This window comes from Neurospora tetraspora (genome assembly GCF_033439725.1).
Source record: "Neurospora tetraspora strain CBS 560.94 chromosome Unknown B0H65scaffold_1, whole genome shotgun sequence".
Classification (NCBI taxonomy): domain Eukaryota; kingdom Fungi; phylum Ascomycota; class Sordariomycetes; order Sordariales; family Sordariaceae; genus Neurospora; species Neurospora tetraspora.
The window spans coordinates 83,535-202,035 of record NW_026944383.1 but is presented as its reverse complement, the minus strand read 5'-3'; the positions used below and the strand labels follow the sequence as shown (position 1 = coordinate 202,035).

The following is a 118,501-nucleotide window of genomic DNA, read 5'->3' as shown; positions in this document are numbered from 1 at the left end:
TTTTTTCTCCTCCAATTTTTTTTCGCGGCCATAGCACTTTCATCATCTTTTTCTCGAGGTGGGACCGGGCCTAGAGATAAGAGATAAGAGATAAGAAGAGAAGGCTCCCTCCGTCCCGTCCCTTTACCCTTTCCCTCGACATTCACACACCCGGCTTTTAGATAATGGGCAAGTCGGGATCCGGTATGTATCGCAAGCCAACGACACCCTTGAATCCTCCTCAGAGGGTCCAAACCTACATGGTACGATAAGAAGATGCCTTTCTACTTTCTGACGGTCATACTGACGGACGGATATGTCGTGACACAACCGGTCTGGACTCGGTCTGCAGCGAACTGAATTGAAAGACAACGTACTTCTGCGTGTCTTCTCTTTTGTGTGTGTTCGAAAGACATGCCAGGTGAGTGTCAGACGCACGCACGCACGCCGCTTTGTCAGACATGATCATGCCGAAGGGAACCATGCCGTATACCTAAACTCGGGCCGTTCGTCTTCGGGATCTAGGCATGCCGAAATTGATCAAGAAAGGATACCATGTTCTTGACCGAGGGCAAATATGGGATTCGCTTATTCACGGATGTTGCGTTGTAGATTCACCAGCAGTCGTAGTGCATCATGAGGCAGACGCTCATTCCCTCTTCCTACCTATACTTTGGTTGAGGTTAACAGTAGAACATCAACTGTAAGACGACAAATGACCGCGACATTGACCGAAACACGGAGGACAGCCACTGCTGCAAATGGAATGAGATCACTTCCCTGAATATTTTCCCTAGCAACAAAGCTCTCAGAACGCCGAATCCACGATATAGCAATGATCTAAATGACATGAGTTGTGAAAAGCCTAACGGAGCGTAGGGCCGCAGACTTCCTTTGAAGTATGTAGTTAACCCACGCCAATGAATTGAGGCTAGGTGACCAGGCTTGGTCACCGGCATGTGCGCTTTCATGCACCGATTCCTCCACCTTCACCAAATAGGAGCATCACTTCGTCGCTCCAGTATCTTGTCTCTTGCTTGGGGGTAATGCAGGCTTCTTGAATTCACCAGCGCCACCCGAGTTGCCAACTTGAGAGAATGTACCACCCTTGAACCAACGGTCCTCATCTGCTTTGCGCTTCCTGCTCAGCTCGGATTGCACCTTTGGATCAACGAGCTCCAGGCCTTGCATAGGTGTAAACGCCAACGACGATACCGTACCGGCGGTGGTACTGCCCACCGTGGTACCAACGCCCGATGTCCGCAAGCCCTTGCTGGCAGCCAGACTGATGTTGCCAATGCCGCTGCCACCGCCGGTAAGCCCTCTGAGAGATGATGCCGCGCCGCCATTGAGCGAGCTGGCACCACCCCAACCCTTGCTCTTCGCGCTCAGCTTGGCACGCGTGCGCTGGTCGATTTGCGTGACCCGTAGACGTCCATCGTCGCGCTGGCCGATCATGCCCATGCCGGCAGTAGAATCGCCCTGGCCGTAACCGACTTCCTTCTCCTCCTTGCCAAAGGCCATACGGTTCTGAGCCTTGCGCAACTCCGTCATGGCTGTGGCCTCCTTGGCTTTACGAGCGCGTCGGCCACCACGCTTTCTGCTCGGTTTGTCATCGGGTGCTGGGAGAGCGCGTGCGCCCTTGCTGTTCGGCTTTTGCTGCAGCTTATCCAGGCGGTCCAGGCACTCGTCCTTCAGTCGCTCGCCTTCCGACCCATCCCTGAACTGGTGGAAGCAGTCGGTGCGCGCGCACATGACAATCTTGTTGGCAAACATCTTCATCGCCTGCTTCTTGAGGTCTGTTGGAATCCCACGAATGATGTCTGACTGGAAGATGAAGCCCTGTTGTCTGATGCCGACGTTGGTAGCGAGAGCAGAGCTTGTTTGCTTCTTAGAGCCCCAAGCCGGGAGGTTGCAGGCCGGGGTTTTGGAAAGGCCAGTCAGGCCGCCGGCCTGGTTGAGAAGCTGTGCTGCTGTGAGGGAACCGATGAGAGCCGTCAAGTTCGGCGCGAAAATGTTCATGCGAGACTGTACGTACTCAGTGAGCGTCTTCTTGGCCTTGTCAAGCTCGACCACCATCAAGCACGCTTCTGTGACGCGCTGAATCTCTTCCTCGCCCAGAAATTGACCCTTGGAAACGGTAGCTTCCACCGTGACAATCATCAAGGTTGGCCCATCAAGAACCGACTTGAGGGTTACACCCAGGGGGTTGTCGGTGGAAAGCTGCAACGCCTTCATGCTCTCCGAGTCCATCGGAGAATTGCCCAAGATTGCAACGACCTTGCAGTATTCGATAGGGTTCGGTAATAGCGACTCGAGCGCAGCGAATCTGGCGGAGAAGTGGTCCCTCACAAACTTGTGGACAAGAGCCACCTCGCTGTCTATCAAAGTAGACAGCCTATTGGCGTTCGTCAACAGGCTGTATTCCGGGTGGTCTTCGACATGGCCGACATCGTTGGCCTGAGCGGGTGTAGCTTGGTAGTGTGCGATTTTCTGCAACGTTCGATCCAGACTGTCAGGGCTATTGCTCAAAAAAGATGTAAACGCTTTGCCATGTGTAAAGGGAGCACCGCGAAGGGGTATTGGGGGACTAACCTCGAGCACAGGCTTCAGAGACTTCATAAGAGTCGCTACAGTTCGGACATCCCGCACTCCTCCTAAATGCATCTTCTCAACCTTGGCCTTTGCCTCTTCGGGATCTTCAACAGCATTCGAGTCGTCGGCTCCCACGCCACCCATAGCTTCGTCTTCATCTTCGCCATCGCCCATGCCTTCATCTTCGTCCTCATCGTTTATCGGTACGTGTGCGTCGTCCACACCTGAGCCTCCAGTCGGAACAACACCATCACCAAGAAGACCATCGCCATACTCCTCGCCACCGGCCTCGGAGCCAGAGTCCTCGAAGTCCTGGAGGAGCTCGTCGAGAGTAGACGACATGTTCGCAAAACCCTGCTGTCTGGGCAGGATATTCGGCGTTTGCTCGGATCTTTCTATCGCTTGGGTTCAGGAGAAAACGGAAGGTATTCTGATACAGGCGTAACGACTGTCGTGCGCTGAGGAAGTGGATGGGAAAAGTTTCGCTGTGTTGTCGACTTGGGTTGTTTTTGGCAACCTCAAGACTGGAGGCAAGAGACCGCGGCGTTGCATCACGGGCCTACGCTAGACCTGCGCCAGTGCTTTGCCTGCCCGTTGTGGACAGTGCGGCTTGGCTTCTCATTGCTAAAGTGTACTTGTAGTTCACTTGGCATCGCCAATTGGCAACCATGATACAGCGGCCTTCTAGCGGCCTAGCGCTGTCTTATGGGCTCCCCTGCCCGCTGAGGTCAGACATGGTATGACATGATGTCGGGAAGGTACACTGTGCAGGCATCCAGCCACGGTCCATCAATCGCAGCGCGTCCTCGTCCTGGCTGGCTGTTGTTGCGTCCAGACCCAAAATCTCATCAAGAAACAGAACCTACAACACCACGCCAACATCGCTCGATCGCCACTTTTTACGTCCATCTTCACAATGGAGTCGTCACGCGGTCCACCACGGGTGAAGAATAAGGCCCCTGCGCCTGTGCAGATCTCGGCCGAGCAGTTGTTGCGCGAGGCCGTCGACCGCCAGGAAGTCAACCTCCAGACTCCCACACAGCGCTTTGCCGACCTCGAGGAGCTCAAGGAATACCAGGGTCGCAAGCGCAAGGAGTTTGAGGACTATGTGCGGCGTAACCGAGTTCGTCTTTCGAATTGGCTCCAATATGCCCAATGGGAGCTGGAACAGAAGGAGTTTGCGAGAGCCCGGTCTGTGTTCGAGCGCGCTCTGGATGTACATCCCAATAACACTCGTAAGTTGTCCATGTGCTTCTTTGACGCATCAGTCGCTAACGATATGCTCCAACAGAACTCTGGATCAGATACGTCCAAGCAGAGATCAAGAACCGCAACATCAACCATGCACGCAATCTTCTGGACCGCGCCGTCACGCGGCTGCCCAGAGTCACATCTCTCTGGTACCAGTACCTCTACGTCATGGAGATGCTAGGCGACATTCCGGGCACCAGACAAGTCTTTGACCGGTGGATGAAGTGGCAGCCAGATGAGCAGGCGTGGAGTGCTTATATCCGTCTAGAGAAACGTTACGGCGAGTTCGACAGGGCAAGGGAGATCTTCAGGGCCTTTACCGCCGTCCATCCAGAACCGAGGACGTGGCTCAAATGGGCCAAGTTTGAAGAGGAATACGGGACCAGCGACACGGTCCGCGAGGTCTTCCAGACTGCCATTCAGACGATTGCCGAAACACTGGGCGACGATGCCGTTGACGAAAGGATATTTATCGCCTTTGCCCGGTACGAGGCCCGTCTCCGGGAGTACGAGCGGGCCCGTGCCATCTACAAGTTTGGCCTCGACAACCTGCCTCGGTCCAAGTCGATGACGCTACATGCCCACTACACCACATTCGAAAAGCAGTTTGGTGACAAGGAGGGCGTGGAGGATGTTATTCTAACAAAGAGGAGGAGATTGTACGAGGAGCAAGTGAAGGAGAACCCAAAGAACTACGACGTCTGGTTTGACTTTGCGAGACTGGAGGAGAGTGGAGGAGATGTCGACCGGACCAGGGAAGTCTACGAGCGAGCCATTGCTCAGGTACCACCAACCCAAGAGAAGCGACACTGGAGGCGGTACATCTTCCTCTTCCTCTTCTACGCGATATGGGAGGAGAGGGAAACAAAGGACGTTGAGCGAGCCCGTCAGATCTACGACACATGTCTGAACCTTATCCCCCACAAGAAGTTCACCTTTGCCAAAGTGTGGGTTGCCAAGGCGCATTTCGAGATTCGACAGGGCCAGCTAACGACAGCCCGCAAAACTCTCGGTCGCGCCATCGGCATGTGCCCCAAGGACAAGATCTTCAAGGAGTACATCCTCCTCGAACAGAAGCTCTACGAGTTCGAGCGCTGCCGCACCCTCTACGAGAAGCACGTCATGTACAACCCGGCTAACTGCCAAACATGGATCAAGTGGGCCGAGCTGGAGCGCGGTCTCAACGACCTCGAGCGCACCCGCGCCATCTTCGAGCTCGCCGTCTCGCAGCCGATCCTGGACATGCCCGAGGTGGTGTGGAAGGCGTACATCGATTTCGAGGAAGAAGAGGGCGAGTACGAGCGGACGCGTGCCCTGTACGAGCGCCTGCTCGAGAAGGCCGACCACCCCAAGGTCTGGATCAGCTACGCCCAGTTCGAGATCAATATCCCCGACGAGGCCGAGGAGGAGGAAGAGACCGAAGAGGAGGCGGAAGAGAAGCCGGTCAGCGAGGAGGCCAAGGCGCGCGCTCGCAAGATCTTCGAGAGAGCGCACAAGAGCATGAAGGAGCGCGAGCTCAAGGCCGAGCGGGTGTCGCTGCTCAACGCGTGGTTGGCGTTTGAGAAGACGCACGGGTCGGCGGAGGATATCGAGAAGATACAGAAACAGATGCCGAGGAAGACTAAGAAGAAGCGCAAGCTGGAGGACGATACTTGGGAGGAATATGTTGACTATATCTTCCCGGCTGATGATCAGCAGACCAAGAACTTGTCGAGTCTGTTGGCTATGGCCAATGCCTGGAAACAGCAAGCTGCAGGTGCTGCTGGTGGTGAAGGAGCTCAGTGAGCGAGTTGTTAGTGTAGGAGATACAATATTATGTCCGGCGGCGGACCAAGAAGTCCGTGTTTTCTTTTTCTGAATACAGGAACCGATATGTTGCGGATCCTTATCTCCACACATACCCCTTGAGTCATTCTCGTTATTGAATACCACGTAAGAGACCCAGACCACACTAGAGACCTCATACCATGACGAAACGTTTGAATGATTTTAACCAACTGCTTGGCAGGTAATATTATGTTCCGCACGATTGATTGCGGCTTTGAACACGTTGGGATACTCTGAAGCCATTGATTGGTTCCTCCTCAGCCGTCGAGTCTCACGGTGTTTCTTAGCGTCGATTTCCAGCAAGTCGTGTTCGTGGGTTTATAAAGAGGCCATCAATAAATGTTGTCGTTCATTTCCAAAATAACCACTACCAGCTTCCTCTCTATACATATATAGTCATATCTCGTAAGAGGTATACATTCATTTATTCCGTTGTTTGTCATCATCAGTCTCGTAACTTTCTCGGATTTGGTCCGTTTCCGTTTCTTCGTCATCCTCATAAAACCCCAAACCGTTGATCATCATCATAAAAAAGGAAAGAACAGGTAGAAAAAAGTAGAAAGAAAAGGAAAAAAAAACATGATGCTGTAGCTGCCGCCCACCATGTAGTGTAAGAAAGTTTGAATAAGAGATACAGAGAGTGGACAAGGGGAATAAGCTGCGGAGAATAAAATGCCGAAACATGGGAGTGTAAGGATGTAGGGGGCCGACGTAACCGCATGTTGTGTCCTTTGGCAGCCAGCCAACCACACGCCAAGCATCGTGAGATCCAAAAATCCGCGTGTGTGACTTGCAAGCCAACGAGCCAACCAGCCAGCCAGACAACCACAGCCAGACAGCAACCCCGTGCGGCGCATTTCCGTTCCGGTACCGGCCGTTTCGGCACCGACCAACAACCGTTTTCCGATCGATCGTTTCGTTGTTGCAGTGGTTGAGTGCGCGTCATTCCTCACAGTTTCTGTTCGTCGGTATCCAACATCCGTGCCCGTTCAGTCGCACAACGCAAAAACCTGCTTACAACCCCTGCCAAGGATCGCCACATTTCCCTGAATTCGGGCCCTTCCGTCTTTTTCGGTTCAGATAGTGGGGACGACAGCAGGAACCAGGCAACATCTCGATGTGTGTTTTCTTAGCGGCGGTGATCTGTTTTCGCAGAAGCGGGACAACAATTAGTGAACTGGTTAAACAACTGCATTTGATAACTTTCGTGTATGTGATAAAAAGGGAAATGTCATGTTCATCGTAACCAAAGCATATCGGAGTAGCACAGCAGCACCGTAAGTAAGGCATCAGCTCGGAAGATTCCCCACGCCTTGTCCAACAGCTGCAAGCAAACGCAGGAGCTGGGCTCTAACGGTTGTGGATGTCCGTTAGACCAGCATGAGTTCAAGGCAGACGCTCCCTCCGCTCAGATTTTGCAACGCCCATTGGTGGTGACCAGATCTCATTTTGATTCTCGAGGTACCGTGTAGTGAGTGAAGATAGACGAAAGCGGAGTTAAATGTCGGATCAAAGTTTAGGGAGTGCAAGTAGCAGGCGAAAAAGCGGGCAATGACAAGTCTTCCCATCTCATCTCCTGCCAGGACTGTTTCCCGATGGAGGAGAGGGAGCGCGAGGCATGGCGCCGTATGGATTCCCATCAGTGTAATGGGGACCATCCTCCAGGCGAGTCGCCTTGGGCGGCGCTGAAGAAGACCAGTTGTCAGCCCTGCGTCTGCCGAAGTCGACAATGTCGCCACGGCCGTCCCCGTCAAAGTCATTTGCCTGGTTTGCCGTTGCCCGCAGTCTTTCGACCCGTCTCTGATGCCTCTCCTCTTTCTTCTTCTTCCACTCGTGTGTCTCGTGCATCACCTCGCGAGCCTCCTTCATTTCCGAGATGGCGCCCTTGATGCCCAGGGCCGCGATGCCGACCGATGCGGCATCTTGCAGCAATGTTCTTTGCCTGAGCTTCTTGGCTTCTTCCGGACTCAGCTTCCCTTCTCTCACTGCCTTCTTACGTACGCCGTGCTTCTCCACGCTTTGGTAGATGTTGTGGGCAGCATGGATGGTCGCCACAGCTGCCAACCCTGTAGTAATCATTTGCTTACCTCTCATTTTCTTGGTTCTCTTCCTGTCCTCATCCGAATCTCCCAGGTCGGATGAGGAGACTGATCCCCGCGAAGCATCGCGTCTCCTTGCCACGGTTCCTCCTCCCCTTGAGCGACTGCGGCTGCGGCCGCTCCTGGAGCGCTCATCGTCTGAGTAGTCTCGGTGTCGGCGCCCGCTTCGAGAAGAGTCGGCATAGTCGTCGTAATTTCTGCGGTCGTGGCGGTCGCGCTCATCGTCGTCTGGTCCGTTTCCGATGCCTAGCTTGGCAAGGCCCTTGCGCGCCGAGTCGACGACGCTGCGGCTGCGGCTGCGATAACGTCTATCGCGCGAGCCATCGCGGCTGTCATATGAGTCGGTGCTCCGGCGTCGGGACCTGGATCGGCTGCTGAGCTTGTTTGCAGCGTAGGTCCCGAGACCGGCAGTCGCGATAGCGGCGAGCCCGCCACCGGGGCCCTTGGAGCGGGAGCGGGCACGAGATCGCGATCGAGAGCGACCGGTCTTCTCATCCTCCTCAATGTTCTTCTTGGAGCCGTTCAGCACACGGTTGCCAAGCAGGCCACCGATGACGGATTCGGCCAAACCAAGCTTGCTGCCCGCCTTATCGCCCTTCATGGCAGCATCAACAGTAGCAGCACCCGCTGCGGCAGTAAGGATGCGCTTGGCCTTTTCTCCCTTCCAACCACCTGGCTCTTTAGACACACGGAAGGCTTCGGTGGCACCAGCAATGAGGGAAGCCATGGCAGCCTTTTGGATCTTTTTGGCGGGATCGCCCCCGCGGGAACGAGATCTAGAGCGGCTGCTGCGACGACTCCTGACACTTCTAGTATCGGATCTGTCATCTCTGCTGCTGCTGCCTCCCGCCAAGGCCTTCAAGGTGCTGCCGATACCAGCAGCGGCAAGGGCACTCTCGAGGAAGTTCTTGTGACCCTTGTTGTCCTTGGCACTGACTTCGTCATCGTTGCGATACTCTAGTCTGCCATCGCGTCCTCTAAGGACCAGCGGAGCCTTCTTTTCCTTATGCTTGGTGTAGAAATCTGCGCCCTGATAACCCGCAAAAGCTCCAGCAGCACCGATAGCGGCCGAGGCAAGGACATTGCGATGGACATCGGAACCATGGTCCTTGGCTTCCTTGCGGTCGTAGAGCTCTTTTCCACCAATGGCGATGGCGGCGCCGGCCAGCGCAGCGATAAGCTGCTCCTTGTTGCCCAGCCGGGACTTCTTCTTCTCCTCTCGTCGGTCATAGTCATAGTCATAGTCCCGGCCAGAGCGGGCCCGGGGATCATCGTGGTCGTCATAGTAGCCAGGCTCGGCAGAGCGGGCGCGGCGCATATCCCGAGTAGAGTATCCGGGCGGCGGGAAGTCACGACGGATCTCCTCGACAGAAACATCGCTATCCTCACGTGGGCGTGAAATCAAATCGTGGTTGACGTTGAGGTACTGGTCGGCAGCGCCGCCGGTGTATCGAGGGTCTCTGTCATCGCGGCGCTCCTCGCGGTAGTAGCGTCTTGTGGAGCGGGAGCGCTCCCGGGCCGGGTGATCATACGGGTCGTATGATGCCATGTCGAATTATTCGGTGTTTGTGATCAGGGAGATAGTCGTTTGCTTGTTCCTGATGTGTATTCACAGATATGTTGGCGTTTGCTAGTAGTGATGAAGAGCGTGGAAAGTGTTGGGAAGAGGAAGTAAGAGGAAAAAGTGGCGGGAATCCTGCGAGCTGGGCGAGAGTAGTAGGGCCAAGCAATATATGGGAATGATGTAGATCCTCCTACTCGTCAGGTATGCCGGGCTGGTCAGGTCATATTCTTGGTAGGGCCCTGGACAAAGTGGTATGGTACAAGTGGGTGTACCGAGTACCTTTACGTCGGCAGTCAACGATGGGCTGGCCCCGCTCCAACTTCCTTGGAAATCTGACCTGCTGATGGTGTGGATTTGACCTCGAGGCTCTGTACCTAACTTTTCCTCGTATCACACGATTTCGAGCGTTGCTTGACTTTGGCGTACATACGGTAACAAGACTGATGTATATAAGAAGTGAGAAGGTCGAACAGACTCTTCAACTGGAATCAGACGAGGTGAGCAAAGCAACTCGGGAAACCGTTCAGACATGAGATGAACATGTCGGCCTCCCCTCCTCAACCGAGACAGTCGAGCCCCCTTCGGGCGCAGTCCGCAGACTCTGTGGTTGACTCGCTGGATGTGGGCGCCATGCTGTGCGACTGGGCAACGAGGTGGGCGGACTGAATTCCTAGGGCGGCTTTCACGGCCTTGACGGCAGTCTCTCGCATCGGGCCCTGTCCTGCCCAGTGTTCTTGACCTTGTCGGTGGGACCGGGGCCATATCGTCATCAGGGTCCAGAGTGGACGGCCCTCGCCTTGTGGTTGGTGAGAAGAGCACGAGAGAAGACTGCGGATGGGCGGCTGAGCAGATGGCAGGCCCCACAGAAGACCAGGGGGAGAACAACCGTCAAAGCCGACATAACATGCGTGCTGAGACATCTCAGGGCCGATGAGAAGACCGAATAAGAATCTTCATTCTTCGGACCTGATTGTTGAAGTCAGGGTCATTCGCTCGGGTAGTCCGTTCATATCCCCAACATGACGACGATCGCGTTCGGATTTCTTTCCATGCCGAAGCTCGATATCTTCTTTGGGTGGGCCTACGCCATCCCAAACCCTCAAAGCTACCCCGCCGTCGCAAAAGTCTCTGAGCTGACCGAAGTCTTGCGTCCAAAAACGACTCCGAACCACTGTCTCGGTGGGATAATCTTGCGCGCCATTTAAGGAAGACCTTTGACAGCTGGAATTTAACTGCCGTACGATGGTTAGACTGATTTTCTCTCGAAATGTCTCCGACTCTGCCTCGAACTGCCAAGACCAGGCAAAGGCAGCTAGGTAGCTACAGTACCTCTCAGAATGAGCGGGGCGAGGCAACGAGGAGGGACAACTTTGAAGGCAATGACGCAGTGCCCTGGTGCTAGTAGCCCGTAGTATCAAGTACCTCGATGGCCCGAGTGGTTGGTGGGGTGGCGCAGTGTCTCCCCTGTGATCAAGCAGATGTATGTTGAAAATATCGGGCAGCAATTGGTGGTTTTTCATTAAAATAGTTGCATATTTGGCAACTGAAGAGACCGAATTTGATGCATCTCGGAAAAGCTTTTGGCTCAAAAGAGACACATGTTCCTGGCTGGTTACAATCTGGGGTTCGTTTTGTTGGTGTTGCGGTTCGCGCTTTGTTCGTCAGGGCCAACCCAGTGAGATGATGTAATGCCCCACTTGCATCTGTTAGTGATTGTTAGTGGATGTTACGGCATGTCTGGCTGGCAGGTATCGCCCACTAACAGCACCCTTCCATACACGGTGCTGGCCGTCTCAAGATGATCATGATGCCTCTTAAAAGGAAAAAGCGCTCTCGAGGCGCGGCAAGAACGTCCTGGAGGGTGCTCTGTAAGAATTGATAGGCTCCCTGTCAGAGGAAAGCGCGAACCTGAAGCTGGTGATGGTCGCGTTTGGAGGCGTGATCTGGACCTCTCCGTGCATGGAGGTTGGCTCGTAAGAAAGCCATCTTGATGGCCGGGCACCACATTTCTCCAAGATTCAACATCAGCCCGAGACCGGCGTCGAGAAGTCAGACATCATCTCAGGAGTATACTCTTTGGGACGATCGCTGAAATTGTCAAATTATGTCCAGAAAAAAAAAAGGGTATATACTGAATGCTTTGAACCCCAAATCCACCCTGTTGTTAGCCGCACCAACAACGCAAACCACTTCCTCCTGATCCCATCGCCTTTTCGAACTGTCCAAGTTTATTCCTTAGACCCTTAATGGTTCCCTTTCCCAAGTCAATATCCCGCATGTGAATCATCCTCCTCCCCTTGTTCCCCCGGCTGCTCTCCCGGTTCCTTCGTCGGTGACCTCGAAGCAGACATTGCCCCTTCGTCTGGTTTACTTCGGTTCTTGTGATAGTCGTCCAAGTTTCTCAGGCACCTAGTTGTATCACAAAAAAACCAGAAGTATGTTAGTTTAAAGCTCTCCTTCCCCGAGACGGCCATCGGGGCGCCTCGAAAGGAATCTGCCAAAGAAAGGAGAAGCAACTCACACTTTCATCTGAGGATCAACTTCCTCCCCCAAGCTCTCCAGCTCCTCAATCATCTTCTGTCTCTCCTCCATGTGGACCGCCATGAACTCGACCAGCTTGTGCAGCAGCACGCCCTCGGACCGTTGCAGGTTTTCGCAGCCGGGGACTATCTTGCTGACGGCTTCGAGGCCATTGCGGATTTGCGTTCGTCGTTTGTGCTCTGTTTTGTTTTTGGTCGTGTCAGCCAGCCTGTTGTGGCCGTTTCTGGTTATGAAAACAGGGCCAGGTCAAACTCGAGGGTAGGGTAGGATATGATATGATGTGTATGCGGTGGTATGGACTATGGGGTTTGTACGGAGTCTTGAAAGTCCAAAAATCCAAAGCGGTGGGATGCTCTTCTTCGAATAAAATGTTGAACATACCAGATTGGATATGATTCTGCTTCTTTTCCTCCTCCGTCAGACGGGGTCTATCATCGACTGTAACCATGATAGGTTTTCGATATCGCTGATCCGGGCTTTCTGGCGGACACCAAACTTCGCTGCTTTTCGTGAATGCTGCTAGCAGCGCCTTCGCGTCTTTCCGATTGATAGTTCCAACGCTGTGTCAACAATACGATGGACGTCTTGATGATCGAAAGCACACTAGGTAGAGGGAGGCACGTAGTGTTGTTCGGTCGAGGAGAGACGATGCATGGCTAGCGTAGGTGATTTCGTGACATGTGATCACGTCTAAGGTACCTGGCCCCTGGAAAACTGGCCGTCAGGGGGGATGCCTTGCCCTATGATGTGGATTGCCCGTGGGCTGGAGTGGAAGATGCCGAGTGAGGAACGACAACCAAAGGTCTGAAATCCACCATCAAAGTTGACAATGACAGACACGAGCGGGAGATGGGCATTGTGGGATTTTGGAATTTGGAGAAGGGCACTGCACTGAACCGCGGCACGTCAACCCCACATTTTCCATGCAGTATTCTAACCCTAGCCGCAGGTGATCGTATTGTCCAAACCAGTCGTTGCAGTACTGTACGGACTTTTCCGCGTGATCGATCAGTAATAACAGACCCTCGGTAATTACAGTAATGACATATCAAGGTAAGAAAAAAATGGTATTGCTTCATACTAGCTGTCGTTGGATATGAGTTGAACATGAACATCGCATCGAGCAAAGTATAAATTTACAAATACATACTATATTGCTTCAGGGAAATACCTAACGTAGCCTTTTAAACTCTAATCATACAAGGTCCAGCAAACCGCCCCAACAAAGAAAAACTGATATACGCAAAGAGTTCAAATCGAAGATAACCCATTGCCGTTTGTTCCCTCAAAATGCAAAATGAAGCATGTCAATATCCCTATTTTCTTTTCTCGTCGTACCGCCTATGAATCCATGCCATCTTTTCCCGCACCATTGTTCTAGAACGAAAAGAAAACGCTTGTCTGCTTCGCTCAAGCATGTCAGCAATGATTTTGCAGAGTAACGTCGGTCGATCACAGTACAGAAATATCTGGTGCAAAACAAAACTTTTTCATGTTGATAAAAGAATAGAAATTTAGAAAATGAAGAACCCGCCAGTTTTCCCTTTTTTTGTGAGTACCCACCCGCGTGCAAGTATCGCCAACGTCTTTTAAGACCCGAGGACGGAGTAAGGATACTCCCAGACTGGTGATGCAGAGCCATGAAGTGAACCCGCCCGAGGAAACACCAGTTGGGCCCCAACCACACAAAGGTGAAGGGTTCTTCGTGACCGAAAAGGGGGGGACAGCCGACTACCCAACCTCCTTCAGAGGCCATATTGGCATCGCGTAGACAGCGAGACTGAAAGAACCAGTGGCAGCATTTTCCTTTGTCGACGCTTCATCGCCAATCAGGCGACTTCCGAGATGGCACCCCAAAATGGTCGACAGAAACTCGCTTCTCATGTTGTTCGTCTTTTTCTTCTACCGTATAAAATGTTTCACCCCTCCCTTCCGCTGTCGTTGTGGGAAAAAAAAACAGAAACCAAACAAAAACGCCATTTCCCAATGTCGAAACACGTGTGTAGCGACGAGTGTATCATTCGATTGTAAGATGAACCAATGGAAGATGGACGAAACGGGAAAGGCATGGTATCTTCTTCGTGAGAGGCAGATGGTAGGCAATTTCTGGGTAATTCTGTCGGCGGTCAAAGGCAGACCAAGACTGGAGAGCCGTGCTCTCTCAGCACAGGGAGAAGCCACGATCTAGAATACCCCCCAGCCCCGTACGCGACACGGAATCAGATAACGCATCGGCCTTGTACCTAACAGGGGCAAATTTAGGCAGACCCAGCGCGATCAGCCCTCAGTGCGTCCTGGAAATGATGCTGGAGAAGCTCGGGGGCGGCGCGGTCTTGGGGCCACAGCTTCGGGATATCGTTGTTGAGCAGAATGTTGTTGTAGTACTCGAGAAGACACTTAAGACCCTGCTTGTTCGGGGCCTCCTTTGACGCATCCTCGAGCGCCAAAGTACGGAACTCGGAGTACACCTTGTCATTGAAGTTCTTGAGGAGCAGCTTCGACCAGAACTCGTAAAGGGTCTGCATCTCTTTGGGAGTCTCGCCAGTGGTGGCCTTTTGACGCTGGTTGAGAGCCGCTTGACGAACGACGGTGTAAGGCTGGCGATCCATACGAACATTGGCAGACTCGGGGCTGTATTGATCAAGCCAGACCGCAGCGTTCACGCCATTCTCGACGGCGGCACCATTGGCACCATTCCTTTGCTCGTGACCCGAACCACTGGACTCATAACCGGCCACAGCAGTGGCTTCGGAAGAGCTCTGGCCTTCCTTGTCGTCATATGCAAGAACGACGACCATCTTTTCAACAGCGTTATCAGAAAGGTTTGTCAAGCTCTCGAGTGTGAGCGCAGCCACAGGGGGCGCGTAGTCAGGAACACCTGCCGACAACTGCTGATGTCCATTGACGGCAGAGCCGTTGGTGGCAGGGTCGTAGTGAGCGGGATTCACGTATCCGGCCTGGAACATCTGGTCCTCGGGGTAGCCGGCGTACGTGGCTGCCACAGGGTAGTTCTGGGGAATTACGGGAGCACCGTAAGGGGCCATCTGATGATATGGGCTTTGGTAAGGAGCATAGTTGGTCGGTCCGTTGTGGCGGAGGTGCTCGAGGCGGTCTTCTTCCCGCAGAACAAACTTGGACCATGAGTCCTTGCTGCGAAGTCTTTCATGGCCGTCCTCGCCAATGACAAACTCAACCTTTTCGGAGAGGGAGCACGCGAAGCGAATAGTCTCCCGATCCTTGCTGAGCTCGCGCATGCGCCTGAAGCTGGCGATCACGTCCAAGAACACCCAGCCAGAGCCATCCATGTGTCTACGAAGGAAGGTGTCCTTGCAAAGGTTCTCGAGCGAGAGATAGTACTCGACCTGAGCCCTGATAACTGGCACCATGGGATCGTAGGCCGGATAGTACACATATGGCACGGGGTACTGAGGCACAGAGTATTCGTGGGGCTGAGCCATCCTCGGCGCAAAAGCAGGGGCGGATCCGTTGCGGTCAGCATTCTGGTTCGAGCCAGTCCACTTGCCTCTGCCCCTAGACGACTGACCGTAAGAGCCGGAGAACTGACCAGCATGCTGGGGCGGGGAGTTGTGCTGACGTGATTGGTAAGACGAGTGGCCATACTGACCGTTGCCGATATAGCCAGACTGGTGAGAGCCAGAGGTGCCATTGTGGCCGCCGCGACCGCGATATCCACCACGACCACGCTCAGGGCGACCCTCGCGGCCAGAGTACTGCTGGCCGTTCACACCGTGATGTGCTCCGTCTTTGGTGGAGTCAGATCCCTTGTGATGACGCTCATGGGGGCGGGAAGACGACGAAGGCCCTGCCTCGGAGGTTGCCCCAGCCTCATTCTGTCCTTCCTTGACGGACGATCCCTTCTTGGTGGCGTTCTGGAGGGATGTTAGGTTCTGACTACCATAACGGGGCCGCGATGTGCGATACACAGCAGAATGGGGACGATTTCGACTTACAGTGGATGTCTCAGCTCCTGACTCGCGAGCTTGCTCGTTGTTCGCGGAAACCGACAGTTTGCGTGCATCCTTCGAGGAGGCTGCGTCGACAGAGGTACGCTTGGAAGCATGAGCTTGGTTGTTCGCGCGCGTAGGCATGTTACCCTCACGGGAGCGGGATCCGGCACGCTTGTGCCCGTTAGGACCGCCGGTTGTCGGTGCCCTTTCGTTCTGGGAAGTGGCGTTTGAGGCATTGGTGGCATTGGTGTTATGCGGCCTTGTAGACCCTTGCTCACGACCACCCCGAGCTCCGCCTCGAGTCTTGGAACCACGCGGTGGCAGCGGCGTGTTGAAAACGACGGTAGGCTGAATGTCAACAGTAACCCACGTCTTCTTCTTGGAAGATCCCGAATCCTCCTGAGATTCCTTTTCGGCAGTCTTTTCCTGAACCTTTTCCTTGGGGGCCTCGGTGCTGGTGCTGGCCGCGGACTTCGGGTCCGGCCACGAGGCGGCATCGGCCACTGGAGGCAAAGCAACCGCATTCTTGTCCTCTTTGTCCACACGCGCGCCCCGGGGGCCGTTCCTACGCTGATGTTGATCGGCAGCTCTTGGGAGGTCGGTGGCCTTCTTATGAGGTTTGTCTCCATTCACGCCATTTACAGGTGTGCTTTGACTCTCGCCGTCTTGCTTCTTGGCCTCAGCGGAAACAGCATCGGAAGTAGGAGCCGGAGAAGTCTTCAACTTGGCGGCCTGTGCTTCCTGTCTTTGCGCCCAAATGTTGACCGCGGGCAGTGGGGCTTCAGAGAGAATAACCTTGGGCGCCTCCTTGACCTTCTCCTTCTCCTCCTCGGCTTGTTGCTCATTCTGAGACTCTTTCTCACTGCCCCGGGCCTTCTTGCCCTTCCGGCCTTTCCTGCCGTCTGTGCTCTCATTCGACCGGGAAGTGCGGCTCACGGACCTGGAAATCTTGTCCTCCGACTGCTGTTGAGCCTGTGCTGGTGCCGCTTCATTCTCACGAGTCGTCTTGTTGGTCTCTTCGGTTGCTGGCGCGGTAACGGACAAGGACTCGGCATCCTGCTTCGATTGTTCGACAGGGGCTTGGGTGGTCTTGCCAGCTTCGGAGGCCTCGGTGACCTCGGCCTCATTGGGGGTTACTGACGGTACTGCAGTGGCTGATGACACATCGTCCTTGGTGCTCGGCTGAGTAGCAGCCTGACCCTTCGCGGCTTGCGCGTAGGAAAATGTTGTGCCCGACATTTTGTTTTTGGCGGGTACGAGCGTTAAGCAAGGTGCAAGACGATGGATTGATCGAGGGGAAGCTCGGTCGATCGCGGGAAGTTGGTCTCGGTCGCCTCGGCTGGACTGCTCACTAAGGCTGTCTGCGTTAATCGGATGTCCGGAGAAGGGCGAGAATTACCTCTCCTCTCTGACAATCTGCTGACGGCGCTGAGGCCTTTGACGATCTTGAGCGACTACTCGATGTCGGGTTCTGCGGGGCAGATTGTTGCTGCAGCTGGACTCGGTTGGACGGTTTTGTCTCGGTCGAAGTCTGAGAGAACGTAGAGGTTGCCGAAAACAAGGAGCACGACCTTTGGAGAAGGTGTTTGGTGACTCGACCGCAAAATTCTTGCCGATGCGCACGGGTACACAGTCGGAAAAGATCTCGCTTGCGGGGCGTCCAACAGGTGTCAGAGCTGTCTGAGCCTCGAGAAGATTAATCGAAGGTGCAGGCTGTTGTCGATGACGACCAAGGGTGCAGACGAAGGCGAATCAACCAGGAGGGGGAGGAGAGCGGAAGAGAGCGGAGGAGAGCAGATGATGGCACCCACGCCTGGCGTCGGATGCGAAAGTGAATGCCTGGAGTCCTGCGGGCGTCCAATAACAGGTTGCTGGGTCCACCGAGAGGTTGAGATATAACCCTAAAGATGGCAGCCTCGGGATGCAGTCTGTAGGAGTAAAGTGGTAAGAAATGGGGTTGGGTTACGCGGGAGGGGAGAGGGTTGGTTAAGGGAAAAAAAAACAAAAGGGAAAAAGTATTTCGTTGGAGGGGGACTGCGGTGCCTTGCCAAATCGGACCACTGAGATTTGTGTGTGGAATAAATTTTTCTTCGGCTCCTGGGTGAAGTTCTGCAGCAGTAGTGGGGATGAACAAGGAAGGTCCGCCGCGTACCCGTACCGTTTATAACCCACAAGCAATGCTGCAATTGAGGTGCCAACCTATCCACTCACGTTGTCGTACAAATCCTAATCGATTAGGCGGGCGGTTTTCGATCACTGTGTTGCCTGAACAAGAGCGAGGTGAATTGCCCGCAGGTGCTTGCCCTGGTGCAAAATAACAGATGGGAGGGTTTGTGCGGGGAGGGGAAGGGACGGGACGGAGGGGAATTGGAGGGGAGGCCCGCGTGCCACGGTTAATGCAGGCCCGTGTACCAGCCACCGGCAACAAGCGATGTGAGCCACCTAAGCACGGGGCAGCCGGGGCCCGGGCCAGAGAGGTCCGGCACTGTAGAGGGGCATTTTAGTGAACTTTTGTTTCAAACTTTCAGCTTCCTCTTTCGAGTCATGGACACTGGTCGAGATTCCGATGAGCCATATCAATGTATTTACAGCCGCAGTCGAGGCCCCCCCTTCCCCCGCCTAGGGAGGGACTGGTATATACCGTAAGGTTTACGTGACAGAAATTTCCGTCTATTTACTGAAAAGCATCACCATCATTTTCCATGCCTTACAGCACGAACCATACCTTCTCATTGTGTCCTCGATCTTTGGGACTTCAAGGTCATTTTCATCTACAATTGCCTGGTAAAAGAGCCTCTTACACCAGCATGATAAGATCTAAGGCCATTCTCAACACTCGACAACTCGCTGCGTGAGAAACTGTGCCAAAATGTCTTCTTGGGCGAGCTCAACCTGCCTTAGAGGGGGCAGTGTGCACGGACTCTGGAAATTACGGAAATTTCGGTATTTGTTTATTTACTGAAAACCATGAAGGTTTACCGTAATAGTCCTTCCCTACCCCCGCCCCGTACCAAGCCGGTTGAGCCACTCCGTCAGCCTGAAATGCCAAATCGTAGGTAACAAACTTCCATCAATCACGATCCTGTTAGGTGACGCTAGTCCCGCGCAAATCACCAAGATACTTAATCCCAAGCTAGTCGCATGATGAAGATAAACCAGTACCTCTAAGGCTGACAAGTTAAGCATTCAACCTTCTAGTATGACCCGAGTCCAACGGCCCGTTTGAGATTGACCCTTGAGGTTTCCTTGCGTTATGCGAAATAGCGAGTCTGCTTTGAGCAGGTAACGGTTTCGGTCAACGCAATTCCTGGTACTTGGTGCAGAAGCGTGCAGGGCACCAAGGGCGCTCGTTTTAGCTCCATTCTCGACGGATGGCCTCGACCCTTGTGAGAAGGGAAACCTGGCTGGGCCGGGCGGGTGGCACCCACTGTCCTTTACTCGACGCTTTTACAAACGCAACGTGCCGACAGCGGGCAGTAAAGAAGGGAGTGTTCGTCTGACAACTTAGGTGCGGTATTGTCAACTGATAGAGTAAGGTAGTATTGGTGATCACTTCACATGTCCTGCTAGCCCAAAAGTCCTAGAAAGGGTGGTACTTGGAAATCAACAGTAGAATCTGATAAACCACATACACTACTACATGGTCACGAAGTTCCAACTCCAGGGGCCAGGGCTACTTCGCCGAGTGGGTGAGTGAAGCCCGCCATTCTATCAACATCCGTCTATCTTACATGTAAGCAGTGGATAGCAGTTTAGGACCCGGTGCGATATGGCTCCTTCTGGTCGGGCATCCGTATATCATCAGAAAACAAATACAAACGGAGAAAACCAAGTAAAGTGGCTAGCCAAGAACATATCAAGATCATCAGCATGTGATCCGCAGACAAAAAAAATTACCCACACCAGCTAGATGAGGCGCAGGACCTCTTGAAAAGTAAAGCAGACAATTTATATAAAATACACCAGGATTATAACGTCTAATTCAACTTGGACACCCCATATGAAACTCCGATATGGTTTGCTTCCATGCAGTGGTAAGCGGTCCGTGGGAACCCGGAAGCACGGCGGGATGTCGGATCTTCCAAGATTGCGAGGTGGGTTAGGGTTATGCTGTCCCCAACTACCCACTCTCCGACAAAGATCTTCAACATTACGGGCATCAACACACGAACCGGTAAGTTTTTCCTCCTTACGAGACGGATCTACCCCAAAGTGAAGCATGAACTGATTAGGATCTTGATACGAGTCCAGAATGGCCCCCTATAATGATGTTGCCCCATATCATAAAGGAGGCAATAGAATGAGGGATTTGCTATCTCGTTCTTTGATATTTTCAAACAGACCCTCTCGGCGCCAGAGACGGAGCTCTCTATTTGGTGCGGCACGTGCGGGTGTTCCGGACGAAGCGGAGCGGGTGAGGCCGGCGAGGACAAGAGCGAGAAAGGAAACCCCGACAGAAGCAACAAAAATCCCGACGACCCCCGACCGCCCCTTCTCCCCTTCGCTTTTGAAGGGATCGCCCTGCTGTGTATGCCGCTTGCAAACTTGCCGATGACGTCTGTGCGTGCCCCATGGCAAAGGTGACTCACTCAAACATTTGATTCTTTACCCAAGACAAAATGCCAGGTTTGCAAGCCGCATAACTCTGCCATTGGAGCTGAGTCGCTGACTGAATTCCCTTCTTACCCCGGACTCCACGTGGATTCCGTGGATGCCCTGCCGGCTCGGCCTTGGCGTTGGCGGGACTGGATCCAATGACGGCGGGTGTGCGACCGCGACCCCCGCCCCGCCCCGCCCCGCCCAGCTCGCATCTTCATCTCCCCACCAGCCAGGAGTCAGGACAGCAGCCCCGCCATAACGCCTTGCTAGTACTGTGTAGTGTAGATTCCAGGTTGCTCGCCGCCGCGCCGCGGTGCTGCGTCTCGTTTGCCGGTCCAAGCCTGTTTCAAAGTCTCTGGACCACTGAGAGCGAGAAATTACTGTCGGGACAGCATGGGCAGTATGTATGTGCACATATGCATGTACCAAATGCCGTGTACGCCACACTACGCGAAGCGATCGACCGAAGGGGGGGGCAGAAGGGACGAGGAGGAGCTGGAGAGATGCGATCGGATCGGATCGGATCGGATTGGATAGTGTACCCAAGGAACATCCATTGGCGGCAACGGCGGGGACCCCGCGATCTGGAGACTGGATGGGGGGATCATCGTTCGGTGATTCGCTGGGAGGGGATGTTGGCGGAACGATGTCCGTCTACCTACGTCCTAGGTAAAGGTAATTTGATACGTGGTTAGCGGACCAGGGAATTACTTGGGCGCAAGGGTTCGCACTAACCATGACGAGAACGTCGATAGCATGAAGCTTGCAACGCAGCATTTCGAACAAATGTGTGAGCTCGCCATAGCGCTGAGACTGTGGCTCGGATTCGATCAAGTTTCCGAATGCACTTGGTTCGCGGAGTCCTGCGACATTCTAATGGCCACGTTCATCCTTGGGAATCTTCAACAACTCGCCGGGGAATATGAGCCAGTACGATGTGTTTTCCCGAGGTTGAAGGTGCTAAGATGAAGTGTTGCTGTGGGACGTCCTTGTGAATAGCCGGACCGTTTGATCAGTGTTTTCGGTATCAGTTCATTGGCTTTGGTGCCAAATGTTTCCAGTCATGGGGCAGCTTGAGCAGAGGCAAGAGAATGAGCAGATACAACAAAACCGATACGTTATGGCAAAGCTTTGTCCGACGCGCGTTTGTGGAGTCGTTCATCGGTTTTACCGCCGGGGTCGATTTCTGTCTTGATTTTTGTTTGCTCGTCCGCGCTGTGTCGCAATAGTTGGGATAGGGCTGAGAAAGCGAATGAACCAACAATGGGCGAAAATAATATAAAGTAGGATAGAAACTGTGCTAGTAGCGTCAATAGTTGTCGAGGAACGTTGTTTGGCGCGAGGCTGGGCATTTCTTTGTTCGTCAGACAGAGTTCTTCGGCCATTTGGTTGATGTCTATACAGGTCGAGGTTCGATCGGACTCGTGGTACCATTGGGTCATGATCTAACAGTGTGTTCTTGCGTCGCTCTTTCGAAGGTGGACGAGAGTCTGCTGCAAATAGCTGGTTGACGAAGAACTGTCTCGTATCGTCCACAAGGCCTACTTGGCCTTATTTGAGGTGTTGATGACGAGGAGCTGTTGTATCGGCGGAAGAGCTAATTGGTGGAAGCCCAATGTTGTCGAATGTTGTTACCGAGGTACATGTACCTATTAAGCGACGCTTTCGGTGCTTCGAGGAGAAGTCGACATTTGAAAGGCTTGGCCGTGCCGAGAACTGAAGACAGGGTTGTCGTCGTGCGATGGACCTGCCGTCGTCAATCGGAGCGGGATGTGAGTATGCAATGGCTAATTGTTCGGAATCTACCTGTAAGTCAATCGACTGATCAAGAAGAGAACATACCTTGAAATGTCTGCATCTGCACAACCGTCATGCAGGCATCACCGCAAGATTCATGGTCTTCGGCCGCAATTCGGGCAACACCCTTAGCTGCCTTGCAGAAGGAGATCGTCTCTGTGCCTGTAAACAATGCCAATGTTGACCTACAGGTACAGTAGAAACCCCTGCAACTGCATCCTCCAGGAACTGCATATACGCCAGTTAGTGCATAGGATTTGGCTGGCTGAATTGATTCCCAGCTACAACTGCATAACTGCATACTGCATACGGATCTCGGACAATTTTTGGTGCGTATGCACTTATGAATCCGGTCCTGAGCAGTGAGATTCTTAGTAGAGGGTCGGAATTTAGTGTCTCGGCCTCTGGCTGGCTTCCTTTTCGGGCCTAGCTCCGGTCTAGGAACTGCATATATGCCATTTAGTGCATAGAATTCCCCGGTCTGAATTACATGCAGTTTCAGGGGATTCTACTGTAGTATAATCCCAGAACATACTTCTGCCATCAAAGACATGTCGGGTATCATGCATGCGCCTGCTTATGTGGTTCCTTATGGGGGGCACATGACAAGGGTTGGACGCCACTTCAGCAAGCAGGAACCAGGAACCAGGAACCGAGACACCGGTGCGCGGGTCCACAAATAGGGCTGACCAATGACATATTATACAATCGCCAAGCTTAACTTCACGGCATATAAATGCTAGGTAATTGTCAGATAAAACTCCAAAGCGATGAAAGTGGTGGTCTTTCCCAAACTCCTTTCATTAATGACCGCGATGGCTTCATACGCCTCTTCAGACGATACCCTCACCCCATCCTCACTGCAAGGCCCAGACCACCTTCTGGAAAAGTCGTTAGAGCTTCTAGCGTTGGGCCCTGGGAATGCAAATTACAGTGGCCAGAACTACCGTAACCAGACTCCATCGGGCGACTGACATCCCCCCTTTCAGGCTTCCTAGTTAGTGATAATCGTCTCAGACTCTTGGACTTCCCCACTGGAGCTTTCCGATCGGGTAGCTGTTCCACTTGCCCTAGGGATCACTTGCCTTCTGTATTTCCTTCTCTCTCCAGGTACCTACTTGCCTGTAGACCCCCCCGCAGAGCCCCGGACGGATTCGGAATCCCCCCAACCCTCGGGCCCGAGAGTGTCCACAGGCAGGGCGCGCCTTCCCAAAGCAGCTGCTGCTGCTCTTTGCATGTGATCCTGCCTGAGTCACAACAGTTCCTCTCCCATCCGCCCCTCTCCCGTTCTTCTCCTCTTTCCTCTCTTCAACAATCACAACCAAACCATCAACAACAACATTCTGTCTTCATTTTGAACACTACGTTTTCATCACACCACTCAGCAACTACAATCAACTACAATCAACAAAATGCACAACACAAGCAAGAATGAGTTGTCACCCATTTGCACCTTCCTCATGAGGGTTCTGTGGCTTCTTTACACATCGGCTGCCAACTTCCTCGAGCTGGTCGACGCCACCTTGTGGCCGGCTTGGAAGGCGGTAGTCCTGTGTTTGGATCAGCAAATCAAGTTCGGTTACATCATCAGCATTGTCGACGCCGTCACAGGCACACTTTCTCTCCCGACAATCACGCCGTTCGGTTCGCTGGCCAGACTCGCTACATCACTGTTCATCAAGTTCATCGACTGGTTCCCCGAGGTTCCATCGATCCCAGAGCAGCGATGTGGTTCCAACTACAAAAGTTTTTCCACTCAGACAACAGACGATACTACCACCTCGGCCATGTTGGAGTTCTTCGGTTCTGGTCTTGACCACCTCGCCGAGTTCTTCGCCACTGGTCTGAAGTCCGTTGTGTCACCCTTCGACGGCAACACTCTCAAGTCCTCGACTCCCTCTCTCGTCGCTGTCCCGCGCACCCCTATGCGACAGCAGTGCTCGCTCGTCTCCAAGACCAAGAGCACGAGTCCCACGATTTATGGTTCCGACGATGACGCGGCTTAGAGCCCTGCTGATTCTGAAGGTCCCAATTTCGACAATCTTTCGGTCTGCTCCTCGTTCCATCCAACGGACGAAGAAGACTGGGAATCAGATCACTCTTTTTTGATAGCCCAATTCCAGCTGTCAGGAAAGAGCAGAAAGCGCGCGTCGCAAGGCGCGGATCTGGTTCGGACTCAGACATCTCCACGCTTTCGGAGAGAGAGAGGCGTCAGCAATGGCGCAGGGCAAATGATGAGCGCGTGCGAGAGTACGCTGCAAATCGTTTTGCTCAGGAGGAGAGGCAACGTCGGGCTCGGGTCGCTTTGGAGGCCCACTGGCGTCGCCAGGAAGAGGCTCGAAAGGCTCCTCGGGGCCCTAGAGTTATCCGGGACCCTATCTCGGGCCGGGTCTTCACGAACTAGCCAACTAGTGAAGTCTTCTGCGGAGAGTGTAACACGGTCGCGCACACTGGGTGCAGATCGCGTGCGCTATGAAGGGGTAAGAGTGTGGAGGAGAGTACCTAGCGACTATCTGAGGCGTAAGGCGTGAGTTCTCTCAAAACCCCAATCTGGTCTGTGACAAATCACTAACAGTCTTTCAGCGCAGTGGAGGACAACAAATTCACACGATCGGACCGCATCGGAGGATTTGGGGGGGGGGGGGGGGGGGGGGGGGCGGGGTGGAGGACTTACACCGTGAGGCGGAGAAGCCGGGAAGCATGATCGAATGATCGACACCAGGCAAGTACATTCATTTCTTTGTTCTGAACAGAAAAGCAACAAAACCACAAAAAACTTGAAAAGAACTAAAACACAAAAAAAAAGAGTATATAGAGTTAATAGACTGGGGACGGAGTTGGGGCGTTGGGAGTTGTGGCGTTGGGAGTTTGGAGTTTTGGCGTACTAACCTAGCTGGGTTGTGAGTTGCGAAGTCGCGCTCAATTTTCCCTCCCGATCACGAGTGTGGGGTAAAAAGGGTAGTGAAGTCGGACGTCTATGCCTCCACGTGGCACTACCTGGAAACCTAGGTGGCTTTGCTGCCTAGGGCCAAATAGACGACGCATCGTGGGACTTGGTGGGCGAGGAGGGGAGGGGAGGAGAGGGGAGGGGGGAAGGTTGTCGTTTTGGGAGGATGGGTTGGAGGATGGGTGTCTGGGAGTCGGGCGGTGGGACTTGGACGGTGGGATTCGACTTGATAGAACGATAGATAGTACAGACTAATGGAATGGCTTTTCTCCCATATCGACTCCTCCCTGAACGCAAACGTGACTTGATTGATGGCTGACGGCAGAGTGCTTGCGGACATGGAAGGGGTGATGGGACAGAGATAGAGACAGATATCGGTGATGGATATCTTCATGGTGGCTGCAACATATCGGCAGCAGCAAACTTGGTACGACGTTTTCCCCAGTGTCGATGGCTCTCCATCCTAGATGGAGTCTCCACGTCTGGGCGAGGGGAATCTGAGGTTGGTTCGGTGATAGACATGGCATGGCATGGACAGCCATCCGCTCGTAGAGGCGTAGGTCGTGGTAGTTCACTCCAGTCTCCTCAAAAGCTTTCGCGATTGCGGTGCCAATGACTGTGACTGTGTGGATGTGGATGTGGACGTGGCTTCGCGTTGGGATCCCTATGGTTCAAGTTCCGATCGAGGTTCCCCCTCCCACTCGGTTCGGTCCGGTGCCAGCAAGCACAGTTTCTATGACGAGAGATCGCCAGCGTAAGTAAGGTATGTTCCACTCGGAATCAGGTTGCCTTGAGCCCTCCGTCCTCATGCTGAGCAACTTGGACTCACACTTGAGAGCATAGGTAGTCAACTGACTAGAGTAGTGAGGTGTGATAAATGCATGAACTGGACCGAAAAGAGGTAGAGGCGAGGGCAAGGTAGAGGCGAGGGCAAGGTAAAGGCGGAGGGCAAGGTAGAGGCGGAGGGCAGAGGGGAACGCCGGAGAGGGAGAGGCGGAAGAGGAAGAGGCAGGAGGGGAGCCTTGGGGATCTGCTCCAGACAGCAAGTTTCTATGCCGTTGTCTGGTATCTCCAGTGTTCGAGTGGACAGTTAGATGGAAGCTTGTGTAACGCCGGTGTCCGTCGGGGGTGAGCACATCAAGGCCATCTGCTGAACCGTGAGCTGTGCATTGTTGAGGTAGGCTTGCTTGTTGGAAGTATGCGTGGTGGCAGTATGCGTGCTGGTGTTGGATATTAATGGTAAATAAAAACCACGAGTCTTTCTGACGAGAACGACTTGTATTATTCACGGTGCTATCCACAACCCATACTTGACAAAGCCTGCTTTTAAGTATACACGCAATCCAAAGGCGCGTTGTCGGAGCACGAACAAGTCGTAAATGCGCTACAGCATCAGACAAGTCCGCAGCCAAGCGGGCTACCACAAGCGTACACCCATCATAACCCATCCACTAATTTACCCAGACATCCAGGCGGCGGCTCTGCCGGCAGCGAAGGACGTCGCAACGCGAAGACCATCCGAGCCCATAGGGAAGTAGCTGACAAGGTACCAGATCAGAGCCGCCATCTGGACAATGGCGGAAAGGAGGGTGAGGATCGTGCTGTGCAGCTATTTCCCACCATGTTAGTCAACCATTATACGCCGGACAAGGGGGCCAGAGCAAACTCACGCTAAGAGCAAAGTACATGGTCAGAATCAAAGAGCCAAAGTAGGCCGATGTAAAAGGCAACCTTGTACCAGAGGTCAGGTGCCTAAAGTACGCCCATGGTCCCATCATAGCCGCAAAGGACGTAATGAAGAGTATCGAGCCGAGTGTCCATCTAGGGATTGGGTACCGCACGCGTTAGCAAGACATCCATAGTTGACTATCCGATCTGCCCCTTAAAATGTCGATGATGCCAACAAGTCATCCAAGTGCCGGATGATCAGCCTCGTAGAGTCATCGGGCCGCCAACATGGCTAGAGTATCATGCGAATGTTGTGCATATGCACCATCAAACGGATATAACGACGGGTTCCAGGGCATACTGATGAGTCAAGTCAAGAAATGGGGGGAGGGGGGGACCAGATTTCCAAGAGGGGAAGTAAGGGCTGGGCTTGGGAAAACAACTTGGTGGAGGGGAGGGGGAAGGCTGTGAATAGCAAGGAGGCACTCACAAGATCACGAGTTTGCGCGGCTTTAGCGACAACACTGGGAACAAGGCGAAGGCCAAGACGAAGCAGGCCAGCGCGCCCAGATTGCAAGCAGCGAAAATCAACATGCGGTCCCACCGGCTCACTATAGAGTACGAGTTAGCCTTGCTGTAGTGACCATGATTCCAAAGTGGACGTGGATATGACAAGGGGGTTGAAACCGCTATGCCCTCCCCCTCCCTCCCCCTCCCTCCCAAATGCTCTGCAACCTGGTAACTAAGACACGGAGACGCAAAAGCGGCACATGTCCTGCAGTGCGGATCTCCCCTACAGGGGTACGGAGGGCAAATGCTGCAAAGCACAGCAGGCAACATGGAAAGACGAGCGACTGAACCAGGCAGAATGGGGGTTGACTCACAAACAAACCAGCCTTCTTCCTCTTCCCGACGGGTAGGTGCTGGGAGAACAGCACCGGGGCCTTCAGTTGTTGGTAGTTGAACATAGCCACCGTTGCCGAAGGGGTTGAGAGACTTGATGGATGATAGTAGACCGCGCTGTTGGGACGTGTTGACAGGAATTTCCGCTTCTCGGCGGGACCATCCTAGAGAACCCAGCGAGTCTCGGAAAGATGCCGAAGCCATGATGCCCAGGAGAGGGGATGTCTAGGGTGTCGGTAGTATCAGGCCGTGGGGGTGGAGCCTTTGTGAGATGCAAGAGTTCCGGTCTCGTTTCGTCCAGGACCGCAAGTTGGCCAGTACTATAAACCGATGTAAAGATAGTGTCCAGTGACCGTCTTTACGAGAACAGTTACTGACAAACAAGGCCGGAGCTGACTTGTGATAGATCGGATGGAAAAGGGGTGTGTAGATGGTCGAGCAAGCGGTGCTATTGGATAACGGTGCCGGAGTGGGTGGTGCGGTAAGGTGAGATACGCTCGCAGCGGGTAGGGCGACTGACAGAAGCGACCACAGGCTGTATCCGAAGAGGGAGAATTAGTCTTGATGTTTGATATCAGGGAAGAGGCAATCATGCGACCACCAGGCGGCCGGAGGTTGACAGGAATAAGACCCACGTTTGGTGTTCAGATGATACCGCAGTCAAGTTAAGCTATCGGCTGCAAAAATAGCAGGTTTTGGCGATCTGTTTCAAGCCCTTGTCCTCCAAATGTTGGAAAGGCTTGGGGGTCGTCTGGGGAGAGTTCCGTGTTTGTCGCCGCCTTCCGACGCGGTGTGCGTGTTCAACAGTGTCGCTACACACGCTGTCGGCAACTCGGGTATTTTGGATGGCTAGGTGGCTGGCCGACTATTGCGATAGAGGTAGGGTGCGCAGTTGTGGGAAGGTGCAAATAATCGATTTTGGATAGTAGGTTGGTGATGGATGGGCAGTTCAAAATGCGCGTGTTGGGGCGTGTCGCAATGGTGACAGGTTGATGCCCTACACAATAATGCTGAGGTTGCCCAGAGTTGAAGCTTGCTGGCTCCAGCCAAGTTGGCCAGCTCGGCCAGCTAGCGGCGGCAGTGAGGTGGGACTGAATGCGCATCAACGGCCTGATCGGACGCAGCCACAGGCTGGGCATCTGTCATCTGATTGGCCAGTCCACACCATCCTTGGTCCACAAGATGATCACGGACCCAGCTCGTAGGGTGGCATCCAAAGCGACATGGGAAGGCATCCACTCACCTCACGCCGGACACCTCTAGCATCTCTCCAAAACTGAACCCCTTCGTTTGGAGGGGCAGCCAGTCCTCCGCCATGAGGGGAAGCAGTCCTACAGGGGCAACCAATGTCGAATGCTGTACCACTTGCTCCAGAGAGACAACCCTCATTAGACGACGCGGCGAGGAATGACTTCCGATGTGCTTTGCGGCAATCAATCGTACTCGAAAAACGGCAAAGGGAAGCATGGAATTTCATATGAATTGCATGGGCGTCTCCTTGACGGTCTTGACCTTCGACGTCAGCAATGGTGGGGTCCATGGGCCAACGTCAGATCTGAGGACTACAGTACGACTTCACCACCACGCCTCGCTTGCCTAGCGTGCGGTCTTACTAGGGGACTTGGAAAGCAGGCAAGGCAGGCTCTGATCCTGATAGCGACGAGGGCTCAACGACTCGGATGACACTTGGCACGATAAGACGGCGATGGGGATGGAGAGGGCCATGGCTAGGATCTGCCAATATGCTTCCCCTTGGCCCTTGCTGTCCAAGACTCGTACATCGGCCGGCTCCTCAACAGCTGGATGCCAGTCGAGCCCCCGGTTTCTCGGTGAGTTTCCCTTTCTGCCTCGGAATTATCGTGCCGGCTGTTATCCGCCTCAAGGAGGGCATCTTCTTGGATGAGTGAACGGTTACGGCCGAAAATCTACTCGATAGGAGGCGACGTGCATGGCATATTGAAGGTTTATTGGTGTGTGTATTGCTGAAGAGCTTACAAGCACGTTCGTATATGGTAGCTCTAAGCGCAGCATTATGCACTAGGAGTCTTTGTGTTTCTAATCTTTAGAGTTTAGATACCACCCAGACTCTAGATAACTCAGATCGGATAAAACAGTCCGCACCTACAAGGTCTGGAGTAATAGTAGATGTAGACCGTGGGAGCATGGGTCGTGAACTAGGTGTGAGGTTACCATGATCAACGTTTTCGGATTGGTGTGCCTTAGTGTCTCACCCCCCGAGTCACGCTGATAGACAGATGCCCTCCATCATCGCAGGATGCTCTTCGCCCATCTTACCTTTACAAAATCTCACATCTCCTCCGATGTTCCCGATCAGCTAAGTCAACACCCCGAAAGATGTCGAAGGAAATCCACAGAAAAACCGGGCAACGTTGAAACGCTTGCATCTTGATTCATGCCGTGATTCCAGCCCACCCTTTTTGACCGATAAGGTCAGAAGACGTTGTTGACAAGCCATCGGTATTGGAATGTGTGGGTGGCCTCGTATACACATCGTTGCCCCCTCCTCGGTCAGTATCAGTATATAAGATGTTGATGAGCCGCTTGAGAATCATGGGCTTTCATAAAACTTCACCGTAACCTGAACTATTCTTCTTCTGTAAATCTCGACTTTTTGTTGCGAGGTTGCATAAACTCTGAACATCAATCTCTAACCACCAGGCAGCGCTCACCTTGTCACTGTCCAGTTACTTCAAACGCCACCTTCATTCTCCCATATCTCAGGTAGCACGAGCCTCAACCAGATTCAGCCAGGCGAACTTCAGTGCTCCACTGTACGCCTTCCACAACCACAGGGAAACAAGAGACATCAGGCATCGGGCAATTAACTGACCAGGGCCGGTATCTATTTGGACATCTTACATGCGGTACAAGAAGGCCGTGGTGTCTCAAAGAGCCTTTCGGATCTGGAACATCTCAACCGGCGAGCACAGGCATATTGAGAGGACACACTGGACTCACAAGGCAGGATCAACAGCCTGGAGACTATCTCGCTTATACAAGGTTCCGTGGATTGACCCAATCAGTGATCGAACCTGGGCCGGGCAGTCAGCTTATAGGGACTCACACCCGTCATCATTTTGGGGGTCAGCCTCGTGAAACTCAACGACAAATGGTCAGTTGTGAGCGTTGAAGGTCGACTAATTAACAAGAAAACTGTCAGCGACCGTCACCTGGCGGAGAGGCAGCGGTCGACAGCGGGCGACAAGCGGACGGGATCCAGACCGTGAAAGGAGTTTAGGGACCCGCGGACGGCGATCACCTTGACCAGGCCCCACTTTGGATCGGGTCGTGTAAGTCCGAGTCTGGGGATGGCAGCATCCGAATCCAAGCAAGGCATTGCATAGAGGTTGACGGTTGATGGATCAGTTACGGCGCACGCTTTGAGAAGATCTCATTACAACCCACCCGCACTATTCAAACCATACACAAGAACAAGACGGGACGGTCGGAAAGACCAAGCGAGATAGCCAAGCACGAACTCGTATTGTCCGGCGCATCGGTTGCGTGTTAGTTATTCATCGGCGACACGCCGGCATCTCTTATACATTCGGAAGAGTTACCACAACTCTCTCACCTCATAATACTAGCACAGCACAGTTTGGCACCCTTTGGCAAAACACAGGCAACAAGCATCTTTTGTGGTGCGCATTACGGATTGCGGATTGCGAATTGCGAATTGCGGAATACGGAATCGAGCATCCACACACGTTTCTGAGGATATCCTCTTCTCCAGCTCTTGGCTCTGGTATTTTCCCCCGTTCTCATCACATCTCAGATCTTTCCTCTCCGTTCCCCATTGCCTACTCCTCCCCACTCCGTACCCCGCCTCTCCTTCTGCTCACGACCACCTCTTTATAAATCACCACGATCTCCAACTGCATATCTCTCTTGACTCGCCTTCTCCAACAGCGGGCAAAAAACATCATTCTTAGGCAATCCTGTAATCGTCGGAAGTTGACTCGCCTCCACTACGCAGAAGTACGTGCAACTCAGCCTGCCTCAGCCGCCGCTTCCGCGCTGCATTCCGCTCATACAGCCCGCAGCCAGCCAGCCAAGTTACCGCTCGGAGCGCATACAAATTGTGCTCGAAAAGGACAGGCTCCTCTTTTGAGGTCGGCCTTCTAATGCCTTCCACCTAGCACTGTGTGCACAGACAACAGCCATTTTTACAACGCCTCTCAAACCGACGGAATTCTCAACGCGCAAACCTTCTCGTCTGGTTGCGAATTCCAACCACTTCAGCCCCTCTACCCCCCTCCCTCCCCCTCCTCTTGGTTCTTACACCTCGCGTCAGCATTTATTGCCTCCCAAGGGCTCTTGGAGTGCTAGGGTTGCGCAAACCATTACCGCAGAGGACGGATTACGATTACCGATACGAGTACATTCCTTGCTTGTGGCTGTACGTACAATACCGTATATAGGATCTTACCGCCTTTCTGTTAGTCCCCACCTTCCACCCCAAAAGTTTCCCCTCTCGCAGACAGCGGCGCCTTCTTCGCACATCGCACACAACTTTCTTCCTCTCCTTCCTCCCTGCACCTCGCCTCTCCCTGCCCGCTGTCTGCTGCCTGCTGTGATGCCTCGCACCTGCTTCAAAACATACACAACGAGGTAGCAATCTGCCGCTGTCCTGGTGCGGTGCAGTGCATTTACACGGAACGTTCTGCTGACTCATCCCAGTCATTGATTGCCCAACAGAAAAGGCCGATTGCTTTGAATCTCAACCGCGAACCACTGCAACCACTGCAACCTGCAACCACTTCGCACCCCTTGTCGCTTTCGCTCTCCGTTCCTATTCGGCGACCGAAGCGTAGGCAAGATCCGACAAAAAGAAGGCTGCGTTTTTGGCATTCGCTTGCCCCTTTCTTTCTCTTTCATTGCATTGCATTGCCTTTGTTGTCCTCTTCGGCGACTCGGCTCCCTTGCCTTCACGGGCATTCGTTACAAACTTCCCCGAACATTGCCAAAGCCAGTTAGGCGGCTACACACCCAACCCGACATTCACCCACAATCGCCCACAACAAAACCAACCGCCGACTTCGACATACCTCGACAATACGGTTTTTGATTCATACGCAAACCTTGCAAGCGCTTGCGAAAGAACTGGGGATCAAACCGAATATCTTGTCCTCAGACCACCGCGACTTAGCGACACGTCAGCCTTGACATCTTCCGGCATCGCTCCAAGGCAACCCACCACCCCTACCGCCGCACCGAGTCATACTCAAAACACACAGGCACCCAAGCCTCCACCAATACCATTCCGAACAATATGGCACAACACGGATTCCCAATGGGCGGGCATAGCGGAGGAGGCATCGACCCGAACGACCTGGCCATGGGGGGCAACTTTCATGGCTCCTTCCAAAACAACTACCTCAACCACACCAACAACCCCTCGAATGGGTTTTCTAGCGGCTCAGCTCTGTTCGGAGACGACGAGCTTCTCGACGGCTTGAACAGTCCCAGTGACCCTCATGTCGGAATGCAGGGTCATGGACAGGACTTCGGCGGAATGAACGATGTTGGCATGAATTTCCCGGACTCTTATCACCAAAGCTTGCCCATCAACCAAGCCCATACAAATGGCTATTCGAGCACACCCGACGGCGATCCGATAGCCTCGCCATTTGTCCATAACTTCTCGCATTTCCGCCAAATGCAGCACCCTCAATCCTTCGGAACATCGCTTCAGTCGCCCATGTCATACGCCGGGTCACCATTAGCGAATAACGACATGAACAGCGATGGGACTGACCCGAACTTCTTGAGCGCGAAAGCACGTACCAGGATACCGCAAACCATGCAGCGCAAGCCGTCCACCACACGAAGCCCACTTACACCCAAGGCGATAGACATGGCCGGACTTTCGGTGAACTCGGGATCATTTGGCCCTCAGCCCATCAGGACAACAGGCCCCCACCATGAAAAGTCCCATTCCGCGCAGTGGATGCAAACCCCACAGAGCCTGTCCTCGTTTCCTGGGTCTGGTTTCTCATCACCTCTTCAGGCAGGCCTTCATGGCCCCCACGCTCAAATCAATGACATTCTGTTGAAGGGCGGCACATCCATGCCCGCCAAGCTTGGCACCACGACCTCCTCTGTGTCGACACAAGAAGCAAAGAGGAAGAGGAGGCGCGAGTCACACAACCTCGTTGAAAGACGGAGACGTGACAACATCAACGAGCGCATTCAAGACCTTAGCAAGCTGGTTCCTGCCCATCGTCTAGAGGATGAAAAAATTCGCAAGGCAATTCAGAATGGAACGCCCCTTTCACCCACGCTTGCGGGCATCCCAAGTCCTTCTCAAGCCACATCAGCCCTAGCTGGACCTGGAGCAAGACGAGCTGCTGGCAGCACGGCTGGAAACATCACAACAGGCCTGCCCATCGAGGAGAAGGACAAGGGCCCCAACAAGGGCGACATTTTGAATGGTGCGGTGAGCTGGACCCGGGATCTCATGTGGATGGCCTACCTCAAGATCCAACAACAAGAAGAGCTCATCAATGCCTTGTTGGAGCGTGGGGGTACGGTACCCTTTGAGATCACCGATGATGAGAAGCGGATGCAGACGGAGCTCATGGAGGCCATCGCCAGAGGAGAGGACGGCAGCGGGAAATCCCGGGGATTCTCGTACTCTCGCACGGCTGGCACTGGCCTTCGCGTCCCTCATCATACGGACTACAAGGGTGAGCCTTTGAACACCAATGGTGTCAATGGCGAACACCTTTCCACCAGTCCTGCCCATGGTGGCGCCGACGGAAAGTTCAACGATGGCCTCGATGCCGGCGACTTCCTTGACTATGAGGACGACGGTGCCGACATGGAGTTCAAAGAGGAGGACGAGTATGGAATGGACTTGACTCAATGATCGTAGGAATCGGATTTGTTTGATCGCGATGCTGGTGTGGATTTTCGGTTATCTTTTTTTTTTCCTGTTTTTTTACGAACGCAGGGGGGCTTTCTCATCTCTTTACCATCTCTTGGAAGCTTATGGATATATCATTTATTATCTCGGCCATGATCATCACTTGACAGGCTTTCACATCCCTGATTTGCATTTTCATCGCAGCGGCACATTGGGAACGGGGTCTAGGTACTTAGCATTTCACTGGTCGTTCAGGGATTGAGCACGAATGTGATTTGGCACATGGGCGTACAGACTGGGTCTTGTTTTTCTGTTTCAGGTTTTCGTTCTATTCTTTCTTTTAACTGTTTTCTTTTCCCCTATGGCAGAGCATCATGTGTACACGGAAGTCGGCATATGGCCCTCGTCACTCAGTGTGGTTCATACGTGATAACACAGAAGGATGGATGTTGTGATTTCATTGAAGTATCATTCTCAGCGTTATGCTGTTGGCTCGGTCTCTTCGGTGTTATGCCTGCCCTTGTTTTTTTTTTTTTTTTTTTTTTCGGTGCTGGTCACTATGGCGTACTACCTGGTTTTCTCCTGCTTATGACGATTATACCTCAGGCGCTTTGGGGATTCCATTGCGGTAGCATGAAGGAGGAGTTAACTTTGTTTCTCGACGATTCTATCTAACACAATCATGACAATCACCGCTCTATTTGCTCGATACATCGCATCATATTTTTGCCCAAGCTTGGTGACAACCTTCATGCCGATCAATGTGTCCCCCATTCCGACGTAGCCGAGTAGTGCATATCCGGACTGCCGGGCAGCACATTCAAGGACCGATTTGCCAGCCCTCTTGCTAGTGTATCAAGGGAACACTTTTTGATTAAATGCAGATGCCCGGGCCATGGCAGTTGCCTCCTGGAGATAGCAAACTCGAGGAAGGAACGACACTGTATAATAAGGTAAGAACCTCAACGACCGTCCCATGACTTATACGCGATTGCACTGGGTGGCAGGTGAGTGTTACCCGGCGCACCTTCCATTTTACAAATGACAATGTAGGTTATGGGCCGGTACCTAGCGAAGCGTTTTCTCTTCCGAAATACTTTGTGTGGCATCCCAAGTACCCGCAACCAACTACACAGTATAGTACTAGTAGGTCAACATATGGTAGCAATGTAAGTACACAATACTTCCTCGTCTCCGTTCTCACCAATGCCTAGTACACAACAAATACTCACTCATAGCCGTCAACAACGACCACGCCTCTTTCCGCTTCATATCCTCCTGCAAGGCAATCCGCTCCAGTGCCGACCGCCCGTTGAAGTACTTCCAGAACTGAGGCCACGTGTTGGCCACCCGCTCGTCCCAGTCCTTGGTTCCTCGTTGAGCCGTAGCTGATCCGGAGACGGCACGGCCTCCTGTCATTCCGGTTCCGCCGGTTGTTGTCGCGCCGGCGCCGGCGGCGGTGGCGGTGGCGGTAGTGGAAGAGGATGGGATATTGGTGGCATCATTTCCTGTCGCGGTGTTTGCGGGGACATTGACATTGCTGTTATTGTTACCGTTACCAGTTCCAGCGGCGGCATCCTCTGTCCCCGTCCCTGTTCCGTCCACACCAGTGCCGGTGGCGGCGCCGTCGGCGGCAGCACCACCACCACCAGCGGTCTCAGACGCAGCAGCAGCCGCGGCCGCCGCCACCTCACCACTCCTCCCCCTCAACCTCCTCTCAATAGCACTCAAATACAAACTCTCCTTCCCCGTCGCCTTCTTCGCATCCAAGATAATATGCGGGCTCATACCCAGCAGGTGCTTAGCATGGTTCACGCTCGGGTGTCTCGTCGCCTGCGGCACGGCCTTTCTAGCGTGCGCCATGGCCCGCTCCGCGAGCTCGCGCGCCGCTTTGTCGGCTATGCGCTCCAGTCGGGCTTTTTCTGCGGCCTGCTCGGCCGGCGTGGGCTGGTGGTGCGTGGAGGAAGTGCCTGTTGAGGCGTTGGTGTCTTCGGATATGGTGCGGGTAAGCTGGAGGGTGGGGCGGGGTGGGTTGAGCATGTTGAGGGTGTTGGTGGAGGTGTAGGAGGCTGTGGGGGAGGAGGAGCCGGGGTTGTTATAGTTGTGGTTGTTGTTGTTGTCTTTGTGGGTGTTGGTCATGTAGTCGCTGGTTCCGAGGATGAGGGTTGAGAGGGAGGTGGTCGACATGGGCGAGGTTAGAGTCGGGAGGAACTCGTTGATGGGGGTGGAAGCTGGTTGGGCTCGGGAAAGGGTGGGCGAGTGCGCGATGGAGAGGTCACGGAGAGTTGCCGCGGAGGAATCTAGGTCTGAGGCCGAAGTCGAGTCGGCCGTGAGCGAGAGGAATCCGGATCCGGCGAAGCCTGCTAGGGGACCCTCGCTGAGTGCCGCTGCCAACACGTTGTTACCGGATCCTCCGGTGTCACCACTGTTGTCCACCGTTGTTGGAGACAGCATGTCGTCGTGTTTGTGACCTTGATCCTCCTCCCGGCCCCTGTTCTGTGCTTTCGCCTTCTCACGCGCAATCTCCTCTGCCTCTAGTTCATATTCAACTTCGTATATGATCTCGGGCCAGACCACAACGTAAGCGAAGGTGCAGAGCTGGGTAACCCAACCGCCACGCATCAACCACGCCAGCATAGCCATATAAAGAGGCCGGTGAGCCTTACTCGGACAGTGCAGTTTATACGGCCGCGGGGCAACGCTCAGCTCGGCCAGGAAGTTGGGCAGCGGGGGTGAAAGCGGGAACTGTCTCGCCCACTGAGCAGCTGCTTGAGGAAGTCTGCGTAGGTCGCAGTTGGGACTCACGATGTACATGTCGCGGCCGTGCAGAGGCGGGATAGCGATGGCTCGTCGCCAGAATATGAAATGCTCGGCAAACCTCCGCACCTGGGCAGGCGAGAGGATACTGCTTGCCTGCTGTTGCACCTGGTGGAAGGAGAGATTGGGCTTGCACCGGCGTACAAACTCGATCATGGCCTGTGTAGTAGGGTCGGATTCAGGACCCAGCAGCTCGTTGATGACCTTTTTCTCTTCTGCCATCAGGAGGAGAGCAAAGGTCTTGTCCAGATATTCGGGCTCCTCCACGCTCTCGTCGGCTTGCAACGAGTTTGCGGTCGTCAACCACAGACCAAGCTGCTCCTCCCCTTGGCCGTCCTGGGGCAGGTCGGGCACATGGAATGGCACAGGAATCTGCACGGAGTGAGTAACCACACCCTCAATGGTCTCGAGCTGGATGGCAGCAATTCTGTTCCGTGATATGGCGTCGTATATGTCCTGCATAGATGCTGCCAGTGAAGAATTCGCTAGGATCTCGTCCCACAACTGGCTCATCTTTCTCTCTGGTTCACAAGCATGCGAATTAGCAGAGCCCAGCATAGACCTGATGGGGGCACTCACTGTCTTCCCGACCCTTGTCCTTCAAGGCTAGAATCTTCTTAGATTCCTTCCATATGAAATCACTCCTCTGTTGGCAGTACTTATATGCCTTGTTGACTTTCTTGATGATATGCGTGTAGAGTATGTCGACAAGGTCGGCAACCTCATGCCTCTTGGGGTTCAAGATGAAGACAAGGTTGAACATGGTCATGGAACTCTTCTTGTCTTCGGCCTCTTCGGTTGTTTTGACGGCAGGCTGGTCTACATCCGAGGGACCTTTGTCACTAGTCCTTGCGGGACCGTCCGTGTCTGTCGGGATGGAGTCATCGTGGTCCCGGTGCTTTTGCTGCTTCTTGCTTTTCTTCCGCCAGACTCCATTCTCTGGCACATGGATGGGATACGAAACGCAGTAGAGAGGATCCAAGGAAACCTGGAACAAGCGTTTGTGATAGGCCCTGGCCGGAGTCAAGATGTTTTCCAGATCCTTGGTTGGGAAGCCAGCAACGTGCTCCCAAGGAACAATCTGAGTGCCGCTCTCGGTGATGAGATGGTCGTCGTGATTCCACTGCGACAGCTCGGACTCCTTTAACGGGGACGAAGAGCTGGCATCGAGGCCAACGGCATGGGAAACTCGGTGCAGAAGAGCCTCGTCTTCTTCGTCCAGATCGTCCAGATCATCGCGATCTCTTGCTGCTGCTGTAGCCTGTGGTGGCAAGACGTGGGGAGGGTAGTGGAAAACAAATCGCGGGCCGTCCCGAGAACGGTTGATAACGAGAGCAACAGCTAGGAAGTTGTCGGGGCTAGGCAAGACCGGGTACGCCATTTTGAATGCTGTCTTTCTTCTCCTCGTCCTTTTTTCAGTGATAGCCCGGTGATTCGGTTTGATTACAGCCTATAGCACTGAATGCTCACGACCGAAGACCTTGTGCAATTTTCTGCCCATTTAAAGCCACATCAACCTTGACTTCACAAGTATATCATGTCTCGCTGCTGTCTGTCCCTGCCCTAGTTGATATATTCTTATTTTTCTCATACCATTGTTGCTCAACGGTACTTGGCGTGCCTGTTGCCGTGGTCGCAGGGGCAGCTGTTTGGTCAATGACAATCTGATGCCTACCCCAGCTGGTGGGCAAGGTGACTCGAGTGAGGGGCAGATGGGATGGCGGCCAAAGCGACGTCAGACGGGAAAGGCGAGACGGTTGTGACACCAAACCTGCAAATGACGCGAGGGGCGCAATGACAATCCGAGATGCAATCAGGGTTGAAACTCGAAAGAGATGGCTCGTTTGCGATTCGAGCGATGGGGTCCAGGGTGGCGGTAGTTGTTGGCTTGGCCAACCGCAATCCACTCTTTCGTTGAATTTCACGTGCTGTGCAACCCCGTGCCCGTGCAGTGGGCGGACAGCGAGAATTCAATGACATTGACAAAAGGTACGTACCACTAGGGGACCATTGATAGGACTAGCCAACTGCCAAACAAGGTTAGGCGATCCAGACTCGTCCAGTCAGGGGCGACCTTGGAGAGGACCAGACAAACGCCAAGGGACCACCAGGCACAAGGGACCGCGGGGGTTTTGGCGTTGGGGTCAGCATGGTTGGCAAGGTTGGCCGGGGTCGTCGTAATTGGGGCGGCAAGCGGCCCCAGGAGCAAAAAGAGAAGCATGTGTTTGTTCGAAGAAGTGGGGATGGCGACTTTTGATGACCAGCCAAAGGGCAAGTGATCGTGTGAGGAAGGCCCAACGGACCGATTTGATCATCGTCTTTACCGTTCGGCTTTGCGTCTGTCAAACTGGCCTCACCGACGCATCATCCAAGGCCAACCAATTCCTCTTCGTTTTCCTCATTTTCCCTTCTGCAGTGCGCACATCCTTCCCGTTGACCGTCCTGAATCGGCTTAGAGAGATACAGTAGGTGCGTAGAAAGATACGGCCCTGTAAACAACACAACCCCCTCCCTCCCCCCTTTTTTATGTCCGTGGTCTCCTTTCCTCGACATCCAACTTCCACTTGCTTTTGCATACCTCTCCGCGCATATCAACGTCTTGCACTGCAGTGCTACATCATCTAACGTAAAAAAATCAGAACCGAAAGGCGAATTCCATCACGAACCTCTGCCGTCATCTCCCAAAGAGGGCACACGTATACAATCCCTAGCAAAGCCCGAATCGGCCTTGCGATTCCTACCGCCCACCATGGCTGTCCGAACAGAGAACGGCACCCAAACAGCCAACGGCCAGTCGAACGGCCATTCGAACGGCAACGGGCCCGTCGAGCATCACATTCGCTACATCCCTTTGGCCTACTCGGGCGAGGACTGCGAGGCCACCGCCCGCCGGCTCGTTCTTGCCATCCGCCCCGACTGGGAGAGCGCCGATTCCAACGTCGAGTTCGTGCGCTTCACCGATGGCATCACCAATACACTCCTCAAAGCAGTCAACAAGAAGGCCGGCCTTTCCAAGGATGAGGTGGACAATGAGGCCATCTTGCTCCGCGCCTACGGCAACGGCACCGATTTGATCATCGATCGCCACCGCGAAACCCAGAACCACGAGCTACTCATGCGATACGGCCTCGCCCCCGAGCTTCTCGCCCGCTTCGAGAATGGCATGATGTACCGCTTTGTCCAGGGCTCCATGACCCACCCCGAGGATTTGCGCAAGCCCGTCATCTACAAGGCCGTGGCCAAGAAACTTGCCCAGTGGCACGCCGTGGTACCTTGCATTGCTGCCCGCACTGGACACAGCCGCAGAAACTCCAAGAACACCGAGTTCATCGTACCGTCCGAAGCCCTTGGAGATGCCGAGTTTCAGCAAGTCATTGACAGTGTCGCGCCTGGAAAGCCTCCCCCGAACGTCTGGACTGTCATGCAGAAGTGGATCTTTGCCCTGCCAACAGATACGGAGGCGCAAAGAGCGCGTCAGGCTCACTTGCAGAAGGAGCTTACCAGAACTGTTGCCGAGCTGAGCCAGCGGCCAGGCTTGGGCGCTAATGGGGTGTGTACTACGCTTTGTTTTTCCTCCTTCCCTTTCCATATGACGGATGAGTTTGGCTGACCACTCACATAACAGCTCGTGTTTGCGCACTGCGATCTCCTCAGTGGCAACGTCATTGTCCTTCCCAAACCCCAGCAGACACCCGCCGACAGCAACGGCATCACCGCCAAAGACACGACCACGGACGTCACCTTCATCGATTACGAATACGCTACCCCCTCACCAGCCGCGTTCGACATTTCAAACCACTTCGCCGAATGGGGTGGCTTCGACTGCGATTTCAGCGTCCTCCCCACGCGCGCCCAGCGCCGCGAGTTCATCACCGAGTACATCCGCGCCTACTATGCTCATCAAAGCGAGAAGAACGGGACCACGGCCGATTTTGACGAGGCGGCCGAGGTTGACCGCCTACTAAACGAGGTGGACGTTTTCCGGGGCTTGCCCGGATTCTACTGGGGCATCTGGGCGCTCATCCAGGCGACCATTTCCCAAATCGACTTTGACTACGCCTCCTACGCCGAGACGAGACTGGGCGAGTACTGGGCTTGGCGAGAGGAGATCTCAGGTGAGCGCCGGCGCGCGGGCAAGGAGATCCCGCTGAGGGAGAAGAGGTGGGCTCAGGAAGAATGAGCGCATGGGGTGAAAGAAAATAAAAAGATCTCACGACATCTGTTCACATACACACACGACAAAAAAGAGGAAAATAGCGTGGATGGGCAGCATGGCGTGTCAGGAGTCGGGTTGATCACATCGCCTATACATGCGTGCATGCATTCTTTCGCTTCTATCTCGAATTTCTTCCCTTGATGTACTTACTACGGGAGGCTCTGCATGGGAATAGGGGCGAGCATTCAACATTGGGCTCACGGAGTTGTTTTTGTTTAGCATGGATTAGATACCTCATCTCAACAGTCGGTCAGTAGCTTGATTTAGCGCGTTGGACTTAATTATAATTACCAAAGCAGACTTGGTGCCTGAAATAGGGTTCAAAGTCGTAGTATGTAGTCTCAGATAATACGACCGTTAACGTAGTCACCAAGATTTGTCACATCAAGACGGCATTGGATTCAGAACTCTGGTATTTCCTCCATCAACGTATGCCAAAACCCGTCGTCGGTAAACAGGCAGTAGTTTCCAGACACCCATTAGCTGTCCTGTTCTGCCCAGTTGTTGAAAACAATATATAACATCGCCGTGCCCGGTTTGACGCCATTCGTGATCCTATAAATACCCTCATTTTTCCTGCCGCAGAAATTCATTGTTGTTGAATCAATGGACTCCCTTGTCCATCATCATTATACCATTCAACCCTTCCCTCCCCGCCAATAAACCCCTATCCGCCCTTTTTAAGTCCTTTAAGCAGACTTGTAATACTTGCTAGGCACAAACGGCATCTTGGTCACCACCGCCGGCCTCGCCCGTCCTCTCACCAACACCTCCACCTCCGTCCCGCTCTTGTGCTGGCCATCCTCGATGTACCCCATCGCAATGTTCTTCCCCAGGGTGGGGCTGGGGCACCCGCTCGTGATCCTGCCAAGCTTCGTGGCCGGGTCTCCCTTGGCCACGATCTCCGCGCCTTCTCTGGCCGGAGCACCAGTCACGATAAAGCCGACGCGACGACGGGTGACGCCCTTTCCTCCTTTGCTCTTGGGAGTCAGCTGCGAAACGATGGTCTCGGCGCCGTAGTATCCTGCGTCCGCCTTGCGGCGGTTCGGGGGAATGATCCAGCTCAAAGCGGCCTCGACGGGAGACACGGTCTCGTCCAGGTCGTGCCCGTACAGGCACATGCCCGCTTCCAGGCGGAGGGAGTCGCGCGCGCCGAGACCGGCGAGCTGGACCCGCTCGGCACCGCCCGCGGTAAGCAGCTTTTCTGTGACCTCGACGGTCTCGGATGGCGGGATCGAAATCTCGAACCCGTCCTCGCCCGTGTAGCCGCCGCGGCTGATCAGCAAGGGCGTGCTGAGCCTGCCGTCCTCAAGCTTTATCTTGCCGTAGACCGACTGGCCAAAGTACAGCTGCTTGAGATCGGTGTTGCCGTCGAGGGCGTCGAGGGCATCAGCCAAAACGGCCTCGGCCTCAGGACCCTGCAGGGCCACCAGGCCCCAGCCGTCCAGCTGCTCCTGGGTCACCTCTAAGCCGGACTCCTTGGCCTTGGCCAGCTCCTGCTCAAAGTACTCGTTGTCCTTCTCGCGGCAGCCGGCATTGGTGACGACGTAGAACATGTCCTCAGCCAGCTTGGTGACGATGGTGTCATCCACAATGCCGCCGGACCCGTCCGCCGTGAGCAGGACCGAGAGGGTGCTGCGGTGGACGCCCAGAGAGGCCAAGTCGGAGGGCGTGACGCGCTCGAGGAACTCGCGGGCTCCTGGGCCCGAGAAGACGCGCTGCACCATGTGGCTGACGTCGAAGATGGAGGCGTGCTCGCGCGTGAAGGCGTGCGAGGCGCTCACTGAGAGACCCTTGTACTGCACCGGCATGTGGAAGCCGCCGAAGGGAACCATCTGGGCGCCGTGGGCGAGGTGCAGGTCGTAGAGGGGCGTCTTCTGGAGGGCCTCCGACGAGGCGGACGAGGAGCCATGGCGGGCCTGCTGCTGGGTCTTGGGCAAGAGGAGAGTTCCGCTGATGGCTGTGGTGCGGGAGACGTTGCGAGTGGTAGTCTGGGGACGAAGGGTGGTGATGGCGGAGCTGTTGAGCGAGCTGAGAGCGCGGGTCTTGCGTGATACCGAGCGTTGGGAGATGCGGGTAGCGCTTCGGACGGCGTTAGCCACCGACGCCGACTTTAAGCTCTGCATTGTTGATGAATTGGCGTCTTGTTAGCAGTGTTGTTGTTCTCTTCACTGTTGTCGTCGTTTATCTGGTGACGTCCGAGTTTGGATCTTGGGGGTTTGAATACAACCAAGCTAATGAACACAGAAAATAAGGTAACGTGATACAATCTACAGGAAGAAAAAGTTGCGATGCAAGCTGGCAAAGAACAGTCATAAGATAAGAAGTTCAGTCACTGAATTGAATCATCGTCTGTCATCGTTGCCGATCCTGGCCGAGACCGGGGGTCAAACACCCGAACATGCCCCACTCGGCTAATGGCCCGGCTACCGTTGCTATGGGGTTCCCTTTTGTTTACTCATGCGGGTTGGCCCCTTTTTAATAGGGCATTCCTGTTGATTTACCTATTTATTACGTACTGCTCCAGTAAATGACTCGGGCTCGAACTCCAGGACTTCGATATCCAAAAATGGTCGACTAGAATCCCCTCCCAGCGCGTTTTCTGGCCGGTTTCACCACGGCACCCGACTTAACCACCTTCTTGTCCTTCGATGGGGCCACCTTCTTCACAAGCTGAAGCTCTTCTTCTTCGTGCAGCTGGTCCTCTTGCCGCTTCTTGTCCGCTGCCATCTGTGCCTCAATCTCCATTTTCCTGTTGAACTCCGTCTCTGTGATCCTCTTCTCCCGTGCCGAATATCCTTTCTCTTTGACCGAATAGAATACACCACCGAGATCCGCCAACCAGTGAGGGTCCACTGAGGTGACCGTAGACATGTACTCTTTACTGGTGAGGATCAGCTCATGGTACACCACATAGTCTGGCAAGAAGCCCAGCCCATAGAGTGCACTGGTCGGATGCAGTTGGACGGTGACACTGGTCCTCAAGTTGATGTACTCGCCAATGCCCTTGACCTTTGCTGCCTGGTGGTAGTAGCCAGAGCAGATGCACTTGCGAATCACATCCCAGTCGGTGCCACAACTCATCATCTTCATGTTCTGCATCTTCATGATGTCCAGGAGCTGTTCGCGGACTTCCTTGGCACGACGGAGAGACTTGGAGTGCAAAAAGTGTCGCACGCACCAACCGTCGTTATACCCGTTGGCCTTCCATTGTGTGTAGACGTGCAGATAGGTCAAGTGGTCTGATTCTGGCACAAAGAACTTTTCACGAGCCGCATCTGACTCCTCTTGTCGTTCTTTGGGCCGGTAGAATACGTTGGGAACAGAGAGCATCGAAACGATGGTGACCATTTCCTCGCTGCATCCGTATTCCTCCGAGGTGATAAGCAGTTTGGCAAGAGGCGGGTCCATTGGGAAGGCATTCATCTTCCGTCCCAAGTCGGTGAGCTCACCAAGGTTGTCTAGTGCTCCCAACGCCCACAAATCGAAAAGCGATGTGCTGATGGTGTCCTGAGGCGGAGGATCCATAAAGTCAAAATCAAGGAGGTCTTTGACACCGAGCGACTTAAGGAGCAAAACGGTATTGCTCAGATTCGTTCTCTGAATCTCTGGGATGGTCTGCATGTACATCTCGTCCTTGAAGGCCTTCTCGGTGAAGAGATGATATGCTTGACCAGGCCCAGTGCGACCCGCACGACCAGCGCGCTGCATGGCGTTTGCTTGCGATATAGGCGTAATCTGAAGGGTATCCATACCCATTCGTGGATTGTATACCTTAAGCTTTGAATAGCCTGCATCAACCACGTACATGATACCATCCACAGTCAAACTGGTTTCCGCGATATTCGTAGCCACGATGACCTTTCGGACTCCGGGAGCGGCCCTGTCGAAGATCTTGGCTTGTAAGTCCGCGGGCATCTGACTGTAGATTGGAAGAATACTGAGTTTCGGCGGGTCGTTGAGGGCATCTAGCCGCTCGCGGATGAGCTCGCAGGTCACCTCAATATCTTCCTGACCGGTCATGAAAACGAGAATGTCGCCTGCTGGTTTTCCCACATGAATAGCCAGAACTTGCTGCACAGCCTGGTCCACGTAGTCCTCCACAGGCGACCGATGGTACATGATGTCCACAGGGAAGGTTCTTCCGGGGATGGTAAACTCAGGTGCGCCACCATAGAAGTCGGAAAACCTCTTTGCATTCATCGTCGCAGACGTGACAATCAGCTTCAAATCCCGGCGCCTCTGAAGGATTTTCTTGAATAATCCCATCAAAACGTCGGTGTTCAAGGCTCTTTCGTGAGCTTCGTCCATGATGATGCAGGAGTAGCGGTCCAGGTCTGCTTCATTCAGGGATTCACGTAGAAGGACACCATCCGTCATGTATTTGATGACCGTATCCTTGCTGGTGCAGTCCTCGAAGCGGATCGCATAGCCTACCGTGCTGCCAAGCTTCACCTCCATCTCCTCGGCAACACGCTTCGCTACACTCATAGCCGCCACTCTCCTGGGCTGGGTGCAGCCGATCATGCCCGTCTTGCCGTAGCCGTCCTCGTAGAGAAACTGGGTAAGCTGTGTCGTTTTACCCGAGCCTGTTTCTCCAATTACAATGACAACCTGATTGTCACGAATGACGCGCAGCAGGTCCTCCCGTACAGCAAAAGCAGGAAGGAACTCGCGCTGCTCTTTTAGGGACTTGCTTTGGCTGAAATTGCTGGCACCCTCGTTTTCCTTCATATGTTCACTGAACTTGTTCATGTTTTTGCTTTTGCCGGCCTCCTCCTCCACCGCGATAGGGAGGGCGCTGTCGGTATCTTCCTCCTTGACTCCCATCAGGTTGCCTAGCGCCGTTCCCGCCACCTTGGTGGCCTCCTGCGCTTGTCTTTGGCGTTCGCGCTGCGTCCTCCTTTCTCTGACCACCTTACTTCCTTTTCGAGCAAAAACAGCCATATCACTCTGGGAATCCCGCACAGCGGGAACTGGATCCAACTGCTTTGTGAAGATGGTTCGTCCATCCAGGAAAGGAGGTCGCAAGTCGTGCACTAGGAGATGCACTCTGGTTCCCTCCTGGTCATCCTCAAAGTCCTGTCCCAGATCCCTCCTTTGCGCCACGCCTGAGGTGAGCATCCGGTTTGTCTCCCAGGCGTCGACGTCCTTTTGCTTTTGTATCTGGCGGGCGCTCATACCACGCGCCATCTGCCCAATCTTCTTTTCCGCCAGGGCCGCCTCTCTCTCCTGAGCTGCCCAAGCGCCTTCATCGCCGAAAGGGTTGTGGCTGTCATCGCCAAATGTGTGGCCGCCAAGGTCATCGTCACCGCCGTACCAATCTCGATCGAGGGCATTGGTTGCGTCGTCGTCGTTTACACCGGGTTCGGGGCCGTCAAACTCTTTCTGGCGAGGTGTCTCTCCGCCACCATACCTGGACCCGACACGAGGAGTGGAAGCTCGGGAGTTGAAGGACCCATTGTTGCCATTGGCACCCCTGGAACCCTTGTGTGGCGCGCGCGACGGGAGATCTGAGAAGCGGTCATCGGAGCGAAGTGGGTTGAAATCGATCTTTCGTCGTTTGAAGGACCGATCGTCATTATCGTCGCGACCCATTTTGGCTGAATTATGTATGTGTGGGATGCCAGCAGCCCAGAGTTAGGTTGCGTGGAAGAGTCGGTTGGCGATGGTTTGTTGACATGGGAAAACTTCCCTAGGAGTGACGAGACAGCGACCAGACAGCAGCACCTTGCTTGGCGTGGACCGCTGTGACGGGGAACCGTAGAGGTAGCGACTGGCCCATTGAGGTCCCGTCCAATGATGCAACGGTGGACGCTGTCTCTGCGATAAGATAAGCCCCGCCATGCGTCCCCACTAAAAAGTCCATTTTCCACTGGCAAAATCGGTCAAGTCGCGTAACTAAAATTTGCCCGTAACTTTCGCTGTCTCGTCTTGTACTGCCGTCCCGTCGCATCACTCAACACCTGGAGAGTTCGACCTGTGTGTGGCCAGCAGCACCACTTTTTACCTTCCTTCTTTTTTATCCGGCAGAATTTTGCTGGTTTTCTCCCGCAAACCGTGATCGATACATCGCCATTACGTTGCGACAATGTCCATGATCACGACCACCGCCTGGGTGCCGCGAGGCTTTGCGGCGCCCTTCCCCACCAAGTACAAGTTCGACGAGGAGGAGTTCGAGCGCATTGCTAGCCTGGCCAAGCTTCAGCTGGATGATGCCCAGGACGACTTGGATGAGGCCAGGGAAAAGGAGGCCAATGGCGGTGTTTCCGACAAGGAGGATGATGATACCGCTATGAAGGTTGACACGCGCGATGAGTATGTGTCGGCTAGCTGTTCCGACCCGAGAAGCATTGCTAATTGGACCTTCATAGGATCGAGATCGACGACGACCTTAAGGAGTACGACTTGGAGCACTACGATGACGACGATGACAATGCGGGCGAGGCGCAACAAATGGGCATGTTCGGCAACGTGAAGTCGCTCGCCTACTACGAGTCTAACAAGGAGGATCCGTACATCACGCTGAAGGAGGAGGAAGAGGACGACGACGAACGCGAAGATCTCCAGATTCTGGCCACCGACAACCTTTTGCTGGCCGCCAAGATCGAAGACGAACTCGCCCATCTCGAGGTGTATGTTTACGAAGACGCCGCCGACAACCTTTACGTTCACCACGACATCATGCTTCCTGCGATACCACTATGCCTCGAATGGCTCGATATCCCCGTCAGCAAGCCGGGCGTCGACAAGGACTCTACGGGCAACTTTGTTGCCATCGGTACGTTCGACCCTGATATTGAGATTTGGGATCTCGACACGGTGGATTGCATGTACCCCAACGCTATTCTGGGACAGGGCGGTAACCCCGAGGACGAGAAGAAGAAAAAGAAGAAGAAGAAGTCCAAGAAGGCCAACGACGAGTACCACGTTGATGCTGTCTTGGCCCTCGCTGCCAACAGGAAGCACCGCAACTTGCTAGCATCCGCCTCTGCCGACAAGACGGTCAAGTTGTGGGATCTCCACACCACCAAGTGCGCCAAGTCGTACAGCTACCATACCGACAAGGTGTGCTCGCTAGCCTGGCACGCGGTCGAGTCGACAGTGCTGTTGTCCGGCTCCTACGATCGCACCGTTGCCATCGCCGACATGCGCGCGCCCAATGAGCAGCCCATGCGTGTGGGTGTGGAGAGCGATGTCGAGAACGTCAGGTGGGATCCTCATGACCCCAACTTCTTCTACGTCTCGACCGAGAGCGGCATCATTCATTACTTTGATGCTCGCAACGCTACCAAGGATCCTGCGGTCAGCAAGTCTGTCTGGAAGCTCCAGGCGCACGACGAGTCGGTGTCCTCTTTCGATCTCAACCCCGTCATTCCCGGATACATGGCCACGGGATCTACTGACAAGACCGTCAAGCTGTGGAACATCACTGCTGAGGGTCCCTCACTCGTGGTGTCCCGTGACTTCGACGTCGGCAAGGTCTTCTCTACGACATTCGGTCCTGATCCCGAGGTTGCCTTCAGACTTGCGGTTGCTGGTAGCAAGGGAACCGTTTCCGTCTGGGATACCTCCACCAACGCTGGCGTCCGCAAGTTCTTTGCTCAGAAGGTTCCTACCAAGGCCACTGAGGAGGAGGTTGAGGATAAGCTTGTTGGCGTCAATGACGACGAGGACGACAGCAGCAGCGAGGACGGCGAGGACGATGATGATGACGAGGATGAGTCCGGATCTGACCAGGATTCGATGGATGAGGATAACGAGTAAGCGTGGGATGCGTGTAGCTTAGGTTGGAAAATTTGGTGTTACGGGATATGAAAAGGTGCCTGTCGCAAATCATCAGCTGCTTTCTCATTGTCTGTTGAATTTTTCTTTTGGCGGTTATGGGATCTTGGTGGCGTACCGGTTACTATATACAAGAAGAGTAGAAGCTCAATCTTCCTATGATCACAACTGTCCGCGGAGCTACTCACGTTACGGCCATGTGTGACCTTTCAAATTAATGGCCTTGTGAGTTACAGGAGGGAGATGTTGAGCAACTCGATATTGGCTGCAAACAGCATGTTATTCTTAGCAACCTGCTGGGGGTTGAGTTTATTGATCTCGTGCGCCTTTGTTCCGCCCTTCTCGAGGGATAGGAATTCGCAGAATAATGTCATGTACTAGGTGGATATTTTCTTCGAGCGTGGAGAACCATTGGAAGTTCGAGTCCCAACAAACCACAACAGCAGCAGGCAACCAACTGTCAATTCCAACATTGCTCTTCCGTACCAACGTAAACTTCAATCGGCACTTCTCCCGCAGTCCGTAAACGGCCCGGTAGATAGCAAACGCTACTTGACTGAGTTCCAACAACCCGCAGCGGTTGGTTCCACCGTTGGATTCCATTCCTTCTAGTCTCCTATCAGATTCGCAAGCACGAATGCTATCAACATGTTTTGCTTTTTCAGGCAGGAACTCTCCAAGTATTCTTTTTGACAAGACATGAAGAGCTGTTCAGCACTTTTGTGCTTTCCCTTGCTTTCCAAGACAGCCCGAGTAGGAGGTAGCACGAGTCACTTCAGCTGGGCGCAAGCTGAGAGCGCGGTATGTGACACAAAACCGGGAGGCATCTTGCATTGTTTTGTGGATGATGCTATCTATACAACTAGCTAAGTAGCTGCCCATGTCTCTCGATTCGATCCGGGTTACCAAGAAAATGTTTGCGGGCGAGAGGGCATGTTTCCAGGCATGTCTGTCTGATGATGGTCGTTGTAGTCTTGTAGATTCATGATGAATCCACCGCAGGTCACAGGCATGGACAAGGGTAGGGATTCTAGGTAGTCTTTATATTACGCGAAGGTCAATAAGCGAAAGCTAAGCAAGTGCCACGATCTGGTGATAGCTTCATTGTCGCTCACCAGCTTGATTTAACCAGATGGCATCCGAAAAGAAAGCATCATCGCGTCACACACATTACCGAAGTAAAACAATAACCCAAAAAAGTGCAAAAAAAGAGGACAAGAGCAGGAATCGAACGGCTGACGTCGCGTAAAGTGGAAGGGAGTAGAAGAGCCCTATTTGCGTAGCCCGAAGACGCCACCTTATAGCGGCTTCCAGTGGAGTGCTCCCCCGCCGGGCACTTACATAGGCCCCCGCGAGGAGCACTTACGGCGGCGGGGGCTCCTGTACTGGCAGGCGGTGCGCTATCTCCCTCATCATATTGTAGTGCAATCAGAGTTCTGCGCACCACACCGCTCGACCACGCTGCCAGGGGCACTTGTTAATTGTTGAATACTTGTACACTTGAGGTCCTTTATGAACCCCGCGTTTGAGGTCATCTGCAATCTGTATCTTCACCAACCCAAAGCAACTTCAACATTCAGGACTTAAAGCTCGAAAGGCAAACCCCAAAACTGAAGAAAAGCTGTTCTCGAAGCAAACGTGCAAATGTGGAGAGAAACAAGAGCTCAACATCAGAGCCCATCCAAGACCCTGTCCATCTTCTTTAGCGTCGTTTCAACTGCAAGGAACAGGCGTCGCCTTGGCTGGTCTGAAGTTTCCACTGGATTCGTTGCCGTCGCTTGAGTGGACGGAAGCGCGTGGGGCGTACTTGGCATTGCATGGAGCTGGGGTCCTTGATGGATCTGTTAGATTCTAGGGTGGTATTCTGGCCGGGGGTCGTTAAAAAGGTCCTGGGTTTAAGCCTATTTCGGACGTGCACCGCCTAACTCTAGCCACCGCACGGATAAATACTAATGTCACTTGTGACTTTTGAATCCCGTACGCAATCGCGCTTAGCGCGCGAATACTGCGGGTAATGCGCGCCAAAGTTGTGGGCTAGTGCCGGCTGATATGCGCATCGTGGGCTAGTATTATGATGGCGATACCGGCATCGTCGTATACAATATAAAGTTGAGGTTGGGTTTCTAAAACTTTATATATAATATAAGTATAGTTAGAAGAATTTTGCCTTAAATTATTAAGTATTTAAATATAATATTAAAAGACTTAATATTAAGTATTACAATTTACTATATTTAAGTTACGTTTCGTACGTTAAGAACGTTATTTAAGGATTGTAATAATTATAAAGAAATTCTATTATTAAAATTATCGTCGTTGCATTACCCTCTTTTTTCTCGTTATATTGAAATTAATTTTATATATCCCGGTATTCTAATAGTACAGAAAAGCGTCGGGGTAATTAATTATATAAAAGTAAAAGAAGTAAGATAATGGGCAAAAGCCCCTTAGAGTAGCGAAAAAACTCTTTCAAATAGTAAAAAAACTATTAATTAGTAAAATTCCAACCATTTATTAGCTTCTATATTATCGTTTATACTATTTTTATTCTCGCTATTTTTATTCTTATTATCCTCCTTCTTAATATCTTTATTAATTTTATCCTTATTAATTTTATCCTTATTAATATTATCGTTCTCGCTGCCCTCTATATTCCTATTATTATTAAAAATAATATTGGATATAAATATATTTAAAATATTATTCGAAAGAGAACGAAGAGTAGTAATTTAATAGTTAATTAACTATTATCCCGCATTTTTAAAATATTTTTGTTCAAACTTACTATATTGGTATTGTAAATTTGGAAACTTCTTTTTATATTATATATATTTTAAACCATTTCTTCAATAGCATTTTATATTAAATAAGCTGAATCCGCTATATTCTCCGTAATTTATATTTAATACCTAAAGAATTCTAATTTCGCTTCCTTATACTTTTTTTCTTCGGTTTTCTTAATAACCGAAATATAGGGAGCGGTATTAAAAATTTACGGGAAAATAACGGGGCTGGGAATTAAAGAGGTAATAATAGTATTATTATTATTCTTTTTATGTTTATATATTTCTTTAACGAAGCTTTAACCTTATTAATAAAAAGCGTTAGTACGTTTTTTAAACATTAAAATACAATTCTTCTCTTACTAAACCTTTAGGTTAAGAATAATATAATACGGGACTTAAGCGTATTAATATTTATTAAATAATAATTAAATTTTAAAAACTTAATTTATACCCTTATATAGGGTAATATAACTACCCTTCGTATATTTTTAGTAAATATTTCTTATACCCTTTTAATTAAAGTATTGTTAAGTATTATTAATTTTATTATTAATAATTCTATTAATATAAATGCTATAAAGTAAGTTCCTCTCTATATTGCGCTCTTTTGTCAGCTTTTTATTCGGAGTAAGCGCGTCCTTTATTTCTATTTCCAGTCCTTTATTATTTTTCTACTATATATTAACTTTTGGAAAGCAATGGGAAAGTAGTGTAACTATCTTATGCGAACTTTCTTTAAAATTCCCTTCTCCTTATTTCTACCTCTTCTCTTATTGCTAACGCGCGTATTAGGGGGCATTTTAATAAATTTGAATTATATATTAAACAATCGCAAAGTCTATATTAATTATTATTTAAATTCGTTTAATAAAAAGGTACAAATACTTACAGTAATAGGAAAGATGTATAATATAATAGAACTCGCTATATATATATAAATAACGTTAATAGAAATTAAGAAGGTAATAAATATATAGGGGATACGTATAAAAGTTTATAACTGTAAAGTTATAAAAAGAAAGAGAAAAGAACAAAAGGAGAGCACGACAAAGAAAGGTATAGAGGGGTAGGGATTTCCTAATTAAGAATATTTATTTAAGTAAATTTATTTTGAACGTATTATGTAAACTTTTAAATGGAAGGTATAAATAGAAAATATAGACGAATTTATTATATCGTTAATTCTTATTACGAATTTAGGATATTTTAATATTTCTTATCTTATTACTTATATAAAATATTAATACGGGGTAGTAATTCGTTAGCATCTTATAAGTATCTTGAATATTTTTTCAAGTATATAATTATATATTACGATATAAATTACAAAAATCTATAAAATAATTAAATAGAGTATAATAAACGTATATTTAATATTTTTATTAAATTTTACTTGAATATAGCACTTAAATATTAATTGTAAGCGGCTATAACCAATAATTATTAATAGCGTATATAAAAGTATAGCTCCTAGTACGAGGTTATAATTATATTACTTACTATACTACATTATAAAATATCTTACTAATTATCTATTTCTAAAGGGTACTACCTTGGAAAAACGTCTAAAAACTCCAAATTTACACTACCCCAAATATACATTTAAAAAGCATTTTTTTCATAGGTTATAAGTACTTAATAATAGCCCTATATAATTAAATACATTAACGAATGACGATATTAAGAATAAAATTTCTTCTTAAGAAATAAAAAAAAGAAGACCTATATAGGTATTAGGGATCTTAAAAATTAGGAAACAGAAATCTATACGGGTATTAAAGATCTTAAAGACTAGAAAAAAAAAACCTAAATAGTTATTAAAAAAATCGAATTAGAAAAGAAAAACCTAAAATTAAAAGTTAAGTACTAATGTTAAAATAGTAAATTAATACATTATATTCTATGTATATACTCCTAAAAAAGGTATTAGGGACTTTAAAGATTAGGAAAAAGAAACCTAGATAATTATTAAGGAGATCGTATTAGAAAAGAAGAATTTAGAGTTAAAAATTAAATACTAACGTTAAAGTAGCGAAATAGTAGGCTATCCTCTTATTTTACTCTATATTACTCCTAAAATTTAACTCGTACGTTATTTAATAATTAAATTAGTTCCTATATCCTAATAGCATTAATAATATTAATACTATTTCGAATTATAAGGTAAAAATTATTTAATACCTAATTTAATTTATTTAGACCGCTATTATTAGCCTCTATAAAATTTAAAATCTCTTATACTTTCATAGTCAATTACTTATTAACCTCTTAAAAATTTAACCTATACCTTCGAAATATATTAATAATACAATTAAAAATACCTTTAAATAATATACGGATCTCTTTATAAACTTCGAATCTATTCTCAACTTAAAGACTAATTAATTAAATAAAATAAGTAGGTTATAATAAATTAAAAGAGAAGTAATAATACTAAATATAAATATAAAATAATTACTAAGTAGCGAACCAGCGGTATTTATATTACAATATATCTATAAGGTACTTATTAATACCTATTAAATTATCTTCGAAATTCTAAAATCTCGGATCTTATAATTCAAAAAAATCGTTCTCTTTAAATAATAATCGTTCGGGTACAAGGATAATATTCGGCTCCTCATCTTCTATCCCATTATTAAAAAAATAAAATATTAGCGAACTAGTAGCGAAAAAGATACGGGATGAATCTTATTTATTACGTTATTCTTCTAATAATAGTTTCTCCCAATTAAATATACGAATATATTTAAATTTTGGAAGTTACTATTTACGCCAGTATTTTTTAGTAGTATAATATTACCGGAAAATGAAAATTTATACGTAGATTAGTAATTTATTAAACCTAAATTCCAGAAAACCTAATATAAACGGTCCCCGGTAGAATTTTAAGCGGGATCGCTACTTATTAATATAGTAAAAGTAATCGTATACGCTGTTAATAATTATATAGAAAGTACCGGTCAAATTATATAACGTATTTATTTTTTATTTTAAGGTAGTATTAATAATTTTTAAATAAATATACTAAAATTTAACTATATTCGTAATATTAACTTATAAAAACAATAGGACTATATATTTAAACTAATACGCCCAATACTTAATATAACTTCGCTAATTTCTACGGAAATATTCAACTTATATTAAATTAATATAAATAATAACTTTATTAATAACTTGAAAGCAATTTTCCTCTATTGACCGGTTATATAAAACTATAGCTATAGTTCGCAAAGTACGGGTATTATTTTAAAGGTATTTATAAAACGTAGCCTAAAGATACTTCTTATATAATAAATATTTAACTATATTTACCCCGCGGTAAATAATATCGAAAGCAAACTATATACCCTTTTATTCTATTACTAAATCGTTTATAACTATATATTTTAAAGCTTAGCCCCGTAGACCACTATATTATTCGACTAATATTTTTAAACACTCTCCAATAATCTTACTAATTTGATTAGACGTAAAGAAAAAAAGTAATGAAAAGTTATAATCCGTAATTATCCCGTATTATAATTATAAATAAAAAAAAAGTAAAATAGGTCGTATTATATATCGAATTTATAATTATAATTATATTATATTCCTATAAAATTTCTAAGTAGTTCTTACTTGTAAAAACCAATCTAATAGTAGGTTTACCCCTCTTTTTTTTCATTTTTAAATTAAAATTATGGAAGAAAATATACTTAACTTTCTAATTATTAGAATTATTAAACTTTTAAAAACATTTTTCGTACTCTATTGTAGGGGAATCTTTTTTATTAATAATGCGCGGTTTTTTTTCTAATTTGAAATTTAGGGACCTTATAATATTAGCGAGCTTTTAGGTAGTAAAATAATAACCCCCGCAATAATTTATCCGCTTTCTATAAGCGGGATAATTATGTTTAAAGACTATTCTTTCTATTATTATAATAAAGTGATTTACTAAAAGGAGAAATATAGTATATTCTTTTATAATTATTAGTATATTATTTTAATTATAAAAAATCTATAGTATAATTATATTGTTCGAAAATAGTAATTTTATAATTATTATTATAAATTACCCGTTTAAGGCGTATAGGATAGCGGCTTCCTAAATAGCAGATACTTTTAAACGTTTTTCTAATCCCGCTATTTAACTATTTACTATCCTTATATATACGGTAACAGTATTGTAATTTTTCCGTATATTCTCTTAACTCCCTTTTTAACGTTTAGGTTTCCCTTTTAATATAAATATATAAAACTTAATATTAATTATATTCTTATTTAATAATTAGTACTATAAACGTTCTTACTTTCTAATAACGCCGACGGATTTCTATAATATTTATAAGAATATAAAGATTACTATTCGGTTATCCTATAATTATAAGAATTAATTTAAGGGGTTCGCGGCTCCGTTTTCCGTAGCGGCTACTTTAATAATTAATTTTATTATTTATAATAGAAAGAGGCGAGGAAAGTATTTAAACGGAATTAGGCAGCAACGGGTCTTTATCTTCTACGTATTTAGGGCGTACGGGTTCGTTAAATATTTTAAGAATAAATTAATTAAGTATATTAGAAGTAGGACTAAGTATAATATTGTTGGTAATTACTTCTATAAATAATTAGCTAAAATAAACTTTATTAATTAAAACTGGGGAATTTATTACCCTACTTTCCCGTATTAGGATTGTATTAGGCTGGCAATTAGTATACGAATAAAGAATTATAGTATATAATAGCGAATAGCTTACTTATTATTCATATATAGATAAGTATATATATTAGTAGTTAATATAGGGTTATACTTTAATAGTATTATATGGTGTATAACGGGAAACGTAGTAAGTAATAATATTTATTACGGTCGCGGTCGCGCGAAATTCAAGGGGCTAGTAGCAGCTGCGGGAAAACTGCGGGAATATAGCGCAAGCGAGGTACAATAGTATAAATATTATTAGTGGGCGCTTAGTATGACTTTTCAAGTCTTGCGTAAAAGTAACTTTTATAGCTAGTGCTAACCCTTGCAGGCCAGAAACCCAAGACATCGATAATGTTCCCCTTCTAGCTAGATGTGGGCTAGATACTAGAGTCCCAGCTACCTGATTTAATAGGTCTTAGCAAATATAGGATACCCCCAGACCCCTAGACCTTCTGTAGAGAGAGCGCTCGAATTAGTTATATAGATTCAATTAATTACACTAGTAAGTTTGATAATTAACAGTCTAATATATAACCTCTTAATATAACAATTAGTACGTACGAATAATAAATAATAACCAGATTACAATGTCCTTCTCAAAGCCTACCGAAACGAAAGAAAACGTCGCTTACCTTAAAGACGGCGACGATTGGTCGTGATAGGAACTTATATTCTAGTCGAAGTATATCCCTAATATTTTTAAGGATTAGCTTTAAAGAAAAATTAAGAAGCTATCCGCTCCGAAATAACTTTATCCAAATTATTACCTTATAATGAAGGAGGTTAAAATTCGCATTAATAATACCGAAGTGGAATTCGTACGTTTCGATAGCGGTATTAATTCCTAAATTGTTATTTATTAAAATAGGATTAACTATAAAGAATTTATTAAATATTACAACCGAAATGAAATTGTAATTAATACCTTTATTACCGAAGACGACCTTATTAATAAATAACTTTATAAATTAAAAGTTAGCATTTATCCTGATAGTAAAAAGGATTAGAAGGAATTTGTAATTAGTAATAAAGTTTTATATATTTAAATCAAATCGTTAATTAATTATAGATTATAAAATAGAGTTATAAATGAGGAATAGAATACCGACGAATAATATTAAAACTTTAAATAAATAATAAATTATTAAGCGGTCGATAATTAAATTAAAATAAGAAAGATGTATTATAAGGCCGTCATTATTTTTTATGAAAGAACCCAAGAATTAAATTAATTAGCTATAAATTTCATCTACTACTATAAATAACGGTTAAAATAAAGGAATCAGGGAGATTTTCGTTGCTAGTTTATAGTACTCTAATTTTATTAATATAATTAAGATCATTCGCCCAGAGTAGTATAATAGAGTTTAGAAATTTAATAAGGAAATAGCTATTAATATCTTTAAATATATAAAGGTTTATAAGAATTTTAAGCGGTACGGTATTAATAGCGTTCGTTGTAGGGTCGCTATTAGAAGAAGAAGAATTTATTGCGGTATCTTTAGTATTAGCGAAATTAGTATTAAATATAATAATTAAAAATATAATAGTGAAAGTTATAATATTAGAAATAAGGACGCTCGTTACGATAGTAAGAATAAAAAGCTAAAAGGCTTTAGTATTAGGAAAAGAAAGTTCCCGTCAGATAAGTCCGAAATTTAACCATATAAGGGGGGTAACGGTATAATATACAAAATATATAAAAGGGGCTATTATTCTTTTAAAAACTATTAGTACATTAACCCAAACGTGAGGCCTTTATACTTTAGGCTATACGCTTCTATTAAATATATTATTGAAATTAACTTTGTAAAAGATTTAGAGCTCGCTAAGGAAGTAATTAAATTCTTTAAGAAGGAGGAGAAAATCGAAAAGGAAGAATTAGCGTAATTATTAAATCGGGCCTATAAAGTAACCTTCTAAATTAACGGGGCATTTAAAATTAGAAACGAAACTTACCCTATTAAGAATTTAGTAATATTCGATTTAGGTAATTCGCTTTATATATTTAATAAAATCATTTATTTCCTTTCTTTTCATTATATTAATCCGGATAATTCTTTATAGGCTAGTAATATTTAAATAGAAATTGAAAGGTTTAAGAAAATCGATATTATTATTAAGGGTAAGAATGGTCCTTTAAAGCTACGGCTAAAAGAGGTTGCCTTCTACCTTAATTTTACTACTAACTTCGTTTCCTATTTTTAACTACGAAGGTAGGGTTTCTATTAGGATTATTGATTATGAAATAACTATTTGAAGAAGGCTAACGGTTTATTCTTTTACTATCTAAAGACTATCTATAATTAAACGGTCATTGAAATTATCCCCCTTTGATTTACTAACCTCGTTCGTAGCGCGCTGTTATTAGATTAATTTATATATATAACGACTTTCGAAATAACTAGCGGAAGTATAATATTAACGGTTCGGCTACTTAAATCCCTAAGTATTCGACTATCTATAGAATATTTGTTACGCGAAGCGATACTTTACAAATGATGCTAATATAGAATAATAGAGTGAGCAATTGGTTGTTAGATAGAGTAATAGTATGTAACGGTTGACAATAGTCTTATTAAAGGAAGTTGAAGACAAGCATTATCGAGAGCCTTAACCTGGGACTTCGTATACAATTTTATAGAGTGTGAGCAAGATAGACGTTAGGTTGATATAATATAAATTAATAATTTAGTTAATTTTAACGAAGGTTAATAAGGAGCGTATTCTTATATAATATATCTTATTCGATAGAATAATCCTATGCTTAATAGAATATATACTAAAATAGAATAGAGTATTTAAGTATTTACTTAGAATATCCTATAATATCTCCCCTTCGACGAAAGGAGAAGAGTATTTACTATTTATGAAGATTATTATTAAATATAAAATAAAAAATTACAATTATTACTTTCTTTATCATTAAAAAACTATCTTTTTTCTATCCTATATAACTTTTAATTACCGAAAACTATTTCTAATAACTAAAATATTCCAATACAAGAACCGAATAATAGTAAGTAATTAACGTAAATAGTAAGGACGGAGGAGATCTTTAATAATAGTTACAACGAGACGAGCGAATATTAATATTATTTTTATTTTTTAATTATTCTTATTAAATTTAAGAGGATCTTAACGCATACGCTTATAATTAAACGGAGAACTATCCTACTTCCAATCCTCTATAATATTATTAAAACGCAAAGAGTAAATAATTAATATAGTATTAAAGCAATTAATAGAATAGGTAATTAGTGTGCTAAATTTGTCTAATATACTAGTAAAATTAAGCGTACTACGAAATAATATATTATTAGAATAAACGTTACGAAGAGGAGTAATATTAAGTATAATATTAATATAATATACGCGTATAGTAGACGCCGATAGAGGAAGATAACGGATATAAGGTTTTTAGAATTCGATAAACTTTTAGTATATATCCGATAATTCTACTTTTAACTATCTTATTATTTCTCCTTAATAGGGGTTAAAGTTTTTTAAAAGATATTTATATTTTTCGAAGGCGGTAGCGACAATATTAGGAAAAGTATTTAGATTACCTATTCTAGCGGTAACTAGGATTTTCTTAACGATTTCTATTTTACAAACAATTTCAACCTTACGTATAGGAACTTTACTTATAATAGATTTAATTGGGGTTATTTAAATACAATATAGGTAATTTAAGCGACCTAATAAACTACCTATTTATTTAGGTAAATTAATATTATAATTAAGGTATTAGATAGTTAGTAAAGTGGTTTTTGACAGAATCTTATTAAAAAAGGCGGAGTTATTATTATTATACTTTTTTAGAGTATTATCGAAAGCGCCTTTAATATTGTATACTAATTTGCTCTATAAAAAATTAGACGTACTTGTAAATTCCCTCCTATAATTATTAATATTTATTATATATTTTTTAATACGTCTTTCGATATTTGTGCGTAAATTGTAATTAATTTCAATATGCAAATGCTAACAATTTTTATCGAATATATTAATTACATTTTCAAAGGAGAGGTAGGATTTACCCTTACCACTAACTTCGCTATAAGTATTAATATTACTACGCAATTAAACTATATATAGGGTAGCTTTATATACTTTTTTAAATATTGTTTTAACGTTAAATATATTAAATAAGACGGTTAGGATAATTATAATAGGAATTAGGCATAAGACAGTAATAGCGTTATTAATTAAGAAATCTAATTCGCATTATTCTTAAATTTTCGAAAAATTATAACCATTAAAAGTAATAAGGCAGCCGATAGGGTTAATAGGCTTTAAGATAATATTATTGGAATTAATACAGTGTTGAATTATATATAAGGCGTAATAGATTTTTTCTATTTGATTGCGGTAAAAGGTAGCATTATAATAAGCGATAGGAATAATTAGAATAAGTTCGAAGTTTTTTTCCGAATACGAAAGCTATATACGAATATTAAAGTGGCCAAATAAAGTAGTAACCTAATTTTACTAATCGCTAAATCTACTATTAAGAATAAGGTCTTTAAGAATCGGCGCCAATAATATAACTGATATGAGATAATATAAATTATTATTTAAGGTTTATAAAATTATTTGGTCGAAATTAATTTAAACGCTGGTACGATCGATTATATTATAGAAGGCCGATAGTAATTGGTTATTATAAAGTACAAAAAGGTAATTAATTATTATAAAGGGTATACAATAGTAGCCGTTATTAACCTTCTTATTATTAACGATTAAAATATTATCTAGTACGTAAAATTTAACGCTATGGCAACGGTCGGATAGGTTATAGGGGCCGTTAAAGCTACGTAATCCGGTGAAATAATTAACAATACGTTAAAGGCAAATATATTAGAAGAAGTTATATAAATATTGGATACTTATATTAGCGATATAATTAACAATAAAATCGGGGATTATAATATATACATTAATAGTACTAAGATTAATAAATTTGGAGGCGTTATTAGCTATAATATAGCGATTAAAGTACTTTATTATAATTATTAGCGCTAAGAAATATTAGTTGAACTTTAAAGTAAATAAAATTAGTAAGTAATCTTACGATAGAGTGCGAAAACTACTATTAAAGTTACTATAATTATTAATTTAATTATTAAAACTATTTATAAATTTATTATTGGGAGGCGTCAAAGGTATTTCAATATCTTTTATATTAATGGGTAATATAATAATTAATAGGTAGAGGAATAAACTTAGCGAATAAGGGGGATTATAAGGATAGGGTAGGTTGTAATGAAATTAATAGAGTAGAGAAGAAATTTTAGAAGGAAAGAAGGATTTTAAACTATATAAAAAGGTTATATACGTATTAAAACCTTTCGATTTTATTCGAAATTATATTCCTAGTTACTTGCTAGGAGAATTATTTACCCTGTACGACCGTGCCTACTTAAACTTTAGCAGTTTTACGTAATACTACTATTTTATTAGAATAAGATAGAAAGGAGAGCGATAGAATTGTAGAAATAATATAGTATATTATAGACTGGCGATATTGGTTGATGATTTTATTAAAATCAAGAGTTTGATTAAGCGATATTTTGGAAATTTTAATAAATTAAAAGTAAAAATTTAAAAAAATAAAAACGAAGAAAATTTAATAAAAGAAATATTCGTTTCTTTTCCCCCGCGTTATTAAAAAGAATTTAATACTCCTACTAAATTTGACTTACGGTCGCCTATTTTAACGATTAATATACTAAATTACTTTTTTGTAAGTGCCCTAGAATAGAAATTTTAGCGGGTATTTTATATTGAATTCCTTTACTTTCTCCTTCGAGTTCCTTATAAATTCAGTACGCGGTTCCTATATATTATCTTTATCCTAATATTTAATTTATTTAATAAAATATTTAATATCTGACGGATTTTAATTTTTAATTGCTAATTTTTCGATTTCTTATTCTTCTTAACTATTAGTTTTTATAGGTTTAGGAGGCGGCATTTTGCGGTTGAAGGGATCCAGATTTTGGGCAGGCTTATAAAGGTGAGTTATTAAAATAATCGGATATATACACTAATTAATAAGTAAATTAAACTTATAAATTAGAAGGTTAACTTTTTCGAGAATTTTATAAGGGTCTATACATTCTATAGACTATTTCTTTTTTAGGCTTCCGGGTAAATAATAACCTTTATTTAATTATAATAAAAATTTATTTTTAATTTCGAATATAATTAGAAAGTATTCAACGTTATAACGTTCTTTAATAATTATATTAGCCCTATTAATAAGTTCAGTTACTTTAAATTAATACTTTTAATATAGTAAAATTAATAATTCTACAGTTAATGCCTTTTTTATATCTAGGACGAAAAGATTAAATACAGTTTAAAGTTTGAATTTATATATTAATTCGTTAAGCGATATTCCGATTATAGATTGGATATTATTATTTAAATTATATTATAAAACTACTAATATTAACGTTTAAAGAAGAATATTAATAGCGTACTATATGCCGGGAATCGGTTACCGATTGCATTAATTTTAACAATATACTTCGTAATACTTAACGTACTCCTGAATTATTTATATTTTGCGTCGTGTATAAAATTAAAATAAATCGTTTATTATTTTATTAATACCAAAATAATATTTTTTATTTTATACCAATTTTAATATGTTTTATATATATAAGCGAAGGATATAAAGACGTCACTCATTTTAATAATCAATATAATAAAGAAAAGTATTTTCGAATAAGTGAAGATTAATAAGTAAATTAAGGCGCTTACTGGAGCGGCGTATATAGATATAGCTTAGAGCGTTAACCTTTTCGATTAATCGGAGAGTTTTACTATATTTAAAGTTGGAAGGGTATGTTTTAATTAATTATTTCCGAAAAGTAGGAATAATAACCAATAAAATAGTCCGAATATTTAGAGAAATATTTATATATAAGAAAGAGAAGGCGGTAAAACTTTCTAAATAGCTAAAGTAGAATTAAATATCGGTAAGCTCGTTAGAAATATTATCATCGTTAACTAATTCGGTAGTAAGTAACTTTAATAAGACGTTAGGAATAATATTTAAGGGATTTAGGATATGAAAAATATTTAAATTAAATTATAACGCCTAATTGGTAGCGTTAATAAATTTAGAGTTAGCTTTAATTAAATTTATAGTTTATAAAGAAATATATCTAATAATACCGGCGGTAGAAACATAATTAATAATAATACGTATATATTATTTATTAAATTATATTATTTTCCTAAGTTTTTGAAAGGCCTACATAATAGTTGCGATTTTTGTTTTTGTAGAATTGTATTTCTTTTCGGCCGGGGTCGTTAATTTTAATAGGAAGTAGACCCGTTTAATTATAGTTAAGGGAATTTTGCTTATACTAAGGATGGATTTACTACTTTATAAGTATATGAATTAGAAAATATAAATTCTATATATTATACTATTAGCGTTCGTTTTAATAAATAAAACTTTACTTTTAACGTAATAGAATATATATGTTTATTTATATAAATCTTTTTATATACTACGAAAAGTTTCGATTTCTTCTTTAGTTAATATAAATTTAACCTTCGATGTATAAGCTTTTTCCGCTTGTTTTATTACTCTTGGTTGTAAATTCCCGATTCGCACGTTTGCTTAAATAATTCGGGTTTTTTACAATTAAATAATTCTTCTTTAATAGCGAATTAAAATATTTTTTATTTCAATTAATTAACTATTTTAAAGTAAATTTTAAGAGTATTTAAAGTATTAAGAAAATTAAACTTTGAAAAGGCTTTCATATAGTCTTCGGTATATTTACGACCTTCGCCATCGATAATATTACCGAATATTTATATAGAGGGGTAAATTATAAAAGATTTATCAGCCTTAATATAAATACAATATTTATTAAGGAAATTTATTATAATACTAATATATTTTAAATATTCTTCTTTAATATTATTAAAAATAACAATATTATTAATATAGACGCGAACGAAGGAGTAGTAATTAAAGAAAAATCGATTTATAAACTACTCTATAAAAGCGGGCGAATTTTTAAATTTTATAAGTATGATATTAAATTACTTAAAACTACGCAAATTAATTACTATTATTTTATTACAATATTTTATTAAAATAGGTAATTAATAGAAGAAACCAGCGGCGTTAAAGATTAAAAAGAATTTCTTACCGACTATAGCGTTAATAATATCCTCTTAGTCAAATAATGGGTAGACGTCCAAAATAGTAATATTATTTAACGGCTATAAATTAATAATTGTACGACTTTTATCGACGCTATTAATTTTCTACTATATAATAAATATAAGGTATATAATAGGCGTAGGTTGTAATATAAACGATATTTTACTTTAAATATACATTTTATTATATTCTTTATTAAAAAATTCGCAATCTTTAATTCTAAATAAGTAAACCCTAACGACTCTTTATTAATTTTACTATTTTTCAACGAAATTAATATATATTTTATCCTCCTTTTTTATTAGAAGGATTTTTTCATTTCCGAAAACGTTAATATATTTATTTAGGAGGCTCTTTAATTATTAGGCAAAATCGGGATTAGTATCATAGATATTAATATTTATTTCAGAGGGGATAAAATCAATATCGTTAAATTTATTTAATTTTCAAGATAGAATATTAAAAGCTTTTTTTCGAATAGTAGCCTCCTTATCGTCCTCAATAATCTGATTAATATATATAGCGTATTATTTAAGAGAAAGGCTAATTTAGATTTTAGCAACTAAATAAATTACGTCCAATACATCGAAAAGTATAAATTTCTTTTTTAACTTTAAGCGAGGGATATATAATTATACCGATTTAGGTGTTTACGGGAATAAAAAGGTTATTATTAAAGTAGTTAAAATAAAGAATTATTTTGAATATTCTATTATTTATTATAATATTTAATAAATTATAGAATTGGGTATAGAAATTATAAACAGAATATTTACTTTGGTAGGATTACTAAGTATTAAATTAGGCATTATAGCGCATTTAGAAAGTATTTAATTAATAAACTATAAGAACAGTATTTCTTTTAATAAATATTTCGGTAATTAATATATTTTTTCTAGCTTTTTTTCTTTTAAAAAAGACCTCCCCTTATACTTTTATAACAGAAATAGATTTAAAAGAATAAAGAACTGTATTAAAATTTATTTTTACGCTATAGCAACGAAGGAAATCGGTTCCTAATAATATATTGAGGCCAAATTCTTCGATAATTAAAACGGATATTTAAAATAATTATTAATTATAACGCCGTTTACCTTTCCTTCTATATAAAAATTAAATTCAATAATAATATTAATAACCATTTTCGAATTAACTCCCTTTATAACATTCGGCGTGATTAATAAATATTGAATATTAGGTAAAAACTTCTCAATAAACATATAATTTACTATAATCGATAAATAACCAGGATTAAAATATATAATAATTACGGGAATATTAGGGTTCAATTTAATATCTATTTGTAAATAGGAAATAACTTTCTTCAAATTTAATTTGCTGTTTCGTAAAGCAATATCTAAAATAGTTTCAATTATTTAGCTTTCCGTAAAAGTAAATAAATAATATTAATTTTTATACTATACTTCCAATAATTTAAATTTCCGTCCGTCGGCTAATATTAATAATTTTAATATAATATCTATTTCCTTTACTTTACCAATTCAATCTAACGTAACCTAAAAAACTTTTGGTAATTATTATTCGATTTTTAAACGAAGGATTAAACGACCTACTAAATATTTAAATTAATTCTAAACATTTAAAAATTATTATAAAATTGGAATTGGATAATAAATTTAACGATAAGGGTATAGTATAATTATTAAGGTCGGTACTTTTAATAGGAAGAGCGTTAATAATAATAATTAGAATTGACAAAAACAAAATCGGTAGAATAGAAGATTACAAAATTTAAAAAAATATAATATTAAAGGGAATTAAGGAACCGGTAAAATAAATAGAAAATTTATTATTATATTTAACGGCGGAAATATTTATATTAAATTTAATTAATTTTTCTTCGAAATTACTTATAAAATAATAGTTTTCGCTTTATAAGTAATAAACTTTATTATTGGCGTCGGAATTATCTATAAAGACGGTCGCAAAGTTAATATAAGCGTAATGATTATCCTTAGAAAAACGATAGTTTTCGAATTTTTTACTTTAATAATAATTACGACTATTATTATTACCCGAACGGTTATTATCGCATTTATTAAATTTATCACTAAACGTTTTAAATCCTTTATTATTAAAATAAAGTTTCGTATTACCTTTTTCAATAAAACTATTATTATTAAATTAAAAGTTTAACATCGTTAATATTATTAGTAGCGAAATAAATTGAATATAGACCTTTAGAAAGATTTAAAAGTTTATTACAAATAAATAAAGCTTTTTTTTTTTTACATTATCAATATATTAACCAATAGAATAATTACAATTAGGTTTAATGTAGTAAAATTTTAATTTATAATATAAATTATTATAAACATAAGTATAAAGATAAAAGACGCTATTATTACCCTATAAACGAATATATTTAAATAATTCCGTAAAGGAATTACGTAAAGCTTAATTGCGTTTCTTATATATTTCAACGGTAAATTTATTTATATTAAACCATTTCTATACTTTATTAAATTTCATGCCGAAAATACGATATAAAGTATTATTAATATAACTAAGTTTTCTATAAAAATTATTATATTTGGTATAAAATAGGGTATTAATCTATTAAAAGAGTATAATACTTTATAATAGTTATTAAAGATTATTAATTACAATTTTATAACGTTTAGTATAAACGAATACAGCGTTATTAATTATATTAATAAATAAATAATAATTAGTACAAATATTAATTTTACCATTAATATAAATTCTTTACTTCTTTTTATCGTTAGGGGCATTAAGGAAAAATACGCCGATATTAAGGAATCTCTATTAAATAAACTTATTATTAAAAATATTAACCAGTATAATAAATCTTTCATTAAAAATAATATTATTACGAAATTTAAATTCTTTAAAGCGGTTATATAAAATTTTAAATATTCTATAAAGGGTAATATTATCCATTATAATATTATTGTTATTAATTTTAACTAATTATTAAGAAATATTAGAAGAAGCGTTAATGAAGCGTATTAAAAGTTGTAGAATATTTATAAATTAACTACCTTGGCGAAAAGTTAAATATAATAAAGGAATTTGAACGGGAGGAATTTATACAGAGGGAATTTAAATACAAATTAGTTAGACCGAAGAAAATATACCTTATTTTTTAATTTAATGAATTTAGCGGGCTTACTTAACTAGACGGGTTCGCTATTCGATTTAACGGAATTAATATTTAATTTCTTCTTCGTTAGCGGGGTTTTTTTCCTATTCGGTAAATTCTTTAAAAATTATCCTTATAGTATAAATAAAAATATAATAGCCGGTTAACGGAGGTAATACGTTATAACGATTATAAGTAAGCTACTAATAATTATTATCGAATAAGGGTAGACAATTAACGTAATTAATCCAAAGGTTTTTTATATAGTTAGTAAAATTAATAGTATTATATAGATTCTTAGCGTTAATTATAGTAGTATTATTAATAATACTGATAAGGTTTATAATATATTAAGGCCGATTAATAATAGAATTATCAATTTATTAAATAGAATTATCTTAAGCGGCGGCCGGAGCGAGTAAATTAAAATTAGGCTTTACATTATTTTAAATAAAATATAAAATATTTTAAACCGGATTAATAGAATAAATCGGGAATTTATTAACTATAGTCGGTTCTAGCTATACGAAAACTCGTTTTTATTATTACTTTTAAATAAATTTAATTAGAACTTCCGTTTACGCTATATTAGCAAAATATTTAATAGTAAAATTAGTTATAAACTATTGGATAAAATTAGTAACGATTTCAATAATTAAAATAATACAAAAAATAATAGATTCAGTAGGCGAAAGCGGACGAAGGGATTAATTGGGGTAAAGAAATTATTTTATTAAAATTAATAATAAAAAAAGAAGAATAGGGATCTAAGTAGGATTTACGAAAGGCGGCGCGTCAATTATTTTAACGGTATTAGAAAAATTGTTAAACGAAGATTAAAAATTGGAAGCAACGGAACCGTTAATATTAGAAGGGATTAGTATATTAGCGGCTATTTTAATAGTATCGTTATTAATTTTATATTAGATAGCTTTATTATTATTAACTTTTTGTTTAATTATATATTATTATTAATACTTTTTTTTAAATTAGGCGGAAGCGTTATTTCTTTCTCTAAAGAAAGGTTAAATTTAATATCCTTTAAAAGGGTATTTAGCAATAAAGTTACAATATTTATATAGAATTTATTAAATTTCTTTATTAACTATATTAATATCGACAATCTAACTTTTATTATAAATATCGTTATTAATTTTGCTAGCCTAATTTTTTTTTTAATTTCGATTTGGCTAGTTTTTATATTAAAGTGAAGTTTAGTAGCTTTAATAAGAAGTTCAGCGGCCGGGGGGGTGAAACGTTCTTCGTAGTAAAATTGGAATTAAATTACTATAAATTTAAAAATTTAATATACTTTATATATTAAATTATCATTCTAAAAGTTAATAACTATTTGGGGAGTAGCGCTACCGTTTAATATCGTAAAAATTAGTTTTAAAATTTAAAGGAATAATAAAAGAATTATAAAGAAAGGGGGCTTAAAATTAAGTAGGATAGGTAAATATTTAATTTGAAAGGGTAAATTAAATAAGTAGTAATAAGTTTAATACATTATTATTAAAATTAACGAAACGAAAATAGAATTTCCCTTTTAATAAAAGGAAGAGACGAAAAAGGATATAAAGAATAATAAGGTCGGTTTAAAATTGAATTATAAGTACTATTTATTATACAAAGCGATATTTTATAAGTAGTATTAATATAAAATAATAGAGTAAATAATTAATTATTAGATAGAGTAATAGTATATAATAGTTAACGATAATTTTATTAAAAGAAATTGAAAATAAGTATTATTGAGAGCTTCAACCTAAGATTTCGTATACAACTTTATAGAGTATAAGTAAAATAGACATTAGGTTGATATAATATAAATTGATAATTTAGTTAACTTTAATAGAGGTTAATAGGGAGAGTATTCTTATATAATATATCCTGCTCAATAGAGTAGTTCCACGCTCAACAGAGTATATGCCAAGATAGAGTGGGGTATTTAGGCACCTGCCTAGAATATCCTATAATAATATTAATGGAATATAATTACGTAATATACTTTTAATTAAATACGATACGTATAATATAGTAAAAATAAAACGATAAATTAGCTACGTTTTGAAAGATTAAGGTTACGACCTAAGGGAAAGATTCGCCGTTAATTTCCTTAATTTCAAACTAGGACTCAAAGGATTACGCTACCTCCTTCTAATTACCTATCGATAGTTAAGACTAATCTAAAATTACTACCTATCAAACCGAGAAACTATTATAATAAATAACACTTTAATTAATTACATTTAAAGACTTAAGCACTAATACAATATTAATATTAAAACCGTCGAATATAATAACGAATTTATAAACAATAAAATTAAAAATGAATTCGCCTGGTATAATACAATTCTTAAACCTTCTACTCCCAATACTTAAATATAAAATAGAAGAGTAGAACGTTTAGAGGGTATAATTAAAGATAAATACCGTACAATATTATTAAATTCGAAAATACTAGAAGATTTATAATTAAAAATTATTTACGCGTATTTATTTTATTAATCGTTCCCCTCGTTATTTATATAATTAAAAATCACCCTTCGAACAATTCTATACCTATATCGCAAACTAATACAATTAGTAAAAATCATGCAGACTAAATCTAAATTACCTTCGAATTTATAAATACAAAGTATTTACTATAATAAGCACCGCTTAAAAGAAGGAATAAAGACTTCAAAAGCACAACCTAAAGGCCTAAATCGGGTATTTTATTGGCTATTCAACGACCTCTATCTATCGTATATAGAATTCCTCTATAAATTGGATCGTTTAGACCAAGGATATAATATTTAACGAAAATATTACTTACTATCTAAATACTAAAAGGTTTAAAAACGACCTCAAAATTACTAGTAAAGAATTTACTAACCTATTCAATAAGATAAATAAATTTACTAACTAACCCTCGGAGGTATCCGAATTATCTTATATCGAAGGTTATATACTATTAAACAATATTAATAATAGTAATATTAAACCTCTCCTATCAAATCTCTTCAATTAAAATTAGGAAGATTATTAAAGGAACTAAGAAATTTCCTAAAATAAAAGTAATTAGTTATAGGAAATATTAATTTAATAATTAATTAATAATAAAATACCTATCGAATATGTTATAGGTTTATAGTTATCGCTTCTATTTATCCTACTAACCGTACTCTATACCGGCTATTCTATCGACCGAGCTATTGACTAATATATTTATTATTAAAATTTATAAGAAGCTGCCTTTAACGCTAGTAAATTAACTTAACTAATAATTAAAATAAATGAAAAAATAATTACCAAGGCGGAAATCGAACAGTTAATTATAAAATATAGTCGTTTTAATAGGGTATACTAATATAATTTCCCTCTAATACCTAAGAAGTACTATAATCTAAATAACCACGTATTTAACCAATAATTTAAGGAAATAGAAGAAACTGACCTTAAAAACTATAAAAATATAAAGATGTAGATCGAAGTAAATAAAGACATCCTCTACTCTAAATTTAAATAAATTTTCGATTATATATAATTTTATATTTATAAATTCAATAAGAACGGGACATTTAATAAGGTAAAAATATAGTTTATAATAAGAAGTAACTAGTAGAAAAAAATAAGAGCTAATACATACGCATCTACCCTCGCAAATCAATTATTTCGTATTATTATCACTTTTACTATTCGCTTTAACTTTAGATTTATTTAATATAATGTAGTCAACGCTTTTATAAATATTTACCTCGATAAAGAGATCTATATATATATATTATTAGGATATTAAATACCCGGGAAAGTTCTCAAATTTATTAAAGCCCTATATAATCTCCGACGAACTCCCTTATTGTAGTAACGAGAATTAAATAGGGCATTCAAATCGATAAAATTTAAAACAATCCCTAAAAACCTGTATATTATAAAGAAAAACAGTATTCTCATACTATAATATATCGATAATATCGTCTTTACGTTCAATAAAAACAAAATAGAGGAGGTTAAAAAATATACAATAGAATTATAATCATAATATTACCTAATAAGAAGAGATGAATTCTAATTATTTTTAGGTATTAAAATTATACGTAATCGAAACCAAGGAAAAATCTAATTATCTTAAAAGGTATATATTAATAAAATCACTAAATTACTCAAATCTAACTACCGCCCAACTCTAATACCTATAGGGCATAAAGAATTAATTCCTTATAAAAATATTACCAACTACGTAGAAATACGAACGTACCAAATTAACATAGGTTCTTTACTATATGTAACAATTAATATTCGACTAGATATCACGTTCTTATTAAATAAATTAGCTAAATATAATTATAATCCTAATCCTACTCACTTGGCGGCGAGCGAAAAGGTTATATAATATCTAAAAGTAATAAAAATATAAGTACTCTATTTTAGCAGGAGTAACAAACTCGAAATTACCTCTAATATTTTATTTACTAATAATAAGAATAACTATAAAAGCTCCTAAGGATTTATAATTAAACTATATAATAATTTAATCTATTAGGGAGTAATCAATAGATTGTGGTTACTATGTTAGGAATAGAAGCAAAATTATATACAATCGAAAAAGTAGCTAAAAAGACCCTCTTTATAAACCGATTAATATTAATATTAGAAGTAAATTTACTAGAGGATCCTATTCCTACTCTACATTATAATAATTAATAAACTATTAGAATACTTATAAAGGAAACGCCTACCTTTAGTATAAAGATAAAATATATAGATATCTATAAATATTAATTAAGGGGAGAGATTCTTGAGAAAAAAAACCTCAATATCGAATATTTAGAGACAAAGTTAATACTAGCAGATAGACTAACAAAGGCACTAAGTATTCTAGAGCACAAGAAATTTAGGGAGTTACTAGGGATAGCTAAGGTACTACCGCGGGAAGACAATGGAAGAAGAGATAATCCGGTACCGGGAGAGGTAGATTTCGATAATCTAAATAAAATACTAGGACTAGAAACACAAAACGACAAGAGCAATATATAAATAACTTCACTTTTAACCTCAAAGAGGTAAAAGAGGTCTACAAGTAAGGGGGTATATTAAATTCTAGGGTAGTATTCTAACCAGATGTAGACTAGATGCCAGAGTCCCAGCCACCTGATTTAACAGGTCTTGGCAAATATGGGATACCCCCAGACCCCCAGACCTTCTGCAGAGAGAGCGCTCGAGTCAGTCACACAGATTCAATCAATCACACCAGTAAATCTGACAGGATCATCCGCAATGTCCGCGGGGCGTTGAGGATTTGCCCGTTTTCTGTTTTGGGGAGACCACCGCCGGACTTTTGTGCTCCGTGAGTGGTGATGGATGGATGGAGGGAATCGCATCTTCTGGACACGGCATGAGTGTTTGAAACATGCGGCAATGCAAAAGAGGAAGTTGGTTCTATGCACCCATCACCGTTGCCTCCCACTGATTGAATCACAGATGACGTTGAATGAACAGAAACCATCAGATCTGATGTGATTCCAAACATCTTCAATATCATGAAGGCCTCTCCCAACAAATGCATAACGACGCTAGTGTCAGATTAAAATTTCGATCTAGGGTAATGGTCCCTTTCTGAGCGGGGGCTAGCTTGGTCTGATGGAGATGGAGAGGATGACGGACAGATACCTTGTTGATGGGTCCAACAGCAAGTCCGGTCGGGATGGAGCAACCGACCGCGAGAAGCGACAGAGATTCAGACAACCCTTCGACGAGCACGCGGCTGCTGCAACAGAGCTGTCAGACGGGAATGCCGTCAAGGTGAGCCTCCATCATCTGCGCATCGTACTGAACGCTTCGATTCGCTGAGGAACCTATCAGTTCTCCGGCTCCGACTGTCGTCCAAAAAAGGGGTCGGCCGGCGGCACTCTGGGGTGGCACGGGTGGCTGAAGCGACCTTCCCGATTCCCATTGGTGGGTTACAGGGAGCTGTGACCAGACGGCCAACAAGAGACCGGAAATAAAGTTTGTTGACCCACCGTCCAAGGCACGAGCATGGTTGTTCCTGGATGGACACGGGCTTGTCGCTGGATGGGCCTCTCTGGGGCTTCTGGGGCCTCCTCAATCAGCATCCTTTCGTGCCTTTTTGCCGGCATCGAGACTGCATTTTCGAAAAGAGAGACGGGACGAACGAATCCTCCAACATGGCCGATCACTGCGACGCCCGTCGTGGTAGCGCACCCGTCAGTAGTGTAGAGGTACCACGACGCAGGAACGGCATGCGTATCTTCATGTAAGAGAGACATAAAGAACCGTGCTCATAAACAGCTTATACCCAAGTAGGCGATACTTCCATGAAATCATCATCTCTGGCGGCCGGATCCAGGTAACTCGACGTTATAATTGACGGCGTCTGACCCCCGCAGTTTGTTCTTTTCCTGGCCTTTCTCCCCGTCCCGCCAGTTCAGGTTGCAATCCTTTTATTGTCGAGCCATTTTGGGAAGACGTTGACTTTGTCCGCTCCTTGCTTTCCTCCCCTTCCCTTCCCCTTTCTCTCCACGCAACTTCCTTCCTTTGAACTTGTGCCCCCATCACGCTCCTTCGTTGACGGGATATCCTTCGAGAGTGAGAGCCTCATCTTAGATTTTGGACTCGAGAAGCGGATTCTATCCCACCACATTCATTTCCCTCATTTGGGTTGCACCACCACTCCTTCTTTACCAACAGCAACAGCATCCTGTTTAGGAAGACACTCCCTACTTTCAACAAAACTGCCCATACATCGGACCGCACTACGTGCCACTAACAAACGGACGAGTTCGACGCATAAAGAACTCGAGTTTCCAACGACACGGAATATCTACAAAGACCATAAAGGACTGGATCCCATACGTACCCCAGGCTGTACAGAACAATACACTCTACCTAGCAGCATTTTGCATCACGCGCATACAACGACCCGTTCTCCCGGATTGTTTCCGTTTCTGCATTTCTTTCGCAGTACCGATCTTCCTTGTTGGTTGACATCACATCTGGTCTTCGTCCGAGTTCTTAAACCACCAGGTCTCGGAAGCTACAAACGCCAGACTTGTAACCTTTCGTCTCATATTCATTTCTGCACTCGATCAGGCATCGTTGCATTCGGCTTCACTTTTCGATCACCGGTACCCTTCACCGCGGTTCAAGGCAGTCATCTGAGCGTGAACCGAGACACCCCAGAGAGGCAAACGTCACACCTTCGCCCACCACCCGTTGGACAAGCTACCCTGGAGTTCTTCGTCCTTCACTACTAACCACCCAACCTTCTTTTGGCTTGAGCTTGCACCTTCCGGTTTCCCAGGAAGACCTCTCCCACGTCTGAGATACATCATCACCCGATATCTCGACCCCTCTTGAACTCGCTATTACAGAAATCCTCTGAAGGACTCGATATTCACCCATATCTCAGCACCACCTCTTACGTTTTCAAGTCTGTGACTTGAGCCAGTATTCGACATGTCTTCGTCCATCTCACGAGCATTCACGACCGGGACCCGGCGGTTCAGGCAATCTTCGCAGTCGTCTGAGCCCGACCACCCGATCCAGCCACGGAGCAACCTACAGAAAGTGTCGATGGCTTCCTTGCGCCATAAGATTTCGGCCCCTGTCAAGCTCATCCACACGACCAACGTTCTGGCGTACAATGCGCCAGATCTTTACCCCCAGTCTGCCACTTCGACCAAATCGTCATTTCTGAAATCCGACGATGACTTGTCCGACAGCGCGCATACTCACACTTCGTCTCCTCCCACCAGCCCGGATATCGACGAGGCCCCGGATCGCTGCCCGTCTCCACAGCCGAATCACCTTTCATGCTATTTCACCGCCGAAAACTCGACGACATCTCCCGTCACCACTCACAAGCCGTCACCGTTGGCCGAGGCTCCGCTCGTCCCATCGCGCGCGCCTTCCCACACCAAGAAGTCCTACGATTCGCGAGTACGTGAGCAATCAGTCGCAGGCCGGAGCTCGGTACACACCATTTCGAGGAAAGCAAGCTTCAGCTTCTCGCAACCGCGTTCAAGGAGCACCTCGGTGTCGTCAGTCAGCACCCCGGCATCTCCTTCATCCTACGCAAAGAAGAGGCCTCAAGTCTCGATCCCGCCCTCCGTCAGCCACTCGATTCCCTCTGCTACAGCTTCCCCTGCTTCTACGCCGACGCAAAGACAGCAACGACGACCCGAAATCGCCGAGTCGCCAGCTCGCAGCCACAGGGCAGAGTTCTCGCAGTCTCACCATCCTTTTGGGCAGGAACTTGCTCAGGTAACGGAGATCGCCGAGGAGTACGGTGTGAAGGAGAAGCTGAATGAGTTTGCGGCGGAGGAGCAGGAGATGGCGGCTATGAAACTGTGCAAGTTCAGCGCCGATGATTACTTGAAGGAGATTCGGGGATTCTTCGTCACTTTCTACGGCGTCGAGCCTGTCGAGCCGGAGCCTATCACTCCGGCTGCGGCCCCGGCTAGTGCGTGGATATGATGCGCCTGTTGAAGTACGTTGGACGATTACAGCTTGCGACTTCACGACTGTCGATGCCACCTGGTACAGGGCAGCCTTCTACTGGACATGTACGATTCTGGGGTGTTATCACGAGGACGACCTGGACCAGAAAAGAGGTGTCGAACGACGATAGGCCTCCCCAGCTATCGTCTGGGTCGGTTCTAAGATCGGCCTCATCTACAGACGAACAGTGTCCCTCGAGCTGGGTATGCGACAACTACTCATTAAACTTCATGTCACTCTTTTCAACAACCGTTGCCCACAAGGGCTTTTCAAGAAGAGAAGGAGACGATGGATGGATGGATGCATGGAAACGGCGAAATGGCCATGGGAGGGAAGATGCTATGTTACGTACTGGTTTTTATGTTTTTTCTATGTTGTACATTATGTGGAATGGGGGTTTGGAGGGGTTGGCGGTCCTGCTTTGGTTTGATGTTTGATACCTCTTTGCTCGTGCGCCGGATAGTAGACCTTGAGAGGCGTGGTGAACATTCTATTCTTTTTCTTCTTTTCATAACTTTGACCATCTTGACTACTGAGACCAGTGTCATATTCGTATATGTTCAGCGTGTGGGCTCAGGCACAGGGAAACACAGTTGCATATACGGCACTCGATGCACAGGGTCATTACTTTTTCGTTCCGTCACCATTATACTTGGGATGCTTGTTAGTAACTCGTGTGCATAATGGGGCATAACTCGCATAAAGATATTGAAACAGAGGCACATCCACCACCGACTCTACTCTATAGTCCCGGTCCCGGTCTGGTTGTTTGAGCACAACTCTCCACAGATATCCAGGCAGCCAGAAAGCGACGCCGGTTCCGGTCATGAAACCTCCCAAAGCCTCCGGAGCGGAAGAGGTCCACATGACGCCGGCGGGTCGGCTCGGAGCCTGGACCAACGGGATTCGCGCTGTCAGTGTCACTGCACGGGACCCGTTCATGCATGACGATCCGTTACGGTCCCCGTCACTTGCTGTCATTCTTGGCTGTTGGTCCATGTTCTCTAGGTATTTCGTATTTTGACCGAGAAAGGTTGAAATATTTCTGTTTTTCTGTCTGTTATTTGTAGACTTGGTCAACATCTCGAAATCGAGAAGTTGAGGTATGTAGACCATTCGTTTTATCAAACTTGTGGTTGTCTTTTCACAGTTGTTCGAACAGATTCTTTAGCACTCTCGATGAAGGGTTAGGGTTATGTGCAGGAAACCTCCCGCCTTGGCCCTTACATTACATACAGGCTATACAGCGCCTTCGCCACCGTCCAGCGAGTTGTTCTTATCCATCCAACAACATCACGTCGTGCACATTTCAAACCAGCATTCGCTTTTCTCCCTTTTGCGAACGACATTGGACTCACGAAACACCGACAATTTCACCATGGACGCGTCCTCTGCGCCTACGCCAGAATCGGCCACCACGCCAACACCAGAACCCGCCGCCGTACCACCTCCAGTTTTTTTTCGTGCCGGCAAGAAGAAGAGAGCCTTTCGTCAGCGAGCCGAGGAAACGGACGCGGAGCCAGCAGCGCAGACAGATTCATCGGCGACAATCAATACCAGCAGCGATGCGACGGCATCAGGCCAGGCTGCCGCTTCAACAACCGAGCCAGCAGTTTCTGGGACACCGACGACAACCCCAGCAGCAGCAACCGGTAATCGCGACGATGACAAAGAAGAGGGCGGTCTTTCCGTCGCCGAGGTACTACGACTGAGAAACGCAAAGAAACACAGACTAGGCGGCGTCGCATTTCGAGCTGGTGACGAGTCCAGCCCGACAGTGCAGAATGCCGAGCAAGCAATGGTCCTACACGACGGCGTCGGAAGCGGAGGAGGAGGTGAAGTGCAGGAAGCAGCGATCCTCGGCGGAGTCGCCAAGCGCTTTGCGCCGCAGACCGGTATGGTCGGCGAGCTGGTCAACAGGCACATGTGAGTACTACCATTGCCAGGCTTGGGTGCGTTGGGGGAACTACGTCTTTTTTTTGAAAGGCAGCGGCTGATCAAGCAAGGGAGGAATACATAGAATCCGAGCTGGCTAAACGAAAGCGGCTCGCCGCAGAACACCGGGCACAGCAAGAAGGAGGACAGAACGACAGCAGCAGCAATGCGATGACGAGCAGTATGACGAATCTCCTCGCGGCCGATCCGACGCTGAGCGTGGGTGGCGGAAAGGTCGAGTCTCAGCGAGCTCTCCATGGCAAGCTCATGGAGATTGATCTCGGCGAGGAAGCGCGCGCTCGCAACATTGCGGAGACGGAACGCGCGAGACGCCGGCTCGCAGGCCAGATCCTGGAGGAGGAAGAGGATGCGGATGGACGTCGCAAGAAGGTCCGCCTTGGCCCCGACGGGAAGCCGTGGCGGTCGAGGAATCGCAGGGATAGCGACGCCCTGAAGCGGGATCAGCAAGTGGAGGAGTTTTTACGCGAGAACAGACGTGAGTTTCATTCGGTGCCCTTGCTGCTATTGTCAACCAGCTTGCTTCAAATTACTAACCGCGGTGTGTGCTATAGTGGACGTTTACGACGTGCCCTCCGATCAGCCCGAGTACGCCGCCGGCCTAGAGGACGACGAGATGGCTGCCGATGACCGCATTGCCGAAGAGTTCCGGCGTGACTTCATGGACGCCATGTCGCAGAGACACCGGCGCAGAAGACCGGCTGTCAACGCCACCGCGAGGCCTTCAGCCAGGAACCAGGACGCTGAGATCCTCAAGGGCCCCAAGCTGGGCGGTAGCCGCAATGCCAGAGCGGCTATGCGGGAGAAGTTGCTGAGGGAGCAGGAGCAGCAGAAGAGACGCTGATTATTACCTTCTGAGTGGTACCACGAATATCCTCAACGAGTTTGGAAGGCGAAGAGAACACCTACTTACCATCCGCTGAGAGAGTTAGGGTTCGTAATACGGATCAAGGCCGGAGAGCCCTGCAGAGGAAGGGCGCACTTTGGCACTCTGAGTATTTGTAACTCCAGTCGAGGCGGGCCCGTCAGGTATGTATCATGGATCGTGAAAGCAGCGGGCAGCAGTTGTGCGCAAGCATCGTCAACATTTAGCGCCCAGCGCTTGGAGGTTCGGCTTAATAGTTGGTTATCGTGGTTTCACACTCGCGACATCACGGTTCTCGTTCTGCAGGAGTTGACCTACTCGGCCACTGCACACCACATAGATTGAGGTGGTGTGTAACAAGGCGGCGGCGGCGACCTGATGAACATGGGCTCAATCATGATCCCGTTCTGTCTCTTCCGTAACACAACCACCAGCGACTGTATTTTCTTTCTTTCGTTCAGAGAAGGATTGGCGGGAAGGTGCAGTATCTTGGCTGCAAATTTTATAAGTTCCACGTGTTAGTTCATAGAAGCTAATCAATAAAATATCAACGGCAGTCATGGCAATGATCAAAAATGGTGATGGCATCGCAACCTGAAAACTTCATATGTCCCACACCATACTGCGCGCGACATGAATGAAATGAATAGGGTCAGCAAAACCAAAACCCCACCTCCACTCTCAAACACAAACCCGACCGACGACCAGTCAGCCGCACCTTTGTTAGTGCTTACAAGCCTCCTTCACGGTGCTTCACACCATCCATTCTGCACTAGCGTCGGTAGCTGGCACAGGCCCATCTCACTACAGTGTAATTATCTTGGTTGATCTTCAGAGCAGTCCAGTCCTTGTCTGCCTGGCCTACGGCGCGTCTACCTGTGCTGCTTGTGTACCTAACCTGGGAGTGCTGGGTAGGTTGATGGAACTCGGAACTGGTCTTTTCTGTTCTGCTCTGCTCGCGTTTTCTTTTACTCCAGGTGGGTATTTGACAGTAACACGACGGAATTACCTAAATCAAGTCTGTCAATCTATCTATCTGCTGTGGAAAGCAGCAAGAAGTAATAAGAAATAGACACGCAGTCTCGCAGTCAGTTTTTACTCCGGCTGCGGCAGCAGAACATGAACATGTCGTCGAACGGAGTCCGGACAGCGAATCGCTTTCTCTCTTGGCGCCAGTCCTGCTGCGGCGGCTGGGCGGTTGAGGTTAAGGTTGCGGTTGCGACTCGACTTGCGACTTGCTACTTTGCGAATGGAGGGGCACAGCCGAACTGAAGGGCGGGAAAAGATACTAAATCGGGTGTTGGATGACCGTCAACGTTGTCCGTTGATGCGCTGGAGAGGCGGGGACGGATTGGACCCTTTATTGCGGAATGGACGGTGTTGTTAGGTACTCTTTTTTGACATTTCTCTTTCCGTCTGATGATCATGGCGAGCATGGCTAGAAAACTGAGTACAAATGCCTGACACTAGTAACGAGGCAACATGTTTTCACCCGTCCCTCTCTCCGCTGTGTCGGATATCACAAACCGAGGGGATAGCCGGTGTTTGTGTGTAAGACTGCTGATTCTGTCAAACAGAAAGGATGAGGGTCGGTTATTTCTCATAACCGAAGACCGTTAACGTAGACTGTAGACACAGCACCTCACGTTGCATTTCTCCCCCCCGAGTGGTATTCAGCCCACCAAGGCTAAAGTCGCGATTAATTCCCAATCAGGCTAAGCCCTGGTGGGGGGATGTTGATACCCTACGTTTTTTTGTGATATAGAGGAAGGAACGAAAGAGTGAGAAAGGAAACTGCGAGACTGCTGCGCGCACATGGTAAAGAAAGGAAGGAGTGAAGGAAGGAGTGAAGGAAGAGGAAAAAGCCATCCTGGCAGTGCCAAAGGTCATCATCTGTCTAGTGAGTGGCACACACATTCCACTCGTCGCCGAGAGTGCTGATGCAGTGTACCGAGAATTGAGACCTCCTCTCATGAAGCAGACCGAAACAAACATGGGAGGCAAGTGGCACAAGGGGATAAGAGCGAAGCTGAGCGGGTAGGTTGACTGGTTAAAGTGACCGACGAAGAGAAGGCAGAGACAGGGGAGATGGTACTTCCTTCTCTGGTTATCCCAGAGCAGACTGGCTTTGGGTGAACCGATCTGACACTTGTTGGTTCCAATGATTCAGCTGAGTGGCCTTCCATCCCACCCTTTTTATCTTTTTTTTTTTTTTTCCTTAGTTTTCTTCCTTCCCCTCCTCCCCTTGCGAGCGTCGGAGTGTGCTTGATGTACAACACAAGCCACCAACAGGCTACACTAAGCAACAGCCCGCAGCCCAGTCCAGCCCAACTTTGGCCCCCCCGTTTGTCCCCTGGCTTGGTGTTTCTTCTTGGGAGTTCCCGTTTTCCTATCCTATCCTATTCTTTCTTTGCTTGCCCCCCTGTGGCCCTGTCCCACACATCATTTGTCTGTGGATGGGGTGTTGTACATCCAATCCATCCAATCCTCCATACGGATAGTTGCTCCTATCCCAAGTTGGTATTGGTGCTTACTCCCGAGCCTCGTTCGCTCTGCTCCACAAGCCCCGTCCGTCTTACCTTCGCACGCTTCGCAATCCTTCGTGCGCGGCTCCGTGTGGGTTGTCCACTTCCTCTCACTTTTTTTTTTTCCATCTGGCACACTTTCAGCTGCTGGTTGTTCCCTTACCGGTGTCAACCACGATTTTCTGTGTTCAACACTTTTGCTCTGGCATTCGAACCGGCACAAACGAAGACGAAGACGAAGTCGCCGATAAAAAGTGATGCGTATATCGACAACTACGAGGCATCATACCTGAAGAAGCGCCGATTTCTACAACAGATCTTCAGGCTTGGTGGCTGATTTAAGAGGAAGGTGCTAGAGGAGCGGAGTTCGGCATACCATGCGAATAGTTGCGGTTAAGAGCTGGCTGCTAGCCGCTCTGTCGTTGGGGCGTCCTGCGGCTTCACAGGCAGCTATTCAACATGGGGATGTTGTTACGTTTGATCCATATCAAGGCTTTACCGACCAAATCACAACAGAAAAAAAGCAGGCGGTAATCTCCCCGCCGAATGTAAACGCCGTATTCAAATGGAACATCATAGGTACGGACGATGTCAAAATCAAGGCCGTCACTCTATATTTTACCCCGACAAAAGCGGACCTTACCACGAACCCGAAGCCGCTTGGGAGTGGCTATCCGGCGATAGACGGAACGCTTGTTCTGTCTGTTCGAGACGAACGTATTCCCTCGAAGACGGCAGACATATCTGATCCTCTCGCCAGTTCCATCGATCTTATTGGTAAGTTACATGAGAAAAGGCTGAATGATTCTCAAACGTCTAATTTATATCCTTGATGCTGGGCATGATGGGCGTGGAAAATTGATGCTGATCCATGGGAACGTCTGAACAGTCACTTCAAATTCTACGGAAGGCACAGTGAAAATCAAAAACATCTGGAACCTTATTGATCCCCCAACTGCCGCGACCGGGAAGTTGTTGTATTTTGAAGCTGCTTGGATGACGGATGGGAAGACGGGCAAGAGTTACAGCCGCTTTTTCAAAGTATTGAATAACGAAGACCAAAGACTCGCAGCACTTGAGGATCCCGTGCTGCAAAATGCGACATCGGTCTTGCCAGAAGAAGTTGGACAAGACTCGTCAGGGACAACCGGGACCAGCAAGCCCATCGGACCAACTTCTACCAATTCAGGGGCAACCTTAGCCACCCCTACCAACAGCAGCGGCGAAATCATCAGCACCGAAAAGCCCTTGAGCTCCAAAAGCAAGAAAGGTCTCTCCATCGGCGCCATCGTCGGAATCGCCATAGCCTGCGGCCTCCTCGGCCTCGCTCTCATCGGCGGCATCGTCTTCTTCTGCCTCCGCCGGCGCCAAAAGCAAAACGCTCTCGGCAGCGGTACCAGCCGCGGCGTGCCTTACGGGGGCTTCGCCAGCGGTGGTGGTCGAAACGGTGGCGACGAGCTCATGGCCGAGAAGGAAGCCAACGCGGGCGTCATCCACGACGTGACGAACGCGCCTCACTCGCCTTACTCTGACGATGGCCACAACCACCAACAACACCCCATGGGAATGGGAGGTGCCGGTGCCAATAACAGGAATAGCGGTAGTGTCGTTATTCCTAACATCATTGGTTCCGGTGTTTCCCCTCATGTGGTTCTTCCCGGCGTAGATGGAAGATTAGAAGGAGATGGAGGTAGCCCGGTTTCGAACGCCCCGTCCCACCACATGCAGCAGCAGCAGATACAGCATGATCATCAGTCTGGAAGGTCATACACGATGTACACTGATCACCAATCCGGAGGAGGAGGAGGGGGATCACCGACTACTCTGCACAGCGGCGGTGGTGCGCCATCGCTTACGCACGGGGGAGCAGGCACTGAAAGCAACCGGGGTAGTCTGATCAGCCAACAGCAGCAGGGCAGGAGCTTGTCGACGCCGTATGCTCATTTGGTTGAGGAGGGAATGACGGAGGAGGAAATCAGGAGGTTGGAGGAGGAGGAGCGGCAGCTTGATGCGGCGATTGAACAGCATGCGGGAGGGCGGAGGGGATCTAGGAACCTATGATGAATGCTTTAGAAGGTCAAAATAAGCGAATATGGTAGTTGGGGAAGAGAGGGTGCTATGACCAGTTCTTTACTCTTTTCTTTCATTGTTTGTCTTTGGGAAGCTGCGTATATCCAGGTCAATGTCGGGTGATGCTTCAATATCTGATGGTTATGAATGATCAAAATCTTTTATCAGCGACTTAGTATTCGTCCATCTTTCATAAAGTAGCCCTGGAGTGATTCAAGTGAATGCAACGAGGAAAACGGGGTGAACGTACCGCATATTATTATGATTTTTTCTTCCGTGAGGCCCGTAATATCACAAGAAGATGAGCGGGCTGTGTGCGTGCCGGACACAACATCCCGGATTTCGAAATCGATCATGATGTTTCGCGTCTTGCTCACATGACCAATTTTCTGGCACCGGAACTAGGAAATTAACATCGACAAATTGATACGCCATAGTTCCCTTCACTGATTTTGTTCCTAAAACCCAACCTGTAATGCCATACTGAACACCAGAAAATATGACAAATGGCCTTAAGTATCCTCGGGGTCTGAATCCTCTACCTGTACCTTATGGGAGTAGTTTTCTCTGAATACTCGCTTCACCTAACCCCCGTCCCTGACTCTAGCAGTTTGCTTCCTGCTTTCTGTCTACCTCGAGAAGAACCTCCCAACCATGTTGCTTGCAATATTACCAGCAATGTTACCCGAGCTGAACGCGGTCCCAGCAATGTTGGAAGCCTGGCTGAACTTGTCGCACCGCGAGAAGGCAAGCGAGTTGGTGATGGTCAGAACCAACGCAATAGCTACAGCAACCCACCAACACCCAATCAGCATAATGCCCTTTGACACATAATCCCACACTCAAGAGAGCTAGCTATAGTCCGATAATTAGAGGAGAGAGAGGAAGAAAGAGGTACATACCAACAAGAGGCAACCAAATAAACTTCAAACTAAACAGCGCCACAATAGCCAACACCACCCACAGCAGCGGCTGCGCGTAGATAGCCAGCCAAAAGAAGCGGCTGTCGGTCGCGTTGATGATCTTGGTCCCCGGTTCGCTGCTCTCAAACACCCAGTGCGAGTCGCCCGAGTTAGGGTCGACCTCGTTCCACCAGCGCAGGCCCACGAGTCGGCGGCCGGCAATGTTCTTCAGGTAGTAGAAGTCGCCGGCGAGGAGGAGGATGGTGATGATGAAGATCATGACACTGTTGGTCGGTTGGTTGGGTGGTTAGCAATCGGTTTATTTCTTCTTTCTTGTGGTTGACAGCCGTGGAAAGCCAGGGACGCTCTCGGGTTCGCCTTCGCCTTCGCCTGCAATTGTGTCGAGGGGGATATGGGCAAATGGGCAAGTCGAGGATCGTAGGGGGTTTAAGGGCAGAAGGGATCGCCTTACAGATTGTCGGTAAACAAGAGGCCAAAGAGGTAGACGAGAAGACTAGCTGTAGTTCGCGAGAGGGTGTTAGCAAGCGTGTCTTGCAAGCAGATACCGGGTGTTCCATCCTCCGTCTTCTCTTCGTGATCTTCTACCCATCGTCTGTCCCGCCGAAATCAATCCTCCTATTCCACCATGGCCATAATGACGGGCTGCTTCTCGACGCAATCCTCGGGATGTTGACAAAGGGAGCTGGGCTAGGAGAGGAACCGGGAGCACCTACATGATCGGAAAGCGAGGAACGTCAGGAGCGTAATAGGATGCGAGCTCAAGCGCCAGCTCAAAGAGCCGGGCGTCGGTGTTGCTTCCATCATCAGGATCAGAAAGTGACCTGGTTCGGGTTCGAAGGTCGTTCGTCACAGTGTTGTCGTCGTGAAGTTGCTTGGAGAGAGAGTTGATGCTGCCCACGATGCGTAACTGCGCAGGTCAGAACACCTAAGCTCCGCGCTGGCTGACCGACAGGAGCTAAGGTGCATTAACAGAAACGTGTATAGTGGGCAGCTCTACGAGGTAGCTAAGTACCCAATTTCTGCTAGCAGTTAGCTGCATTTGGGAGGTACCTTGTACCACAACCCCCTGACTTGTCTGTTAATGCACTATCGTTACCGCGTTTCCACTACGACGGGAATGACACCGTGCTGGTCTTCCGTACAAAGCTTCCTGAATTTACGCACTGGGGAATTCAATGTCTTTTTCCATAAAATTGTTTATGAGCCTTCCAGGCCATTTATATGGTTACTGATGAGGCTCTCCGTGAATAGCATCAAAGCTGCATCGGGAAGTACGGAGGCCGGTAAAGTTTAGTGGATACAGCGCCCCAGCCGACAGCGGCCCGAAGCAACAGCTCCGCGCCGGTCCTACGTCACATGCCATTTGACTTCCCATTGAGCTCAGCACCTCTTTTCTCTTAATATTCTCCCCTTTCCCCGATAGAATGAGATACTGTCAGCTCGACAACCTCACGCATTAACATTGGTTAGCAGAGGTCTGCAGTGGATAACGTGGTTGAGCCGGTGATAGTCGTGAGCCACGAAGTCAAGCAGTTCACATCACATCAACATCCACACATACCGCAGAGTCCACCTTGACTTGAACTGAATATCATGGCTATCTCTTCCGTCCTCCGTCGGGCGCTGCTATATGGTGTGATCTATCCAAGATATAATCCCCCTGTCATATGTCTGTGCAATGGTTGCTAACTCAGATGGCCCAGTTCCTGCGTCTTCCCAGAAGTTCATGACCAAGTCACTGTCCTTGGCTAGTGACAATATTACATATGACCTTGAGGACTCAGTGACTCCAGCAAACAAGCAGACCGCTCGCACACAATTGCGCGACCACCTATCCTCACTTTCGAACAAGCCGGCTTCCATTGGAGAGCTTGCTGTACGCATCAATGCTGTCTCGACCCCCTATGCGCTTGATGATCTAACCACTCTCGCAAGCGCTCCGAACCTTGACGCCATTGTCATCCCGAAGGTCAACAGTGCTAGCGTTTTGTCCTTCGTCACTGATGTCATCCGCCATGCAGCACCCCAACGGCATTCTTCAGATCCCACGGCAAGCCCTCTCAAGTTGATTGCCCTGATCGAGTCGGCCAGAGCGGTGATGGATCTGCGCTCGATCTGTGCTGCGTCGCCGTATCTGAGTGGCCTGATTTTTGCTGCTGAGGACTTTGCATTGGACCTGTCCATTACGCGAACACCAGGTTTGGCGGAGTTTTTGTACGCCAGAAGTGCCATTGTGACTGCTGCCAGAGCATTCGATCTCCCTAGCTCCATTGATCTTGTCTGTACCTCATACAAGGGCCCAGAGGGGGTAAAGCGGCTAGAAGAGGAGTGTCAGAACGGCAAGGAGATGGGCTTCAACGGAAAGCGTGAGTTACCTATTTTTGATGTTCCTTTCCTTGTACCGACGGTACCCATATAATAGGTACCGTGGCTCTTCACTAACAGTTGGCATTAAAACAGAGTGTATCCATCCCAGCCAGGTCGAAGTGGCCCAGCGATTGTTCGCCCCAGCAGAGGCCGAGGTTGAGTGGTCCGTTCGTGTCCTTGTTGCCGATGACAAGGCCTCTGCAGCGGGTCGAGGTGCTTGGACCTTGGACGGAAAGATGATTGATGCTCCTGTGGTTGGAAAGGCTCGGGCGGTAGTCGCCAAAGCCGCAAAGTGTGGAATGGACATTGAAAGCATTAAGGCAAAGTGGAAGGATCAGAACCCGGAGTGATGACTTCTCTAAATCAACGGGTCACATCTCAGAACCCGCGCGGATCTTCCCACATTCTCGGTAACCCGGTATCTTGAGCCCCCGTACTCTGCCCGTAAAAATCCAGCTCGAAAGATTCGCGGTCCTGTGCCTCGATATGTGCTATGTCTGTTGCAAGTGGATGCTGATCGTACCACCCGTTGTCTGGAAGAAGCATACCATTGCCTTCGGGGTATAAACCAGGGCCGAGCTGCTGCTGCTGCTGCTGCTGCTGCTGCTGCTGCTGCTGCTGTGTGCGTTCAGTCAATTCGGGACGATGGGGCTGTAATTGATCCATCTCTTCATTGTTGGTGGAATCCTGCAAGGCTTCTTGTTCAATCCTGTTGATGTAGTCTTCCATACTTTCACGAGGTGGCCCCTGCGTAGGAATATGAAAAGGCCGAGTTGAAGGGCATGAAGGATGCCCTGAAACGCGATCAGCTACAGGGCGCAAAGGGGTTAATCGATGAGAAGGCATTAGAGCCTGAATTCTTGAGGGTGGAAGGAGTCGCATATAACGACCGACCTCTTGTCCAGCAGAAGGTCCTTGATATGCTTGCCAGCCTCCTTGGACAGGCAAGTTACTCGCTGCTATAAGCGGCTGAGGAATGAGTCTATCCTCAGCACTGTAGGTAACCCAAGCTTGTGGTTGAGGCTGGGACTGTGACTGAGGTTGTGCACCTATCTGTCTTGCTGCTGTAGCATCGGATGAATGCTGCTCATCCACAGGCCTCTTATTCATATCCGTCAATGATTCTACAGCCAGCATGGAGACACGTTCTTTGAGGTTGCTGTTATCATCTGCTGTCATGACTGCAGAATCTCGATACTGGGGAGTTGCCTTTTTTGCGTGTTGGCGATTTTGACCTGTTTCTGCATCAAAAGATGTTTGGACCTGAGCATCCCTGTACACTACTCGTTTCCGTGGACGATGCTTTGCTCTCGAAGTTGGCCTGATCTTTAAATCCTCCAAAACCACGTTAGGGCTCTTTATTTTCCGCTCCTGAAGGACCACTTTCCTAGCAGAGCTTTGAATACTCCTCTGTGGTCTCTCCGATGTGGAATCGTTGGATACTGGCGCCCTAGCATTTGGACCCCTGTCACTTATTGACCATGTGAAGTACGTGGTTGATCTGCTACTCGGACGGGTTGGCAGGATATTTCTTGGATCATCAGCACACGAGGAGACATGAGTGTTCGGCTGGAGAGACGTGGGCGAAGGTTGTCTGGTAGAGGCGATGCTTCTACTAGGATGGAGCGAAGTGGTGGGTGAATCTTGTGTTCGTTGTTGGCGGACATCTGAAGCAGGATGTCTGGCAGCAGCAGTGTCATGGCGTTGTTCTCGACGAGCTCGGTGGCGTATTTTTTCAGCTTCGGCTCTTTCACCGCCAGCTCTCCGCGTAAAGAACGCAGACAGCTCCTCCAATTCCTTATCTTCCACCTGCTGCTTTCGGCTTCTTGGTCTCGGCTCCGCCGCTCTTGATCTATGGTCAGGGCGTCTTGATAAAGCTTCGATCTCCTTTGCTTTAGAGCTCCGATGTCGGGAAGGGCCGGGTTCGGTTCGTTGGACATGATCATTCGACCGTTGCTGTGACTTGTACAACATCAGTAAATCAACGTAAGGCAACGATAGTACATATACCCACCATATGTTGATATTCACTTCGCTTGTGTCTTTGAACATCCTCCAAGGACCCATAACTGTCATCACGGCGATGTTCTTTACTCTTAGCCCGTCTCTTGTTGCGGTCTACTTCAGGCTTGTAGTCGTATTTGTCATGCCTTGTTTTGTGTCGAGACCTCTTTTCAAATCGAAGAGCAACTGGGCTATGGGTCTCCCTTGGGCGTGCTGGCTCGGGCGACTCTGATCGTGTTCTCTTTTTCTTTTGACTAGCCTGTTTGACCATGTGCACTCGCGGCGAAATCTTTCGTGGTTTGTCTCCCGGAATCGGTTCTGGCGGGCGGGCGCGATTCGCTTGTGACCGCTGCAGCCATGATTGAACATAATCTGTTTTCTCAGGTTGGCTAGCTGGCACATCGAACTCGTCTTGATAATCGTGTTGGCCTTCTCTGTTACGCATTCTGGCAGAGGTGTGATGGTAATCATCGCTTCTTCGTTCCTGTCGATGACGATCATGGTCCGATGTTCGACGTGATTCGTATGGATACTCGTCTCGGTCATGGTATTTACGGAAATCCATAGGTCCGGTTGACACCAACAAGAAAAGACGCCTCGAAGGCTTGAGAAATGACGGACAAGGGCGACTGAAGTCCCAGTGAGCAGGTGTTAGATGAAGTGAACTGGAGTTTGAAAAGGCTTACTCGTGTGAATATGCCCCGGCTAACTCCAAAGAAAGACGGCGAGCGCCATCAGAGCAGTAACGATGCAAGCACGATCAACACTGCGTCTCAGGGAATGAGCTTGTGTTCTTGAAATTTACAGGCAGCGAGTACGTGGATGTCGTATTTTACTACTGTTCGACCCTTCCAGACACTGAACGAATGAAGCTCGTACGAGCACATTTCGCTCGTAACTGTATCACGAAACTACAATATCATCCAATGAGACGCCTTCCTGACTGGATTGTAACAGTAATTTGGAAGGTGCCTACCAGTCCATGGTGTACCTATGGCTCTGGAGAAGGACCTACCTTAACTTTTATCCATGTCTGAAAGCGCAACATCCGTCGTTTTGCGTCTCCGAGTCCAGCTTGAACATTTCGTTTGGATATCTTACCACTGACCTAAGTCATCACGATGACCTTAAGCCAAAGAGATTGAAAAGAGTCGACGGCTTGTGAAAGAACTTAACGATGGAGTGTCCGGCATCCAAATAGCTCAATCCACTCACAGCTAATTGCCTATTTTGACCAGTTCCCTTTCCACGCCGGGTACAGTCGCATCCTGCAGGTACAATCTCTTCACAAGGTTCGTCGACCAATTTGACTGGAAGTCGACGCTATTAAAGCCTGCAAGATCTTGATATCGTATGCACAGCGCAATGTTCGCCGCATCAACGGCATTGACGTTGTTGGTGGAGACCGGCAGGGCATCTGCGACTCCATGAGATGAACCATGCAGGACAGTTGGACCCCAGTTTTGAACCAGATAAGCCAGTAGGATACAAGACCGAAGTGGATCCCAAAGCCGACAACAGGGGAAGGGAATCTTGGCTTTGGCCCCAGGCCTCCACCTTCAGATCTTCGCTGGCGGGTCCGTTGGTTGTTGTTGTTGACGTTGATGCTATTCCCACCGTGCCCATCGAGGTTCTTCATGATACGTAGTGTCAGTTTGGCCACATTGTACGGACAAAGGGGATAATCAAGGGCCCGCGGATCATCATAAGGTAGTCGACTAGAAGTCATCGAGAACCTCGCCCTGAGCAACTTGACAGCTGAGGACCCATCGGTGAGGCGAGGTTGAGCTCTGGCAAAGCCAACAGAAGAACCTCAAAGCCTCAAGGTAACAGGGTACTTCTCTATCACCAGCCTTGAAGTCTATAGAAACCACTTACACCCATGCCACATGCCTCTAGCGCACCGTAGTTCATGTCATGGTCTCGACGAGATAGACCAGACATTCTCCGACTAGACAACCCCAAAGTTCCCCTGCGCAAAAGCGTTGATTCTCATCTCAATTATCCTTTGCAAGTACGTTCTGCAGACGACGGAACCGCAATGGTCTGACTGTCTTCCATCTCACGACTATCTGAAATCCAACGAAAGACAAACAGCTCGAGGATGTTGGGCAAGCCATGGCTTGTTGGTCAGTTTTCTTCTGTTGAATGATTGCAGTCTGGAAGACTTCATCTGGTGTTGTCCAGCAGCCTCAACCTGCCACCAATACACACACTTCATCCAACCTCACCGTAATTTCATGCCAGAGCTGGTACGAAACAGCTTGTCAAACTCTCTTTATCTCCATCCTCAGACGACAAGACTCGGAGTCATCTAACCTACGGATGCTACTGTTTGTCTTCAGGAACGGTCGCAGCCTCAATCTCAGGGACTTTGCGATACCCACATGTTGCGTCACGGGAAGTCTTGGCAGCAAATTGACAGTTCAAAGTCCCATTTGCGAAACCCCCCTTTTGTGTGCTGAGGCTGAATGTGGTTTAGCGGGGAAATCTGGAGACGTTCAGGGATCAAACAAGGGCCGGGCCCCTTTGTTGAGCGGGAACCGTCAATCGTTATCGATAAGATCTCCCCCACCCTTCCGGTGGACCGCTGCCCGCAGAATCAGGCTGCCCTGGTGACGGGATGAGGTGCTTGACCCCTCGATTTTGTTGAGTGGGTACCTCGCTGCATGACCATAGCCGTAGAGGTGTCTGCCAGTGTCATCTGCCATTGCCGGTCAGCAAGATGGCTTCAAATATCGGGATGAAAAGAAGGGGATGTTTAGAGAAAAGCGAGTCGGTCTAGACGAGTTCAGGCATAGAAATTTGCTTTTTATCTTTGTTCCATCCCGACTCGGATCAAACACCGGCGAGGCAGGCTTGCAGGGCGCCATTCCCACTGTAAAATCGAGGGGGAGGGGCGGGGGCCAAAGATGACGAAATGTGCCCACGACTGGCTGCCAGGGACGCGCTGTTCCTACAGGAACCCATGCAGATTGCAACACTGGTGAATACCATCAACTCAAGAGGGGGCAAAAGAGGCAGAGAGGGCAATGGTGAAAGCGTGAGACGAGAAGGGCATGAAGGGCTTTTCGAAACTACTCTGCGTACCCTAGCTAGAATACTATCTGGATTTAACAAAGCAAGCCGGCAGGTAGCCGTATTCGGCGCAGCCAACACCCCGAGCCCCAGTCCAAAACACCTCATGAGCATGCTGCTGAAGTTGACGTTTCTCTGTTTGATGGTTGTTTGGGCGCCTAAACGCGTTACCAAGGTCGCCTACCATCGTCATGCTGGTCGAAACATGTCCTTGGCGTCAAGAACCCAGTCTCGGGGCCTCTGGTGCCTATTTGGGTCTCTTGGGGATGGAATGGCGGAGAGAGAGCATGTTCGCCATCCCAAAACACGGGACGAAGAGGCCATCAAGGTGACGTTATCTGCCTCTTCAAATAGGAAACTTTAGTCTCGATAACAAGACGACTGACGCAAATCCCTGCGGGCTGTGTACGGCTACTGGGGAACTTTCCTTCGATCTGCTTGGTTCCTCCTGCAATATAAACGATGTGGATATCCCGCCAACCAGCGCATCCAATACTACCAGCCTTGACCGACCAGCAGATTTACCTTGCCCCGCTGTTTACGGGGCGTTGTTGGTTTTCTTTTTCCTTCCCCTACTTATTTTTCAAGTGAACACGGGTCTCGTTTTCAATCTTGCACTTTCTCTCAAACTTCTACATCCTCGTCTTCACCTATCTGTGCCTCATTCAAGCATAGATCTACCATCCGTAAGTCGCGACTCCCATCTCTACTTCTATCGCATCATCGTCACGAGCACAAGTCACGGGCTATTGTTCAAATCAATCGCTTCGACCTGACCTCACCTCGTGGCTTCATCTCGCGGTCACGGCTGCCTCAGCAGGAACCGCGCTTCATTCAAATGATGTCGTGCGGCAACTGCGCTCGAGGCAGTAGAAGCCTTGACCGAGTGCATCTCATTTGCGCCCTCCTGCTTGTTAGAAGCATCAAGCGTGATCATGACGTCTAACTATTCGTAGACATTCAAACAAATCTTCATACTACCTCAACTCGGCAAAAATGGCTAAGCTTTTCGTCGGGTATGTATTCCATGCGCCGTGTCTTCCATGGCACATCTTCCACGTCCCATTCACAGCTAACAATTCGCAGCGGTCTGTCGTGGAACACGGATGATAACATGCTCCGTGCCAAGTTCGAGGAGTTCGGCGCTGTTGAGGAGGCCGTAAGTTCAATTCATCTCACCCTGACTACAAGACTTGCTTGCCGACTTCGGCATGCAAGTCAGACCTTGCCAGTGACATCATAAGTAAGAATAATCATGTACTAAACAACCTTTTTCGCTCTATTCAGGTTGTCGTGAAGGACCGTGACACCGGTCGCAGCCGCGGCTTCGGCTTCGTCCGCTACGGCAGCGATGCTGATGCCGAGAATGCCATTGCCAACATGGACGGCCAGGAGTAAGTTCCCCCATCTGGAAGATTAACATTGAGCGAACGCTGACACTCCAAATTAGGTTCGACGGACGCAGAGTCCGCGTCGACAAGGCCTCTGACCGCGCCGGCGGTGGCGGCGGTGGCGGCTTCCGTCAGGGCGGCCGCGGCGGCTACCAGGGCGGCGGCCAGCAGTACGGCGGCCAGGGCGGCGGCCAGCAGTACGGCGGCCAGGGCGGCTACCAGCAGCAATCCTATGGCCAGCGCAGCTACGGCCAGGGCCCCCAGGGCGGCTACAACGGTGGCCAGGGCCCCCAGGGCGGCTACAACGGTGGCCAGGGTAAGCAAGACACTCAACCTCCAAGAAAACCTAACGGGAATGTGATGCTGATGAGATGAAGGATACACAGCTCCCTATGGCGGCTACCAGGCCGACCCCTCCCAGCAGGGCCAGCAGTACCCTCCTCAGGGTCAGTACTAAGCGGCGATTCGCGCCAAACCTCGTGCTAGCTTGATGGGAGAGTGCGGCGACCTGAATCAACAGGCGGCACATGACGCAACATTGCGGATCCTCAACTAGAGGTCAGCGATCAGAGCTTGTGTTCCATGGAAGAACACCTCGTGCGTCACTCCCGACGAACAGAAACCGATACCCTACAGCATGTCTTTCTCAGGATCAGAGAGCTGCTGAGCGACTTCTCGAACCGCCGATACCGTCCGATTTTCATTTTCCTTTGGCATTGATTAATACCCCTTCTTCGTTCCCGACAAACGTGGGAACTTGTAATCCTGATTCCCATAGACGGCGAGGACGAAGCGCAAGAGCAAGCGGGTGAGATGGGACGGAGGCTGAATTACCGGGTGGATAGGAAATTGTGTGTGGCTGGTAACGACGATATGACTTTGAATGATCTCGAAAGGCATGGGCATGAGCGAGGTATCGAAAGACAGCGATTTGCGGGCTGATAGAGCCAAACTTGCCAAAGGGTATATGCGCTGGGGAAAAAGCTAGAGTGGTTGGTGGAGGAGAAAGCATCTTCCCATATTTTCCTTTCAAAAAAAGAGTTTGCGGACTTCCTTACGGGGTCTTCTTCGGACTTCTTCCTTCTATGATGTCTTCTCGGTCTCCTCCTGCTCATCTACGCTGCCAGCTCTTCTGAACTGGTGGTGGTGTTCGTCATGTGTTGCTTCTGTTGTTCCGTTTACCTCGACAACCTCGGTCGCGGTATCAATCTCGTCGGTCGGGTCGGGCTTTCCCTCACTCTTATACCGCGCAGCCACCGCCCTCGCCCGGTTTGACAGGTCCTTCACATGCTCATCGCCGCTCTCGGGACTCAGCTCATCCAACGCCTTCTCTAACCCCCACAGATAATCCCGGTTCAGACCGCTCGGCCCCTTGCTCCGATAGATGTGTTCGGCAAGCTCCTGCGGATCCTGCGGCCCCGTAAACTGGGCGTTGTCGGGCGTGCCGATATAAACCAGGGTCTGGATGGGACCCTTTTGCGCTGGAGGAAGCAACGCAGGGTCTACGTCGGAGGCCGGGTGGAACGGGGTCCAGTGAATCGTGTACCCGTTGATCTCCCGGATGTCGAGGTACTCCTTGACTTCGGCGACGCGGTCGGCCTTGATTCGGTAGGCCACGCCCCAGACCTTGGCGGGCGCCGAGTCGTGGTGATCGGCGAGCGAGGCCCAGTAGGAGCGCTCGATCAGGGTGACCACGCGGCCGGGTGCGGAGGGCGTGCCACGGTGGTCTTCACTGCTCGGGGGGAAGAGGGAGAGGAAGGGTTAGCGGTCAGATGAAACGTTGGAGAAAATTAGAGCAGGGCATGTGAAGAGAAAGACGAAAGGGTTGAAGGTGAGGCTTGTGTAGTGTATGTGCTCTGGAATATGTCTCATCACTTGAGGAGGGGAGTTTCATGCTTAAGAACACAGTAAGAGGTTCTAGTCGTCCGAGTGATTATGATGATATCTACCTGGCCTATGGATAGTTAGCATTCAAAGTACATGTAGAAAAACAACAAGTTACTCATAGTCACCGAGAAAAACTATGAACGGGGGAACACAGCAGCCAAAGACATACCTGCCAGAACCGGCGTACGTAGCCTTCTACCCAACCGGGGATTCTTCTATCTAGACAAGGTTTGGCGCTCGGTTAGTCTCTTAGACGCCAGCACAACAAGACCGCACATCAGACCGATCTGAATTGGGTTTTGACATGGAACCGGACACGTCAAATAGGACAGGACCCGCCAGTCTACCGAGTCTTATGACAGAACAAGGGGGGAGTATGTACCAAAGTGCGGCGGCGGCTTCCAGATCAAGCTTCTGTAAGGCTTAGTTAGTTACCGTGACTAGAAGAGACACCTGGGGTGTAAAGGCGGTATGGTCGGTGAGGCGGTTTACCCGTAACCAAATATCCAGAACTCGTCTTGCTTGCTTGGAGGTTCTTGGGGCGACATTTTTTCTCCCCGGTTTGAAGAAAGTTGTAGGTGAATAAAATCTACAAAAAAAAGATAACGAGACGGGTAGTCTATATCCAAGCCTTCATAAGTTTCTGTTATCGAACTCTTTGGTGCTTACACGTGGTTGTTCATGAAGGATCAAGTCCAAGTGAAGGGAACCGTCGGAGTTGTGTGTTTCGCAAATCAAACAAAATCAATGTCAAGGGTTAGGGGAATAGCAGCGTTAAAGAAGCTATCAAGAAAGAATTCCGAAAGATAGTGTAACCGATACTCCGCACCCAAGTCTCCGCACATGAAGCTCTTACACTAACAATTCAATCTGCTATCCGATAACTGCCGGCAAACTGTATCTAAAGGATCCTCCATCTCAATCGGGTCCTCTCTCCCGTCCTTCATATCTCATTCATGACTGGAGCCAGCGATGACCTAGGCCGATTAATGTTGACGAATACTATCTACCTCTACGCAAACTCCGGCTCGCGTGGCAGGCGTTGATATCGATTCCCACCGCAAGCACTCGAACAAAAGGCACGGGTGGTTATTTCTGTGTCTTGATTGGCAGGCACCCGCTTCACGAAATGTGAGGTTCGGAAGTTGCACGGCTCTAAACACCTCGATGCCTGTCAGCAACAATCCTCCGGCCTGAGCCCGCGGTTCCGGTATAGCACCGCCCTGCTGCGAACTCCTCTCGCATGCGGACCTGTGGTAACTTTGGACCCAAGGGAGCGTTTGGCCCAGCATGCGTAAAACACAACAGAGTTTGTGTCCTTGAAATGTCATGGTCCTACCTCTATGTTGCAAGCACCGCTTCATGCCCGGTAGTGACATTGTTGTGCAACACAAATCCAGCTACAACTCGCTTCTCATGATAAAGAGTAGCATTCACCGTGTCATACCTATACAGGAAGGCTGGTCATCATACAACTGCTACCGACGCCCAAGACAAGACAGCTCCAACGCCCAGCCGTCCAAGCCTCCTCGACGTTACGAATACCAGTGCGGATCACACACAATACGGACCGATACACCGCACAACGGGCAAACTCCACAGAGGACCCTTAACTAGCCCCATGAGGCACGAGGCACGATAGCGTTGAACCACGTTGAACGGGTCAACGGACCCATGTGGAATTGTGGAATGGAGCTAAATTGGAGGATTGGAGAAGGGGAAAGTTGAGCTCTCAAAGCTCGTGCCTTTTCCCGACCGCTCGACAGATCTAGAGAACCTCTAGAACGAATCCGAGATCCTTCCGCTCTTCTCTCGGATTTTTGACAATCGGACCCTGAATCGTCAAGCACTCTAGCGTAACCAACATTGCGGTTGCGGTCTGGCGTTGCGGCTGAGGCGATTGGGCACGTAACTACCTAAATTACGGATTGCCCAGTACATCCCCATACTTCATACGTGGATAAGGTAGGTGTCAAGGAAAATAAGGTAATCTGCTTTCTTGTAACCTGGGAACTGGGTCTGATCCAGCGGCCACTCTACCCATCACCGACTCCGTTACTCCTTTTCAGTTCTTTTCCCTACTGCCAACTTACATAATACTTGATACCCTCATCGGCCGGTGCCTCTCTCTCTCCCAGACGCTCGCTCCCCTTTGCCGTCCTGTTAATCCTCCCGTCCCCGTCTCCGCACCCCGACTCCCCGCCTTGACCTACGACAAACACATCTGAACTTGTTTGCGACGGCGACCACGATTTGTGTCAACGACATCAAGCTCTTGATTGACAGCAACCATGGCCTACAACAGATCTTACAACCCCGACGAGCTCCCCAGGTGTGTATGCCCTTTTTCCTGCAACCTAATCCGCGTATACCTCCCCCTACACTCTGCATATCCCCTGGAGACGCCCGGAGAGCCCCGCACCCGTCGCCAAATCATACAGCACCTTCTTAGCCTGTATACGTGTAAGTTGATCGCCTGCTGACATTCTGCTCCCAAGATTCGCCGAGCCAGAGCCAAGAGTGAGCAACCTATTTCTCTCCAGCTTCAACGCGACGAGATGGAGTCCAGCTGGGTCGCATACTAATATCCCATCTACGGTTCACAGAAAGGCACCTCACCTGCTCCGCCTCAGCAGGCCCCTTCCACAGCGCGCTACGAGACGAAGCCACCACCTCCCCGCCCGGTCGAACATCGCAACACCGGCTTCGACCAGCGTCAGAACACGTACGATCCCCATCGTCAAAATACATACAATCAAAACGCATACAGCCAAAACCACTACGCTTCCGGCTCAGCAGACCCGCACCGACTATCACCGAGAATGCAGCAAGGACCACCACCAGACCGCTACGGCATGAGCCCGCCTCCCTCGGCGACCGGTAGCCGGCCCGCTCATCATAACCTCCCTCCTGTCTCTTCGCGACCGCCCCCGAGCCCGACGACCCGCGATGGCGCCGACCCGACTCTTCTTCCCCTATTCAGGGCCGTCGATAAGGATGGTGAGTTATCCGATACCATAGCCAACCCCTGTCATATAACCGCATTCTGACCGCAACGCGCGCCTCTTCTCCAGGTACCGGCCAGCTCTCCGAAAGAGAACTCTCCGCCGCGCTCGTCAACGGTGACTGGAGCGCCTTCGACCCGCACACCGTCCGCATGATGATCCGCATGTTCGACAGCGACCGCAGCGGCACAATCGGGTTCGAGGAGTTTTGCGGGCTCTGGTCCTTTTTGGCCTCGTGGCGGACGCTGTTCGACCGCTTCGACATGGACAAGTCCGGCAACATTAGCCTGTACGAGTTCAACAACGCGCTGGTGGCGTTCCGCTACCGGCTCAGCCCGCGCTTCGTCGAGCTACTCTTCCGCACGTACGACAAGCGCGGCGACGGCGTCATGAGCTTCGATCTCTTTGTGCAGGCTTGCATCAGCCTGAAGCGCATGACGGATGTGTTCAAGAAGTACGACGATGATCGCGATGGATACATTACGCTGAGCTTTGAGGACTTCTTGACGGAGATTCTGCGCCAGCTGAAGTAAAAGACCGAGTTTGTCGGTTGTTTTGGATGCAGTTGCCCCTAGCCTCTTTACTCTAATGCATTTGGTTAAGCCATTTTGTGCAATGATTCCCCTCTGCGTTGATGTTTTGCTGCACCCTGCTAGCCCTGTTTTTGATGAAGTCGAGAAAGAATCCTTGTTGAAGGCTAATGCTGGGGCAGCTTGCGCCCATCACTGTTGTTACGTCGCTTTGTCGTCCTCTGTTCGAAACCACTTCGCCTAACGGGAGAGGATATGGCCACAGCCTTGATGTGTAGCTAGCTTTTCGAAGGTTGATACCCTGCGATTCAGGCTCATCTGTAAGTCGTCCAGCATGTTCACAGCTGGCATGAAGGTCGCATAGTTCCACAGTCCATATCAATACCATTATCATGCATTACTTTACTATATGTCCACCATCAAACTTCCGGCCAAGCCTATTATGAGCTTCCTTTATCATGCTCTCCGAAAGACTTTGAGCAGTGATACGCTACATCTAGTTATCGCCTGCGAAGATGTCACGAAGCTGAAGCTATAACACCTGAAATGAGTCCAGAGTAACACCGAGCTGGAAAAAATACAAAACCGTACCGGGTAAGTTACCCGTGTAACGAACCTGCCGCCGACTAGCTACCTACATGGGATGGCCCCGAGACCGATCCGAGCCCGACCCGAGAATGGCAGCAAAGATGCAAGGGTAGCTCTCACTATCCCTTCAATATCGTTGCGATACGGACAGACGTCTGTCTTTTGTGCGGCGTTTACCATGCCAGCACTCGTGTGAAATGGAAGCTAGAACTTTCCAGTGAAAACAGAAGACACACGAGATGTGACTGAAGTGGACAAGCAGACCGGCGGGAGCTAGTAGCGCACTTGTTTAGCTAGTTTTCAATACGATCGGAGGACCGGAAGGTGAAGGTCTGCTGAGCTTTTTGAGGCAAACACAGTACACTAGAAGGCTTTGGAAGGGTGACTCAAGTTTAGAGATTGGCTGGAGCTGTTCTCGTATGTATATATCCATCCACAACCCTTGCGGTGCCTGTGCCAGACTTTGTTGATGACAGGAGTCAGCTGACTCACAAATTGTCTTGCTTGCGGTTGTCGGTTGAGTTTGGGGTCATTATTGATGTTCGAGAAGCTTTGATGTGATATCGCCTTGGAATGTCCTGGGTTTGTCAAATTGGATTGCTCACACAATCTTTCCGTCTCGAACCACCTTCTTTTCCCCAGTTCGCGATAGATGGACGAGCTCTTGTAAAAAAGAGCTGGCAGCTCATACCAGCAGGTCGTTGTTCTCAAAATAAGGTACATGTACAAAGTGGTACCCACAGTCAAAAGAAAATAAAAAAGCTAGCGATAGAGATTTTATCGAAGACACTTCCATGCATTGCGACTCTGCTTGCTGCAGTGTCATCCGACTAAGCGGGGCTGCGCGGAGCATGATGATGCAATGACTAGTTAGATGGGGCCGCCGGGCAGGCAAGGCGTAAGGTAAGGTACCTTACTGAGTACTGTACGTAAATAGCCGTACTGTACATGCCGCGGTAGGTTGATAGCGGGTTCCCACGCGGATATCCAGCTGCCATGTTACTGTGCTACCGCTAAAAAGCTGTGCAGTAGCCGATCGAGACTGGAGGTTGTCGATATCCAAGATCCAAGTCCAACAAGCGTTCGACGAGAGGTACACTAAGGGGGAGAAGATAAACTGACCTTACCTTTTGAAGCTCAAGTTTCGTTTTATTTATGAAATTGTTTCAAAGTCCCGCGTTATGTGTATCATCCCTTCAAACGTTGGAGAACAGACACTCAAAATGTACATGTCGTTCCGTTGTCGAGAAGCAGGATTGCCTAGGTAGAGGTAGCGAGACCGCGCCCCTTTTAGTATAACTCGAGTCAGGTTGTGACAGGTTGTAACAGCCGTACTCGTCATGTGAGAAATATACTGGATCGGGGTGTGTCATGGATCTCAAGTCATGTGCCTAGACACTGGCTTGTCACAAGCCTTTCGTGATCAACTCGTGTCTCTGACACATACAGTATGTTACTGTATAGGTTGCTGAGCGTTGTCCAACTGTTTGAGAGTATCCACCATATATAGATAGGTACGTGAAGGGTTCTATTGATACACAGGAAGGGCCCGTTTAGTTCATCCAGCTGTTTTTTAGACGTGCTGATTTGGGGTACAAAGCGGAAAATGCAGCTAGAAAGCCATTGCTTTGTACCAGGCTCGCTAAGTAAAGACGTAGGCTAAAAGATGCGTTGTTGTAACTGGGGTTGTGATTCGCGCTATTGGTCGTGCTGTTGTATAACTGGAGTTGTGATTCGTAGTTGGTTCTACTTCTTTCTATCTTCATGCCCAAGGGCATGAAGATAGAAAATAGTAAAATTGGCTTGCATAGGCCCACTAATTGCTTTCTTGGGCCTTCCGAACCGCCTGCCTTAGCGTGATACTTCTTGACGCAGCTAAGCTAGGTTAAATGGGCAAACTGACCTCCAACTTCCTGTATGAAACAACTTGTTATTTTACAGGGGTCAATTTCCTATACAAAAGAAAAAACAGCTGGATGAACCAAATGGGCCCGAAGTTAGCTATCTTCAATTCCAATTTACATGTTCAGTCCTTTATCGTTAGGGCTGGCATAATATAGATGACGATACCACAGCTCGTGCAAACTGGAAGAGGAATTATCGGCTGTCATTATAGCACTTTTCACCGCCTTCGGTTAGGGATGCCCTACTGTCTGTAAAGCGAGGTTGTCCTTGAAGAGATGAGAGCAAAGCCTGGCTCAACTGGTGCCTTGGGGGTCTCATGTGAGAGATGCAAATTTTCCTGGTTGGTGATGTGCTTCCAAACCTCTGGCTGCTGCCCATATCCTGGGCTTTCATCACGGTACTCCACCCCGGCAGCAGAACGAAACATTCTGAATCGGAGGTCGAGAAGTAGGACGAGCAAACGAACCGCGGCAAACCGAAGGAGGAGAAAGCTGACTCAGAAAGACAAAGAAGAATGTAGTTTCGGGTTGTTTGGCCCTATCATTCTTGCCAACTTCGGAAGAGCAACTACTTGCCAAACTGAGCTTTCAATTCAGGAAGCTATCTCTGCGTTAGCCAGGACGAGGATCGCTGAGTGGACGACGGAGGAGAAAGTGGACTCGCCTGCAGGTGGATTGGAGCTGCCGCTTTTACCATGCTGGAGGTGCAGTGTTGCAGGTGCCATCACTGCACATCGCGGGAACCCTTGACCCCACAAACCCACCGTCGAGGAAGGATCGATCGGAATTAAATATTAGGGCTATATGAAAGGAACGTACCTTTTTGCAGGTCCACCACGGAACTTGGAGCATCCATAACGGGCTTCGAAACGCCGACGCCGCCAACGCAGCGCAACACCGCTGCATCAAAGAAAAAAAAAAGAAAAAGAGAAAAATTAGTTAAGATTTTTTTGGGTTCTTCAATAATATTAAGGCACTGTAGCGTACTATATTAGGGGAAGATATTGGGTAAGACTATTATAATATTACGCTATATTACGATAGTTTAGTATATTATAATGTAAATTAAATAGTGAATGAAAAAGCCTTTTCTAAAATAATTACCGTTTTCTATTTAAAATTTAGTACTATTTTACTTTAATTATTAATATTATAATATTACGGACTACTAAATATTGTAAAATTAGCGTGGTAGTAGTAGTAAAGTGCTTCAATTAAAAAAAATTAAATATACGGATATTAGATAAATTGATTTACTAAAAAATTGAATATGTAAACTATTTTTTTTACAAATAATATTAAATTAAATTAGTAGTTAATATTATTAATACTATTACTACTATTACTATTACTACTACTATTATTATTATAATAGATTTTAATATTAATTACGATTAAACCTTCCCCCTATAGTTAATAAACGTTAATACTTTTGTTAAAGACTTTTTTAATAAAATTCTATTTATTAACGTATTACCTTAATTTATAATAAATATAGGATAAATATTACCTGACGAAAACGATTTCATTAGGGGTAATAGTACCGAATATATAAAGGTAATAAGTATTTATAGTAAATATAATTTTAAAAACAATAATTAGAGGATTAAAAATTAACGTCCGGGTAGTTAAATATTATATTTAAAGATGCCGCCCCCTAGGAGTAAGAAGATGCCGTTTATTAGGAATAAAAAATTCTATTTGAAAAAGGTTAGAATTGGAACCCCCGTAATATATAAAGAAAAGAGATATTAACTTAATTATTATTCTAAAAGCTTTTATGCCCGTTGCGCTCGTTATATTTACTACGCCCACTAAATTTGCCGCTCCCGCCGAATTTACTATACCCGCCGAATTTATTACTCCTGCTAAACCTACTATATCTGCCGAACTTATTATGCCCGCTAAATTTACTATACCCGCTAAGCCTATTATACCCGCCACTCTTGTATTCGTTGAATTTATTATAGCTGCCGAAATTATTATACCCGCCGCTCCCGCGTTCGTTGAGTCTATTATAGCCATTGAATTTACTATATCCGCCGCTCCTACGTTTATTAAATTTACTATAGCCGCCGAATTTATTATACTCGCCATTCTTGCGTTCGTTAAATCTACTGTAGCCGCTAAACTTATTATAGTTATTAAATTTACTATAATCGCTAAGTTTATTATAGTCGCTAAGTTTATTATAGTCGCTAAGTTTATTATAGTCGTTAAATTTATAGAAATTAATAGAGGTAAGAAGCCTATTTATTTGAATATACGTAGAAAAGTTTAAGTTAATATATTTTATTAGAGTCTGCTATTTTATTTACTTTACCTTCTAAAGCCTAAGACCCTTTTTGTATCCTTATAAACCTTTTAGAACGGCGAATACAATTCTTTTTATATTAAAAGGATATCTTTTTTTATAAAGGAATAATAGGTATAATATAAGAATTTTTTGAATATAATTTATACGCCCTCTATAAAGTAATACGTATTTAAAAAGGCTAAAAGAATAATTATTCCTTTACTAGTAACCCAATCTTTATATTATTAATTATACAAAAAGAGTAAAAAAAAAAGGGAAGAATTGAAATATTGGCTAACGTAAGAAACTATTACATCTATTTATCAGCTATAATAAAACCGTTAAGAAAATTACTTTCTTAAACGGATTAATATTATTTTAACCGGTTATTTAACTGAAGAATAATTCCAATAATATTAATAATTTACGTTACTACTACAATTTAGAATTTTTAAATTAAAGTAAGGTTTCAAACAGTATTCGGAAATTTTTACTCTATAAGGCTATTGGTAGCCTCCTTCCCTCTATGATTTATAATTAATCACGCGGTAGTAATAGCTGAAATCCTAATTTCGAAAAGTAATTATATAAAACGGGTAGGCGTTAATTTATAAAATTAAATCGCTATTAACGTAAACCGTTTATAGCGATTTATATACTCCAATTTGTAACGAATAAGTAAGGATTTTACTAAAGATATTTAAATAAATGAAATATTAAATTTCTTAAATATTTAACCCCCCGACCCAATTATTGGAAGTATTTAGTGCGTTGAATTTATTACTACTATCCGAAAACTAAATAATAAATTATTACCAGGTATATTATAAACTTTATTTAAATAGTTCGAAATTTTAAAATAATACGGCTACTTAACGTTTATAGATACTACTTACAAAATTAATTAATTTAACTAATATCTCTATACGCTATTTATTTAGGATAAATAATATTATTAAATATTATATAATTATTTTCTTATTTAAAAAATTAATGGTAATATTATTACTAAAGTATTATTAATAATCCGTAAATAAGTTAGGGAATAATGTATTAAAAAATAATTACTTTAATATATATTTATTAACAATTCGGTTATAAAATAGAAGGTAGTATAGAATATTTTTAACGGCTAGGAAATTAAGTATTTACTTTATTACGTCTATATAAAATGAATTTTACAGAAGATGTTTTTAATTAACATATAGTACATTTATTTAAATTATATAATTCGAACGCTTAAATATCGTAAGATAGAAGTAAGCTATTTAGAATCTATTACTTTAACTAAAGTAAACGTATTAAATAAAGATCGAATATATATTAAGAATAATTAAGAGTTAACGATATAGTTTTAAATAAATTAAGTTAAAGAATATTCTCTCCTCCTTTTATAAATAAATTGCGTTCCGTTCCTATTCTAATACATATTTCCTAATAATTAATACTATAAAGGTTCTTATACCCAACCCCTTTAAAAGTTACTATAACGCTTTAAAATACTAGAATAAAGCGGTTATATAATAATTTTCCTTCATTAGTATTTTCAAATACGTTATTTATATCGATAGAGGGTATTTTAACTACGCTACTAAAGTATAAAATCCTTTTTATATTCGAATAATCTTAAAATAAATATTGTCCCCAGCTTCGTTCGATTTCTAACGCCGGTATACAGGCTAATTTTACGCAAAACGAAGGAAGGTAGAAACTTTTATTAGTCCGGCGAAAATATTAATATAATATATATATATTTTATAAGGCTAGCCGACAATAAAGAATATTTTAATTAGGAATCCGTTAATTATTTATACTATTTTTATAGAAAGTAGTAATTACTATATAAGTATCTTTAGTACTATTACTTTATTAACTACTATTAAACTCTAATAGAAGTCCGCTTAGCCTATTAGTTAGAGGAATAATAATAAAAAAGTTTCGAATTATACGAATTTCGGGAAATATAAAGGTAAGGAAGGGGGGGAAATAAACAAAGAGCCTTCGTTTAATAATAAAACGTACAGGAAATTATAGAACTATAAATAATTTAATTTTATAATTGATAAATTATTATAAATCTCTAATATAAATTAAGTACGGTAGAGGCTAAGAATATTTATATATAAATAATTGTAAGGGGCCGTAAATTATATAAAAAATTTAATATATAGTAGTAAATAAATGGAGGAGGGGCGCCCTAGGAATAATATAGAAAATGAGAATTGCGTACACAATGATATTCGTTATAGTATTCGAAATAAGTGATGCGATATAAAAAATTAATTATAAATGATAGAAAAAATTGAAAAGTTATATATATAAAAAGAAAAGGGAAAAAAGTAATAAAAAAAAAGGGAAAAAAGTAATCCGTACCGGGTTCGAACCGGTAGCTTACTAATTTATTAGGGTATTACCTAAATATTCATTTACATACCTAATTATAAATTAATGTTAGAATAAAATTAGCCGCATTATTATGTATACTAATAAATTATAGAAAAATGTATTAAAAACCTACTTTATATACCCGTTCTACCTATAGATTCTAATTTACCCGGATTTTAAAAAGTAAAAAAGAAAGCGTAGAGCGATAATAGAAGATTTCTTTAAATTAAAAACGTAACTATAGAATAATAGTAGAAAAAAAACTATACACTTACGTTTCTTACTTAAAAAAGTCTTCTATTATCGATTTATATAATAATTTTATCCTTTATATACGCCTATTTTCATAAGGCTAAATAGAACCCTTAAGCCCTAAATTAATTTCGTTTTTATCTCCTACGCCTTTAAATAGTAATTTATAAATTACTAACCCAATAGTGTAGAGGAAGGGTTAAATAAAACTATTAATTCTAAATTAACCTAATTTTTTTCCTACGCTTTTAAATAATAACCTATAAACTACTAGCCTAATAGCGTAGGGAAAAAAACTTCCTACACGGTTCGAAATTCTTTAAATAGAGTAAAACGTAGTGGTTAGAATACGTCTTTTATTTAAAAAACTACTACTTTATCCTAGTAAAAATCTCTAACGAGTTAAAACTTAAGATAAATTTAGAAGAATAATATATATAAAGGTTAAATTTATTTTAAAAGATATAAGTATGAATTAAGTAATAAAGTAAATTTAAATTTAATTAAGGGTTAAATGTATTTTAGAAGATATAAATATTAATTAAAGTAATAAAGTAAATTTATAAAGTTAATTAAGGGTTTAATTCTATATTCAGATCCTAAAGGGCTCTAATCCCTACCTAGCCCGTTAATTAGGCCGGGTCTAGAATTATTAAAGTTCTAAAATTAAATTAATTATTCTAATCCCTACCTAACCCGTCAACCGGGCCGGGTCCGAAACGGCTAAAATATTTTAATTAAATTAGCTATTCCAACCCTAGCCTAACCTATTAGCTGGGCTAGGTCCGAAACGACCAAAATTACTAATAATAATTCAATTATTCGCTCGATAGGCCAGTTTAAACTACTAATACTTATAGGGTACTCTTTAATATTAGAATTATTCTTTTTAAATACTAATTAAACAAATTTGGAATAGGGCTAAGGGGGGACGTAATATATATAATATTACTATCCTAAGTAGACCGTAGGAAACTATTCGTTATACTATTATAAAAATTAAAATTAAAATTTCCTTTATAAGTTACCTTCCTACGTTAGACAATCGATAAGGTAAAGATTTAATTATTATTTCCAAATTCGATTTATTCTCCTTCCCTTTTCTAAAATAGGACTTAAACATTCTAGGAAATTTAAATCTTCGTTCTTTATTAATAAAAACATCCTTAACAAATACTTTTACAATTATTAATCTTTGATAAATCTAAGAATTTTACTTCTTATTATTAAATACGAATACTCCCAAATATCCCTATTATATAATTTAATTATAAACGAGATTAAAGTTATAACGGCTATTAATATTAAATTTATCCTACTAGCGGCCCAAATATATAACCTAAAGGTAATCCAATTCCGCTTTCCTTACCTCCCCAATACCTATACAATTTATTAATAAATCTAATTAATAATACTAATATTATAAATATAGCCTATCTATTAGTATTTAACCTAAAATCCTCCCAAATACTATCTATAGAGTAATACCTTTCTAAAATATATTTACAGGCTATTATTAAAGTAATAGCCTATCGATAAATGTAATTAATATTATTAGTTTTAAAGATAAAACTTATTATAAAATCTTCCTAAATACCGTTCGAAGAATAATATTAAAGTAATTTACAGTAGAATTATAAATCTTCGATTTAAATTAATTTTCTTATAAAAGGGAAAACCCAAAAACGTCCTTCCTACGCCTAGTACGAAAGTACGAATACTAATCCGAGGGCAATTTACACTTTAATCCCTAATATAATTATATATATTTCTATACTTAATAAAAGCTATAGAAAAATTATAGAACCGCGGAAAGGTATTAAGACTACGTCCCAATAACCTTTTTACAAATAAAAAATCCGTAGGAACATATTAAAGCTACGTCCTAATAACCCTCCCGTGGAAAAAAGCGTAGAATAAGAACTTAAATTTATGAAGAAGGTTAAAAATAAATTATAAACTTTTATTTATAATTATTAATTAGAACCGGAAGCCAACTATTATAAATTTAAACCCATTATTATATAAATCCTATAATTTACCCTACGGAAAAGTACCTAAAAATACCTAAATAGCTCTCCCATAACGGCTTTATAGAATTTAACCCTCTAATAAAACCCTTAAATAGCCTTATAATATATAACCTTCTAATTGAACCTTCTAAGCGCCCCTATATATAATTGTATACGCTACCCTATAGTATATAACCCTCTAATTAACCTTCTAAGCGCCTCTATATACAGTCGTATAAGATCCTATAGTATATAACCCTCTAATTGAACTTTCTAAACGCTTTTATATATAGTTATATAGGATCCTATAGTATATAACCTCTAATTGAACCTTCTAAACGCTCCCATATATAATCGCATACATTACCTATAGCGTATAACTCTCTAATTAAACTTTCTAAACGCCCTTATATATAATCGTATATGCTACTTATAATATATAACCCTCTAATTAAACCTTTTAAGCGCCCCTATATATAATTGTATATATTACCTATAGCGTATAACCTTCTAATTAAACCTTTTAAGCGCCCTTATATACAATCGTGTATAATACCTTATAGTATATAACTTTCTAATTAAACTTTATAAGCGACCTTATAAACGACCCTATATATAGTTAATTCTTCTTACCTATTTTAATTAATCGTTCCTACTTTGGCTAATTGTTTTTACTTTAGCCGATTGCTTTTACCCTCCCTTATTATATACCCTACGACTGTTAATTTAGGGAAAATACAACCCGACGGTCTAAATCGCAACTTTCGAATTTTCATAAAATTTATTTACATAAGAAATTTTAAAAGTCGATTTACGGCTACCAAACTCAACTCCCCCGTCGCACTTTTATATTAATTTCCCCCAATTAAATTAACTGCCGCGGCTAATATATAAATAAAGTAATAAAATAAATAATTTAAATACTGGGTAAATAAATTACCTTCACCCAATTAAATTGGCCGCCGCGGCTAATATATAAATAAAGTAATAAAGTAATCGATTTAAATACTGGGTAAATAAACTACCTTCCTGCAATTAAATTAGCCGCCGCGGCTAATATATAAATAAAATAAAGGTTGTCAATTTAAATACCGAGTAAGTAAACCACCTTCCTCTAACCAAATTGGCTGCTGCGGCTAATAATAAAATAATCGATTTAAGTGCCGGGTAAGTAAGCTACCTCCCCCTAATTGAATTGGCCGCCGCGGCCAATAATAAAATAATTAATTTAAATACTGGGTAAATAAACCACCTTCCCCCAACTAAATTAGCTGCGGCGGCCAATATATAAATAAAGTAATAAAGTAATCGATTTAAATGTCGGGTAGGTAAACTACCTTCCCCTAACCAAATTAGCTGCCGCGGCCAATATATAAATAAGGTAATAAAGTAGTTGATTAAATAAAGAAATTAATAAAGTAGTAAAGTAATATAATAATAAAATAATAAATAAATAAAGAATAAAAGTATTAAATTCCAATATAAAAGAGAAATTAATAATTTATAAATTATTTTATAATTATACGTATTATATTAAGTAAAATAATAGTAAAATGGAAATATAATAAACTAAATGTTATTTACTTTATTATAATATATAAAAAAATAAATATTTATTAATTTTTATCTATTATTTTAATAACCTTATAGTTTTTTTCTTTCAAGATTTCAAATATTCTTTTTCATTTTTAACTTTCTTATTTTAAAACCGTTATTTTAAGTTTTAAACCCAATAAAATATATAATTAAACTACCCTATATAATTTAAATGATATTATAATTATAAAGAATCTAAAAATATTTTTCATTGAATTTTTTTCCTACCACTGGAAGAGGAAAATATTTATTTGTTTTATTTTAATTTAGAAAAAGAAATTCCCAAGGTAAAACTTTACCTACCCAAAAAAAAACAGTAATAATAAAAATCGAATTAACCACCTCAATAGTATAATACCAATACATTTATTACTAAGTTATAAGACCGTTAATAAAGATAGTTATTTCTTTTATTTATTTACTCCCTTCCCCTCTCTTCTTTCCAAAATTTTCAATACTGTTATTTACAACGCGTATATAATATGAAAAATTTTAAAGACGCGAACTTAGAATAAATTATGCGTAACAATCATGTGTAATATATTACTAGAAATGAAAAAGAACGATTTTTTGAATCTTGACTGTTTTGAACAATATGTATACAATACGAACCTCACACGCCACAGCGCGCGCCACGGTGCGCGCCACGTTGAGCCACGGTGCGCGCCACGTTGAGCCACGCGCGCGTAGGTCGCGTATGGGTCTCGCCCGCGCTTGCGCGGGCGGGCCCAGGTGGGCCCAGGAGGTACGTCCCTTTTATATAGCCCTAATAATCGATACCGATCGATCCACCCCTCAATTGCTCCAGCTTCAGGCAAGAGCAGTGGAAAGTGCAGGTGCGTGCAGCTTCTCGCTGCTTGGACCATCCGTGTCAAACTGAAAATCTGTTCGACTTCTGCTCGGAGGTGGAAGTCCTGCAGCGAACTTGAACTTTTCCACTCTTTAAACTCATTCGGCCAAATTCAATACATCAGTTCAAATTGAGAGGTGCTTATCATGGGCTCCGAATGACACTTGAGGTCTTCATACTTTCAAAGCTCTGAGGAGTGGCTTGACCTCACCCCCGGGTCAATGCTCTTGTTGTCGACAGACATGGAAGGAATGGAACAGCATTGACGAGCAAGGGAAGCTCGAGGTCCCAGCTACCCCCAGCTCCGGTTGCTCCATCAGCTCCATCTACTCCATCCAGAACCCGGCGCCCAATCATCGCCAACTGTCCCTCCCGATTGACCGATTCCCCTTCTGGCAATGCTTCTGACAGACACCCCCAGATACCCCCCTCCCTCGACCGGGACTCTGCCCATCCGACGCTCAATCGAGTCAAGCAACTCGAGACATGCCCCAGCCATCGACTGGCAGGCCATTCCTCACCCAGTTCCAGCGACATCACTCCATCACCTTTCCAGCGCATATCAGCGCCATACATAGCCACCGCTGCGGCCATCTGCTTTCATGGCGGCCAAGGCAGTTCGCAACATCCCGTCGGCCAGGCGCTATCAGTCACTACTTCGACAGCTCCGTGTGGGTGGGAAACGGCTATAGTCACTGACTCAGCGCAGACCCCTTATAAGGCAGCTTAAGGTACGGTAGCATTGTTTCCTGCTACGAGCTCACGTTTAATCGGCCAGGGAGTTACTTGCTGGCTGAAGTTCGGATGCTTGAATCTACCTGCGATGTACCGTCTTGCGAGCCTTTCAGCCCGTTCTGGCCGCTGGGAAATCAGGGACTGTCGAGCCAGTCCTGACACAGCATTTGGGCGCTCAGCCAGGCACCCGTGGCACTAAAGGCAGCTTCAAGTCGCTAGGAAACGCCGGATGCCCATCCAACATTGCCAACGTGGGCTGGAGGTCACAAACAGGAGGTTCGCCATGATCGTTCAAGTCCCCCAACTGGTCGAGGCGGCACCTGAAAGCCCCACTCCAGCTCGAGTCTGGCCTAGGTCATTGGTCCCCTTTGTCCCCCGTCCAGTCGAGCAAGTGCCCGCTGACGCTTTCTTCTGTCCCCCCTCTCCCCCTTGCCCCTGTTGTCCCTGACGACATGCCAAAGCGGGCACTCCATGTCCCTTTTCCTTTCGACTCTATGGCTATCCCGGCCATCTCCCACTTATCGTTACAGCATTTTGAGCATTACAATACATCGGGACTCTTCCACTTGGAACTCAATAGACTCGATGGGGTGCTTGGTATCAAGGTGAGCCATCGGGGGCGATCCCGCTGCGGCACACTTTGGCAGTAGGACAATGACAACGGAGCGAGGCGCCCGCTGGCTGCCCCGTCTTTCTCAGTTGCCAACTGGGCATCGGATTTGGGGTATCGGTGAGGTCGGTAGCTGGCGGTATAGCGTTTGGTGAGAACAGGACCAAGCAGGTACCGCAGCTACAGTACATACACCACCGTTTCCTGATAGGAAAGCGTCCAGGTGCTCCATTGTTCTCTTGTTGCCCCGTCTCCCCGTTTCCTCCGTCTGAGACCCCATCTCGATTACATAGTCAAGATACCCTCGACAGCTTTGCGGTAGCGACAAGCAAAGGTATCCCCAAGATAGGTGCGAATGGGATGTGGGCTGCTTCCGGTCAAACCTAACAAGTACCCTTCAGTGCTTCTTCCTTGTTGCCCCCATTGGCCTCTCAAGCCTCTTTACCCTCCCATATCAGACTCGTCCCATCTCTCATACACGCATACCCTTACCTGACCAAACCTGGAGCTCGAGATACCTACCTCCTGGTCCTTTTCGCACACCCCCCATCCCTTCAATCCACAGCTGCATGTCAGGATTGAGTCGTTTCCATACCCTTTCCATACCGGACCTGGGTTTCTGTTCTCGTTATATGGACGGCGGTTGCTGCTAGCCCCCATCCCGTGCCCATCCATTCGAGTCGATCCCGCTGCCCTGCTTTGGTTTCATTCCTTTATTGTTAAAGGCTCTTACAACCACCGCCGCCACCACACCTCACCGTCTCCCACCTTTCCTCGAACATCTTCTTGTTACACACCTACAACGACCCATAGCTTGAATCCTTTGGCTCCCATGATCAGTACCTGAGAGCAATCCATCCAGATCACCGTCGATTCCGTGGGCGACAGTTGCAAAAGAGAGTCGCATCATAGACTCCGAATCCAAAACACCGATTGAGTAGCATTACTACAATACGATACGATACGCCGCGATACATACGTATCAGCCTTATCAGCAGTTATCGCTCATCTATCCGACCTCCAAAACACCCACTCTCGACGACATCGTATGGTGGGGTACCACGGTATTCAATATGCCGCCTAGGACATCCCTCACTTCTTCGTTCTCGATCACCGACGCCAATAATGAGGTTGTGTGTCCGTTGCGCAACCAAGATGGCTCAAGTTGTCGCAAGCGCTGCATAGGTGTAAGTTGCTCACCTTCAGCCTATCCTAGCTTACACCGCCTACACCGCTGTCAATCAACACATCAGCCGTCACTTACAGCCCTTTCGGTCACTATCGTTGCACCTGCCATGTCACAGATAGGATCAGCTAATGGGTATCATGACATCTAGGAGAAGAGATATCGCTCTATGCAGGAGCACATTCGTCGAGCACACCCGGAGCACTACATCTCCAAGCTCCCTGCCACCGAGGAGAGCTTCTTGCTTATGATCAAGACGCAACCAAACGAACGACCTCAAAACCAGCCAACTTCAGGCCCTTCTACGCATGCAGGTCAGGCTAAGGGACTTTCGCATGCTTATCACAGAGACGGCTCGAGTGCTCCAGGGACACCTCGAAATGGCGAGGAGCAGTATACAGGAGCTGCACTGCTCCCTGCTGCAGCCGCCCTTGCACAGCTACACAACCACAAAATGGAGCAAGGCTGGGAATCAGATAATGTAAGTTGGATGATCTGGGTTTCACTTTTGTATCAGGCTGTCTCTTTCCAAGTCGTTTTCGTTGTGCTAAACGATATCTTGTGCCACAGGACTGGCATTCGGATCACGAAGGGAAGAGAAGGCCGAGGTCATCGATTGAGTTGCCCCCAATACACCTCACAAACGCCGATGTGACGAGCGCACCTTACTCCGGTTATGACTCGGGAAGACCAAGAGAAATTTTACCTTCAATCTTATCAAACTCGCCCCCTGGCCGATCATCAACTCTTCCGCCACTGCATCGGACATTAGGCCCCACTCGCACTCGAAGGCAGTCGATATCCAAACGAGGCCACCAAAGCAAGAGATCCAAAGGTGCTACATCTGAATGGCTTCGTCGGCTACAAAATGATAGCCAGCACGAGCTTCTGCGACCCGGAGGCAGCGACAGGAAAGCCTTATCCGCCGAGCCTTCGGCCGATTTTGGAAAGCGCTGGGAGGATCTTATCGATGCAGCCACTTCAGCAACGGAAGACATAGACGAGGATAGGACACCAGTGAGTTCGCAAGGCCCTTCAAAATTCAATCCACATCTGACCAGTCAGATTCCCCGTTCACCTGTATCGATTCATCGATCATCTTTGCCTCCTCTCCAGCAGCACCACAACTATACAAGTTATCAAGCATCGCCGCTGCAGCAGGCGCTCACTCCGCCATCGTACAATCCTGAGGCTACGGATGCCTTCCCATCGGTCGAGAGTGGCGAAAGCGGAGAGAACTTCCATATCGGATCCCGGGGACTGTCGGATTCATCTCCGAGCTACTCTTCGCAAAATACGCAAATTTACTGCGCTGCGTGCCGGGAAGTATCTTTGCTTCGGGAGTCTTATGCGTGCACCGAATGCATATGCGGCTTGTGCCGGGCATGCGTCGATGTTCTGATGCTTGAGCAAGGAGCCCGTCGGAAGTGTCCGAACTGCGCTACGATAGGGGGCCGTTTCAAGCCGTTCCAACTTGATATTAGGTAAACACACTCAGACTCTCAGTTGGCGATCAGGCCCGATAGTCGCCTTCCCATTTCAACCCCTTTCTAGGACTGCACAAACTCGGCGTCATGCGGGGAAGCTTTTATAAGGTTGACACCAACGCTCAATTGGATCGAATACATACGGAAATTTTCATAACGGTAAGGGTTTTGATTTCACATCCATCATTCGGGCAGAAGTATTCATCGATTTCTTAGCGCAGCGTATGATGGCCGCGTCGCCGGACGCTCCCCAGGCGATATACTTCACTTCTTTACTTTCTCTCAGGATACCCATCGGACGCTCTGTTCCGCACAGCCTTGCATATCTCACCACGAGGCTTCTCTCACACACGCATTCACCACATGGAGTAACAGGGGGCGCTTTCTAGGAGTTTTCTGGGGATGTTTATCAGGCGCGTCTTCGTCATGCTATTGTTTCATTCGTGCTTTTCATCATTGGATTTCTTTGCACTCGGTCGCTTTGGGGGTTGCTTTTTTTCACGGTAGTACAGGACAAGTTTGAAAGCTATTTTGGCATGAGTACTGCTGTTGGTCTAAATGGGTTATACCGGGAGTTTTATGTCTCGAAGATCAAGGAGACGATTGGCAGTAGTACATTCAGGGTTCTGAGCAAAGGTACTTGCTTTTTAATGCTTTTGATGACTGCTTTGTTTCTTTGTAGGTTACTGAAACAATATCAGTTTGCTTGGTTTAGGTATTGCTCTTCACCTCAATGTTGATGCCACTTGTGTGGCAAAAGATGGTATTTCGTGCGTTTTGTCTTTTTGGTATCACTTCTGGATGTTTCTTTCCAGGAAGCTTCCTTAGCTTTATTTATACCTGGACGAATAAAGTATTAGCCACTTTGTGCGCAAGTTACAACCCTTTCACACTCGCAGACATGAACGGTGATGTTCCTTTCTGTTCCTTAGTCATTCAGTTCAAAGACACGACATAGATGTGATTCCACCGCCTCTCGTCGCTAGCTCAACAGCAGTAGTGAAGGTCTGAAGATGGCCCACCTTTTTGTAGATATGTTCTTGATGAAGTAGCCTAGACTTCAAGTTTATGCAAGGAGAAGCGTCCACGATGCTGCATTCAGAACACCAGTCTAGTCCGAGTGAGTGTGAAGTAAGTGAACCACCACTCTACAAGCCAACTACGAGCCATTGTAATATCGCGACGGCCATACTACCCCTCCCAACTCATACCCAATTATTACCCGGTACATATACCAGACCTCCCGCTCCTTCCTTCCAAGGAACTCATGGGCTCTCATATGGGTTGCAGGTGTAGTGGTTCATACCGCTGCCTTGTCATCCGGGAGCACATGGGTTCACTCCTCACTTCGAGCAGGTAATTATCCTTTTCCCCTTCTCCCCCTCCCTCGTCCGCCTGACCATCCTCCCTTATTCTTTTTTTTCCCTGCTGAGTCTGTCGACACCTGGCTGTGGAGGGGGCTGTATTGTGTCTTCCATTTGTGTTGAGCTGCGAGATCAATTTCGGGTGTTCCGATTGTTAATGGCTCCTTCCGTAGAATGACTCTTTCCCTATCTCCATAATGCGTTACGAGCCAAGAGGAAGGGAAGGGACAACCCGGGGAAAGAGTTTGGGGCACTGCCGTGCCGTAGTTTGGCCCTCGCTTTTTGCCGTGACAGCCTCACTCGCCATGTTGTTACACTTCGTACTTTCGCGGCGTTTTCCTTTCCCTTCTAGTTCCATTCCAGATTAACAACATCACCAGGACTTCAATCAACCACCATATATCCGAAGACACAAGACACCGGCAATGCTTCTTTTGTGCACTGGTCTGAAAACACCCAGTGTCGATACACCAGCACACATATTCGAAGCGACAGGAACATTTTCGAGTGACCATCAAATCTTGAGTTTGACCGTGTTCTCATCGCAAGCATCCTTAGCGCACCGTTGTACAAAGTATGTTCTATCTACCCATTCAAACAAATCCAATGTGGGAATGGCGTGCTTCGACATTTTTCTTCTGTTTCTTCGACCGGGGCAATCTGCCGGTTAGTACCACGCGAAAATCCGGGGCAGTCGAAGCCACCCGCAATATGGATGAATTCCAGGCAAAATACCATGCTGAGACTAGGTCATGGTTCCATCAGATTCCGGACCGCGTTTATGTCTTTGAACCGAATGCAATATACTTTATCAATATTATGGTTTGCTCCCTTTTTCTCGGGAAGATTCGAGCTCCTCGGCTGTTCCGTGTTGCCATCCACCCATACCACGTTTTCACTACTACACACAACTCATTTTGACACCACTGACTTGGAAGTCCTTTTTGAAGCACAAGACTGGTTTCATGGATTTCATTCTCGTTACCGGCTATTGCTTATCCAGTGTTCTAGCCCAAAGACCCGTCTTCCCGGTTGCAGTGGCCCATCGACCTGCTTCTCGGTCGATCGGGGTCCGAAGATCATGTATTTCCTGGACCATCATTTTCTCAAATTTCAGCTCTTTCACACTCTTGAGCCATTTTCTGGTCACGTCGTCAGCTCAGTCAATTTAGCCTGACAATTGTTGACTGCCGTCCTGCAAGGCATGGCGCACCCTGCGACGCTAAAATGTGAAGCAAGCGTCCATTGCAGAAGCTATTCCGGGGTCTGTCATGGTTAAAAGAGATCAAGCTCTGCGATCTAGCCCTGGCTATTGCTCGCTCATCGTATATGCCATGACAGATTTCACAGCGGGGGGCCATGAGCAGACAAGGTAACCTTCAGCCTAACCTGCGATGTAGGCAGGGTAGGGTCACTTCCTCCGGCCTGGCATGTTTTGCTGTTCCTATCCGCGGGCGTATGCTCGTACAAAAAGCCTCTGGGCCCGTCCCGAACGGAAGTGAAAGTGGTGAAGAATTGCTTATTTCAATTAACTTTTGACTTCAATCCGCTTGCCAATTCATTGCCCACCGCTTCTCAAAAACTTCGATAAAGCTCACTCCAAAACATTCGTGGGCACTGCAACGAACCCCCCTACAATCCCACGACTTCTGTGGTCGTCTGTCTGAGGAACCACTTACACGCATCGAACCACGTTAACATAACCCCTCGAAGCTTATTCAAACTTGGATTCCCGCATGTTGCACACCATGCGTTGGTGATAACATCAGCCTTGCTAATGCAGGCACCCGAACCGAACAAGGGGCTTTAAGAAAGTCGTGTTGGGACTGAAGCGCCGTCACCCGTTACACGCTCTTCGTATTTGCCCCGAGCTCTTTTCGAGAAC

At 45.8% G+C, this 118,501-nt stretch overlaps 27 protein-coding genes across 27 annotated transcripts; 15 read left to right on the top strand and 12 right to left on the bottom strand.

Moving 5' to 3' along the window:
* Positions 1-723: 723 nt before the first annotated feature.
* Positions 724-3,125, bottom strand: B0H65DRAFT_1261 (Nop domain-containing protein). Its single transcript, XM_062820741.1, has 2 exons — positions 2,575-3,125; positions 724-2,472 (listed from the first exon to the last, which is right to left on the bottom strand). Exons 1-2 carry the CDS (start codon positions 2,914-2,916, stop codon positions 985-987), a joined length of 1,830 nt encoding a protein of 609 aa, XP_062685506.1. The 5' UTR covers positions 2,917-3,125; the 3' UTR covers positions 724-984.
* Positions 3,126-3,490: 365 nt separating this feature from the next.
* On the top strand, positions 3,491-5,610 carry B0H65DRAFT_417713 (Pre-mRNA-splicing factor clf-1; the record flags this gene model as incomplete). Its single annotated transcript, XM_062824105.1, has 2 exons — positions 3,491-3,809; positions 3,866-5,610. The coding sequence occupies 2 exons, from the start codon at positions 3,491-3,493 to the stop codon at positions 5,608-5,610; spliced, it is 2,064 nt and encodes a 687-aa protein (XP_062685505.1).
* A 1,644-nt stretch (positions 5,611-7,254) lies between these two features.
* On the bottom strand, positions 7,255-9,300 carry B0H65DRAFT_482089 (uncharacterized protein; the record flags this gene model as incomplete). Its single annotated transcript, XM_062827653.1, has 1 exon — positions 7,255-9,300. A coding segment is annotated over one exon (2,046 nt), but the record flags the coding sequence as incomplete, so codon positions are not given.
* Positions 9,301-11,331: 2,031 nt separating this feature from the next.
* Positions 11,332-12,748, bottom strand: B0H65DRAFT_447243 (uncharacterized protein). Its single transcript, XM_062825857.1, has 3 exons — positions 12,238-12,748; positions 11,837-12,035; positions 11,332-11,724 (listed from the first exon to the last, which is right to left on the bottom strand). The coding sequence occupies exons 1-3, from the start codon at positions 12,302-12,304 to the stop codon at positions 11,580-11,582; spliced, it is 411 nt and encodes a 136-aa protein (XP_062685503.1). The 5' UTR covers positions 12,305-12,748; the 3' UTR covers positions 11,332-11,579.
* Positions 12,749-13,600: 852 nt separating this feature from the next.
* Positions 13,601-14,092, top strand: B0H65DRAFT_1120 (uncharacterized protein). Its single transcript, XM_062820590.1, has one exon. It carries the CDS (start codon positions 13,715-13,717, stop codon positions 14,042-14,044), a length of 330 nt encoding a protein of 109 aa, XP_062685502.1. The 5' UTR covers positions 13,601-13,714; the 3' UTR covers positions 14,045-14,092.
* A 22-nt stretch (positions 14,093-14,114) lies between these two features.
* Positions 14,115-17,063, bottom strand: B0H65DRAFT_543476 (uncharacterized protein; the record flags this gene model as incomplete). Its single annotated transcript, XM_062829229.1, has 2 exons — positions 14,115-15,746; positions 15,828-17,063. The coding sequence occupies 2 exons, from the start codon at positions 17,061-17,063 to the stop codon at positions 14,115-14,117; spliced, it is 2,868 nt and encodes a 955-aa protein (XP_062685501.1).
* A 4,233-nt stretch (positions 17,064-21,296) lies between these two features.
* On the bottom strand, positions 21,297-22,773 carry B0H65DRAFT_535072 (uncharacterized protein; the record flags this gene model as incomplete). Its single annotated transcript, XM_062829023.1, has 5 exons — positions 21,297-21,383; positions 21,855-21,973; positions 22,266-22,382; positions 22,406-22,448; positions 22,756-22,773. The coding sequence occupies 5 exons, from the start codon at positions 22,771-22,773 to the stop codon at positions 21,297-21,299; spliced, it is 384 nt and encodes a 127-aa protein (XP_062685500.1).
* Positions 22,774-23,521: 748 nt separating this feature from the next.
* Positions 23,522-24,339, top strand: B0H65DRAFT_1061 (uncharacterized protein). Its single transcript, XM_062820488.1, has one exon. The coding sequence runs from the start codon at positions 23,633-23,635 to the stop codon at positions 24,224-24,226; it is 594 nt and encodes a 197-aa protein (XP_062685499.1). The 5' UTR covers positions 23,522-23,632; the 3' UTR covers positions 24,227-24,339.
* A 2,284-nt stretch (positions 24,340-26,623) lies between these two features.
* B0H65DRAFT_414841 (Got1/Sft2-like family-domain-containing protein) lies at positions 26,624-27,942 on the bottom strand (the record flags this gene model as incomplete). The annotated part of the gene is made up of 4 exons (XM_062823946.1): positions 26,624-26,776; positions 26,838-26,988; positions 27,326-27,446; positions 27,720-27,942. The coding sequence occupies 4 exons, from the start codon at positions 27,940-27,942 to the stop codon at positions 26,624-26,626; spliced, it is 648 nt and encodes a 215-aa protein (XP_062685498.1).
* Positions 27,943-33,052: 5,110 nt separating this feature from the next.
* On the top strand, positions 33,053-34,630 carry B0H65DRAFT_417977 (uncharacterized protein; the record flags this gene model as incomplete). The annotated part of the gene is made up of 1 exon (XM_062824119.1): positions 33,053-34,630. One exon carries the CDS (start codon positions 33,053-33,055, stop codon positions 34,628-34,630), a length of 1,578 nt encoding a protein of 525 aa, XP_062685497.1.
* Positions 34,631-34,721: 91 nt separating this feature from the next.
* Positions 34,722-35,343, top strand: B0H65DRAFT_975 (uncharacterized protein). The gene has a single exon (XM_062831636.1). It carries the CDS (start codon positions 34,910-34,912, stop codon positions 35,300-35,302), a length of 393 nt encoding a protein of 130 aa, XP_062685496.1. The 5' UTR covers positions 34,722-34,909; the 3' UTR covers positions 35,303-35,343.
* Positions 35,344-35,484: 141 nt separating this feature from the next.
* On the bottom strand, positions 35,485-39,290 carry B0H65DRAFT_513064 (nitrogen permease regulator of amino acid transport activity 3-domain-containing protein). Its single transcript, XM_062828629.1, has 2 exons — positions 38,024-39,290; positions 35,485-37,965 (listed from the first exon to the last, which is right to left on the bottom strand). Exons 1-2 carry the CDS (start codon positions 38,823-38,825, stop codon positions 35,828-35,830), a joined length of 2,940 nt encoding a protein of 979 aa, XP_062685495.1. The 5' UTR covers positions 38,826-39,290; the 3' UTR covers positions 35,485-35,827.
* A 903-nt stretch (positions 39,291-40,193) lies between these two features.
* B0H65DRAFT_414248 (kinase-like domain-containing protein) lies at positions 40,194-41,624 on the top strand (the record flags this gene model as incomplete). Its single annotated transcript, XM_062823901.1, has 2 exons — positions 40,194-40,994; positions 41,070-41,624. The coding sequence occupies 2 exons, from the start codon at positions 40,194-40,196 to the stop codon at positions 41,622-41,624; spliced, it is 1,356 nt and encodes a 451-aa protein (XP_062685494.1).
* Positions 41,625-42,040: 416 nt separating this feature from the next.
* Positions 42,041-44,065, bottom strand: B0H65DRAFT_447222 (uncharacterized protein). Its single transcript, XM_062825856.1, has one exon. It carries the CDS (start codon positions 43,784-43,786, stop codon positions 42,350-42,352), a length of 1,437 nt encoding a protein of 478 aa, XP_062685493.1. The 5' UTR covers positions 43,787-44,065; the 3' UTR covers positions 42,041-42,349.
* Positions 44,066-44,084: 19 nt separating this feature from the next.
* Positions 44,085-44,486, bottom strand: B0H65DRAFT_447221 (uncharacterized protein). The gene has a single exon (XM_062825855.1). The coding sequence runs from the start codon at positions 44,406-44,408 to the stop codon at positions 44,238-44,240; it is 171 nt and encodes a 56-aa protein (XP_062685492.1). The 5' UTR covers positions 44,409-44,486; the 3' UTR covers positions 44,085-44,237.
* Positions 44,487-47,751: 3,265 nt separating this feature from the next.
* On the top strand, positions 47,752-49,427 carry B0H65DRAFT_543468 (WD40-repeat-containing domain protein; the record flags this gene model as incomplete). The annotated part of the gene is made up of 2 exons (XM_062829228.1): positions 47,752-47,978; positions 48,035-49,427. The coding sequence occupies 2 exons, from the start codon at positions 47,752-47,754 to the stop codon at positions 49,425-49,427; spliced, it is 1,620 nt and encodes a 539-aa protein (XP_062685491.1).
* A 26,282-nt stretch (positions 49,428-75,709) lies between these two features.
* Positions 75,710-76,729, top strand: B0H65DRAFT_417469 (uncharacterized protein; the record flags this gene model as incomplete). The annotated part of the gene is made up of 2 exons (XM_062824088.1): positions 75,710-76,196; positions 76,248-76,729. 2 exons carry the CDS (start codon positions 75,710-75,712, stop codon positions 76,727-76,729), a joined length of 969 nt encoding a protein of 322 aa, XP_062685490.1.
* Positions 76,730-78,131: 1,402 nt separating this feature from the next.
* Positions 78,132-79,550, top strand: B0H65DRAFT_415454 (hepatocellular carcinoma-associated antigen 59-domain-containing protein; the record flags this gene model as incomplete). The annotated part of the gene is made up of 3 exons (XM_062823986.1): positions 78,132-78,665; positions 78,740-79,184; positions 79,261-79,550. 3 exons carry the CDS (start codon positions 78,132-78,134, stop codon positions 79,548-79,550), a joined length of 1,269 nt encoding a protein of 422 aa, XP_062685489.1.
* Positions 79,551-82,020: 2,470 nt separating this feature from the next.
* B0H65DRAFT_646 (uncharacterized protein) lies at positions 82,021-84,244 on the top strand. Its single transcript, XM_062831209.1, has 2 exons — positions 82,021-82,873; positions 82,986-84,244. Exons 1-2 carry the CDS (start codon positions 82,474-82,476, stop codon positions 84,155-84,157), a joined length of 1,572 nt encoding a protein of 523 aa, XP_062685488.1. The 5' UTR covers positions 82,021-82,473; the 3' UTR covers positions 84,158-84,244.
* Positions 84,245-84,795: 551 nt separating this feature from the next.
* B0H65DRAFT_504253 (Golgi apparatus membrane protein tvp-23) lies at positions 84,796-85,893 on the bottom strand (the record flags this gene model as incomplete). The annotated part of the gene is made up of 4 exons (XM_062827894.1): positions 84,796-84,950; positions 85,069-85,352; positions 85,541-85,586; positions 85,803-85,893. 4 exons carry the CDS (start codon positions 85,891-85,893, stop codon positions 84,796-84,798), a joined length of 576 nt encoding a protein of 191 aa, XP_062685487.1.
* Positions 85,894-86,263: 370 nt separating this feature from the next.
* Positions 86,264-88,077, top strand: B0H65DRAFT_447201 (beta subunit of citrate lyase). Its single transcript, XM_062825854.1, has 3 exons — positions 86,264-86,722; positions 86,793-87,455; positions 87,550-88,077. Exons 1-3 carry the CDS (start codon positions 86,683-86,685, stop codon positions 87,804-87,806), a joined length of 960 nt encoding a protein of 319 aa, XP_062685486.1. The 5' UTR covers positions 86,264-86,682; the 3' UTR covers positions 87,807-88,077.
* Positions 88,078-88,088: 11 nt separating this feature from the next.
* B0H65DRAFT_417064 (uncharacterized protein) lies at positions 88,089-90,025 on the bottom strand (the record flags this gene model as incomplete). Its single annotated transcript, XM_062824063.1, is given in 3 exon segments — positions 88,089-88,250; positions 88,270-89,412; positions 89,471-90,025. 3 exon segments carry the CDS (start codon positions 90,023-90,025, stop codon positions 88,089-88,091), a joined length of 1,860 nt encoding a protein of 619 aa, XP_062685485.1.
* Positions 90,026-91,309: 1,284 nt separating this feature from the next.
* Positions 91,310-92,489, top strand: B0H65DRAFT_447198 (uncharacterized protein). The gene has a single exon (XM_062825853.1). The coding sequence runs from the start codon at positions 91,609-91,611 to the stop codon at positions 92,077-92,079; it is 471 nt and encodes a 156-aa protein (XP_062685484.1). The 5' UTR covers positions 91,310-91,608; the 3' UTR covers positions 92,080-92,489.
* Positions 92,490-93,534: 1,045 nt separating this feature from the next.
* On the top strand, positions 93,535-94,386 carry B0H65DRAFT_543460 (RNA recognition domain-containing protein; the record flags this gene model as incomplete). The annotated part of the gene is made up of 5 exons (XM_062829227.1): positions 93,535-93,554; positions 93,625-93,697; positions 93,826-93,932; positions 93,989-94,245; positions 94,307-94,386. The coding sequence occupies 5 exons, from the start codon at positions 93,535-93,537 to the stop codon at positions 94,384-94,386; spliced, it is 537 nt and encodes a 178-aa protein (XP_062685483.1).
* Positions 94,387-94,791: 405 nt separating this feature from the next.
* B0H65DRAFT_490 (ChaC-like protein-domain-containing protein) lies at positions 94,792-96,526 on the bottom strand. The gene is made up of 7 exons (XM_062827725.1): positions 96,486-96,526; positions 96,309-96,405; positions 96,199-96,230; positions 95,986-96,035; positions 95,879-95,883; positions 94,988-95,661; positions 94,792-94,817 (listed from the first exon to the last, which is right to left on the bottom strand). Exons 2-6 carry the CDS (start codon positions 96,362-96,364, stop codon positions 95,013-95,015), a joined length of 792 nt encoding a protein of 263 aa, XP_062685482.1. The 5' UTR covers positions 96,365-96,405; positions 96,486-96,526; the 3' UTR covers positions 94,792-94,817; positions 94,988-95,012.
* Positions 96,527-97,651: 1,125 nt separating this feature from the next.
* Positions 97,652-99,380, top strand: B0H65DRAFT_383 (uncharacterized protein). The gene is made up of 4 exons (XM_062823705.1): positions 97,652-98,148; positions 98,315-98,336; positions 98,423-98,816; positions 98,891-99,380. Exons 1-4 carry the CDS (start codon positions 98,108-98,110, stop codon positions 99,352-99,354), a joined length of 921 nt encoding a protein of 306 aa, XP_062685481.1. The 5' UTR covers positions 97,652-98,107; the 3' UTR covers positions 99,355-99,380.
* Positions 99,381-113,652: 14,272 nt separating this feature from the next.
* B0H65DRAFT_504246 (uncharacterized protein) lies at positions 113,653-115,253 on the top strand (the record flags this gene model as incomplete). The annotated part of the gene is made up of 3 exons (XM_062827893.1): positions 113,653-113,766; positions 113,917-114,246; positions 114,336-115,253. The coding sequence occupies 3 exons, from the start codon at positions 113,653-113,655 to the stop codon at positions 115,251-115,253; spliced, it is 1,362 nt and encodes a 453-aa protein (XP_062685480.1).
* Between the last annotated feature and the right edge of the window lie 3,248 nt (positions 115,254-118,501).

Excerpts from the sequence above, each read along its gene's own strand:
- B0H65DRAFT_447221 (XM_062825855.1), bottom strand. The coding sequence starts at position 44,408 with ATGGAGATTGAGGCACAGATGGCAGCGGACAAGAAGCGGCAAGAGGAC.
- B0H65DRAFT_447222 (XM_062825856.1), bottom strand. The coding sequence starts at position 43,786 with ATGCAGAGCTTAAAGTCGGCGTCGGTGGCTAACGCCGTCCGAAGCGCT.
- B0H65DRAFT_975 (XM_062831636.1), top strand. The coding sequence starts at position 34,910 with ATGGGCGTACAGACTGGGTCTTGTTTTTCTGTTTCAGGTTTTCGTTCT.
- B0H65DRAFT_1061 (XM_062820488.1), top strand. The coding sequence starts at position 23,633 with ATGCACAACACAAGCAAGAATGAGTTGTCACCCATTTGCACCTTCCTC.
- B0H65DRAFT_447198 (XM_062825853.1), top strand. The coding sequence starts at position 91,609 with ATGATTGCAGTCTGGAAGACTTCATCTGGTGTTGTCCAGCAGCCTCAA.
- B0H65DRAFT_1261 (XM_062820741.1), bottom strand. The coding sequence starts at position 2,916 with ATGTCGTCTACTCTCGACGAGCTCCTCCAGGACTTCGAGGACTCTGGC. Across the intron at positions 2,473-2,574 it reads CTCTGAAGCCTGTGCTCGAG|AAAATCGCACACTACCAAGC; the intron begins GTTAGTCCCCCA and ends CGAACGTTGCAG.
- B0H65DRAFT_383 (XM_062823705.1), top strand. The coding sequence starts at position 98,108 with ATGGCCTACAACAGATCTTACAACCCCGACGAGCTCCCCAG. Across the intron at positions 98,337-98,422 it reads TCGCCGAGCCAGAGCCAAGA|AAAGGCACCTCACCTGCTCC; the intron begins GTGAGCAACCTA and ends TACGGTTCACAG. Across the intron at positions 98,817-98,890 it reads CAGGGCCGTCGATAAGGATG|GTACCGGCCAGCTCTCCGAA; the intron begins GTGAGTTATCCG and ends CCTCTTCTCCAG.
- B0H65DRAFT_1120 (XM_062820590.1), top strand. The coding sequence starts at position 13,715 with ATGGTCGACAGAAACTCGCTTCTCATGTTGTTCGTCTTTTTCTTCTAC.
- B0H65DRAFT_490 (XM_062827725.1), bottom strand. The coding sequence starts at position 96,364 with ATGTCGCCCCAAGAACCTCCAAGCAAGCAAGACGAGTTCTGGATATTT. Across the intron at positions 96,231-96,308 it reads TTCTGGATATTTGGTTACGG|AAGCTTGATCTGGAAGCCGC; the intron begins GTAAACCGCCTC and ends TAAGCCTTACAG. Across the intron at positions 96,036-96,198 it reads GAAGCCGCCGCCGCACTTTG|ATAGAAGAATCCCCGGTTGG; the intron begins GTACATACTCCC and ends AACCTTGTCTAG.
- B0H65DRAFT_447243 (XM_062825857.1), bottom strand. The coding sequence starts at position 12,304 with ATGGTTACAGTCGATGATAGACCCCGTCTGACGGAGGAGGAAAAGAAG. Across the intron at positions 12,036-12,237 it reads GCAGAATCATATCCAATCTG|AGCACAAACGACGAACGCAA; the intron begins GTATGTTCAACA and ends AAAACAAAACAG. Across the intron at positions 11,725-11,836 it reads GTTGATCCTCAGATGAAAGT|GTGCCTGAGAAACTTGGACG; the intron begins GTGAGTTGCTTC and ends TGATACAACTAG.
- B0H65DRAFT_513064 (XM_062828629.1), bottom strand. The coding sequence starts at position 38,825 with ATGGCGTACCCGGTCTTGCCTAGCCCCGACAACTTCCTAGCTGTTGCT. Across the intron at positions 37,966-38,023 it reads GGACAAGGGTCGGGAAGACA|AGAGAAAGATGAGCCAGTTG; the intron begins GTGAGTGCCCCC and ends CTTGTGAACCAG.
- B0H65DRAFT_646 (XM_062831209.1), top strand. The coding sequence starts at position 82,474 with ATGCGAATAGTTGCGGTTAAGAGCTGGCTGCTAGCCGCTCTGTCGTTG. Across the intron at positions 82,874-82,985 it reads CAGTTCCATCGATCTTATTG|TCACTTCAAATTCTACGGAA; the intron begins GTAAGTTACATG and ends ACGTCTGAACAG.
- B0H65DRAFT_447201 (XM_062825854.1), top strand. The coding sequence starts at position 86,683 with ATGGCTATCTCTTCCGTCCTCCGTCGGGCGCTGCTATATG. Across the intron at positions 86,723-86,792 it reads CCGTCGGGCGCTGCTATATG|TTCCTGCGTCTTCCCAGAAG; the intron begins GTGTGATCTATC and ends CAGATGGCCCAG. Across the intron at positions 87,456-87,549 it reads GATGGGCTTCAACGGAAAGC|AGTGTATCCATCCCAGCCAG; the intron begins GTGAGTTACCTA and ends GCATTAAAACAG.